Raw genomic sequence first — 143,467 nt, 5'->3', positions numbered from 1 at the left:
CACTATTTGTTCTCTACCTCAAGTGTCACTGTGTTGAGAATGATTTGAGAATAAATGTTCTGAAGGAACCAGTGGATCCACGGTTAGTGTTTTTCCTTGCATTTTAAGAATTTTATAAGCGACACGCTAATATCGTGATAATATCGTAATCGTGATATTTTTGTCCACTAATATCGTGATATGAAATTTTCATATCGTCCCATGCCTAGGGAGCCATGGCATGATGATATGGAAAATAATCCACCATCGTACTATAGCTGATGTCTCGTAAAATGAATAATCACCAGCTATACACGCTGATCTAACCAAAGGGAATTTGAGAGGAGGCGAGTAGCTACACTGAAAGTGCGTATGTGTTTGAAGGGGAAATCAGTGGCACGTTAAAGAGGAGTAACAGAAAGGGTCAGCGAGGGGGTGGTAGGTATCACCTTACCTGTTGCATAGAGTCCCTGTTTACCAGTGACACACACATAATCCATCTCACACACTCACCGTTTCCTAAACACACCGGCGTAAACATCATTCCCACCAAGGCCAGGGCACATTCTGATCTCAGCCCCCACCTGCCATCTGAATATGTTTCACTTTCTAGATTGATGTGAATGTTTTGTAAGCCAATGACAATCATTAATGGTGGCTGTTTAGTGTTTTACCCAGTAAAGGTTCAAGGGCAAAGAAACAGTCCGATCTTTGAGTGTATGAGCTCACAGTCGCCTACTGGTGGCCCACACTACTGTACATGTCATTTCATAAACTGCCCCACAGGGAGCTTGGACTGTGCAGGTGAGTGTCCTGAAATCTACCTAGCAACAGGTGATGCCGGAGTACAAAAACAACCACAACTTTCCCTTGCGCCTCTTTATGCAAACATGATTTCAATACTTCTCGGGTCTAAAGTTTTTCATGAACTTTAGATTATAAGGCATTGCAAATTTTATATTGTTCACTTATTTTACCTTATTTCAATTACTGTGTGGAAGTCTGGGGCAACACATATACTAGCAATGTACATCCATTGTTTATCCAGCAGAAAAGAGCGGTGAGGATCATTCATAAAGGAAATTACAGACCAACAGATTATTTATTAATTCAGGACTTATTAAATTTAAAGAAATAGTTGAGTTACAGACGTTATTAGTTATGCATAGGGCAAAAAGAAAATTATTACCAAGTAATCTACGGCAGCTGTTTGTTTTTTCAAATCCAGAAGATATAGAACGTAGAAGGAAATATAATTTCAAACATCAGCATGCAAGGACCACTCTTAAGCAGATGTGTACATCGGTTGTGGGAGTAAAACTGTGGAACTCTCTACAAAATGATTTAAAGGAATGCATAAATTCACTTAGGTTCAAAAAAATGTATAAAGATAAAATATTTAAGTTATATGATCATGAATAGACTGGGAATTAAGCAGTATTATTAATATCTTTGGTTGGTTCTATTTAAGTGTATATTTTTGTAAATATTGGTTACATTGACTGTTCTTTTTGTTTTGGTATTTAATAAGGGGCAGGTAAAATAAGACTTGTCTTCATCCTGCTCCTTTTCGGCCATGGGTGTGTAGATTGACCACCATGCACGAAACGAAATAAATAAATAAATACTTTCAATCTGACACTTAACTACTGATATAGTAGTCTACATCAATTGTATATGGTGAAATTAGACGAGCCCAACCTAGATCATAAGTTGTTTATTGTACAAGTGACAGTTTGTGCGTCTGTCACACGGCAGCTGCAGAAACATGACGCCACTGGAGACTCGCCATGAAGAACCAACTCAAATAAGTGAAATAACTCTTGTTCTCTCTCTCTTTATGAATAAGCCGCACTATTTACCTCTCCGGGTGAGCTTTTCACAAACGCAGTTTTAATATCCCCCTGTGTCTCGAGCTGCAGTTGAAAAGTATTAAGTATTAAAAGTACTTAAAGTGGAGCTGCTGCAGCGACTCACCCAGCTGAGCAGCCGCACGATGGTCTGCGGCTGCCGGGCGAACCTGTAGAGGTCGAAGCCTCCTCCGGCCAGCGAAGCCCCGTAGGCGCTGCCGCCTCCCGGCTCCTCCATGGCTCCGTGCTCCGCCGTAAGGTTTGAACCCGGCGGTCTGCGCTGAAACTAAACTACTCCACGCTCCGCTGGCAGCACGGCTCCTGCAGACGAACAAGTGCGGGGGGACGGGAGCGCGCACAAGGAGGGAGCGCGCACCAGGGCGGAGTCGAGCAGTGACGTCACCAAGACGAAACCTCCCCGACGGGGTTTGTGCGGCGTTTCAGTTTTGTTGCCTTGTTTTTGTATTAACTGCGCCCTCGACTGCTGTTGTGAAGGAACTATTGCATTTGTAATTTTGTACCCGTCCCAGAATCTCACTGACGAACGTTTCTGGCCGACTGTCTTATTAGTCCATGGGCCAGAGCCCAAAATTTCACTTGTCAGTACCACCAGTACTCGAGTTGTAAAAAAAAAATCAGGAGGGGATGGTGGATTTTATCATATGGGGACAGATAATTTGTGCTGATTACAAATAATATAATATATTACAAATAATAGCAGTGATCAAAACACCTGCAGAAATACTGCAGGAATGATATAGCAGCAGTTAAATGCAGCCTTCTGTAAGCTTTAAATATCCACTGGGCTTACATCAAATACATCAAAACACAACAATAAAAAACACTTTTCTGAACTTATCAATATGATTCTGTCCTTCACAGGATAAGTAAAATGGATCACTGCAAAAACTCAAAATCTTAACAAGAATATTTGTCTTATTTCTAGTTAAAATGTCTCATTTTAGTAAAAAAAATCTCATTACACTTAAAACAAGACTCATCACTGGAAAAAACGACAATTTTCACCTGTTTCAAGTAGATTTTCACTTAAAATAAGTAGAAAAATCTGCATGTGGAACAAGATTTTATTGCTTGTAATGAGAAGATAAATCTTGTCCCATTGGCAGATTTTTCTACTTATTTCAAGTGAAAATTGACTTGAAACCGGTGAAAATTGTCAAATAAGTTATTTTTCTGGTGTTATTTTTCTGGTGATGACTCTAAATGTTGAAATAGCAGTAATACCAAAATCATTGATGAAATAACATCAGGGATGGAAAGGGGGGATGACAGTTTTACAGGGGGGATGATTTTTACCGTTTTTATTTCAGGGGGGGATGCCATCCCCCCTCATCCCCCCTCAACTCGAGTACTGAGTACCACTCAAGGTGACCAAACTTACTTATAATTTTTGAAAATATCCATGTCTGTAGGTGATATTTTGGTAAGTTAACCCTTCCTGAGTGGCAGCTGGATCATAGTTATCAGCTCATGAAGTTACCCATTGCCTTCAGAAAATGACATTTTAGATGCTGGTGCATATCCTGGTTTAGACTCATGAACAGGATATCTGATATCAATGTTTCACAATATTGTCTTTGGTATCATTTTAAAAGGGACCTTTTAAGCATTCATTCAAGCTAAGATGTGAATCTTTCTGACCAACATAAAGGTCACTGCAGCTCTTTAAACTATAAACAACACACATTCTTACACAATTTTCGCCTAAATGATATACTATCTTTTAGCCCTGTGTCATCTAGGAACAACAGAGACACAAAATACAAAAAGTGCAATACTCACAGGACCATAAGTATTCAGGAAATGTATAATATACCCCTACTATATCATTGTTACAGGTCATTGTGAGCCTTAAACTAGAAGAGCATCATTAGGCTCATATGAAACTATAACAGCCACTAATGTCACAAACTGGTCTTTATTATGAAAATACAGGACATAAAGGACACCACAATGAAAGAAGGAACCAGCTTAGTTTTATAAACAACATTAGAACACAAAATACAAAAAAAAATAAAAAATACAAAAACTGGAATACTCACAGGACCAGAAGGATTCAGGAAATGTATAATACACCCAATTTAGAATCATCAGTTAACCTGAAGGGGGTGGGTAACTTCATGAGCTGATAACTATGATCCAGCTGCCACTCAGGAAGGGTTATCTTACCAAAATATATATATATATATATCTATAGACATGGATCTTTTCAAAAATCATAAGTAAGTTTGGTCACCTTGAGTGGTACTAATATCTGGTCTGGCCCATGGACTATATTAGCGGCTCACTTCTTTGTACGTTTGTATATTTGTATGATAGACTGAGACATTTATTTTGAACACCAATGCCTAAGTGACGAGTTTTAGTTGTTTATCCTTACAATTTTCAGTTCAAACATGCCTCACTACTGGAGAAGCATACACCACGTTGCATGTACTGTTCTACGATGTAAAATAACTAAATGTACAGCCGGTGAAGCGAGTGAGTGAGGTGATTTGGCAGACGAATGCTATTGAAGCACGAATACAAATTGAACATCAACTTTTTTTCTTTTTTAATGCAGTGGCTTATATGTACGGTACATCTTCAGGTGCACGGAGTCACATCTATGACGTAGCTGAGATCACACCCCTGTGATTAGGCTCTTTGCATCAGGGCCACATCAGCGTTTGAAGGAAAAAAAAAACTTTGTAAAGCACTAACTAAGCGTTATGCATTACTGTTGCATAAATGGAAATACTGTTTATTTTGTCTGTTGCCAAATGGCCAACGTCTCTGCCTGTTAATAATCAGACATTTAAGAGAGAGAGCACTTTTGTTTTTTCATCTTTAAGATTATTTACAGTGTTCATTTTAAGGTTAAAACAGTACAAATGCAAATATATTTCAAGCACTTTGGGATATTTTTATTGCTAAATCAAATATTTTGTCAAGGTACTTTTTGAAAATTAAAAATAGCATAAAATGAAAAAAAAAATATATGAAAGATAAACCTGTTCATTCTGTATGGCAAATTTCACATACCGGTACACAAATGTAAATACTCCAAAAGTCCCCGCCACTTTAAAGGTTTTACTTGAGTTTAAAGAGTACATTAAACCCCTTAAACTAATTGACACCAAACAAAGTATAACATCCACCGATAGAAGTTTTTTTAAAGATGAATACTGTATTTACATTTAACTTTTTTTTCTTTTTCATATTTTATTTATTCACTCGTTTATGTGTCATTTTCCCTACTTCTGTTAATTTCACTGGAATTTTATATTTATTTTTTGTTACATATATATTGGAGCACTTGTCTTTTATTTTATTTTTATTTTGTTTTTACCTTTTACTTTTATTTTTATTTCTTTTTTATTTTCTTATCTTTTTATCTTTATATGGGTGTTTGGCTTTTGGGGTGTTTGGGGTGTGTGAGATGGAGATGTCAATTTCGGAGAGGGAACCTCCCAAAGGGATTAATAATGAATCTGAATCTGATAAATAATCAATAAAAAAAAAGAAAAGATGCGTGCAGCGTGGAGTGAGCAAATGTTCATGCTTCATACATATAAGACACAAAAACACAGACCTTTATCAGAAAATGTTTATTAACCAACTTTTTTCCTATTTTGCATTAACATTGTTCCTCCAGCATCTTCTTCTTGTTAAATGTGCCATTCACTCAGAGATGCATCAGAAGCCTGAATAGGAATAAACAAATAAACAAGGGATTGATTGTTTATAATTACATTGATAACGTAATAGATTAATCTACTCTCACCTGATCAAATTCATCCTCTCTGATCTTCAGCTCATCATTACCCTCACTGTACAGTGACAGGCTCTGCAAAAGTTAATTGAGGGGCATTTAGTACTGTGTGAGATGATAAAAAATAAAATATGGTGAAATAATAGAGTATGTGCCTGAAATACAGATATATTAACTAACCAGGTCATCTTCATATGCAGCAACTCCTTTGACCATCTCCAGGCTCAATCTGAGGGCAGAACACAAATTATTACCTTGTGCTGTCTGGATACAGGCTGACTTAATTGAAAGGCAGAGGTTGGGTCTGCATTTAAACCCTTTAAATTGAATTATAAAATATATATATATATATTTTTTTAAATAATCATGCTCCCCATACTGTTAATTGCTAGCTAGTCTTGGCTGAACTGGTCTATTTTAACACCTATCTCCTTCAGGACTCCCTCAATAGCCATTCTAAGCTGATGAGTGAGAAGTGCAGACCATATATCCAGATATGTCTTTGTCCCAATTGCTTTTGTTCATCTGAACAATTATAGCCAATTTTGTACAAACGTACTTATCAATCTACAGATACCCATTCAAGCACATATTTATTGCAGTGCTTTTAGTTTTTAAAAGAGCTATTTTTACATTTCTCTCTTCGTTGATTATAGGTGGGCTTTTTCTGTCAGGTTTCTGTATTTAGTGCCGTTGTTGTATTTGAAAAGATTGACAGTTGCTTACCTATTCTTTAACTACCATAAATACAGGGAGCAATAAAGAAAGCTGAACCTGAACCTGAAAATTGGCTAGGAAAATAGTACAATTAAATAAAATAGAAAATATAGCCAAATTAAACACAATTCATTGTTTACTATTCAACAGATAATTTCAGAGAGTTTAACTTTCATATTTAAATTTGATTAAAGAACATAAACTTGATCAAACACCATTTATAAAGTGAATAAATTAATCAATGTTTAGGTTAAATATATGTAAAGGGCTGACCCTGCTGGCTTAAAACATACCCTCAGCAAATCAATACTTAGTCACTCATTTCTTGGATGGTAAGACCTTTCTTTGCTGATGGGAGTGATCATCTTCCACGATGACTTGGTTCCCACTCTTAGGATACGAGCGGGTTAATGAATGGCTTAAGGAGTAAGTTCTTTAACTAGTTCACAGACCTTAACCTAATATTTGGAGGGATTTTAAAATCATTGCTGAGGACCACAATATTTTTCAAGTAGCAAAAAGTGTCCCAATACCTTTCTAAGGCATGTGCCATCTGTATGAGGAGTGCAAACTTCCCTGCAAGGAAATTCTTCAGGCTTTGGATGCAGCTTGTTGAAGGTATAATATGCAGCCTTTTAACATTTTATATTAATCCATGTGTGACCACAAACCACCAAGAATCAAGATGCAGATTTCATAATGTGTTTTGTACTTTGACATAATATCAGTGGTGCTCAGAAGGAAAACAGGAAGAGAGCCATTGTACTTTAACATTTAGCATCCACCACTGTGTCGTTCAGTCGTGGATGAACCACCAAAATGCTATTATTCATTTATCCAAAAATGTCAAAATATAGGCTGACCTTCTCTAGGGAAATCTCAATTTTCTAAGATTTTACAAATGAACCACAAAAACAACTCACAGAGACTGCTCTCCATACTCTCTCCGCCCTGTAAGAAGAATAGACAAAGTCATTCCTCAGTAGTGGCTGAGGAGATGCACCTTCAGAATAAAAAGGCGAATGCAAACTCACTGTAGATCACTCCAATAATACAACAAGAGGTCACCATGAGAACCATGACTGCGAAACATCCAAAGACAACTGCCTGCACGAACATGGGAATGCGGTTCAGTACTAAAGGAAGATGAAGAAGACATGAGAGCAGTGATCATCTGTCACAAGGATGCTTTACTTCAACAACCAGTGCAGTCGATTAGCTGTACCTTCCTTATCCAAATACAGCCTTTTACTGCTTATGGCAGTGGAGTTGTCAAAGCTGTCCGACACCTCGCAGTGGTACGTTCCAGCGCTGTCACTTCTCACAGACAGCAAGAGTACGGACTGATCTGGAAGCTGGTTGAAAACATAGTAGAAGCTTCCTCGCTCCCTTAGGAGGACAGTTGAGTTGAGATACCATTTGACGTGTGGATGAGATCCAGTTGCTGCTTTGCAGTAGAACCGTAGGCCAATAACAGCATAGTTTTCTGCCATGTCGTAGTTGTAATGCATCTCCACAGGTCCACCGACTGGGACTGTTGACATGTACCAGATTACAAAGGAGAAGCCAAACGAACTGTCAGTTCAAGATGTTACACAAACAAAGAAAGTGTTATAATTAACGCCACATACCAACTTTTATGGGCAAATGCTGGCTGGAAGCAGTATTTGCGCTATTGTTTGCTTGGCAGTGGAAAGTTCCCATGAGCCGGTCCATGATCAGTGGAATCTTGAAGTTGGCGTGCCTCTCTGCAGTCGTCACGTTGCTGACCAGTCCCATGGTGTTGTAGAGAGAAAAGGTGATAGGAGGAGCTCCTCTCATTGACTGACAGGTGACCATTGCAGAATAATTTTGGTAACCCTCCTTTAACACGGTGAATGATATGTCAGGTTCTGACACAGATTCTGGTGAAACAAGAAATGAGAGGATGTAACTCTTAGCTCTGCTCCAAAACACAGAAACATCTAACACCCATTACAGACGACCCCTAACCTTTGACATTGATATGAACTTCGGAGCTGTTGGAGGTGAACACCTTTGTTTTGTTGAAGATGTTGACAGCCATACACCTGTAGGATCCGCTGTCTTCAGAGGTGACTCTGAGGGGGAGACAATAATATTCAATACACGTCCAGTTTCATTCCACTTTTGTGTGGTGTTGGGCCGATGTTCAGTGTGTTGTGCAGTTTAGCTAATCCAGGAATATGGCTGCAGCCCTTTGTCTAATTTTCATTGTCCTATATCCACTTTCAAAACTGAAGCATATTACAAGTGTGGACTGATTTTGCCAATGTATGCCAAGTATGAAGCATGCAGTATATAAACAATTTCAAATCTTGCAGTATGCAAAATAATGCAGATATCGTGCCAATTCTGGAAACATTTCCAGTGTGTAACTAACTAGCTGTGCTGTAAATCCCACGATGCAATGTGCAACATAGTGGTCTGTTGTCACAACAGCAGCGAAAAACCACAAATGTCAGTATTGCATGCTATTTTTTTCTTCTGCTTTCCAAAACTGCAAAGTGGCCACAACTGCTATAGCATACTATTATTTGTCAGTGATACTACAGTATGTCCGATGCAATATGCAGTATGTATGGCACACTAGGTAGTGCATTATATGCGCCATGCTTTTGAAAACTGCCAGAGCAGTTTTCACTTCTAGATGTTAATACAATTCTCAGAGTAAATCCACAACAATGTTCTTACTTTAAAATGTATAACCTTTTAGGTGCTTCTGGTCAAATGCACTTGATGAAATGATCACCAGCAAGTTTGAGCATCTCAGTAAAATCAGAAGCTTTGCCACTCTGCTGCTCTGGAGCATTCAGATGGGTTTTAACGCAATGCCAAAAAGGAAAGACATCTGCAATGATCTGATGGATGCAATTGTTGCTATCATCAATCACGCAAGAGATATAAGGTCATTTGCAAACAATCTAAAATTCATCATTCTTTCTCCAAAGGGAAAATATTCAAGGTAGTTTATTCAGATGAGGTCCAAAGAACCCTGGTGACTCCCTGAATTCAAGAATTTCAAATTCTTTAGCTTCTAGTCAAACATGTTAAGTGAAATGGATCATGGGATGACGTTTAGAAAAGAAAGAACTAGCTAGTATAGCTTAGTTGCCATCACTCCCAAAGGCATCTTCGCTCTAGAAAGAACGTGAAGGCTTCGGTCTGTAAGGGTGGATCTGAACAAACCACAAGACGTTTGGAAAACAAGAACAAAGCGTAGATGTTTGGTAAAAAACTAAACCAAATACAACATACCAGCTTAAACACTTCAACAATTTTAAATCATGATAATGGACAATTGATTATTTGGGCTTATTTTTCAGCTTTAACCACAATTTAACCACACAAACACTTCTGTAAAACTAAATATTTAAGAAACTAATGTGGTCCCAGCTGTTTAGCAGCTAGAGCTCGGCCGACATTGGTTCACACAACATGACGATGATCCAAAACACCAGCAAATCTACATCAGAAATACTGAAAAAGGAAAGAATCAAAAAGTTGCAATGATCCAAAATCCGGTTATATTTGTTCAGGTGACTGTATTTAATTTTTAAAGCACTTATTCTGCATTTTATTTAGATTTTATTCAACAAATAAATAATGGAATGGATTATTATGTTGTTGTTGTTCATTTGAGGTTGTATTTTATGTTTACTTCAACTTCATGAAATAGCAATTGCTGAACTGTCTTAGTGGTTTTTGCACATACCCACTGATCATAAAACGGTTATCTTCAACCAGGTGGACAGGAGATGGAGAGATGAGCTTTCCATTGAGCAGCCAATTATACGACACATGAGTTCCATCTTGAAGTTGACATCGTAGCTCAAGTTTATTCCCTTCATTGATCTCCGTTGGACCTGAGTGTACAATTGCTGCACCTTTTACTGGCACTGAGGTACAGAAACAACAAATGGATATGATTTGAACACAAAACAAAAGAACAAACTAAAACTAAAGTAAAATTTGGATTTTCGTTGAAAGGAATGTCTTTTACTAAAAAGAGAATTTTATGCATATACTGTATCTTCTTCTTCTTCTCTTTACTGATTTTTTAACAGAACACCACATGTTAAATGAAAACTACTCTGCTGAGAAGACGGTGTTAACAGCAACAACATTATTCTGGCTGTTTCTGATGCCACGCCAGTAAAAAATATTGCTGTCCAGTAAATTTTTTTTTTTTTTTGGCTAACTGTAAACATTTTTAAGAAATAGGCTGACGTATATGCTCATTGAAATAAAAGTATCCTTGATATTCAAGTGATTTATATTGAAGCCATTGATACAGTACAGGTGGTCAAATTATATCATATTTAAATTCAAAATACTTTATTAATTCTTAATTTAATGAATAAATGCAGTGCAGATAACAGGAACGGAAAGCAAAAAGTCGAACATCCTTTCCTTATCTTACATGAATGCAGTGTATTTCCGTATATTTTTACGTGTTGAACTTGTAAAGGTCTTTACTGTGAATTATAAATAAGAACTCACCAATAACCTTGAAGGAGTGGGTTTGACTGACAGTTGGATTGACTTCAGTGTTGTTTTGGACACTGACCACACACACCAGGTCCCCCTCATGCACACGTTTGATCATCCTGGGAAAAGTGGCCACCTCTCCACCCAGGGAAGAGTAAACACCCAACACATCTTCACGATCATCATTCCTAGAAAAGGTTCAAAATCAGAGGGACACTAAATCATTCATTGTATTTTAAACAGTCGATACAGTATATTGAATGCACCTACCTGAATAACTGGTACAGGATCGACTGATTCACCGGGTGGTTCGGAAGTTCACATCTGAAGTCTACGGCTTTTTTTTCCAAACCCTCTGAGGGGCCGTAAAGTCGTGGACGATCCAGAGATAACTGACCTACAACAAACAAGTACACAACTAAAACACACGATCCTAACACAGAAGAGTCAAAAGAGCTTTAAAGGCTGACTGCTTACTGTTCTCTGTGTTGCAGTAGCACAACCCTGTAGAGATAAAGAGGAATTAAACAATTTACAGGAGCTTCAAAATGTAAACCTTACCTCAATCACTATATACATTTTTTTTTTAAACATAACATTTTGCTGCAGTTTTTATTAATTTTCTTACCCAGAATGATCACAAAGATGTAGGCGAACATAGTGGAGAAAACTCACGTCTTTAATACAGTTATGTACTTCAAATAGTACAACGCAGGCTTGAGATGTTTGGTTATTCTGTTTTAACAGGAGGAGTGAAGCAATGTGTGTGAAAAATACACAATACCAAAAAGTCCATGAAAAATATACACACACACAAGTGGAGGCATCTGCAAGCCACTGATAGCGTTGCAGGATAAGACCTCCCTGCCGTCCCCACCCTCTCAGTAACGTCAAGGGAGTTAAAATAACATCACAAAAATGTTATATTGATCTGAAACCAGAAGCACATCAGGCTCACAGTGAAGCGTGGATGAAGTTGTACTTAATCATTTTTAAAGCAAAAAACATGTAAACAAAATATCAAAGAAAATCATTTATTTGGAAAAAAATGACAGTATCAGAAGTAGTTCAATACAATTATTTTTTTAAGTCTTTATAATGTACTTATACTGTAAGTGTCTCAGAATATTAGTCAACTTAAGAAAGAACAGCAAATAGTGTGGAGGGATCTTCTTGCATCATACTGTGACCTCTACAATCTGAAACAGAGATGAACAAAGCAGTGATGTCTTTTTTGTTTGTACCTCAATCTTTCATCACATCTTGACAAACAGCCTCATACAGACAGATTTCAGCAGAGCTGCTGAAAACTGTTCGCACGCACTTTAAACATCTCTGATTTATACTAATACTTTTTAATAGCTTCCCTTTTCCAGGAATTTCCTTGAACAATGTACTTACGACATGCAAATTGATGACTTTTTCTAAAACATTTGGACAAGCAAACAATTTAAAACATCATTTAATAAAAGATGATCAACATAAAGTTGAATTACTGATGCTTTTGTTAGTGACATGTGCCTGAGAACACAATTTCTCAGGCATCTGTTGCTGTTAAAGTTTAAACGATGCATGATCAGGAGAAACAAGGTATGCTTTATGCTCCAAGATCATTGGACAGAACCGGAGCTTACCGATATGCAGCGAAAGGATTAGTATAAAGGTGCAAAGTAAAAGCACCTTTTCAAGAAGGACCTCAAAACAAATGTGTCAATCTTGAATACTTATGTTTTGTTTTCTAATCTTTGGCAAAACTTTGAACTCTGCATAATATAGGTGCACTTAAAAAACACACAAGGTCTTCCATTTGAAAGTTGAACTTTAACCCAGAAGTAAATCTTTAAACAGGACGTAACTCAGCCAGCACAGAGCAGATCTAACAAGGAGTGGCTCAAAAACAAGGAATGGAGGCTTGGAGAAAGGCAAAGTAGAAGTTCAGATTTGAATAATGTGAATTATGCAAAACAAAAAACACTCACAAGAGGTAATTTCAGTAACAATTGCCTCTGTCCGTAGACACAATCTAAAGGAGAATCTGTCTGCTTGTCCAAATGTGTTAAAAAGAAATATTTTCTTATGACTGCACATTAAACTTGTACGTGACCTGCAGATAAAATTCAACTGTGTATTTTTAGAATCTTCCAAGAAAAAACGTATTTCCGTCAGGAAACCATACTATAAATTCCATGTACTTATTTGTCCATTACAGGACAAATAAAGATGCATGCAATGTAACTGGACTTTATTACTTGGGCTGGATCACCTTAGTTAAGTTGTGACTAATGTTCTGTGCTTTGTTGACATGTATACCTGATTCTGGACATCACAGTGTGAGGTCAAAGTGTCAGGCAGCAAACCTCCTGACAGAGACTCCGGTTCAGAAAAATGAAGTGCAATGGAGCTGGAACGGGAATATGAACATACTTATGAACAGACAGATTTAAGTAACAGACAAAATAAACAGATTTGACATCACATGGATGAAACTTACTTTCTTGGGGAAATGTGGCTAGGAGCTATAACAGAAAAAGTCACAGTCAGCGATAAGAACAATTCAACTCCCATTTCCAGCCAATTAATTTCCTCTGCACACATGCAGACACACATGTGCACTCACCTCTCTGATCGCCAAGGATCTTGTACACACAGGCCGAGCCAACGCCCAGCATCAGAACAAAGAAGCAGCAGAATGCTATGGCGAGGACCTCGATGGTGGTCAAGAAAAGCTCTGTGGGAGAGGCAGGACAAAGGCAGCTATCACAACATTGCTGAGGAAGCATCTGAGTGGATTGAAATAAAAATACATCACTTTTACCTGGTGCTGTTTCACTGGTGGATGTTGTTTGAAGCATGGAGTTAAGGATTCTGTCTGATTGAAAGTGAAAAAAGAAAAGAGATAGCTCACACAGTGAATATATATTTCAATGAGCCTGGATTAAGTAGAAGTACTGTAATATTGTAATAGTTTTACATTTTGAGCTTCTTACAGAATGTTAGAAAAAAGGATCAATCCTGATTGCATGTGGGTTGTGCAAAAATAGAAAATCTATGTGTGGAGTTTATTAAAACTCACTGATCAGCGACTTTTACTGTGTATATAGCATTTGTATCCCCCTATAACACCAACTGTATCATACTTGACCTCTGCACCACCCATACAGTCCAAACTTTAACCAAAAACGCTTTAGTTTTTAAGCTTTGTTTTTGTGGTCGGTAAATTGTCACACTTGCCTGACGTATCAGAAATGATTAAAACGTTTTTTAATAAAAAAAATATGTAAAGAAATGGGGTGGGGTTAAAGGTCCAACAAACATTTTTATTCAGATTAAAACAAACATTTTTATTCAGATTAAAAAAAATAAAAAGACTATAGAATTTTTATTTATTATTAATGCAAGTTTTAATCTGACCAAAAATGTAAGATTAAACATAACAATGTACCATTTTAAGTGACGTGAGTCAGACTGGCTCTTCACTTGGGGCAATTGTTTCCTAAATCTTAGAAACTGTGTGCAAAATCAGCTCCTCCACTACTTCTTAAAACAGAAAAGTTCGAAATAATTACAAAAAAAACAAAATAATTACAAGTAAAATGAGGATTTCAGATATTTATACATCATTTTATTTTAAGATACTAAGCAGAAATGTTGAACCTATGCAACCCATTGTACTTGTAATGATGGTGTTTCCCGCTATTCCTTTTTGTTTCATTTCAGATGTTTTTAGGCTGCATTATGGTTGGATCTGGAACTTAACAATTAAGAGACTCAGTTAAAAGGCTTAAGATCCACATGGTACATTAGTCAGAAATACTCTGTAGGGTTCGCTGCAGGAGTTAAGTTATTAACATGTTTGGGTATCTTGGATATTTCTGCACTTGTGACTTTATATTTTTGCCCTTGAGCATTTGATGATGCTCTGGTGTTGCGCTGCAGCTAAACATTACATGGGACTTAACTAAAGGCTTGGTTATTGTTTTTCATGATGTGCTTTTGCCGAAAAGTAACTGTAACAAGTGTGAAAATGTCAAAAGTGTAAGTTTACAACATGTAATTAAATCTAAAATTTTGATTCGAGTCTCTGATTTCACATAAATGAAGCATAGATAATGAAAGTTCAATATCTAGGATCAAAGCTCAATGTGACAATATTATACTGATTGATAAGTTCACCCAAATGCTGTTCATCTTTATTAATTTATTTTAATATTTAACATTTTGTATTTCAAAATCACGAGTACGTAAGTCCTTACCGTCAGATTAATACAATTCATTGAAATGACAAGCTATTTTTAGTTATGAAGTAGGACAGGTCTTTGTAATCTGTCCGTGTCTGCCAGAAAATAGACGACCCAAGCTTTAGAGACAAGGGATAAAAGAAGATTTATAACATGAGGCGTTGATTATGCCTAACACTGACAGCTGCGTGACTAACTGACCAGAGTTTTTGTGTCTTGAGACTTGAGAATGAAAAATATTCCAAAATTTCAAGTATTTGATTAATATGACTTTCATTCCTGGCCTAATTCCTTTTGTTTCACCTGTGAGTTGGAGCAGCACAGCGGCGCTCTTCACCCATGGCCCAGCATCATTGTAGTCGTCTCTGGCCCTGCAGCTGTAATACCCAGACTGCTTTGGGCTGGGCTTAGTGAGGAGGAGGGTTTGTCTGTGGTCAGCAAGAGTGAAGTGAGATAGGAGAGGCTGGATGTAAGAGTTCACGATCGGCTCAGAAGGAACATCAGAGTTGTTGAAGACCCAGACGATATGAGGGAAGGTTCCTCGGCTGATTTGACATCTTAGCCTGACAGCAGCCAATCTGGCGTTAACTGTGTACAGATAGTCCACTTCCACTTTTACATCCCCTCCAACTGGGGCTGGATGGATAAGGAGTAAAGCAGGAGAGCAGTTAGCAAATAACAGCATTAAACCCCTGGCGTAGTGACTGACACACGTCACAGTCATGTCTCACCTACTTGCAGAGTCACGGGCTCGCTCGTCAGGTCCTGCATCTCAGTTTTCCCCTGACATCGAGCCTCACCCATGTCCAGCCCGGGTACCACGGCGACCTGGAACCAGGCGGCGAGCGTCTCGGTCGCTGTGAGCTGTGAACCGACCACCCTGTCATCTAGAGAAAGTGAGAAGTTCACCGGAGGACTCCCTCTGGATGACCAGCAGGTTACGTTGCCATAGTAACCATCTCCGTGTTTGAAGATGAAGAAGAAGATCTTCGGTTTGGAAATGTAAACTGTTGGGGGAGAACAGATAGGAAAGGAAATGTTGCATCATATATTATGTAAAAGGCCATAATGTGAGTTGTGTGTGAATATCCAAAAGGTAAAGTGGAAAAAAGAGAACAAATTAAAAAGGTAAATTCAAAGGGGCAAATTTGTTCTGGATTGTTGTAAAGCTTTCTTTTTGTTGTTTTGTTTGTTTTGTTTGTGTTATGGGATTTATTTTTTCTATAAACGTAAACTGGCCCGGAAGGTATGTGCGCACCGAGAGTTTAAGTGTTTCCTGCACAGGTGAGCTGTAGTTTACACACTCATTAAGACAGCTGCGGCTGGGTGCCGCATCGCTCTGGCCGGGTAAGATTATTTCTTTGTTTGTGGGGGTTTGGCAACATTTTGTTTCTTTTTCTTTGGAGTTTGAATGCTGTTGTTGTGTAACAAAGCGGACATTTGTGCCGCCGCATTATTGTTTGTTTTAGGAAGGCTGTTTGTGGACAATCGCAGGAGTGTGTGTTTCATTCATGGGCTGTTTGTAAACAATCACCGGAGCGTGCAATTCATTCATGGATTTAGTTGCATTCCTTGGAGAGCGCAGCGAGGTATGCATGGAATGTTTTAATAATGTAAAGATTTATGAATTCGTTGTGTAAATGGTATCTTGATGTCTGTTTTGTATATGTGTGTTTTTTGTAAAAACAAACAGTTTCACGGTGCCATAAGGATCATCTGAGAGGAAACAAATAAAAGACCTTATGCATCAGTCGATCTCACGCATCGTCATTCCAAGGGCTGTTACATATTATGACAAGTTAAAACAAAATGACCCCCCTGCCTTTAGCTTGTAATTAGAGGGGATCCCGTGACCCTTTACAGGATTAAGCACGTATAGAAAATGAATGGATGGATAAAACAAACTCATCTATGACGATTTCTGTATCAGTGGTGATCTTTTATCTCAAAGTATTTTTTTAGCTCCAAGAGAGGAATACACCCTGTAACTTTATATTGTCGTGTGCTTGCTTAAGTGCAAGCCGCACTACCATGCTCCATGTAAAAGCCACTGATTTCATTTAAATCAGCCACAACCTCATCCATCAAAACCTTCAGATAAACTTGACTGTACAGACATCACTACTATGGATTTTTCACCAACTGATTCATGAATAAACATTTGTCTTTTAAGTAACCTTATCACAAAGATGAATTCATGTTCTAAAGTGTCACACTTTCTGCAAAAAGTCGAGCGATTATTTCAGGACGAAGTTGGTTAAACAAGATACAATAATTGAGTGAAATTTCCTTGTGCTCCTTATTGGTCATCATCCAGATTAAGTGCAGATTAATAAATAGTAAAAATAATCTGTTCCTGCCAAAAGTGAAGAGAATTGAATCTGTACATAAATACAAGTACTGGACAAAGTTTTTGTATCCCACATTAAAGAGCACTCAAGGACTCATGTTTAAAGTGTAGCTCTTTGTTCCTGGATTAATAGCAATTCAATAAAGAATGGTGGCATTTCACTCAAACTTAAAAAACATCAAGTTCAGTTGTTCAAGGTTGAGATATTTTGAACCATTCATAGCCATCTGCATCTTTTGGCCTTTTTTTTTAAATTTACCTTTAATTGTCACCTGGATCTCTCTGCTGGTAGAATACCTCTTGATGTACTGCACAGTTGACCAGGCAATGCAGTAATAATTCCCAGCATGTTCTGGAGTTACCCTCTCCATCACAAGCTGGTTCCCAGTGATGTGAAAGGTAGAGGTTGAAGACATTACTTCCTTCCTGTTGACAAACCAGGTGTAGGACAGGTGGGAGCCCTTGCTCACGATGCAGCTCAGGATGATGCGTGACCCCTCATACGCAACTGGGGGCGAAGGTACGGAAGTCACTCTGGTGTTGGATGGGGGAACTACAATTAAAAGCAATGTCACATTTTTGGGGATGACCGGAGGAATTCAAGTTCAGAAACCTCTGTTGTGAGAATGCCCACAAGCTGGTACTCACTGACTGCACTCAGCTTGATGCTGTTGCTGACTCCTGTGCCTCCTGCAGCTGTCGCTTTACACTGGTAGAACCCAGCAGATGCTCCAGTGACCTTTAGGGAGAACTTTCCAGTTTGGTTGCCTTGATGATCGACATACGTGCCAATAAGGAAACCACCATCCCTCATCAGCTCGTAGGTGACCGGTGTAGAGGAGCTATGTACAAAACACTGGAAAGCCACCCTTGAATTGAGGTAGGCTGCGTCAGGACCAGTCAGCAGCGGGCGAAGAAAGTTTGATCCGCCTGAAGAGTGAGTTGAAACACTGAACCCTAACGCATGATTTAACTGTATGATTTTTTTTTTTTACATTTTAATAAATATTTATTGATCAAAGTATTCAAATGAATACATTTCGACTGTATATGATAATTTATTTTTCAACTAGAAAAGAGAGAGTATCTTAAGCATCACACTCACTTATCTTGACGAACAAACTTCCCAGAGCTGAAAAAGAAAAAAATAAATCAACAGTATATAGCAATAAAAAAACAACATTTTAATAAGATGTTAGGTTGCCATTTTTGGCAAAAAAATCTCACCCAAAACTGTCAAAAAGTGAACTTTGTGATGGTTCTTCATTGTAGTGTATCTATGAGTGTATCTCTGGTTTCTGCTGGCTCCACGAAGGTGTCTTCATTATGCATGCGTGTGTGAGTCGAGGCGAAGGGGTGTTACACATATGTTACAAGCAGATAACATGACGGCTTTACTTTAAGAATCTGTGTGATGTTATGTGCAAGTTAAACCGAGAAAACATGCACACAGCAATTTTAATGAAAACCACATAGAAAAATAAGCATTTACATTCAATTCAATTCTTAAAAACGTACATCTTGGAGCGTAACAAACTTAAACATTTTTTTAAATATATTCATGCACATATATTGTTCATTTAAACATAATTAATACTTTTTAATTTTACATTTATTTAATTAATACATACACATAAAAAGAAACAAAGTATGATGAATCAACACACTTGCAGAGATGTTGAATATTGCTCAGTCACATAACAAGCAACAAAATCCATCACATAAAGGTTACATGAATACCCGAGTTATTAATACTGGTAAAAGTGAGAAGTCATCATCTCTTTGACTGCTGGCTTTTGGTCGACCCGGATCTGCTCCGGGTCTTCTGAGGACGGCCAGAAAACTGTAGAATTATCTATGTGTAAAGGGAGAAATACTGTAATATCCTGTCTGTATAGAGCCCCGGATTCAAAGTTAGAATTATTCAGTGATAGTGTGACAGAACTACTCTCTCTGACAAAGCATAAAAATGTTTTCATATGCGGAGACTTTAATATCGATATCTTAAACCCAAACAACAACGCTGGGACAGATGACTTTCTAAATAGTATGTATGCGGCAGGTATGCATCCCTTAATTACAATGGCCAGCAGAATTACCAAACATAGTGCCACACTAATTGACAATATATTTACAAATGTCTTAGAAGCAGATCCAGTGAGTGGACTATTGATATGCGATATCTCTGATCATCTACCAGTCTTTGCAATGTGTGAGTGGAATCATATTGTAAAGAGCGAGACGAAAAAAAGAAAGTTAGTTAGGATAAGAAATGAAAAGAATATGAACGCATTGGAGAGTCAGCTGTTGACACAGACATGGAGACATGTGCTCTCTGAAACAGAAACAAACAAAGCGTATGATGAATTCCTGAAGACTCTCACAGGACTGTACCATAAACATTGCTCTGCAAGGGAGATAACAGACAAAACAAAAAAGAAAGCCACACCGTGGCTTACGAAATCACTTGTAAATGCATGTAGGAAAAAAAACCTTTTATATAAACAATTTCTCAGAGACAGAACAGAAATAGCTGAATCCAAATATAAAAAATATAGAAATAAGATAAATAGTGCACTAAGAAAGCAAAAAAAGGATTACTATGAAAAACTACTATCAGATAACAAGAATCATAACAAGAAACTCTGGAGTATAGTGAATTCAATATCAGGTCGGAAACCAAAGGTCACACTCCCAGACCACCTTATTATAAATAATGAGACGGTGTCTGACGGGAACTTGATTGTGGATCAATTCAATAAATTCTTTGTAAATGTTGGCCCACAGCTGGCCAAGGACATCCCTGAATCACCATTGCGCTGGGACCATTTTGACTCTGATAAGAATACAATCACTAAAAATTCATGTCTGTTACTTGAACCAGTCACTGAAGCAGAAGTTGTAAATGCCCTCACACAGTGCAAATGTAAATCTTCAGTAGATGTAGACGAAATTGACATGAGACTGTTGAAGGCGGTACAAAAAGGAATTATAACACCACTCACGCACATATGTAACTTATCCTTCAAAACCGGTGTATTTCCAGACAAGATGAAAATAGCAAAGGTATTACCATTGTATAAAAGTGGTGATATAAATATGACTACAAACTATCGCCCGGTCTCCTTATTGCCGCAGTGTTCAAAGATTTTAGAAAAACTCTATAATAGCAGATTGGAAAAGTTCATGACTGAACACAACATCCTGTGTGATAGCCAATACGGGTTCAGAAAGCAACATTCGACAGCACTTGCCCTCACAGAGTCCTTAGAACTGATTAAAGATGCGCTTGACCACAAATTATATATAGTAGGCATCTTTATTGACCTCAAAAAAGCTTTTGACACTATAAATCACGATATTTTGATTGAAAAATTATATGATTACGGTATCAGAGATACAGCTTTAAGATGGATCAAAAGCTATCTATCTGGTAGAGTCCAATATGTCCAGATGGGAACAAATACGTCTACATGCCTGGATGTCGTCTGTGGGGTCCCACAGGGGTCAGTCTTAGGCCCTAAGCTATTTACTCTATATATCAATGACATAATCAAAACATCTGATGTATTAAAACTTATTTTATTTGCTGATGATACAAATATTTTCTGCTCAGGAAACGACTTGAATATACTGGAAAAAGCGATTAACAGAGAAATGACAAAACTAAATACATGGTTTAATATAAATAAATTATCACTAAATCTGGCAAAGACCAAATTCATGTTATTTGGGAGAAATAATGTAAGGAAAAGCATAAACTTGCAAGTTAATGGATACAATATAGAAAGAGTGAGGGAACATAAGGTTCTGGGTATATTAGTGGATGACCTCTTGACATGGCGACCACATGTAAAAATAATTCAAAATAAGATGGCAAGGAGTGTGTCTATTCTGTGGAAATTGCAGAAATCTCTCAATTTAAACTCGCTTAAGACCATATATTCGGCACTAATAGTCCCACATATGAGGTACTGTGTAGAAAATTGGGGTTTCACTTACAAGGGCATTACAGAACCAATATTTAAATTGCAAAAAAAAGCGCTTCGCATCATTCATTCTGTCCCAGCCAGGGCACATACGAACGAACTGTTCATAAAGGCGAAATATCTAAAACTGAGAGAGATACTTCATTTTCAGATGCTACAAACAATTTACAAAGCAACACATTGCCAGTAAATGTTCAGAAATTGTTCACTCTTAGTCAAGGTCCTCACAGCATGCGCAGCTTGCTGCAGTTTCAACAGAAAAAGATAAGGACAACGATGGGAAGCCATAGTTTGTCAGTAGCTGGTGTGAAAATGTGGAATAGCCTAAACAATGAATTAAAGTTAGCAAGAAATTTAACTGTTTTCAAACATGGGTTAAAGAAACTGTTATTGAAGGATTATCAAACCTAGGTACACGAAGGCAATGTCTGGCTATGTGTACAAAACAATGGCAATGTGGGAAATTCAGCACGGGAGCACCTAGCATGGAAACAAAACATGGAGACTAAACAAAGTCACTATAAAATGTGTGTGTGTGACATTGAGCTCTATCACAGCACAGCAGATATCACGACCAAGCAGAACATAAAATCAAGAATGGAGATTCTGAACTGGTCAGTAAATGCTATTGACAAGATTTTTTCTACACGGCGTGCTGGGACAAGGGAACCGGCCTGTCCAGATGGGACATTCTTGGCGGGATACACCATGGACAGCTGGAATAAGTGGAAAGTAGTGTGTCTTGGGGTGTTGGATATAGAAGACGTGGAAGACGTCTATATATTCACGGGCATGACGGTGGGCCTAGTGATCCTAGGGCTTGGCGGGGTCTGGATGCTACAAAAGTTGAGAAAAGTGAGAGCTGATCAGGCAGAGCTGCTCTCTGGCCTCGCTGACATCCAGGAGAGACTGACCAGTGTATGGTCGGAGGTGTCCAAAGCTCGGGAGGAGATGAAGTCAGTACGAGCGGAGGGGGCAAAGGCGGCTAGAGAGCCAGAGGACGGCGACTAATCAAAATTGCATTGACACACGCACCTCCATTGCAAAGTGGATTGCATGCAAAAAGAGGCTTGGACATTAAAATAACTGAACAGTGGACACAGTAGTAAATCACAGGAACGGTGATCAGGATGAGTGGACTGGACACGTGTACAAACATACATGCTATCTGGACTGTGAAGGATGAAATTAGACAAATTGCTATGTGGTAAACTATGTATCTTACTGAATTCTGTTGTTGATGTGATCATGAATCTTACATAGAACGGGGCGGGACTTTGATAAGCGTCAGCTTCTCCCGTACCCTTTTCGTCATGTGCTGAGTATGCAGTGTATAATGTTCTGGAGATGAAATGTGTCTATATAAACATGCCGAAATAAACGAAAATAAAATAAAAGCTGAAGCATCTTTGCAGAAATGGTTCTTCAGGTGTTGTTGATCCACGGAGGGTCTTCCTCTCAGTGACGGAGGCTGGTGTCTCCCTCTGCAGCAGCTGAGCGGACTCTGTTCGTGTTCTTTCGACTTCTCAGCAGGGTGGTATGCTGCTTCACTAGGAAACGCTTATCTGAGCTGCTCTGTTGGTGAAAAATACACATTTATAGGCATAAGGTGAACAAACACAGCAGACGTACATAGGGCACCGATATGCCCCAGTTACAAAGATTTCCAAACAGGGGCTAAATAAAATAGTAGTGAGGTGATAGTGTCATTATCCTATTTTGGGAAAGTAATTTGTTGGTACTCAGAGTGGTGCTTGGAATCTTTGAAAAAATTGAAACCTGATTCTATTTCTGTATTGTTAACACAAAATATATTAAGAGAATCCAGCTCAATAAGACTACAAAAATACTAAATACTTGATTAACTGAGGACAACTGTACAAATACACACATTTATGAGCTGCAAAAGGCACACAGTCTGTGTGAGTGGTTGTGTAAGTCAAAGGATTGAGTTTTGAGATATTTTAGACATTTGCAGCTCGATGAACATCAACAAATCTGAGGTCCTCACTATTATACATTTTCTAATACATGTGCTTTAAAGATCAAACACTTCTCCAAACAAGACTGGGAGCCAGCTCATACATGATTGAATTCACCTGTCTCTGATTTTATAGTTGGATTAACTAAACATTATAGTCACACTCACTGATGTGTAATACATGTGATCTCTTCCTCAATAAAAAATAAAAATAATAATCTATAATTTTTCTTGTTGACTTCAGAACTTACTTTGCTACTTCTTCAATTATTAAAAAATGTAAAGAGTTAATATTTTTATTTTACCGGAGAAAATGCATATGCAACATGCATTATTATAAGCCGTTGAGTGACTCACCATAACCAACATGTCTTTCAGTCTTTCAATAGCTTTCCGATTTGCTCGTCCACGAGACAAATAGGAGGTCAGGATGATGCTGAGGGGACAGATTGTGGTTCATGTCTCATTCAAAGAACATCAGATCAAACAGGAATACTACACATGTTTCCTCACATAAGACACTTTTCTAATAACACGTTGGTTTCACAACTGACAGAAACGTTGCATACATACATCTCAGTTAGTATGAGAGGCAGGGCAAAGGCCTCAGACATCAGGAAGCGGAGTGTGGTCTGGGCCGGAGTTGGAAGACTTTTCACACAGTCTCCTGTGACATTAAACACGCTGCGTCCATTTGCAAATGGACCACAGGAGGACACGGGGCTTTTATCAAAGCTAAAAGAACACACACATACAATAAAGGAAACACTTGAGTGACAGGGGCATTTTGTAAATGTGATGTTGATGACAAAAATGTTATCTCTGCAAGAAAATACCACAGACAAAACGAACAAAAGAAGAAGTATTACTTTTCTTTTTGTTGGTAGATGCTGAAACCCAGTGTGACTGCAGCCATGAGAAGACCCAACAGCAGCATGAGGTGGAATAAAACTGAGGAGTTGGAGCCTCGAAACATTCGGTGCTCTGCAACACAGCACCGCAGGACACTGAACTGAAAACACACAGAGACCTTGGTTTAATTTTACTTCTTGGTCATTCACTGCAGAATAAATTGCAAAGATGCACATAGATATGTCTATAGATCTTTTTTTTTTTAATTCTTGCACGAATTAAGAAGTGACAAAACAGATCAGCACTATTGATCAAAAACTAGTTACGAGTTAAATTGACACCACTTAGTTCTGTTTCCAAAATGGGAAGTTAGAACCAATTTAGCTCAGTTTAGCAGTACAAATAAACAGCTAACATAGCTGTATTAATAAGCAGAGAATAGAATAGTAAAGTAGTTTTTTTCCCTGCAGATATCATGTGTTAGGTATTAACCAACCTTTTTGATGTAGAATGTGGCCATTAGTATGACAGTTCCTATCAGAGGCAGCAGGGGGCAGTAGTAGACTCCCATCCAGGACACAGTCTGACCATAGACTAAATCCAGCACATTAAAGGGAATGAGGAAACGCTGTTTCCCGAACAAGTGGGCCACCAGGGATGTAGGATACTTCTCCTGCAGCAACCTGCCAAATGGTGGGAATTGAGCTTGTTCAGAAAATACAGAAAACATGAGAAGAATGGAGACTGGATCTTCCCTGAACCAAGCGAAATCTACTCAGAATACGCATTGTTTTTTTCCATTCAAACCACAATCATGACTAGTGCTGATCCCCAGCAAACCCACTTCCTGGGGTAGTTCAAGAAAAAGGTGCTGCAGAAGGTGGTGAGGAAGCTGAAGATGCACAGCTTGTACATCTCTCTGCCAAACTGATTTTCCACACACTGTGAAGAGGAAACATGAAATGAAAAATGAAAAACTGGTCCAAATAATGCATCGCAAAATGTACTAATTAGGGGTGGGCAAAAATATCGATACGGCAATATATCGCGATACATAGTCTCCCGATACGATATCGATATTCAATGTATGTATCGCGATATATTGCCGTATCAATATTTTTGCCCACCCCTAGCTGCACTTTATTTTGTGATTTCAGTGTGGGTGAGACACTGCATTTTATTTTTGTCATTTTAAGTCAGGGGCAAGTAGCTGTACTGTATTTTTGTGATTTCAATTTCAGTGTGGGTGAGACACTGCATTTTATTTTGAGTATTTTGTATCTAAGAATAATGCAAACTGCACTTTTCATTGTGTTTCAGTGTGTTTTTTCATGCAAATATGTTGCATAATTAAAATGGAAAGTTTGAATTACATTGTTTTGACTCAGTCTGTCCAATGCATTATCACTATCATCTGATGTACATATATACAACTTGGATTTTAAGATGTGTAATGCATTTTAAAATTTTTCGGTGAACTATGAAGAATATCGCGATATATCGCATAATCGGAATATCGCATATTTGTATCGTATCGTGGCTCAAGTATCGTGATGCGTATCGTATCGTGAGGTCCTTCCCAATACCCACCCCTAGTACTAATGATCTAAAGAAAGTCCAAAAGGGGCCCAGCACTTATCTGTCTGAATCCATCTGAAGCATTTAATCTTTCTCTAAACTTACGCCTTTGTTACTTCCTCTCAAGATGAAAAATATGTAGATGCCGAGGGATGCCAGCTTCAAGAAGATGCTCCTGAAAATTAAATGAGGTTATTCCTGGTACGTGTTTGTCTGTGTGTAGACCATGTATTTGTCTTATTTTGTACCTCACCTCACAAGAGTGGTATTCACTTGCATAGTGAAAGAGTAGTCTTCAAAAGATGAAATCTTACGGAAGATATGAGGAAAAAGTAGGTTCACGAAAGTGATGGTAATGGGAGGGAGATACTCAAAGATCAGACTGACCACCCAGGTGTGCATACTCTGGGAAACCTATTCAGAAAATAAAAAGTGAAGTCTTAAACAGTTTCCTTAATGGCATACTAATAAGAAAACTCTGAGGATTAACTACAGTACTTACCCCGGATGATGCAGTTATAGAGAAGTAGATGAGGACAAAGGCTCCACCAAGAAGGGATAAAACCAGGAGGTTGAGGATGAATCTGAGCAGGTAGAGACGCACCTTCTGGCCGAGTGTCCTCTGCGCTTTTCGCAAGGAGAAGCTGTGCTCCTCCAGAAACAACTGAAAAGTAGACACGGAGTTCCTTTAACAACTATCTATAATTTGGAAATTATAAAGCTTTCTCCTTTTGGTTTGATATAGAATTTTAGAAGCTCACCCAACAGTTTTTTTTATACTTCTACTTAAAAAAAAAAAATATGTCAAATGTTTTATTTATTTATTTATTGGTTTAGTTGATAGGGACAATGCAGTTTAAACATAGTTTCAGTACAATGACAGCAACTGATGTTCTGCACATAGAGTTTATAGCTATTGCTAATTTGCAACTCCTGTCCCTAGTTGGGCTTTTCTAACAATAAAATACAATACAACAATATCTAGGACCTATAATAGAAAATATAAAATTACATCTATTTAAAAACAATCACAAAATAAACAGTCACATAATCCCACAATCTCCACACGTCATACACATACTCCCTCACTCATTCACTCCCTCTCAACACGCATCACAACACACACAGTAACAACATTTCAAAAGCGGGTACAATCCTGTTGTGTTTTCAGCCAGTTCTTAACCATGGATGCAAAGATTCTGCGATCTGATACCAATTTCATTTCATTCGGGAGTCCATTCCAGAGATGACCGCTCTTTACTGAGAAAGCTGATTGTCCGAATGTTGTTCTGCGGTAAGGTATTTGACAGTTACAGTTTGTAGAGCTCCTGGTGACTCTGCTGCTGTTTTGTCTCTGAATAAACACTGAGAGTGGCTCTGGGGCCAAATTTTTAATACATTTGAAAAATAGTTTAAGAAAGCATAAAATAATAAAACTGTCAAAGCTCAACAGATTATATTTCTTTAAAATGTTACAATGATGCCAGCGAATTTGCTTTTTATCGATAATCTTTAAGGCTTGATTGTATAAAGTACCAATTTTCTTTATTGCAGAAGGAACTGCTTGAGCCCAGACTGTAACACAATATGAAATGTGAGAAAAGATCATAGCGTGCATATACAGCAGGGCTGCCTGGTTTGGAATGTAGTGCCTAATTAATTTGAAACAATTGAAGTTGCTTTTTATTGTATTTGAAATCTTCATTATGTGTTTATCAAATTTGAGTTGAGGATCTAGTATTAATCCAAGATACTTAACTTCTGTTACTGATTTAATTTCTTCATTGTTTAAGTGGATTTTAAATCTTTCCTGCATATAAATTTTCTTCATTATTACTAAATGATTCAGTGAGTGAGAGGTCCGGACTAAAGGCAGGCAGTGTGGTTTGTCATTGTTTTGAAATAAGCAAGAGCTTCCTTGAAAGACATGTTATCTGTGCAGCAACATGAAGATCCCAGCAACATACACACAGCAAAAGTCAAAATGAATCCCCCTCTTCATGACATCAAACAAAACAAACATGTTTAAAGTAAGTTTGGTTCCAAAATAACCTAGTTACATCTCCATTAAGTTAAATTAAGGTTTTGAATGATGTAATCAATGGCAACAGGGGAAAACAAATGCCATGGCCAAATTTATGGTCGCTCTGACAATGAATACTTAATCATGTAACCACTGTGACATACAGTTACCAATAAATGTTATGGTAGCTCCTAACTGAGTTGACACCCATGGCTCTTGAGAGATCTTAAGCTTTTCATCCATGGAAAATGGTGTCAGCTCATCCAGATTGTGTGGCTTCCAAGCAGGACATAGACAGAGGTTACAGGTTGAGATCTGGGCTCTGAGAGGAAACTCCAGGACCTTCAGTTTTGTGTCCTTCAAAATATTTTGAATGTTTTTTTATGTTTTGGATTATTGTCGATCTAAAAATATACTGGCAGCAGGTTTCTTTGTATTATTATTCGTGGTATTCACAGTTTTCATCGATGAGGAGCCCTCACAACAGTCGAACATCAAGTAGAGAAGAAGCCACTTCAGTCCCAGTCCCAAGCTTTTGGAAATCTCACCTTTTCAACTGCATCCAGATTTGTTTTTAGCAGAATGTCTCCCCTTGTACTTTGTAATTATGCAATATTCAGCTATTTTAGAAAAACAATTAGTTGCAACACAGTTCACCCTAATTTTACACTAAATTCCGACTTAATGGGAGACAAAAAAAAAGCAGTTTTAAATCACCAGCCCTCAGGCCTGAGTGATTATTAGTCATGCATTATTTTTAATTTAGCTAATCACCCTGCTAATAATGTGTCCTCTTAGGGCTACATTTTAAAAGTGATTTAGAGAGATGTTGATTAGTTGTTGGCTGCTGACTGTGCTCTTTAACCATGTCCCTGTTGTAAAAGGAGTCCTTTAATGTTTTCTCCAGGTTCTGTATGTTGTCAGGAGCTTTAAAAGTATGTAATCCTGTAAAGTGGGCCTTTCACATCCAGGTGTGGAGTGGATGTCCATTTACCTTGAGGTCATTTCTGATGAAGCTGTGTTTGAGAGCAGCGGCTGAAGGGTCCTGAATGGTGAAGTCCCAGCCACAGAAGATCTTAAAACTCACATTCATGCTGTAACGCTTCCCGAGCATCCACGTGTGCTTGTACCCAATGGTTGTTCTGTAAAAGGTCAGCAGATGTAAGGAAAATGATGACGGGAAAGTTTTAGCAGGATTGCTGTGGATCACTAACCTGCGGACCACCATAATGAGACTGAGGAAGAGGATGGTGATGATTCCCTCAAAGTACAACAGAGGTATGTTCAAGCAGGGAAAATGCAGAAAGCCGGAAGTGTAAAAGCCATAGAAAACAGGTGTCCGATTCAGGAAGCCCTGTAGAAAAAAAAGACAAGCGACATGGATTATATGTGACAAGGACTGAAAAACAAACAGTACACATGCATGGGTTTAAAAGTCTCACCGATCCAAGAAAGAAATCTAAAACGGAGTCACTTTCGTTGAACACCAGCTCTGTGAAATCACAAAGAATTGCTTTCAGGAACGCTGACCTTAACCCTTTTATTTACTGACATGTGTCAATGCAGCCACTCACCATTTCTTTTGTTAGTGCCATAAACTACCGTTGGTACCACAATGAAACCACAGACGAGAATGCAGTGTAGTAGGTTCAAGTAAATCAGATACCTGAGGAAAACGAAATAGGCTTTCACGCCTACTCCAAACCTGCCTAGAATAGATCACTGAGGGTTAGAAAGTGAATTAAAAGAGCAGGGGAAAGTTGTTCTTACACCAAAACTAAACAAATGCATGTGCAAAAAGCATTGTGTACAGTTAATTCACTTGTAACTTGTCTGACCTTCAATTTGGTGAAGAGTGTGCTGCAATGGCAGCAGTCTGGACAGAGAATCTCCCATCTGAGTCCACACCCTCTTCATGCTGATGCTTTGACTCCGCCTCCAGGACTGCCAGGAACCTATGTTGCTTCTTTGTATCTTCCTCCTTTCCCTAGTCAGCAGTATTTATGTGTTATTAATCAACTCCCTTAACTCCCTACACATGAAGACCATGGAAACCATGGAACCATGGAAACAGAATCAACACAAAACTGTACTAAAATAAGGCATGAATCTAAGCCAACACAAATACAAATAAAAGAGTACCAGATGAAGTGAAGAGCTTGTTTCGAATATAACTATCAGAGGGCTCTTTTATGACATTACTTTTATTAAAAGTAGTTACAAACCCAAAGCAAGGGACCTCATAAGAGTCATAAGTGGATAAGGTCAGAAAGATAGCAGTGTGGAAACCGGGGATTTACTCATCTACAATGATACGACTGAGACATCCAGAGAATTTGGAGAACTCAAGGGGTCAAGGCTGACCTATCCTGATGGTGCACAACTGTCTCAGTCAGTAAAATCAAGGTTAAATCTCCACCGTGCAGGGAAAAAAGACACACATGAACAATATCCAGAGTAGGCGTCTCCTGGCTGAAGCTAGCTCAAGATGGACAGTGATAAAGAGAAAGACTTCCTCTAGTCGGATAAATTAGAATTAAACATTGTTTGTGGAAATTGTGCATGCTTTGACAATGTAGAGTTCAACAACCAACATCTGTGATGTACAGGGTTGCATTAGTGCACATGCCATGAATAGCGGGAAAGACATCTTTAAAATTATGTCTTTTTGGAGCAACATGCTGCCATATAGACAACATTCCTGTCGTTGCCAACTCCCTGTTGGTTAGGTTTGCCTTGCTAACTGCCTTCACATATATGAACTCTGTTGTGTGAAATCAAACTTCATCTTTTGTCCTCCTTGCTGAATTATTTCCTGGTCTCAGACCATCAGCTGTGGTGAGCTAAGGCCTGGAATCCTGAAGAATCCTGGAGAATCCTGGAGAATCCTGGAGATCCTGAACTGCAGCTTCAATTCTTAATTAAGTTAATTAAGTAAAAATTGGAAAGATTTTGCTTTAAAAACTTAATCTATTGGTATTTTCGGTTCCTTTGATGATAAATGAAGAGCTGATATGACACTGTAGAAAACCTTTTTGAATCGTGCCATCATTGACTTAAAAAATGACAATATATTTTCCATAAACAAAAAATCTAAAGAAAAAACAAATATATATGTTACAGTTAATGTAGAAAAACGTCTATTTTGCAAAATAGCCGGCTAATGTGCAAAATAACCGGCAGGGCGGTGAATATGTAAAATAGCCGGCCAAACGGCTATTTTGCAAAATAGCCGGCTAATATGCAAAATAACCGCCAGGGCGGCTAATGTAGAAAAACGGCAGTAGCCGGTTAATGCTGTGGATGTGTCAGAGCCAACACTTTTTCGGGGAGTGTAACGTTAGGCTTCTTCAACAGCTATAAATAGCCTTTTCAACAACCAGCATGTGCAGCATATGGGCTTCTTCAATTGGCTGCTACGCACCAACTGCACTGATTGGCGACTGTATGTGACTGGTTTGAAGCGTGAATTTCATCCATTCAAATGAACTGTAGGGTATTCTGTAGTGTAGTAACTGGACTCTATCTAACAAATGAATTACGTTTGCTTAGTTTGTTTTGGTTTCATCAATTTGTGCAAATGGAGGAGGAGGAGAGACCTTATCTCATCATGCGCGATCATATAATAATTTCCAATGTATTGCAACCTATTTTTATCTGATACACATCAGGTACTTTTTTGGTGGCGACAGGGTGACGGGGTCATATAAAACTCTGCAGCTGCTTGTAAACACATTGACCGTTTATACTTCAAAGTCGAACTGAACTTTATATTGAGGAGAAACTGTATACGATGTAGCCTCCTACCTGGCTCCCCTCTTGCCTTGCATGCACAATGCCAAGTTCTTGAGTGGCTGCATAGATGTTTTGTCTCTGGGTCCTCTGGACAGGTGCGTACTGGAATGGCCCTCCGTTGGCTCTGTACCACATCCGTAGGTGTCACTGGCTCCCAAAGGACCATGTCTGTTTTGCTCTGGCCGTGAAGCCTGGATGCTGGGCAGCAGGTCAAATATCTCTGTCTGATAGTACTCACAGGAGTCTGAAGACAGGCTGCTCTCAGCTGTGGAGAGAATACGAAACATTGCATTACTGGTAACAGAAAATGTTTGTTCATTTTCAATTAATCACTGGCTAAATATGTAGAGGATGTCATTTCTCTAGAATGTTGAAAAATGTTTACAAAGCACCAAAAGTTGTGCCTTTAATCGTTTGGCTTCTATCTACATTCATGTTTATTTCATGCTGAGAACACAGCGGCTTGAAATATGTGGCTGCATATCAGCTCACTTTCCTTTTTGCTATTTCTTTTGTTTGTGCACATCTGGATCATTCAAATGCATTTTTGTCATGAAGCTGTTAACTGTCAAAGAGATGTGCAGCTCTTCATTTCAAGTCTTGAATGTGACTACAAGCCTGCATGATTACAAGCAATCACATCTCTTTCTTTCATGTATGTATAATGTACTGCAAACGAATAATTGAGGTAGCCACATTCACTAAAACCAGAAGCAATGGCGCAGTGCCTAATGATCAAAATGTCGTCTCACTTTGAGAGATAAGGAAGTTTGTTTTTTGTTACCTGATAAGAGTCTCATGAAGTTTACAGTTTTCTTGTCCTCCATTGTACCTCCACTTTAACAAAACAAAAACAAATTCTCTTTACGAATAACTCCAACAAACTTCTTCAATCAAGCTGTAGTTTTAGGATCTGAAAAGTAAAGAGTGACTTCGGCGGTCTGTGCAAACATAAACAGCTTTAGACATCACAGCACACGTCATGCCGAAGCTGAAACCTCTGAATGGCTCATTTTCATGAGTTTTGGTTGGTTTCGCTAATTTCCTAGGGAGGTGGAACAGTTGTGATACTTGTCCACACAGAGGCTGAATTTGACAGATTGCAGGAAATCACATGACAGGATACAGACACAGGCTGTTGGTTGCACTGGCTGCTGTACACACACACACACAGTTGGCTGACACTCATCGAAGGAGGGCTTTTTTTAGTTCTGGAAAGGCTTTGACCCGGACACCTGACTAACATTTTTGTGTTGTTAAATGTGTATGATTTTACAATTTCATTACCTTTTTTATTGTTCATGTCTGATCGTATGTCGGTGACATCTCACAAAGTGTAATGCAAAACAAAGTTTTTCAGTTTTTAATTAAAGTGACCAGTATCAGCTACATGATCTACATTGTTCCAGTCAATACTTTCCCCTCGTTTATGCCTGATAATGAAGTAATGGAAAAATGTGTTTTCATAGGTTTTTTCCAGGGATTCAAATAAACAATGAAATGACTGGACATTACAGTATTTTTCATAATTTGCAAGCCAATAACTGAATTACAGAGTGCAAGAAAATGAGATGAACTAGTTAGCAGGCTCTTTATGCCCACTCAAAACCACAGAGACGTTTCAGACTTCCAGTCAACACGTCTTGCAATACATTATGAGCATGAACATCATTTCCTCTCCACCCTTTCCACATGATTGGTTTCAATTCTATTGAAACTTCAGTGCTGAAAGATAATTTACATAGAAGCATAGGAATGATGTCAAGAAAAGAATATTGTTTTTGCTACTAGGGTTTGGACAAAGTCCGTCCAATTAATACAGCGACTGAGCAATAGCAAAGGAAATATTTTAATTTCTACTATTATACTATTAGTAGCAACACTAAAATATAACATCACCATTAGTCATGCTGCAATATGAGATATCTTATTGTAATGTTAAACCACTTTAAGATTGTGATTGAAACATTACTCAATTTGACCTTTAAAAACACATCCTAACTTAGAGACACTTGTCATCACCAAGACTTATTTAGACATATTGGTGGCCCTTCAAGTATAAAAATGTGCCTCTCTGAGTACAAACAGGTATTTAGATTAATTATAAAATGATTTTGGAGCATTAGGGAGTACCACCAGAAATGAAGAATATTTTTCATTTATATGTGCATGAACGCAAAAGAGTTATTATTTACTTAATCCAAAATTAGTACACGTTATTTGTTTGTTTTTTATATTTAGTTTATTCATTATTATTGTTATTATGATTTTAGAAAAATTGGGAAATAGGTAAATGCAGCACATTATGAAGCAAACAATAATTAATGGTTCTTCATAGTCAGCTTGTCTTTACAAATCTGTTACATAACATTTGATTTCAATCAGAGGTTTTGGAGTAGATTAATATCTAAAACATTGCAATGCAGTGGCCCTTTAGTAGGCTATATAATTATAGTTTAATGGAACCTGGCCATCTTTATAACATTTAAGACTTTTTTTTCTTACTGAAACATGTCTGTCCTTTGTTTTAAAACTATTCTGAGCTATTCAGTCAATGGCACGTAAATATGACTCGGATTACATTTTCTAGTTACAGCCTGTCGTGTTTGTTTTAGAGATGCAGCGTTGGCGGGGAGACCAGCCCCCGGGTCTGGCAGTCAGAAGGCGCGCCGATTTTTTCCAGTGGCCAACCGCGGTACTGCAACCAAAAATCCCATGCGGCCCAGAAAGCTTTTTTCCCATAGACCGCAATAGTAAAAGAGAAGCCTCTAAAACTGTTCACAGGACACCTCCAGCTGTAATCCCCGGCAATTACTAATCTTTGTATTCTATATTTTTAAGTCATGGACTTTATATCCGTCAAAAATGTTTTATAACGGCCAGAAAAGTAAAAGAAAAGTCTCTTTCTGGGCGTGACGTCACGGCTGACGTCACAGCCGTGTCGGTGCATTCCACGGATGTTTTATATTAATATATATTATATAATTATATTATATTAATACATTAATAATATATGTAATGCTATACATGTAATAATATACATTAATTAATATATTATATTAATACATATTATATTAATATTCGCGGCATTGCCCCGGGGCATGATGGGAGGCCCCAGAGCATCATGGGAGGTGACTCAACTGCGCATGCTCTATGGGCCGCTGTATGCGGAAGTAAACCCGGAAGTCAGAGATTTTTTCGGCGGATGCGCTGGCTGAGCAGAATGCATTGAAATGAATGGGCGGCCATTTTTGACGTCCGATCCAGTTTCTATAATACATCCATGGGGGAGACCTTTGGTCCTTGCGCTCGCTGGCATGTATTTATGTACGTTTTAATTTGGTTTGGGTCGGAGAACTATGTACCCTCAAAGACAACATACACTTTTGTCTCTTTGCGTGTGTTTGGTTACAGATTTGAACGATTTTAGCTGTATATTGTTTAACAATTAGGGAACATGAATAGGACCGAACCAAAAGTGCCAGTTTTGAGGGGGGTCACCTATACGTTATGTCTTTTTTCGTTTAAAATTGATTTCGGGGAATACTTCGAGACAATAAAACATTACATCTACTAAAAAAACAACAACACAACGCTACATTTTGGGAAAGTTTTGTATCTCTGCGTGCGGGAATGATCCGTGTTAAACCCCGTGAATGTGTGAATGGTTTCTCCCCGCCGCTTTGTGAGCGCAGTCAATAGGCGGATTTATGGTTCCGCGTTACGCCAACGCAGAACCCATGGCGTAGGGTACCGCGGCGACGCGGAACTTAGCCGTAACCTACGGCGTAGGCTCTGCGTCGATTTAACGCGGAACCATAATTCAGGCTTAAGGCTGAGCAGCGACTGTGTTTCTGACTGACTGGCTTCACACAGTCTGGCGAGTTTGGCAACTTATCCACGGGTAGGTGAACCGCTCTTAAAAGTTTTATTTATCCAACCTTTAATTCATGAATCCCCACATTAGTGCTGGGCTCTGGCGTCGCTCTGTTTCAGGGGACGTAATGGTTTGTCCTGCAGCTGATTTCAGGTTTAATGTAGTTTAAAGCGTGAAATTATGGTTCTGCGTTAAATCGACGGCGTAGCCTACGCCGAGGGTACGCGGCGACGCGCAACGTAGGCTCTGCGTTGGTAACGCGGAACCATAAATCAGCCTTAAATTCGTCAACAACACAAACGCGAGTCGGTGTGAAGTCATTGGCCAAAGGCCACAGGTGGTATCATATCATATCATGTGCTGGTCGGTCATTGCTCTGCGTGCTGATCTAACTGGGCGTTTGCAGAGGAATTCACAGATTTGTGGGCGACGGTGCTCGGGGATTGTTCAGCTGCAGGTTGGTTTGTTGAAATGAGAGCCGAGTTTCCTAAAATACTGACTTTCACCACTGTTTTCAGATTGTCGAGTACATAACAAAAAAGTTGGGGTGTTGTGTCTAATGTTCTGCATGTGGGCGGTGGGGATTGCAATGTTAGAGCCATCTGAGTGCAATAACTGTGTGTGTGTGTGTGTGTGTGTGTGTGTGTGTGTGTGTGTGTGTGTGTGTCAGCTGCAGGGGCGAAAATCCTGTTTCATAGTTGGGGGGGACAATAAACAGTAACATTTTAGAGAATAAATCCAGGGGGGGACAAGGAATAAAAGTTTTAGCCTTCCTTTAATACAGCATTTTGACATTTTCAACTCTATCTCGCAAACAGGCATAAGACCTTTCTTAGAGTAATACAAAACAATGGTATTAGGTGGAAGGTGGCAATAATACAGCACATCTGACATAATACACTGCAAAAACCCAAAATCTTAACAAGAATATTTGTCTTATTTCTAGTTAAAATGTCTCATTTTTAGTTAAAAAAATCTAATTACACTTAAAACAAGACTCATCACTGGAAAAAATAACAATTTTCACCTGTTTCAAGTAGATTTTCACTTAAAAAAAGTAGAAAAATCTGCCAGTGGAACAAGATTGTTTTGCTTATAAGATAAATCTTCGCACTGGCAGATTTTTCTACTTATTTCAAGTGAAAATTTACTTAATGAAAATTGTCAAATAACAAGTTATTTTTCTGGTGATGACTGTTGTTTTAAGTGTAATGAGATTTTACTGTTTATTATTATTTTCGATTTCGGTTTCGGCCACAAATTTTCATTTTGGTGCATCACTACTAAATACTACTGCATTGTTCCAAAATTATTAATTCTGTCTCAAATTATTCTAGGGGGGGACAGCTTTACTAATGGGGGGGACTTGTCCCCCCTGTCCCCCCCCGGAATTTCGCCCCTGGTCAGCTGCATAGAAAGCCTCTTTATTCTAGGCTTTGGTCCACCTTAATTTCCCTGTCATTCTCTTTACCTCGGCTTCGTGTCTTGAGTTTCTCTTTTCCAACATGTGTTCAACATTTTCTGAACTTGATCTACTTTTGATCTAATTTGCACAATTGCAGGCCTCCATGATCCCTATTCATTCTCTGTCTGTAACCCTCCAACTACCATGGCAAACTGATGCTGGACTCTAAATACCAGGCTACTAAAATAAGTGTTGCCGTTGCCATGTTGACCACAGCTTTGTGCTCCCCAGCTGCCTCTGCTGGCTTTTCTATGGGAACTGATTATCCTGCAGTCCTGGAAAACTGTCAGTGTGTGCAAATTACTGTAGACTCCTCTTTATTAGCTACTATTATGGTTTACCCTTTATCTTCTCTGAAAGCTGCCTTCTGTCTCTGTCAGAAAATATACATATTTGTCACCTTGTATGTAAGCTCTAGTCATTTTTACTCTTTTTCTGCTGCTTTTTCTTAGTTTGTTTATGTGTGTTTTTTATTTATTTTTTTAAATAACCATTTCCCTTAACAAAGTTAGCTTAAGCTTGCATCAAAATGTTCTGCATTTTGTTTACCTCCCTGCTGGCCGGCATGTTTTGTTTGAGAGTGTACAGCAAGTCAACTCTGACCCCCTGTCCAGCTGTTCCACAATATCCTTTCTCATCTGTGCAGTCTCAGAGCGCCGCTTCAACATTTGTTATCACACACATTCAAATAGGGGATATAGTTAGGCCATTATCTCAGTGATATAAGGGATGACGACAACTGTGTAATGATGCAGAATCCATTGTGTGTGTGTGTGCTTCACTGCTCTGTGAGAGCTGCAAACTGGAAAGTTGCACAAAAACAGATCAAATTAGTACAGGGAAAAGAAAATGAACACATGAGAAAGGTGTAATCTGATCCTGGACAGCCCACATAATGAGTGTGTGTGTGTGTGTGAGTGAGCGAGAGACAAACAGAAAGCGTGTGTGTGCTAGATTGTTACGACAGGGCCTGGAAAGGACAAGCCAGAAAAAAAGGGTTAAAGTTGATGATGGTAGAGGGAAATTTTTCAGCCATGTAGTCAGCATGTTGGCTAATGTTCAGAGTTGCACCCAGGTTTTTCTGAAAGGATTAAGTCTGCGTGGGACTTGTGTTTATATCCTAAAAAAACACAAACTCGTGTCTGCATGAGCAGTTCAGAGCTGTTCAATGATGAGCTTTGCTTTGAAAGAACAGATTTTTTTTTTTTTTTTGTTAAACAAATTCAGAGGTCTTCATACAGTGTTTGGGATCTTTCAGTTTTTATTTTGGTCAAAATACAACAAGATTAGGGGACTGTAGCTCCCTGTTCAACACTGTCTATTTGCCTCTGACAATTGTACCCAGTTTTAGGAAGAGGAAAGAACCACTTGGTGACACTTCACCTCTGTTTCCTTCTTGCTGTGACTCTGCTGCTTTACAGTTTCAACCAAACAAGAATTTGGACACAGTTGATTTCTACTTCTGCATCACAGCTATTTAGAGCATACCACACTGAACCTGAGAGCTCACAGCAAACTGAGCCCACAGATCACTCTCAAAACAGACCCAAGTTGTTAAAAATGCTTCACCAAAGTAACCACCAGTTGGCAGGTGTTGAGCCTGGAGCATCACTTCTTGTTTTGTCAAGATTTTATATAATGGTTGCTTGCTTCCTCTGTTGCACTGCTGATGCATTCAGTAAAGTCTAGTAACCCAGAATTTCTAACATTGAACTGAGAGAAAAATCTTTGAACCCTTTTAGACCCCATTAGGACCAGGTCCTGGTGCTGAGCTGGTGCTAAATGCCTTTCCTGTAGTTTACACAGAATTTCACTCTTGTACCGTTGATCTTGTTTTTCCTCAAAACTAACATTGCAAGTATGTGTTTATGGAAGGTCTTTAAACAATAATCATCATATTTAAACACTCTTAGTGATTCCAGAAAAGTGCTGTGACGTGTTTATAACTGTCACTACACCCCAGTTCGTTAGCATAAATTATAAACTCTAATTTTTAAAACACCCAACAATGTTTATCAGTGAAGATGTAAACCATGTTTTATTTTTTTAAACCATTTTTGTAAATTCCCCTTCATGCAGTGGTGTTCATAAACACCAAAGGCTCAAATTAAGACATTAAATATTCTTCCACTGGTACTTATTTTATTCTATCAAACGTAGTTGGAAAAAGTTGGTCTCAGCAAATCTTTGCTGCTTGATTTGTAGTGTCCATTGTATTGTACGTTTTATTCCTTTTCATTAGTTTCTTCTTTACTAGCTTGGCACAAACATGACTTAATGGCACTCACCATATTTTTGTCTGTCACTATAATCTCGTTGCTGATTTAACAGTTTTTACATCCAGCACTGAGGAGTTAGGGGCTGGAGGAGCATCATCACTTTTTCCTCTTTCTGAATGGGTGCTTTCATTGAAGGGACTAGTTCTGAGTTATGTACTGCATTTGAAGCAGTACTGTCTTCAGAATTGTATTACCACTGTTGGGAGATACTATTTCTGTTCTCAGTGTATGTAAACAGGAAGTGAATTATGGCAGTTACCCTGAATCAATCTCAAAGGGAACTTTTTTTGTTCAAAATGAGATAAGCTGCCCCATATACTTTCGAGGGAGTGCTATAGATAATCAGACTCCTTTACAGTGCTATATAACAAGACAACTTGTTAAAAGTTGGTACAATCACTGTTTGTGTAGTTTTAGTCAAAAACATTGGCTTAAAGGCTTGAATAATAACAACGTATCTTTACACAGAAATCTTGTAAAGACACATCATTTCTATTAGACAGTTCTTATTATTTATCTTTCTTCTTATTATTATTATTATTATTGTATACCAGTTTACTGTTTATAGTGTTTATAGTGTGTTATTATTATTATTATTATTACTGTGTTATTACTTTTCTATTGATGCCTCTTGTTTTTTGCACTATCCCCTTTGCTGCTGTAAACTGCAAATTTCCCCTCTGTGGGACTATTAAAGGTTTATCTTATCTTATCTTATCTTATCTTAAAATACAGGTCAGTTAAGTAAGTAACATGTCTCATCTCTTTACAATACGCTGTTCTGCTGTAAAAACCAGCATCATGGTATTCATGTAAATGTTTCAGTGCCAGTTACCTAAACCTACTCAATATTAAGATGGTTGTCATCGTTTTTTGGTTGAGTGATGTATATTTTCTCCTACATCTACAGGACTGTCTCAGAAAATTAGAATATTGTGATTTTCTGTAATGCAATTTAAAAAAAAAAAAAAAAAAAAAAAAAAAAAAAAAAGTCATACATTCTGGATTTATTTCAAATAAACTGAAATATTGCAAGCCTTTTATTATTTTAATATTGCTAATCATGGCTTACAGCTTAAGAAAACTCAAATATCCTATCTAAAAATAATAGAATATTCTTGGAATCTTAATCTTAAGCTGTAAGCCACAATGAGCAATATTAAAATAATAAAAGGCTTGCAACATTTCAGTTGATTTGTAATGAATCCAGAATGTATGACATTTTTTTTTTTTTTTAATTGCATTACAGAAAATAAAGAACCTTATCACAATATTCTAATTTTCTGAGACAGTCCTGTATATGAAAGGTGTGTAAATATGTTTTCATATAATATTGGATAGTAAAGATCTGGTAAAAAGATTTTATTATCCATTAAAAAATATCTGGATTTTACTAATGCTTTGCTTCAGGTCATCTATTGTCCTCCTGGAATTTTTGAGGGACTGTAGATGAAGTTGTTGTACATGAAACTCCTTCAAAACTCAAAGACTTTCATAAGATTCCTCTTCCAAAGATTTGCATATGATCAGTCAGATGATGTAATCTGACAATGCCTCATTTTGTATGTCCAATGAATATTCATTTCCATGGTGACCCAGTGCCATCTGACTCAGCCTTCATCACAATAGTGCACTCATAAAGTGACATACTTCCTTGTGACAAGTCAGCTTCATGAGTCATTGTCATCTCACAGCATTTAATGTTGTTTAAATGTTGTAAAGTTACTACCCCCTAGCTGATTAAATATTAACATAAAGTATATTTATCAAGAATAACATTTCAAAATAATGCAAAGTGTAAATGGATACCAAAGCTGAAAAAAACTAGCATGAGTCATATGAGTCTTTCATGCTTGTGTACTACATTAAAATGTGTGGGACAAGCAGCAGCTTGACAAGAGTGTTAGAAATGCAAGCATGTGTCTGTTTTTTTCCTTCCTTTTACCTCTGACACGCCCATTGCCTTACCACTACCTCCCTTTTCCATTCTTTGCTCAGGTGGAGGAGTAAACACCATGGTGGGAGTGGTGTGCATGTCTGAACAGGTGAGGGTGTGACCCTCTGTGATTGGTCAACAGGGAGATCAATAGCAGGACAGATCAACAAGGTCAGAGGAGAGGAGGAATGGCTCGAAATGTAAACTTTGATCTTAATCACCCCTTGATTGAAGCTGGACTGGAGTAAGTTTTACTGCCTTCCCTTTGTATTTTGTTTGGTTTCGTTTATGTACGGTATGTTGTTGTTTCCACTATATGATCTTATGTGACCTTCCCCTTCATTGTTCTCTTGAAAAGACTTGTGTTTTTGTTGGTCCTTGCTGTGTAGAAGTCACAGGGAACTAGACCTGCTGTCTCCTTTTTTTTTTTTTCTTCCTTCTGCTATAAGACAGAAGCTGTGAGTTTTCATGACTTTGTCTTTGTACTTCTAATGTAGAAAAATGATCACGCATACTGTATGTAAAGCTTAGCTTTACCTCCGGGTAGCAGTTTCTTCTCTTCAGAAGTAAATTTTTCTGATTCAGTATGTCGTAACGTATCATCAGCAGGTATCAACCTGCACATATTTTCATGCTTTTTATGTTCATTTAAACTTTTGTACCGTTTTTTTATGTTGTGCAAATAAACAAATCAAATCAAAAAAATAACGTATCATCAGCAGTTAAAGCAGTGCCCACTCCCCCTCAAAGGACGCTGGGAGTGTACTGAAGGCTAGATCTAAATGAACTTACTGACACGCGCTTTAAGATCAGGGATGGGCAACTTGTCCTTGAGGGATGCTGTCCCGCGTGCTTTAGATGTTTTCCTTAGTTTAACACACCTGATTCAAATTAATGATCGTTGCTAACTTTGTCTTCAAGGTCTGAACAACTCTGTTAATGATGGAGCCACTTGTATCAGGGTGTCATAAAACAGGACAACATCTAAAACTTGCAGGACAGTGGCCCTCGAGGCCACGGTCAACCTTGTTTTTAAATGTGCCTCGACCTGGAGTTGCTCATTACTGCTTTAGATCAACCGTGTACTGCCCTCTTTCTGGCCTTTAAACCCTTTTTGTTGTGTTGTGTTCTCTTGTCAGGAGCCCAGCAGATGAAGCAGGTGTTCATGACTCGTTCAACCAGCTGATCGCAGAACAGAGCCAGAATGAAGACGTATCTGATGCCTATGAGCTGCATGAGCTGCAGGAGCTGCAGAGAGAGTTGGAAGAGGAGGGTCAAGGTACTTGATTTTGAACAAAACTGAGGGATGATGACATTTTGTAAATAAACTTTTAATGGAATTTTTTTCAGTCATACAGAAGTATAGGTTTTGTGTATTTGTCTTTTTCAACAGATAATGTGCCTTACTTGTCGAGCCCTGGACACAGGGGGGACCGACGGGGACGGACGAGAGGACAAAATGCTGTGGAACTGGAGGACAATGAAAGGCAAACTGACCCTCTCATCAAAGACTACTGGTCCTCAGCTACCATGAGGATTCTTTCCTCCATGCCTAGTCGCACTATTGGTAAGCACTGGCCGCCCCATAAGCTAACCGAGCTCAATAGGACTCATTCAGCTGGATGTGTTCCCTCCCACGCTGTTTCCACCATCTCTGGAGGACTGGGGTTATCTGGTCATGGAGGGTGTGAGTGAGCAGGCGAGCGCAGAGTTTTGTATATGTTGAAGTTTATTGAGGACCTTGGAGATGAGCCGTAGAGAATGCTGTTGCAGTAGTCGAGTCTGGATGTGATGAAGGGCGGATGAGAGTTTCAGCGGCGGGGAAGGAGAGTGATTGGTGGAGGCGTGCAATGTTTTCAGGTGGTGGAAAGCAGTTTTCCTGATGTGGTGTTCGAAGGAGAGGTTGTTGTCAAAGACAAAGATCCTCTATACACAAGATAGCGCATTACCGTTACTGGCAATGGTTTGAAATGGTATACACTTCCGGTCTCCTAAGTGGGCGTGGCCGCCCCTCTCCCCACATCGTTTTGGAACATACAACAATAGATACAGTACAACTTTCTTCCAAAAAAGGCTTAAATAATAAAAATAACAGTATTATTAACCAAAGAAGCAAGTTTTATATTAGTTTTAAACTTCATTTTATCCGTTGGGAAATCGATGAGAGCCAAATCTCGCGAGAGTGTGTTGCTCAGACAGAGACAGGTCTCAAACAAAGTTAATTTTCTCCTAATCTGTCGGTCTGAAAATTGCCATTTTGGTGTCAGAATGTTCAGAAGGTTTGTGGCTTTTGAAAAATGGGTCCCATATTTACTTAGGTTACTATGGGGTGAAGGAATTGGTAATAATCTGTGCTCACGTTCACTTTTCCCATAGGACTCAATAGACTCAGGACCTACTTCCGGTCTCCTAAAGGGGCGTGGCAGTCACGTGACACAGATACAAGAAACACAACCGTAGTGGGCTGTCTCGGTTTATAGAACGTCTCTGGTCAAAGATGACTCCGAGGTTGTGGATGTGACTGGAGGGAGTTGTCAATGGTGAGACTAAAGGTGTGGGCGGTGTTGTTGAGGGATTTGGGGCCGATGATGATTATGTCTGATTTGTCACAGTTGAGTTTGAGGAAGTTTGAATGCATCCATGATTTTTATTTCAATAAGGCAGTTGATCAGGGTGGAGTGAGTTGCGGTGGTGATGGATTTGGTGGGAATGTAGAGCTGGACGTCGTCGGCATAGCAGTGGAAGTGGAGACCATGGCGGCGGATGATGTTGCCGAGAGGGAGCATGTAGAGGATGAAGAGTAGAGGACCAAGCACCGAACCCTGGGGGACGCCTTGTGACGGAGGTGCAGTTGTTGATACTAATAAATTGTTGTCTGTTTGTGAGGTATGACCTTAACGAGGAGAGGGCGGTCCCGGTGATGTTGAGGGAGGATTCCAGGCGCGAAAGAAGGATGGTGTGGTTGATGGTGTCAAAGGCTGGAAACTAGGGCTGGGCGATATGGCAAAAAAAGTGATCACGATTTTTTTTCCCATATTGAATGATCTCGATTTTTAATCACGATTTTTTTAAATCAGAAGATCCCCCCCTCCCTTCTGGAATAAAATAGAAAGAAACCAGAGATTAGTTTTTTTTTATTAACAAATAAAGCAAATAGCATGTTTTAACAAGAATCCAGAATGCTACCAGTGGTACCCACCGAAAAAACTAGGGATGCACCAAAATGAAAATTTGAGGCCGAGCGGAATAAAATGTAAAGACTTGGCTGAATACCGAGTACTGAATAGCCTACGGAATGCGGTTGTTCACAGTTTTTCATTTATTTTGCCATTTTTTTCACAATTGCATAGATAAAATTGCAATTACATTATTAAAAACAAAAACAGTAAACTAATATGAGTTGAGCCACTGTCAAGCAGCTGGCGATGCGGTTGCTTAAATTGACCAACAGGTGGCTCTCTAACATCACTGTTTGTTTACTGTGCGTGACTCTGACGCTGGTTAGTAATTAAGGAGTTAAAACTCACTCGCCACTTACAGGACTCAGTAGCCAGCAGAAACGGCAGTTTTATTACATTTATTAACTGTAGTACCGCTATTATGAGAGGTTATTTCTCACAGTATTAGCCTAAAGGGACTTAAGGCTGATTTATGGTCCCGCGTTACACCAACGCAGAGCCTACGGCGTCATCATGCGGAGCTCTGCTTGTTGCCTCCGCGCTCCGACACATTCACTCCGCTGAGCACGCACACACGCACGCATGTCGGGGCCGCGGAGTTTCTGAAGTCGGCGGTGATGAGTAATTTGTGGTACAAGCAGAGCGAATCACAACTTTAATGAGTGCGGTTCGAATACACAATACATCCATCACGAAGCGCATTTTGTGAATCCATCACACCCTCCTTCTGTACGCTCGGAAGAAGTTGTCCGGCGAAATAAATAAATAAATAACCGCTAACCGTGAGTCCCCGTCGGCTCGAAGCTAAGCTAACGCTAGCCTGCGGTTGTTGTCTTGTAGTTTTATTCTCTCTGGTCACGCTTGCTCCCACCAGTGCAGGGGAGGCAGATGTGACTAGTTTACTGCCTATGGTCATGCAACTTGCTGCGGCATGTCATGCATGATCAATTAATGCAGACAGCGCGGTGCCAGGAAAGCGGGTTGTGATTGGTTGTCGTGCACTTTGCTGCAGCATGTTTTGCACGTGATCGAGAAAGTAGACCCACAGCTGATCACCGTGATCGAACTTAATTTGATCGCGATCACAAATCGAGATCGTATAATCGCCCAGCCCTACTGGAAACTGTGTGTTTATAATGGAAACACACAAAAAAACCATACTGAACCGCTCAGTGGAAACGGAGCTTTGGTGTCCAAAGCATATGGCAGCAGATTCGATGACATCGCCATAAAGTTAGTCATCCAACTACGATATAGAGAGTCATGTTGCTATGTACATTTGTGGACACATTTATGATCAAACATAGTGTTCATACTGGTGACTGGTACAGAAGTCCAAAAACGGAACCGATTCAAATTAGAGGTGCTGTTCCTCCCAGTCTCACCCCTCCGGTAGAGGCGGGTGCAATTCGTCAATGCATCGGGATGCGTCACGTGACGATTTGGAATCGATTAATTAAAAAAATAATAATAATTTTTATCCTATCCAGATTCCAGACTGAATAAGCTGCTGAATCATTTCATTTTCAAGAATGCACATTTCTTATTGTTCACTTGAAATATGGCAGATATGTTTACACTAAATAAATTTGATGGAAGTACCGTATTTTCTGGACTATAAGCCGCACCTGTATATAAGCCGCATCCGCTCTATTTTTTAAAAAACAATAAAAAAAAGATATACAAGCCGCACCTGTATATAAGCCGCATCCATTTTATTTAAAAAAAAAGATATGCAAGCCGCAGATATTTATGTTGTTAGATTAGATATTTACTACATGTACAGAACCATTTTGAACTGTAAATGATGTACATGTTTGTACCTAAATAGATCTTTCCTAACAGTGTCTTTTAACACGGCAGCAACTTTACTGATTAAAACGGGACAGAACCAAGAGAAAATAACCGCTATTTATTTATCTATTTATCTGTTTGAAATCTGCTTCTACCTACTTCTATCTGCTAAAGAAGTAGCGTATTCTTCTTTGCATTTATTTTGTCTTAGTTTTTTTAATAATTTCGGTTAGCACTCCCCCTAGCGGTGGAAGAAAAATCCACAGAATAGCCGCACCTTTGTATAAGCCGCATGGTTCAAAACCTATGAAAAAAGTAGTGGCTTATAGTCCAGAAAATACGGTACATATCTTGTTTACTTGAATTAATGAACTCATTAAATCCAGGGCTTGACTGTTTTCAGTGTTTTCCGCCAATAGAGGGCGCTCTCATGCAAGTGCAGCTTTCCCTGGTCAAAGTTAAGTAAGTCAAAGAGCAAATGTTTACATAGTCATAAAATAAATTATTTTGTGTCTTTGAAGAATACATGTCAAATGTTCAAAAAACCTTGTTATTTACTTAATGAGTGTTGTTAGAGGAACTGAGTTAATTGATTGGCTATTTATTTACAAATGTAGCCACAGATGAAGACAAAATCAATCTTGTATGGAAAAAAGCCTTAAAAATCACAATAATCGATGAATCGTGGCACCAATAATCGAATTGACAATCGTTATAATCGAAGAATCTAAGCTCCAATAATCGAATCGAATCGTGAGGTACCCTTGTTTGCACACCCCTACCCTCCGGGCAAGTATCACTGTGCCATATGAGTATGGCTGACTGTATCTGGTCTGTACGTCTAAACCTCACACACAAGCTCAGGATTCTTCCACCACCAAAGAGGTGACATTTACGGTCCGAAGAGCAAGTGTTGGCAGTTGAGAGTTGGCCTGTGAGTGGTGACTGAAAGAACGAGATCCCGGATCGTCTAAATGAGCTTCCTCCGCAGGGTGTCCGGGCTCTCCCTTAGAGATAGGGTGAAAAGCTTTGTCATGTGGAGCTCAGAGTAGAGTCACTGCTCCTCCGCATCGAGAGGAGCCAGATGAAGTGGCTCTGGTATCTGGTGAGGATGTCTCCTGGACGCCTCCCTGGTGAGGTCTTCTGGGAATGTCCTACTGGGAGGAAACACCGGGGAAGACCCAGAACACACTGGAGGGACTATGTCGCTCGGCTGGCCCGGGAACTCCTACGGATCCCCCCAGATGAGCTAGATGGTGGCTGGGGAGAGGGAAGTCTGGGCTTCTTGCTTAGGCTACTGCCCCTGCGACCCGACCCCAGATAAGTGGAGATGGATGGATGGATGGATGATGGAGTTGGAGTTGGTGAACCCATGCAGCGTATTTGATCTGAGTGCACTACCAATCACCAGGCACTTGCTGATAAGCCCGGTCCGGTGCGGGCGGACAGTGACCCAAGTCTGGGGAAGGGACATTGAGCTCTTAACCTAATTATCTGCATATTACTCTGTTGAATCGCCCACAGTCTGGGGCATATCTGAGACCAATTTATCTGTATACCTTCTCCAGTGTATTGTTGACCTCTGTTGATCCTGCAGTGGGGGTTTTTCTCCCAGGAAAGGAAGAAAATTATCCAGTTTGTCTTCTGATGTCCTGCAGACCTTTTGGTGTTGTTGAGCTCACCAGTGCTGTATTTCTGTTGTTGTGGTTGTGGTTGTTTATTTCTTTATTTTGCCAACTGTTGATTGGTTTTTTGGTATCCCTCTACAAAAGCCTAAGAAATGTATATATTTTTGTCACCATAATGATGGTGTTTTTCACTTACTGTACATTGAACTCTCCCTGCACTTCACCCTAATGGCTCCAGTCAAACAGCTGCCACCTCAATACCTGATATCAACTACAGACCTTTTTATTTGCTTAATTTGTCTTTGAACTAATGAGGAAATGGTTTTCTCCTGGCCAATGTGTGTTATTTTCAGTAAGTTATCTAAATCAGGGGTGTTGGGATCCAGTCCTCGAGGGCCGCATTCCTGCATGTTTCAGATGTTTCCCTGCTTCAGCACACCGTGATAAAAGCAGCTGTGTCACCAACAGAGCTGTCCAGACATTGATGACAAGCTGGTGACGACCATTAATTTGAATCAGGTGTGTTGATGCAAGGAGACATCTAAAACATGCAGGACACCGGCCCTCGAGGACTGGAGTTTGACACCCCTGATCTAAATACTCTTGAGGTCCTGAATATGGAAGGACTTTGCTTAAAATGATCGTATTTCCTAACCCGTAAATTCCATATTTTTCAGAAACTTGTTAAATTAAATCTGAAAGTCAACACTTCGATCACATTGTGAGGTTTGTATTTCAGATCCATTGTGGTGTATGAAGGAAAAGATCGTAGAAATTGTTATTTTCCAAATACTTCTGGATTTAACTGTATGTTTCAGGATCATTTCACATTTAGTCCCCTTGAAAAAATGAGAACAAAGAGCTCTGACATTGCAGACTACGTGGATGAACGTTGCTCAATGATGGGAAAAAAACAATGCTCTTGCCAAACCTCTGACTATAATAACAATAATAATGTGGCAGTCTTTCCATGGGAAACCTTGACCGCCGCTTAAAAACTTTGACCACACTTGGGCTGTTGAAATCCAGTGAATACCCCAAACTTGGAGTTAGGACATGTATGGAGACTAAGGGTGCGTCCCAATACTCCCCCTCGCCCTCCTTTTCTTCCCTAACCCTAACTTTTGCGCGTTCCCGTGAAGGTAGTGGTGTCCCAATTCCTCTTTTCACCTAGGGGGAGGGGGCATAACGAGGGCTAGGGGCTGAGAATAGCCCCTTCAAATCGAGGGATTTCAGATGCTGACTTGGCGAGCGAGGGGGTATGAAAAAAAGAGGCTCTGCGTCGATTTGACTCGCCGACCGAAGGCAAACAGGCAGACTGGTCTCAGAGAAATAGAGAGAAATAATCCTGTGACTCGTCAGATTTGTTTTGGATGTTTCTGATATAATAGTCTTCAGAAACCACAAAGTAATCCAGCTGTTATCTGGGTAATTTACACACTTTCAGATAAAGTTGCGGAAGATCACGCCAGAATAAAGGGATTTATGGTTCCGCGTTACACCAACGCAGAACCTACGGCGGAGGTTACGCAACCTACGCCGTAGGCTCTGCGTCGATTTAACGCGGACCCAAGCTCCGGACCCGGCAGACAGAAATCTCTAAATTTCGGAGCAAATTTCTTAACAGGCGTAGCTACAACTGTTAGATTTCATCTATTAAACCAACATATTCCTAAATGATTTATTTCAGCCGGCGTGATTCTCAACAGAGCTGCGTCCCGGGAGAGAGTGTCTCTCCCGGGGCTGGGATTGGGCCCAATCCCAATTCTCCTTCACTCGCCCTTCTTTTCTCCACTCGCACTTCTTTTCTTCCCTAAGCCCTAAAAAAGAAGGGGGAGATTTTAGGGCACTTGAGATCTAGGGCACTTGGCCCAGGTGCCTGTCCCAATTCTCCCCCTACCCCTCGTTTTCATCCCTTCCCTGATCAGGAAGCTGAGAGCCAAAAGCTGTTTTAATTTCAGCTGTAGCGCTGTTAATATGGCACTTTATTAAGTTTTAATATTTTTTCAGGTATAATGGTAACCTTAAGATCCCCAACCGGGGCTCAGTTTATCCAAATAACGCCTGTTAAGAAATTTGACCCGATGTTTTCGGAGATGAGAAGAGCCGCCGGCCCCGGGGAGCAGCCTCAGCTCACAGCCCGAGAAGAGACGTGATCGCTGGGTCAGGCTGCTCCGTCAGCCCCGGGAGAGAAACTCTCTCCCGGGACGCAGCTCTGTTGAGAATCACGCCGGCTGAAATAAATCATTTAGGAATATGTTGGTTTAATAGATTAAATCTAACAGTTGTAGCTACGCCTGTTAAGAAATTTGCTCCGAAATTTAGAGATTTCTGTCTGCCGGGTCCGGAGCTTGGGTCCGCGTTAAATCGACGCAGAGCCTACGGCGTAGGTTGCGTAACCTCCGCCGTAGGATCTGCGTTGGTGTAACGCGGAACCATAAATCCCTTTATTCTGGCGTGATCTTCCGCAACTTTATCTGAAAGTGTGTAAATTACCCAGATAACAGCTGGATTACTTTGTGGTTTCTGAAGACTATTATATCAGAAACATCCAAAACAAATCTGACGAGTCACAGGATTATTTCTCTCTATTTCTCTGAGACCAGTCTGCCTGTTTGCCTTCGGTCGGCGAGTCAAATCGACGCAGAGCCTCTTTTTTTCATACCCCCTCGCTCGCCAAGTCAGCATCTGAAATCCCTCGATTTGAAGGGGCTATTCTCAGCCCCTAGCCCTCGTTATGCCCCCTCCCCCTAGGTGAAAAGAGGAATTGGGACACCACTACCTTCACGGGAACGCGCAAAAGTTAGGGTTAGGGAAGAAAAGGAGGGCGAGGGGGAGTATTGGGACGCACCCTAAGGATAAGACACTAAGGATAAGACAATCTGTATTTTTTTTTCTAGCACACATAACCAGGAAGCAAATGTATTAGCATAGGTAATGTTTTCTAGAGATAACCTGACACTTGACCTGGCATTATTGGTGACAAAGTGCACATGTTCAGAGAGTTCAAAAAAAGGGAAAAACAAACTGACAGGTATGTTGCAATAGGAGTGAGTCACATGGGAAAATCGCTTGGTTCAGTATGTTGGTAAAGATGACTTGTTAAATTTCCTAGAATCAGAAACATGGGGGACAAGAACATCTTTCATTATTCAACACATTGTATGTAAAAGGAACAATTTTCTTTGTAAAAATGGTAATTTTTAGACTTTTCTATTTATTTTTCTTTCATTTTTTTTTTCTTCAAATGCCAGAAAATGCCTTTATTACTGATGCAATACCTGTTAATTAAATAGTTGGTAGCATTCCTGAACAGTCTGGTGTTCCTTCTCTGACAGGCCGCAACAGAGGAGCCATCATCTCTCAGTACTACAACAAGACCATGCAGCTTCGGAGACGTAGGCAGAGCCGGCCAGCCATCCGAGACTTCTCTCGTTCAGCCAGACCAAGCATACGAGGCTACGGCATGGAGGGAGACGCTACAGATGCAGAAGGCACAGAGAGTAAGCAGAATAATCTGCACTGATTAGACTGTTTCAACACTCATTTGTTATGTAAACACCACTATCAGGTATTCATGGGTTTCAGTCACGTGACTTTGTTGTTGTTGGTGTCATGATGAGGACTGTCACGTGGTCCGCTCTCTGTCAGAGTGCATGATGTTACTCCCTAAAATAGCACGCCTTACTGCTGACGGAAATCACTGGTATTCCAAGACAATTCATAAATTAAAATGTTATCCATATTTGCTGTCAAGCAAGGTGTTGACTCCCCAAATGTTTTTGTAAAACACTGCCAAATTCGACATTTGCAGATATTAACATTTACTTAGTCCACATTCCCTCTCCATACACGAAGCACCAAGCCTACCGTTATTTTAATTCAGGATGGGTTATTGATCCCAAAATGTATCATCTTGAGACAAAGAAGCTGTTTTTGATCACACGAAGGGGAAGTAGCAGTCTGTCAAACAAGCGATATTAACATTGAATGAAAGCTGCAAGCAGCGTTGGTCCGGCCGTTATGGCCACCGCCCCCTGGTGCCACCACATTCTTGGTCAATATCACTAGAAAGTACATTTGGTGCTCTCATTAAAGTCACCCATTCATCATAAACATAGGAAATTAGGAGTTCAGAGGTTCTAGTATAAATGACCAAACGTAATTGATCATTTCAAAGATCAACTGATGTAATAGTAACATCATCAACACCATTCTGCCTTTCTTAACTGGGAGTTTGTCAACTGCCGCAAACATATCAAATTCCTGCCTTATATTTCCCAATTTCCGTCATATTGTGTTTGTAGTTGGGTGTGTTCAAGCTTAACCTGTTCACACTGTCATTTATTAAATATTGTTTTTAAATAATCAGAAATTCAAAATATATTTGATAAACAGTATACAGTCTCCTCCAACACTGAAGCACTTTGCTAGCTGAAGACCCACCTTCTGCTCATTAAAGGAGCATGAGGCTCCTTTAAGAAATGAGACTCATTAGCGCCACCTTTGCCACGACGGCCGCCGAGGGTACTGCAGCCAACAGTGAAGCCGGCAGGGGAGAACGGGGAGAACGTGCATGCAGCGTCATGTGACGTCACATCCTCAGCCCAGCGCGGGAAATTCCGGTCACAATTGCAGCACGTTTTGCAGCACACAGCCTGTTCAAGGCAACGGAGAGATACACTAGAGGGCTCATTCATTTTGGTTTGGAACGCTTCATCTGACATTATTACTAGAAAACTTAAATCGTATACGAATTTTTTTCATAAATCCTGTCTCATGCTCCTTTTAAAAGCTAAAAGTAGCAATAAATGTCCACCTTGTCATAGTCCACCCCGTCATCAATGTTTCCATGATGGGGTGGACTATGACACGGTGGACACATCTACATGTTTTCAACATTGTGATATATTTACCGGTATTAGAACAGCTTTACACATGTAACATATGACAGCAAAAGCTTAACTGGTCTGTAGCAGAATAATGATGATAAACTATATTCATCTAGCACTTTTAAATACTGTGTTACAAAGTACTTAACACAGTAGCAGAGATCTAAAGCCAAGAAAAGGCTTAAAAAAGCAGGAGAAACGTTGTAAAAATTAAAATAAAAAGATTCTTCAGTCAAATTCCCCCTAAAGAAGTTAAAAAGTTAGGAGGGGTCCACAGAAAATCTGAGGTCTCTACGACAATGCAAAACATAATACAAAACATCCCGTGCTAACGGGTGACGCTACAAGTTTTCCTGAATATTACACTGCTACAATACTACACCTACAGCGTTGAGTAGGACTGCAAACATACGCACATATTTTGGCCAGATTAAACAATGTATGGCTGAGTCACAGCCATTGACACAGTCAGGCCCCCGAAAATACTATGTTCGCCTCTGTTTCTCTGTACTGATTACAAACAGCAAATCCTCGTATAATGGTTAAAAAAAATCATCAAAAATCAACCGTTTAACGAAAATCTATGGAAAAAAAAAAAACCTCATGCGGCCAAAAACGGTTGGAAACTAGATTTCGATTGACAGGCTACTTTGCATCCAGGGCTGCCGGAGACTTTGTACAAACCTAGGTGTAATAGAAACGTGACAATTGGCACTAGGTAACTTGGTGTTTAGCGTTATTTACTTAAAATAAACTGGTAACATTGATGCCCAAATTCAATTTACTTACAACAAAATACTATGTCGTCCCAACATAGTATTTTGTTGGAGTCCAGTGATCCCTCCTGATGGCGGCGATCCATTTCTGATGACGTTCAGGGTTTTGGGGGATATCGTAAAAGGTTATGGCGTTACCTGGAGATTTACTGTCATCACGGCCCATGGCGCAGCAGATCGATGGCATGTTTGGACGTCGGTCCTAATGATGGCACCGTGATTGCTGTGTGACGTCACATTAAACCCATGTGTACTGCAACCCAAAATACTAAAACACAGAGTTTTATGGAGAATGCCATAGAGGCTGGTTAGGGGAATAATTCTTTGATCACTATTATCAGTGAAATACAATCAAGGCAAATGTAAATATCAAATTCCCTTTTTCTTTTATCTTCTGATTACAATTTCCATTCTGTCCCAACTTCTGATTTGCGGTTGTACAGAGAGTAGGAGGGAGCACTTGGTGAATAATCTGCAGAACCTGTCGGTGGGTGACAGAGTGAGGATGCTCAGAGCGATGCCTCTGTGTGTGGCTGAAAAGAGTGAACTCAGGTAAATGCAATTCTCTTTTTCATTACATGTATTTAAATATATTTTCCTTTTACTTCATCAGTCTGATTGTTTTTTTTTTTCTTTGTCCACAGGAGGTTAGCTTTACGAAAAGAAAAACGTACCCCTTCCAGCATCAAGCTGCCTTGTTGCAGTCGACTCAAATATTACATCATCATAGTAAGTCACTTGAACTGCTTGTACCATCCTTGTCTTAAACTTTGATGTTGCTTTATTTTTTAGATAAAATGATAAGTTCCCTTACCATTCACAGGGTGGCTAGATACAGTTTAGTTTGTATTTCTGTTTCCTCCTCTACAACAACTGACACCACTGAAGCAGACACAGAAAGCTTAAGGCAGTTCAATTAAAGTCCAAATATAATCCAATCATGTTCTGTGTATCCGTTTTTAATCTAATTCAAATACCAATTCATTAAAACAACATGAAAAGACAGGAAGGACACAAACACTGAGAGATTAGTTCAGCGGTATTTGCAATGAAGTAAAAAAGAAAAACGACAAAAAACAAAAGCCGCCATTAATAACAACCATACTGCTATATACATACATAGTAAGTAAAGACAGCAGCGTGAAAAAATGTCCAGTGCTTGAATCTAGGCGTATAGCAGGTGGTTCAGGACAGTTGTGGGTCCTCCAAACCAGTCATAGCCGAAGCTGTATCCATGAAGTTAGCGAGGGTGTTTGCTCCTGAACACTAAGTGGGACCTGGTTCTACAAGAGAGGATCCTGAAAACTGAGGGCTCTGCCTCTCATTCTGCTTTAGAAAACTTTAGGAACCACAAGTAAGCCTGCAGTCTGAGAGTACAGTTCTCTGTTGGGATCATTTGGAACAATAAGGAACCGTGAGAACAACTTCTACTTGAGTTTTGCAACAGGAAATTAGAAGTCATCCTGGCCTTTTTGGTCTTAGAGAGCTGGCTCTAGCCCAACGGACTGACTGTTCTCATGGATGGAAATAGCTGAGTAACATCTACATTGCAGTGAAAATGTATGCCAAGCTGCTCGTCACCAGTACTTACTAGAAGCATTCGTAGTGAAAAGTTGTCCATCCACAGATGTCAGTGGAACACAACAACACGCTAGCAGGAAGTGTAGAGGGGTGTGGTCGTTCTTGTTGTTTACATTGTAGAAAACATTCTTCAAAGGTACTGGTGAGGTATTGCAGTTCACTGTAGGCACTTCCAGCATGCACTGAGATCGTTTTTAAGTTGAGATGGAACACGGACAAAACAAAATGTTTAAGAGTTTATCTTAATACTGACAGAAGCATAATAGTATGCTCAATGTAACCACAGTGTGTCATGGCAGAATCAGTGACAATGGTTGATCAGATAAAATACTTTCCACTCTGCTTTCTTAACTTATTGTCTTAGTTTCCCAGTTTTGGGGCATTGATATACACTGAAGGTGTTCTGTAAGCCTGGTTATGTGCCATGAATGTAAAGTCTTATCAGTTTTCTCAGTGATTCATCGTTCACTTTTCTACTTATCCAAGAACCAGTGGGTATTTTCTGTAGGTGTTTCAACCAGACAGAGCAGTTGCTCTGCTGCCCAAGCGTTTATGAGTTTTTGCACGTGAAACCACACACATGTTTATGTGCATGCACATGCTTTGCCTTACTGTTTTTTTCTCTTGTTCTCGTTCACCCACTGTTTCCTCTCAGGGCCTAAGACAGGGTTGGTACGGCTGGTTGTCCTTCCTGCACTCCCTTCAACTATGGCAAGTGCCACTCAAGAGAGTTAGCGGACGTTTCGGTACTGGAGTCCTGTCGTACTTTTTGTTCCTCAAGACCCTTCTCTTCTTCAATATCTTCTTGTTTCTGATCATGGGTGCATTTTTGGTGCTGCCTCAGGCAGTGCACCCTCCAGTGTCTGAAAATAGAACGTCCTTCTCTGGTCTGGAGCTTCTCACCGGCGCGGTAAGCTTTGTGCTGGATTGGCATAATATTACTACACCCCTCTCAGGCAATAAAGCTTTAGATTTGAGAAAACACTCCCCCCATCCTTGATGGGTTGAGACTCTTTACCCCTTTATGATGAGTTTTTCAATAACAGATTGTTTAAGCTTTGAAGTGGAACCTTTTGGGGGGGATTTTGAGCTCAAGTTCAATAAAACCAAGTAGGGGAAACTAAGATGGTCATAAAAAGAAAAGTAAAATACAACAAAAGGCTTTTTTGAGAGTTATCTTGTTTGTATCAAAACCTACAATATGGCGTGTTGGTTTTACTTATCTGCTTGTATTTGTTCTTAACTGTGTTTAACTTGTAGTAATTGTGCTGCAAAAAGTAGGACTAAAAGCTGTGTGCACCACTTGTTTCTGTTTCAGGGCTATTTCACTGACACACTGATGTACCATGGATACTATTGTAACTATACACTGCAGAGGAGTTGCAATTTGAATAATTCTGACGCGCACTGCACGTCAAAATACCACTCCTACAACATGCCGCTGGCATACTTCTTCACCACAGGAATGGCTTTCTTCATTACTTGTATCATCCTTGTGTACAGGTATGTTTGGTAGATGTAGATAATTAATTTCCCTTCAGGAATGACTTAATTAATTAATATTGAATTGAATATACCTAAAAATAAATGATACAATGAAGGCTTGTCTATGATACCCCAACAGCATGTCAAAGTCATTTGGCCAAAGCTTCAAAATTGGCAAATCTCATAGCATTTTGGCGATGAAGGCGTTCTGCTCCTGGGACTTCAAGGTCATCAAGAAAAGCTCAGTCAAACTCATGTCTGAAAATATCTCTACTCAGCTTAAGGTACACACAAAACACACTTTAGTGTACAAAGCACACCTTTTGCTTGTTTTTCTTTTTCTTATATACTATAGCTGGCAGACAGGAATGTGGTCAGCCAATGTAGTTTTGTTGTTTTTTTGTCTCATATTTCATAAAATCCCTGTTCTCCACTTACCCATGACAGTGTTTTTCTTCCTCTTGTCATGTTTCTTCTCCCCAACGTCTTTAGGAGCTGTTGGCTGACGTGAATCATAAGTACGTCAAAAAAACTGTTTGCCAGACTGTGGGGAGACTCATGGTCCACGGCCTGGCATGGACAATCTGCATTGCAAGCACCGTTGCTTGTGTGGTCGGCATTTACTACTTCTCTGATAAGATGAACAAAGTGAGGTTGGGTGCTTTGTTCTTACTTCATTGCTGTCTTTGGGCCTGATGTTGCTTAAAGCAGCTACTCATTTAGATAGGATGTGTCTACTACCTTTTCTCTGATCTACTAATTCAGAGACAAACATCTCAAACTCAGCTTTGCAGGCATCCCTTCATAGTGGTAAAGCCTACTCTCTCGTTGCAGGGTTATTCAATGAAGTGTTGTTGGTATAATGGCACTGAATCATGACATTTGTTGTCAGCACTAAGAGCAAAACTGAGCAGTGTTATACAAAAAATTCAGAATCTCATGAGCAACCACCTGGCAACAAGGGGCAAATAAAAACTTTTAAGAAATAGTGCATTGTCCCAGATTTGAACCAACAAATAATCTTTTTATTAAATATAATACCTTAAAATTCCATGATATAGCAGAGCAGAAAACTGTTTTATTTGCCCTTAAAGCCCAGCAGAAACTGCTTCCAAACTGCATTCAGGACCTGTTCCAGATAAAAGAAACCCGCCATGACCTGAGGGGGAAACTCATGTTGGAGATGACGACAGCAAGAACTAATATTAAAAAGAGATGTACATCAGTTAAGGCTAGAGAAATTTGGAATAGTTGTAATAACAACCTAAAAATGTGTCGCTCTATCGTCAAGTTTAAGAAATTGTTTAAAGAAAATACTGTAAATAAATATAAAACACTATAATTATAAAGTAAACTATCAAAAACATTCTAGGATGTGAAACGTCAATTTTATATTTTGTCTTACTTATTTTTTTCTTCTTTATGTATTGTTTGTTTCCACTGAGTAAAAGCTAATGTCTCATATTTTTGCTGATCAAAAGAAAAAAGGGTAGGCACTATAAGCTACGGCTTCAGCCTACACCTTTTCGGCAAAAGAAAAATTTTTTTTTTTTTTTCTTCCTTTTCATCTTGTTCTGTACAAGCCGAAATAAAGATTCAAAAGAAAAGAAAGATTAATTTAAATTTCCCTTTCTTTAACAATCATGTATGACAGACAGCAGGACAGATGCAGCATAGTCACTCACAAATGTAGCTTTTACCAACCAATGTATGTTTGATTTCTGCTCTTCCTTGGACAGGACCAGCAGAGTTCTCCTCATGCCTCCCAGCAGATGAGTGAAGCCAGCCTATTGGCTCTGCCCGTAGTCGTGTCCCTCATCAACCTGCTGCTGCCAGGCCTGTTCAACCTTGCAGCTTGGATGGAGGAGTACGAGTCTCTTTCTGTGCGCACATACGTCGCCCTCGGCCGGTACAGTCAAAGGATTCTTGTCAGATACAGAGGTGATGTCATTTTAAGACTGTGCAGAATCAATAGGTGACATGTTTGTTGCCATCTTTGTGTTTTTATTAGAAACTTGATGCTGAAAGTGAGTGTGCTCGGAGTCCTCTGCTACCACTGGCTCGGTCGGGTAGCTGCTCAACCTAACATCACTGATAAGGTTATATTTTCATGATTCTATAGCAGGCAGTCTATTTCTGACATCCAAGAGGATTAATGTTCCTGTCATTAGTTTATTGACAACTCTGTGCTCTGTTTCTGACTACATTATCTCAGTGCTGGGAGACTTTTGTTGGTCAGGAGCTGTATCGCTTTGTAGTCATGGACTTCATCTTCACTTTACTGGATACCTTGTTTGGAGAGTTGCTTTGGAGGTGGGTCATGCACCAGTAACGTTTCCCATTCTGCTGTTTTTCTACCTAATTTCAGCTTCCAGAGGGTTTAGAAAGTAATGTCACTTGTAGGGGTGGGTATTGGGAAGGACCTCACGATACGATATGCATCACGATATTTGAGCGACGATACGATACACATTGCGATATCCCGATTATGCAATATCCCGATTATTATATTCTACATAGTTCACCAAAAAATTTAAAAATGCATTACACATCTTAAAATCCAAGTTGTATATATGTACATCAGATGATAGTGATGGATCTTAAAATCCGAGTTGCACGTTCATCAGATTATAGTGACAATTCATGGGACAAACAATGTTTTATTATAACTATTCAAGCTAAAGTTACAACATATTTGTATATGTTTTTCATATTATTTACATCATATGAAATTAACATTAAATTTAGTATGAGGTTGCTTTAATTATGTGGCAAATGATAATAAACACAAGAAAGATGGGTAAAGAGTGATCAGTCAGTATAGATATAAATCCATAAATAAATAAACCTCTGTCCATTATTTTTCATTTTTTAAGGACAGGCAATTGTGTTATATAAAAAATAAATTATAAAATGAAATAAAACATGAAATAAAACAGGGCCCTCCCAGGGTTGGTAGAGAGTGGCAATGCCCAGGACTGTCACTTAGGTAGGAGCACTGGGTGATATAATGGGAAAAAAATCGGGGATAAAATAAAAAAATAAAAAAATCGATATTCAAATTTTGAATATCGATATTGAATCGGCTGGAAAAGTATCGCGATATATTGCCATATCGATATTTTTGCCCACCCCTAGTCACTTGTTGGTTCAAATTTCTTTCCATGACTTAGAATTACTGTGTTTTAAGTAGTCTGTGTTCTCCCTTTTGCTGTCTGCAGGCTTTTTTCTGAAAAAGTGCTAAAGAGGAGGAGGAAACCGGTGTTTGATATTGCCAAGAACGTCCTGGACCTCATTTATGGACAAACATTAGCCTGGTACTGACGACATTGTAAAAGCAGAACAAAGGAGTTTGGTTCATGTCAAAGTGTCATTTTCATTTGTAAGAAGATTTGGTTACTTTTATGAGCATTGTAAAGCTGCAGCAATCATCTGTGCCTGCTATGAGCAAAACAAAGCAAGTTCCACCTCCAGGTCAGACAGCTGTATCAGCTATGGTACAATGTCACGTCAACAAGGCTGAAACTAGCTCACGCAGCAACAGCTGACATCACAGGGGAGGCAACTCCAATGCTCAAAAAAGTAACAGTGGAAGACAAAATGAGAGAGTGATTGAGGAAGAGGCCAAAGGGAAGTTAAATGGCATTGTAGAAGTGACTTAGGGGCCCAAAGCACTTCAAACTGCAAACGTTCCTCTGCGCTGCTGTAAAATATAGACTGAGTCATGTTAAAGGAAGTCATGTTGTTTGTTTTTGGTCATAACACTGACTTGTTGTTTGGTTTTAGGTTGGGTGTCCTCTTCACTCCTCTCCTTCCTGCATTGCAGATCATCAAACATTTGCTGTTCTTCTACATTAAGATGGTAATCAGATTTATTTGTTATAGTTGACTAGAGCTAAAAGTTTGGTTTTGATTGAAAAGTTATAATGTGCACACCACTCGGTAGCTTCAAACCTCATCTTAAGGTGCTATTCTCACAGTTTTCTGGAAATATTGGCCTCTGAGACCATTCTGAATGTCCTTCTTCCTCACAGAGCAGTGTGATGATGAACTGCCAAGCACCCAGGAGGCCGTACAGAGTCAGCCAGATGACCACCATCTTCATCACTCTTCTCTGCTTCCCCTCCTTCATCGGTGCATCCGTGTGTGTTACGTACACCATGTGGAGGTACTTGCACTCGTTTTCACTTGATTTAGCCATGATTAATTTGAACATGTCATAGTTTTGGTAGTTAAATCGTCTAGTATAATCTGAGAAGCTTCCTTAGTGACAACTAGACCAGAAAATCCGGTGCTGATGATATTGAGCAACCCTCTCAACTAATGCTATAGTTAGTCTGAAAGTTAAAAATATAAATAAGGGCCAGAAATGTTGTGATTAAGTTAAAACGACCCTATTGTTCAAGTGCTCAAGTGGAAGACAGGTCTCCATAATGTGACTGTAGGCCGGATTTATTTCTACAAGATGAGCAGCAAGTACAAATTATGTCATTCTAGATACTTTGTGCATTAGCATCCCAAATTGTTTATCTAAAATGAAGGCAACGAAACAGAGAGAAAATGTTATTGTTTTCCCTCCCAAAATTCTGTTTGGCTTCTTGCTGACATGTATCCAATAATCCAGGGGTTCTCAAATGGGGGTAGGCGTACCCCTGGGGGTACGTGAAGGCACTACAGGGGGTACGTGAGATATTAAAATATACATACATTTAAAAAGTAGCATCCATGCAAAAATCCTTTAAAAATAATTATTTCATAAATAATTGAGGAAAATATAAGTCTAAATTCATAAAATGAATTTTATCTTCAGGAGTAGTCTATTCCATTTATTATCCTAAAACCCCAGAGTATCCCCCACACCAGGATGGTTCCACCTAACCTGTCAATCACCTGGCTTCACCTGTCAATCACTTGGACCAACGATGGAGTCGTGGTTGAAGCGCAGCAGCAATATTTTTATGTTTAATAAATCAGTTACTGATGGCACAGTGCTCTGTTTTAGGTCTTTTTTTTACAACCAAAAGTGCTTTGCGCTGGTTAGGGGGTACTTGGCTGAAAAAGTATTTCACAGGGGGTACATCACTGAAAAAAGGTTGAGGACCACTGCAATAATCCACAGTGATGAGTATTCTTGGATGTATGTTCTCCACTCAGAACATAGAGGGCGCTGTAGGTTCATTTATTTAGTCTGTAGTTCAGATACTTTCACCAGGTGAAATAATTTGGTAACAGATTTGCTGTAGTTACCTGGTTCTTCTAACTGGTTTGGAGAAGTATGAGAGAATCAAGCATACACAAAACATCAGAAATGAGTTCATTGACTGTAAGTTTCAAGTTTCAGAGCCTTTTTTCTCACGTACACCCAAATTTGTCTTTCATCTTCAGTATCACCCCATCAACGTCATGTGGCCCATTCCGAGGGCTCAAAACAATGTTTCAGGCAGGAAAACGATGGATAGAAGAACTGGAAGAAGATAATCCTAACATGTCCCTGCTGGCCAAGGCGCACAGCTATCTGGTGGAACATCCATTTTTTCTGTTTGTGGGAGCAGGTATCTTTCTGTGAGTTTACACGCACACACGCTCTCTCCCTCTAAAGAATGCCGCTGCAGCACGGTGGTCCATGTTTACAACAGATAAGAGCATCTTAATGGGCTTTATCTTTCCTAAAACAAACAAACAGTCAACTATAATAACACTGCTTTTCTTGACAGTGTTGTCTTGTCAACCAGCAATTATTGTGTTAATGACTTTTTTTTTTTTTTCCATTATAGGATAGTCATCTACTTCCACAGTCAGGTGGTGGACGGCCAAAGGAAGATCATCACTTTATTGCAAGAGCAGATTGAGAATGTGAGACATCAACTTGTCTACTGTGCATAAATAGTTTGCATTAATCCCCATAACTATAACTATTTATGAACACATAACTATAAAAAAACTCAGTTGTTCTTCTATGAAGTGAATAGTTTCTCCTGCTTACCTTTCTTCCTTTTTGATGACAATGGTCACCTCTCTGGTTAGGAGGGAGAGGATAAAAAGTTCTTGATCACACGACTTCAGTCAGTCCACGAGCAGAAACGAACCCCCGCCAGAAGACTCACAAGCCAGGTCCGTCTTTGTTGAACTGTTGCTCGTCATACAAGTAAAACATCCGGACTGTTACTGACCTTTACTCTACTATTCTTCCCTCTCTAGGACTCTGGGTGTTAAAGCAGTTGAACTTCCAGAAGACAAATCTTCTAATTTCTCTGAGCACAATTTTCTTGTGTTTATTTTTACAGGAGAGTATATAACTGGAATAATAATTATATTAATAACAACAGGGAAAAACAGGCAGTCAAATGTAATATCCATTGAAAGAAGTTAAGGTTTACTGGATTTTAAAGACTTGACTATTCGTTGGTGGAGCAACGAAGATGAAAATGATCAAACAGAAAGAACAAGCCATTTTCAGAAACCAAGCCATTTTCAGAGAACACATTCTACATATAAGATGTTGCAATTCAGACAACAGAGGCTGTGAGGCTTTTTGCTGTGTTAGGCTATGAATGATGGTGGTATCTGTCTAAAACGAGGGAGCAGATGGAACTTCATGACAGAAGATAGGAAAAGATCTGAGTACCTGTGTCTGGTGTTTTTGAGGCGCTAACGGAGCAGTCTGGAGGAAACTGTCAGCAGAGTAGCAACGTAGTCTTTAAGTAGGTTTCAGACCTCGTGAGGAAGCACTTTTCATACCAACTGTGAATAAGCAGGTTTTAGATCGTAAGAATACTACAAGGATTTTATCAGGATTCGTGTCATACTGTAGCTACATTTTGGATTCTGTGTGTTTTAGTTTGTTATTACTGTAAATGTTTTTAAAATGTATTTGTTTTTTACTGTACTTTTATAAGTAAATTATGTTTTAGTTTTACAAATGCGTGTTTGTATTTACTATTGCTTCATACATATTTTATTATTCCCATAAAGGGAAATTGCATAATAACTAAAATACTGTAGTATTTTTATACCCTATAATACACAATGTTTAAGTGGCCATTAAAACAGATGAAACTTTAGAAAATGGAAAACAATATGGAAACCAGGTTCTGTACAAATTTAAGTCTTTTCTTATGAACGCAAGAAAATATATTTGTGGTTTTTATAGTGGTCAACTGTGTCAGTTATTAAATATACACAGTAGAAAATAAATGAAAGTACTTAAAGAAGAACAAAGTCATTATATCAATCATTTTATTAGTAATTGGTACCCAGTTACTTACTCAACAATAAAAAAAAAAAAAGCAGCATACCTGCTGGTGTATAGAGGCAGCAGCACCACAGATTAATGCGTTGTGTATATATTTTTTTTCTTCTCTACAAAGACAGAAACACGTCACATTACCCCCCAAACAACACATGCGCACGCACGCACGCACGCACGCACGCACACACACACACACACACACACACACACACACTTCCTGGGACACTCAAACTGGACATTGCTTCCAGTCAGCCAATCAAAACCTCAGACTATTATAGATGACAATCTTTATAATCTCATCTGTAATTGACTTTATACAGTATATGCTATATAAATATTATATTTATACTTGCTGTACCCAGCTTTTGAAAGTTCTGGCAAGGCACTTGCAAATCTTTCCTTTTGTCTGAGTTTCTCTACACTAATGCAAGAGGGCATCACTCTGAGCTTTATCCTCCTGTCTTCCTGTGATGTTCAGTTTCTCATTCAGACTGTTTTTTTGACACAGTGACAGAGGTTTTGTATTTAAATGCAGCTCAGCTTCCATTATTTAGCATGCCCAGCAGCTTCCTGGGGTCCATCCCCTGCTGCTTTGCCATCTTCTGCACGTCAAAGCCCATGTGCTTCAGGAACTGGATCACGCTCATCTCTTGTCCCGTCAGCTGGTCTCGGATGGTCGGGCAGGAGGGATTGCAGTGTGGCCACGGGCAGCTGTCAATCAGATGCAGCGGACATCCTCTCACAGAGGAGGTCTTGTGCTTTTGGGAGCTGTGGTTGCCATGGCTACCGTTGATGTGGAGGTTGGCTTGGAGGCTGCGGTCCCAGCAGTGGAGGGCTCTAGGCAAGGAGGTGCCTTTCACCTTAATGTCCATCCAGTATCTGCAGAGATCACAAATGACCATGTAGATGTTCAGTACGGCCCTGGCAAGAATTTTGTAGATAATACTCTGTCACCCCTAAAAAAAAAATCTTTAAATTGAGTATAATTTATAAGATCACTCAAATAACAGAAAGAGGGGAGCCACAGCATAACCAATGGAAATAATAGAAATGAATCATGAATTTACAAGAACTTCATGGAGGAAGCATTTGATTTATGCATTAATATTGTATCCTTGATGATATATGAAAAAATAGAGAAAGAAATCATGTTTTATCTATATTGAAATAAAAAACAACCTGTTTTTTTTAACGTTTTTCTAATTAATATTTTTGTATCTTTTTGAATCTGTTGGGTAATTTTATTTATTTTTTAGATTTTTTTTTCCAATTGCTTTTTATTTATTATTATTATTACAGTATTGTTTGATTCTGGGGGTGGTCCAGACGTCTATGGAATATGATACATCAGGCACTGAGGAGATATAAACACTTCTTATGCGTGAACATTTAAACAATAACACTGGCTTTCTTTCTTTATTTGTTTATTTTTTTAACAAATTAAAGTATTAAGTTTAATTTGAAATTTCTTCAAAATTATAAATAAATAAATCCCCCTGAAGAACTGGGAAGTGACGTTGATCCAACTACAGGGAGCGCTGTTTGTCGGAGACTATTTTCAGGAGTGGATGAATCCACATTAGGTGCTTCGGGATATTGCTGCTGCATGAGGATAATGAACGCAGGATTAATCAAAACACTACAGTTTTTGTTTCACTTTATTAAAGGAACATGTCACTCCATGCATCACTGAGGCCTCTTGGGTCCAGCGATGGTTCAGGGCCCAGGTCTAATTCAGAACCAGCTCAGAACGTATTTTTATTTCTTTCATATATCTGCTGCATGTAACACCCCCACGACCTCAATGGATCCCACTTAAACAGCCAGGATAAATCCTGTCTTTAGCAGCACTCATAAATACCAGTCAGAATTTGGAAACGGTTGGCAAAGCAACGACTGTTTACTACCCCCCACTGCTGTTTATGACAGGTCAAGAAAAGAAAATAGTTAAGTTTGAGTTTTAGCAGCAGCTTAAGTAGTAAACAAAAAAGACTTAATATAATCGGGCACAGATTTAATTTTCCCTTTTTTATTTTAATAATGAGTCAAATCATTGAATAAATTGTGATTCCAATTTGTTTCCCAGTGGTAGAATACTGAACCGTTTTTACTTACGTTCTGGTAATGAGTTCGTGGGACATACAAGCTGGACCAAACATCGCCCTGCCAACCAAAACACAGACAGGTGTGTTTAGCCGGAAAACAATGGTTTAGTTTAGGGGTGTGTGTGTGTGTGTGTGTGTGTGTGTGTGTGTGTGTGAGTGAGAGAGCAGGTCTTACGGTACTTGGCGGAGTGTGTTCCTCAGCTCCTGCCCCAGGTTCTGGATGTACCTCCACTGGCCCTCGTGCACCGGCTGTCCGGTTAGGTGGACGTTGTCGGCCGTCAGCTGAGCCTCGTCAAACAGCCACTGCACCACGAACACCGGACCTGCAGGGTCCACGCCACAACCCTGGATCAGACTTTAATCAATCACATGACACTCATTGCTTATGATTAATTTATGGCTCACTTTTTAATGTTGAGTAGACTTTATATCCGAAAAAACAGTTCCACTCCTCCCCCACGTGAGCCTGTCTGCAGCTTTCTGGCACCCGTCCGCCCCAGTACCTGCACAAAAACAAAGCGTTGCCACTTCTGAGAAATCTCTTCTGTATCTGTGTTTGTCTCCATCTCTTATGTCATGTCTGTCTTACCGGATCCCTCTCTTTATGGCCTCAGTGGGGATGCAGCTGATGGTGTCCAGACAGTCAGTAAACTTGTACTGTTTATTGTCCAGGAACCATCCAGAGTCAGCCAGACCCCTGACCTGCACTCCTCTGTGGCCCTGCGACTCCAGCTGCTCTGCAACATGGTCCACGTTCAGCAGGACGCCCGTACCGCCCGCGCTGAGGACAGGAAGAGTAAAATCAGATGGGTTGGCTGGACTGTAGAGATGGAGAACACATGATTATGCCTAACTAACCTGCTGCCCGCCAGAAGAAGAAGCTTGGCATTGTGCAGACCTTTTGTCAGCAGATCATTCACTACCTCCTTAATGATGAGGGATCCCATGAACGCATAATCACCTGAGCAGAAGAATATTCATCGTTTATTGACCGTGAGCCACATGACATAGGTTTCTCAGTAAATAAGTATGACAAGTGGGAGACAGATGCTAAAAAACTAAACTAGTAATACAAATAAACCTAAATGCAAATATTCAAGATGAGTCTTACACACAACAAAATAGGAAAAACATGAAAAACTTTTAATCAGTCCTGAAAAGTAATATGACTCTTCAAATAGCCACACGTGGCATAACAACTGTTAAAGAACTCCCACCGTGATTCTTGTGATTTACTGCGTCTTACTCTGATTGGTGTTCGGGGTAGCTCCACTCCACACGTCGCTGGAGCAGTAAGGAAGGAACCTGCAGGAGACAGAAAAACACGACGATTATAACAGCAAGATTCTACCACACGAGGTTTTCGCCGGATAATGACAGATGCACTTTTATAGGACTGTAGGGTGAGTACAATAGAAGGGGACATTTGGAGATACTATTCTAGTCTGCATTAAAGGGAACATTATGTTGTTTCTGTGCTTGACAGCTTTTACTTGGGTGTTTGAGGTCACAGCAAACTCAGCTAACTGTGGGGGGTTCTAGGTCTGAAAGGGTTTCATTCAGGTTTGCAGGGGCACTGCGACATCACAGACCCAAATGAGAGGACAATTATCCAGCCTCTCCATCTTCATCTCCACCCAACTTTCCATCACTAGCCACTGTCTTTAATGTGCATGGAAGTGATGATTGGTTAACATGCGTTCCTAATGGACCACATTTCAACACCAACGTTTTCAAAAGAATGATGTGAATAGTACTTAATAATAACCATTTAATTGAGATTGTGACTATTTTAAAACAGAGAGAGTGGGGAAGCAAACATGCACATGACTCAAAGAGAGTCTATAGCACTAATAAATATGGGAATGCAGTAAGGCACCATCGGTTTATGCTCTTAAGGCTTAAGGTTTCTACAGTTTTTGACTGTCTGACTGGATCTTCAGTTCATCAGAACCAGGTGCAAAGTGGCCAGTATTCCTTCTTGCAGTCAGCAACAGCGTATGTAGCATCAACTGCCATTTGCAAAACATGTACTAGTTATAAATAAGTTAGCAGAAGTGTCTCTCTGGTGAGCTGATGCTGCTTGTTTAGGATATATGACAGCAGATTTGTTCTGTAAGAGGTCTTTTCTCACATTTTGCAGGAGGCTGTGTTGTACAGAAACAATAAAAGTGGACTTCAGACTACATATCCCTTTAAGCATATAATAAAGTACAGCTGGACATAGATACAAATAGATTAATATGTGTAGCTTAGCATCAATGGTGAAAACACACAACTGTTTTGTTGTGTTTTTTTTCTCACAAAATGTCATTCTTTTATGTTTCCACACACGCTAACAAGCGGAAAGAAAAAACTCTTTCCGCTCTTTCATTGAGAAAACTAGAAAACAGCTGTAAAACGATGTGGCACAAGTTCTTACACCATGTTGGCGTTCCACCAGTGAGGGTTTTCCTCTGGCTGCGGAGACAGAATTCCTGATCCTGTGAAAACATGAAAGCTGGATGAAAGGAGATCTGACGTGTTGGTCATGTTCTGCAGAAAAGCCCCCGCTGACGTTGGACAGATTCATAAAATGTTAGCTATGTCACAACACTCTCAGTGATCATTGAATTTACTTTGAGAATTCACCAACCTTCATGACTCTGTGTGTGTTTTGGTGTTTTTTCAGAGTTTGTTTTCCTCTGCGGTAAAGAGGACATTAACTTTCCCCACTTTGGTCAAAGACATGCAGGGGATGAAGAGCTCTGTGGCTGCACTGGCCACCAGTGAAAATGACTCAGTGAAAGCGGTGGAGGGAGTGCCAGAAACAAACAAGAAATTCCCTGACACTTTGACTTTTAAAGATGAATGCAAATTCGACCCAAGAGGAAATACAAACACATCTTTGAATCTTGTTCATTCAGAGGACTTTTTTTTTTAAGCAAAGGCTTTGAGTGTGCAATGAAACTCTGCACAAACTGCCTTTCATGCAGAGACAGAGTGCACACTGACCATGAGGCTCCCACCCACAGGTCCTACCTTTTCTGGTTTGTGGCCACTTGGCGGAGCTCATCAGTCTCCTCATCGTGTCGTATCTCCTGTCGCAGGTCTGTCTGTTGAAGCAGTACCATCCACCTGTGCCACACACACGCACAACCCCGTCAACAGGATTTAGGCGGCCGTAATGAGCTCACTCACGGCTTCATCCTCACCTTCCAGGAACAACAGCCACCTCCTGCTGCCTTTGGACTGCTTGATGTAGTACCTGCACAGGATCACCACCACAAATCAGTCAGCATTTCCATCCTCGGGGTTTGCAGACGTATTCAAACACAAGCCCAGCGCCAGGGACGCAACCTTTGACCCTGACATGACATATCTGGCTCTGTTGGCTCTAATCACCGTTTGTTCTTGTTGTTTTATGTCCCCCCGTCCCGCTGCACATGAAGGACGCAGCATCTCAGACTGCCTCTCATTTACAAACACATATAACTGCCATGTAATCAATGCTTATTTGAAATATTGAAACTTCAATTAAGCTTAGGATGTGATCAGTACTCGAGTTGTAAAAAAAAATCAGGGGGGATGGTGGATTTTATCATATGGGGACAGATCATTTGTGCTGAATACAAATAATATAATATATTACAAATAATAGCACTGACCAAAACACCTGCAGAAATACTGCAGGAATGACATAGCAGCAGTTAAATGCAGCCTTCTGTAAGCTTTAAATATCCACTGGGCTTACATCAAATACATCAAACAGAACAATAAAAAACAGTTTTCTGAACTTATTAATATGACTCTGTCCTTCACAGGATAAGTAAAATGGATCACTGCAAAAACTCAAAATCTTAACAAGAATATTTGTCTTATTTCTAGTTAAAATGTCTCATTTTAGTAAAAAGAATCTCATTAGACTTAAAACAAGACTCATCACTGGAAAAAACAACAATTTTCACCTGTTCCAGGTACATTTTCCACTTAAAATAAGTAGAAAAATCTGCCAGTGGAAGAAGATTTTTTTGCTTGTAATAAGAAGATAAATCTTGTCCCAATGGCAGATTTTTCTACTTATTTCAAGTGAAAATTTACTTGAAACAGAGGAAAATTGTCAAATAAGTAATTTTTCTGGTGTTATTTTTCTGGTGATGACTCTAAATGTTGAAATAGCAGTAAAACCACATTCATTGATGAAATGACATAATGGATGGAAAGGGGGGATGGCAGTTTTACAGGGGGGATGATTTTGACCGTTTTTATTTCAGGAGGGATGCCATCCCCCCTCATCCCCCCTCAACTCGAGTACTGGATGTGATTCAAAGACTTAATGTGAACTTAGTCCGGAGCAATAAATACACCTTAAACGTATTAACACAATAACACTACAAAACTTAAGATTTATTGTTCGTAGAGTTCTTAAATCTTCATTTTTCAAATTTCATTTGTATATTTATTATTATTAGTAGTTTTATTTTTTACACATGGCCATTGTCAATATTTGAAACCAACGATTGGTGCTAGTGTACACTATTATTCCGTTTTAAACTATTTTGATGTGGGTGCAGACTTTGACACAGATCCAGCCTCACGGGGACTTAAAAACGAATCTCCTGCGCGTATAAAGTCTCTCTGTCTGGAGCGCGCATAGTTTCTCTCCTGAGCTCTCTCAGATCTGGCCTTTTGATCAATGTGGGTCACATCCGGAGTGACAGGGGCCACGAGAGCCAGGGTATTAAACCTCCACAGACTGGCTGTTTGGTGAAACAGTATACCCAACTGTCTGTGCCGCACTGGCGTGGCCTAGATTCATCCTTTATATATTTCTATCAGTTTTAAACTCACATTTCATTTATTCACATTTATTGAGAAAACTCATTGGGCGCACACTTACCCTGCAGGTGACCCGTCATTGCAAGTCACAGATGTATTCTTCAAGAAGTGCAGCTTCATGTCCTGGTCCAGCTTTTGAGCAGAGCACGGATATAGCGACTGCGCCAAGTTCTTTATTTGCACCATGAAGTTATCCCTGTTGTTCTCCACGGCTGTGAAGTCTAGAGGGAAGCTCTCGTGTCCCTCCACCCGCTCCGTGTGCACTGGAGCCTGCTGCTGCTGCTGCATCTGCATCTGCTGCATCTGCATCTGCTGCAGCTGCATGCGCCGGGTTTGCGCCCGACCGCCGCGCACTTTCCTCGCCTCCGCCGGTGCGCTCATGTGGATGAAGAGCAGCAGCACGCAGGAGCTGAGCGCACACAGCCGGCCAGAGCCGCTCACTACACCACGGCTCTGCATCTCTAACTATTACTGGGAGACGTTGGTGATGATAGGTGTCTGATCAAAACAAAGCATGTCTTTAGGAGCAGACGGAGAGCGCTTTGAAAGTCCTTTGAAAACGCACCGAGCTGTGATTGTGGAATAAGCGACGGCTCGCGGCGCACGGCGCGCTGATTAGGCGGCGTTTATTGGTCTCCATGGTTCCTTGAGAAGAAGAGATGGGCGGATGATTTCACATTCGGCCAAAATGCTCACTGTGCAACTCCTGCACATTTCATCAAATCTGGAGCATCTCGCTCAGCATGTGCGTCTTTACGCAGAAAAGAAAAGAAAAAAGCCAGGGCAGCTGCCTGTCACTGCAAAGAACTCTTGATACAGGTTGCAACGGGCTTCCGATTGAAAGGGGATTTATGTGAAGTCCTCCCCTCCTCTCACCCGCGAGCCTATCGTGATCATTGGCTGGAGGAGCCAGCCTCGCACCCGGAGCGCACGTATGGCCGGCCCGGCACGCCCACCGAGCCGGTTCACTCACACACACGATCCCTTTGATGTTGTGTCATCATATGACCACCCAGCCTTTGAAGTGCGGACTGAAGCCGGATTTATGCTTCTGCGTTAAATCGACGCAGAACCTACGTTAGGGGTATTCAACTAGATTCGGCCGGGGGCCACATCTGCAAAAGAACTGTATGGAGAGGGCCGCACAATTTGAAAATGTGGGGGTTTTCAAAATGTATTTTGCACTCAAAGACGAAGACTTATGTAAATATAATACATTTGTATTATACATTTGAATATATCTAGTTTACATATGAATTATGTATTAATTGTCTCCAGATTTAGTTATTGTGAATGTTAAATATAATATTCAGATAAAGAAATATTATTTTGAATGCAAGTTCATTTTGAAACCATGCATTGAGCAAACTTAATGAAATTGATATTGACCTACTTTTAATAAAACACGCCATAATGACAAAGCACCAGTTTCCACCAAGATTTCCTTATTTGAATATTATATTAAGCATTGATCACAACCATTTTAGTCCATAGTAGCCAGTTATAAAAATATTATTAAAAAAAAAATCTATTTTTTTTTTTCAACAAACACCCCCTTTTTTGAAATATGAATAGCCCTGGCCTACGGCGTATACGCCGTGGGTCTGCGTTGGTGTAACGCGGAACCATAAATCCTCCTTGCAAGTCCATGCACATGTATTTTGAAGTGCGTTTTTTTTAATGTGCCTGAAAAAGGAAACCTGCATTTTTCTCTTTGTTACTGAAGATAATCTTATCTCACTAAGAAGCAGTAAGGTCACTGGAAGGCTTTAAATCATGACTGTGGTATGTGTAGACAGGAATATGAGATGCAGAGGTATCTCTTTTAGGGCAGCAGCAGGGTGGTGTGGTGGTTACCTCACAGCAGGAAGCTTTTCCTTTGAATCTCACCAGCTGTCTATAAGCATGTTGATCGGTGAATCTCAAATTTCCATAGCAGTGCATCTATCTATATATTCATTTTTGCCAGTTATCTTTCACCTGGGTGACAAACTCACATAAGACCCACCAGTGTCGTCTGCATTCACCTTTCAGCATGTTGAGGTTCTCAAAAACGGTTTTATATTTTTGGACGACATGTAGGCCTAGTTTTACAACAACCCTCTCCTGCATTTGTCCGAGCAAAGTTTATGTAGCTTTCTGATTTCACGACACACTTTGTCCATATTTTAAAACTTTTAAAACTTTATACGATCAATCTTTCATTTGAGTCTAAAGAACAAGATGATCAAATTAGTTACATTTACATGTGTGTTTCTCGACAAATTCAATTTCAAATATCCTTCAAGAAAAAACTGTCTTCTGATGCTTGGCCCTGAGATGTTTCGTTCCTCAAGCTGACATATATTGATCTGCATTGTTGATATAAGCAGTGGGCCCTCATTGCAGCTTTATTTCTATTTTGCTCCATAATTCCCTCACGTCTTTCTTTGTGTTTGCATGTTTCCTGCTTTTGGAAATGAAGACATAAATAATGTCCCTTCAAGAAGCTGTTTGATAATAAACTAACCTGGTAGTATGAAGCTCCTTTAGTAGAGTAATCATATAAAGCTCTTTTTTTTTTAAATGCACCCATTCAAAGCAGATCACCAGAGCAATGGGTCCAGTAATGGGTCAGTTACTGGATCTGGTTGTCCAATAGCCTTTTACATTCAGCAGTACCTTTCCATTATTTGATATAATTCGATTTTTTAAATGTATTTATTTGTTTATTTTACTTTGGAAGGTTTTTAATAGGGACGGGACACCAGATGCCTTCAGTTTTGGCCCCGTCTGCGTAGTTTTAAAGTTTCTGTCCTGCTGAGGGAGGAAGGAAACTGGTTGTTTGTTTGTTTGTTCAGATGGTGGCAGTTTCCCACTAAAAGCCTTTCTCCCTCCCAGGTGGACTTTGTGTCTGAAAGTTGCTGAAGTGGTTTGTCAGTCAGTTGTTTGAACGCTAAAGCCACAATCTCACGCCTTTCCATCTGTTGGCACCATGTGTTATGTTGTCTCTCTAGTCTGATTCCAGCTTTGATCCAATTTGATCCTTGGCGAGAAAAACTGCTTAGATTCGTCCGTATCTGTTCAGGTCATCTGTCGAACTGCATATGGTACATACATGGAGCTGTCCATATGGTAAACAGACATGGCTATGTTGCAGCCAGTTTAACTGATGGGCTTAATCTTCCTGTCTTCAGAAGGCCACGTTCTATTTTGTCATGATGTTTTTAAAAATACAAGCCAATATAAACAAAAACTGCGATGTTGTGAAAAATGCACATTAAAAAAACACAATGTTTCATGTCTTTTTTTCTCATCAACTTCATTTCATTTGTTATGGTACATTCATTTTTCCATTTTCAGACTTATCTAAAGAAATTTAAGAATACAGAGCAGTGACTGTTTCAAACATGTTTTAAAGTGTGCAACAATGTGGTATACTTGCTGTGTCATTTTCCTTTTAAAACGTCTCCACACGCAGTGGGGCAAAAAAGTATTTAGTCAGTCACCAATTGTGCAAGTTCTCCCACTTAAAAAGATGAGAGAGGCCTGTAATTTTCATCATAGATAAACTTCAACTATGAGAGACCGAGTGGGGGGAAAGAATCCAGAAAATCACATTGTAGGATTTTTACTGAATGAATTGGTAAATTCCTGGGTAAAATAAGTATTTGGTCACCTACAAACAAGCGTGAATTCTGGCTGTAACTTCCTCTTTAAGAGGCTCCTCTGTCCTCCACTCGTTACCTGTATTAATGGCACCTGTTTTAACTGGTTATCAGTATAAAAGACACCTGTCCACAACCTCAAACAGTCACACTCCAAACTCCCCTATGGCCAAGACCAAAGAGCTGTCAAAGGACGTGAGAAACTAAATTGTAGACCTGCACCAGGCTGGGAAGACTGAATCTGCAATAGGTAGCAGCTTGGTGTGAAGAAATCAACTGTGGGAGCAATTATTAGAAAATGGAAGACATACAAGACCAATGATAATCTCCCTCGATCTGGGGCTCCACGCAAGATCTCACCCCGTGGGGTAAAGAACGGTGAGTAAACATCCCAGAACCACATGGGGGACGTAATGAGTGACCTGCAGAGAGCTGGGACCAAAGTAACAAAGCTACCATCAGTAACACACTACACCGCCAGGACTCAAATCCTGCAGTGCCAGACGTTCCCCCTGCTTAAACCAGTACATGTCCAGGCCCATCTGCGTTTGCTAGAGAGCATTTGGATGATGCAGAAGAGGTTTGGGAGAATGTTATATGGTCAGATGAAACCAAAATAGAACTTTCTGGTAGAAACACAACTTGTCGTGTTTGAAGGAGAAAGAAAGCTGAGTTGCATCCAAAGAACACCAAACCTACTGTGAAGCATGGGGGTGGAAACCTCATCCTTTGGGGATTTTTTTCTGCAAAGGGACCAGGACGACTGATCCGTGTCAGGGAAAGAATGAATAGGACCATGTATCGTGAGATTTTGAGTGAAAACCTCCTTCCATCAGCAAGGGCATTGGAGATGAAACGTGGCTGGGTCTTTCAGCATGACGATGATCCCAAACACACCGCCCGGGCAACGAAGGAGTGGCTTCGTAAGAAACATTTCAAGGTCCTGGAGTGGCCTAGCCAGTCTCCAGATCTCAACCCCATAGAAAATCTTTGGAGGGAGTTGAAAGTCCGTGTTGCCCAGCGACAGCCCCAAAACATCACTGATCTAGAGGAGATCTGCATGGAGGAATGGACCAAAATACCAGCAACAGTGTGTGAAAACCTTGTGAAGACTTACAGAAAACATCTGACCTCTGTCATTGCCAACAAAGGCTATATAACAAAGTATTGAGATGAACTTTTGGTATTGACCAAATACTTATTTTCCACTATAATTTGCAAATACATTCTTTAAAAATCAGACAATGTGATTTTCTGGATTTTTTTTTTTTTCATTTAGTCTCTCATAGTTGAGATATACCTGTGATGAAAATTACAGGTATATCTCATCTTTTAAAGTGGGACAACTTGCACAATTGGTAGCTAACTAAATACTTTTTTGCCCCACTGTATGGTCACATGACTGGTTTTTGGTTGTGCTGTAGCATAACTGTTTCTATGGTAACACACAACATACTAATGACAATTGCTGGACCATTATGAAGTACATACACTATACAACAATTTATGAGCAACACAGAATATGCACCTTCAAAAATTAGAAGAAAAATTTGGCTGGAAGTGTCTCATGTCTAACCAGAAATTCAATCACATTATTCAATCATATACTGTATACAGGTATGTGTATATAAACTTAGCACAAAAAGTAATGACATTTGTATTTGGTAGATTCTTTCTTTGTTGTAACAATGCTTATAGGCAATCAGTTCCATACAGGCTGTTATTTCCCTTTTAAATTATGCCACATTTCTAAGAAACATGCATTTGTGGGATGAGCAGCAGAGCTGAGTATGGCGGTTACGCCTATAAAATATTTGCCAAATCTTCTCTAGAAATGCCAAACAACTTTGAGTCTTGTTTAATGTTTGGTAGATTTAGATAATTGAATTTTGAAGAAGCAACACATGGCACAATGGCAATTTAACAATGTCTCCACTTAACAAACAGCCTCAGTAGTGTGTGGAAGAACCTTAATCAGCCACAACATCCTGGCACCTCCTACTCACGCTGGTCACCAGCCTGCTCACTCTCTGCTGGGGGATGGATCCCATTCTTCAACCAGCATTAGTCACAAGTCAGCCATTGTGGTTGCTGGTCACTCTTGGCAGGAACAGCCCGCCCAAGCTGATCCCACAAGTGTTCAGTAGGGCTTGAGGTCAGCACTGCTGGCAGGCCAGTCCATCCTCTCAACTCCCAGATGGATGTAGTGTCTGATAAACCCTTCCTGTGGGGGCGAGTGTTTCTGTCTTGGGGGATAGAGTTTGGTCCCAGACTGTGGAGATATGGGATTGCGATTGGGAAATCTCACCTTGATGTCTCTCTGCATTGACATGGGAGATGCTGCCCCGCACCATCACACTGCCTCCCCCAAAAGATGTCTGTAGGTATAGCATAGTGTTCTTCATGTCTTCTCCACACTCTAACGCTATGCTCCAACTGCCATAGGCAGAATCTTGACTCATCGTGGATGGCAACATTCCTCCACATGTTCAGGTTCCTTTGCACGTGTTGTCGACACCAGTGCAAATAGGCCTGACGGTGAAGGACAGTCATGCTCCTGGCAGCCCTATGAGACCAAAGATTGGCTGTGTGTTCTGGATCGTTTGAGCAGAGAGCCATCAGCCACATCGTCCTTTTGACTGGAAATCTGGACAAGACAGCCTACGGTACCTAAGTGCCTGATTGGAAGCAACTGCGGGTACCAGAAGCTCAAAACAAGAGTCAATAGTTTATTACAGGGGTAGGCTAGTCCTCGAGTGCCACTGTCCTGCATGTCTTAGATGCTACCCTGCTTTAACACACCTTCTAATTAATCATCGTCATTAGCTTGTCATCCAGGGCTGCACAACTCTGTTGATGACACAGGTACTTTTATCACGGTGTGCTGAAGCAGGGTAGCATCTAAGACATGCAGGACACACACACACACACACACACACACACACACACACACACACACACACACACACACATATATGTATCTGTCCCGTCATAAGACACTCTTACGCCAATGGATTGGATGATGTGGTACTTTACTGTAAATGAGTTCTAATTTTCTGACACAGTCCTGTGTGTGTATATATATATATATATATATATATATATATATATATATATATATATATATATATATATATATAAAAATTAGAATATTGACAAAAATGTCATACATTCTGGATTCATTAAAAATCAACTGAAATATTGCAAGCCTTTTATTATTTTAATATTGCTGATCATGGCTTACAGTTTAAGAAAAACTCAAATATCCTATCTAAAAAAATTAGAATATTCTGGGAATCTTAATCTTAAACTGTAAGCCATAATCAGCAATATTAAAACAATAAAAGGCTTGCAATATTTCAGTTGATTTGTAATGAATCCAGAATGTATGACATTTTTGTTTTTTTAATTGCATTACAGAAAATAAAGAACTTTATCACAATATTCTAATTTTCTGAGACAGTCCTGTAAGGTAAAGACTCACTTTGGGTGAAATTTCCCTTTAAATGTAAATTCAATAAAGTTTGTTCAAACAAACACGGTGACGTCACTGCAAACAATGGCTGCTAGCGGCTCAGCAGTAACGGTTCTGACTCCAAATGGAAGAAGACAAACCATTAAAGTGTCCCATAACACACCGTTACTACAGGTAATACGTGTTCCAGAGAACTCGGTGCTTCCTAACCTGCAAGGTTTATTAGATTCTGTTTCTTCACATGGGAGAGAGCTCTGTTCCCCCGACTTAGCATGTCTGGCTAACGTTTATTAGCCAGTGACAGGCCAGTTTTCTCTCCATTTAGATGGAATCAAAGTACCAAAGTACCCGGAGATTTGGGGAGCGAAGTATGCAAGTGTCTGGGTATCAGAGTACCTGAGTGTCTGGGTAGCGAAGTATACACGTGTCTGAGTACCTGACTATCTGACTTTCTATGTATCTGAACATCAGAGTATCTGAGTATCTGACTATCTGAGTACCTGGGTATCTGGGTATCAGAGTATCAGAGTATCTAAGTATCTGGGTATCTGAATATCTGGGTATCAGAGTATCAGAATATCTGAGTATCAGAATATCTGAGTATCTGAATATCTGAGTATCAGAATATCTGGGTATCAGAGTATCAGAATATCTGAGTATCTGGGTATCGGAGTATCTGGGTATTAGAGTATCAGAATATCGGAGTATCAGAATATCTGATTATCTGGGTATCTAAATATCTGGGTATCTGAATATCTGAGTATCTGAGTATCTGAATATCTGGGTATCAGAGTATCAGAATATCTGAGTATCTGGGTATCTAGGTATCTGGGTATCTGAGTATCTGGGTATCAGAGTATCAGAATATCTGAGTATCAGAATATCTGAGTATCAGAATATCTGGGTATCAGAGTATCAGAATATCTGAGTATCTGGGTATCTGGGTATCGGAGTATCTGGGTATTAGAGTATCAGAATATCGGAGTATCAGAATATCTGAGTATCTGGGTATCTGAATATCTGAGTATCTGAGTATCAGAATATCTGAGTATCTGGGTATCTGAGTATCAGAGTATCAGAGTATCAGAGTATCAGAATATCTGAGTATCTGGGTATCTAGGTATCTGGGTATCTGAGTATCTGGGTATTAGAGTATCAGAATATCTGAGCATCTGGGTATCTGAGTATCTGGGTATCTGGGTATCAGAGTATCTGGGTATCAGAGTATCTGGGTATCAGAGTATCTGGGTATCTGAGTATCTGGGTATCTGAGTATCTGGGTATCTGAGTACCTGGGTATCTGAGTACCTGGGTATCTGAGTATCTGGGTATCAGAGTACCTGGGTATCTGAGTACCTGGGTATCTGGGTATCTGAATATCTGAGTATCTGGGTATCTCCTCCAGCGTGTTGCTTCGCTGACTTTTGGATGTTCCACTTATATTTTCTTCTTCAGGTTCTGGAAGACGTCTGCAAGAAACATGGGTTCAACCCCGACGATCACGGTTTGAAGTGAGTTCTATCAAGTGTGATAGTTTCTAAAGTAATAATTTTATGAAAATTTCCACTGTTCGAGCCCCATGAAACTAATGTGACCACCAAGCTGCTGCTTCTCCCAGATAAGGATAAGTTGAAAACCATAACGATCATTCAGAAATCTCGTTGGCGAATGGTCACTTATGCCATTCGCAGGGGGTGTGGTTCATTAACAACCCTTAATGAACCATGGTTCATTGGCCATTATTAACCACCCCAAACACAACCAGAACCTCCTCAGACAGAACCAATACAATCAGAACCGCCCTGAACACATCCAGTACCACCCCAAACACAAGCAGCTAGAGGGGACGAATGGGCAGTAAGGCAGGCCCATATCAAAATTTCCTGAAAGGTTCTAGTTGTTTCTATTATTGTTAATATTATAATTATTATTGTTAAGCAAGAAATCAATTTATATCTGCACATTCAGTATAGGAAGACTTGAACACAGTAAGAATCCAAAAACAAAGGCTCTTTTTGTGTATGATAAAGTCCTGTTAACACATTTCAAGATTCTGTTTGTTGTAGGTTGGCTCAAAGATTAACAACCACCATGAGTATAATGTGAATAAATTTAACATTTAGTAGTTAAAGATATCGACAGCGATGTTCATCTTATATGACTTGATATCATAGAACTGCACTTTCTATGTGTGCAAGATGAGATTATTATGACCACCACAATAATATTATGGCTTTGTGTTTATTTTCAGAGGAAAGAATTTGTGAAAACTAATGTTGTAGTAAGGAATTGGTTGTCACATAATTCTTTGTTTGTTGTTGTTTTATTTTCATTGTCATTCCATGTAAAGGTTTCAGAGGACTGTTCTTGACCTGACATTGCAGTGGAGGTTTGCCAACCTTCCCAACAATGCTAAACTGGAAATGGTGACAACTTCTAGGAAACAAGGCGTAGCCGAGAGCCAGGTTAGTTAAAACAACGTAATGTTATTTATGTGCGAGAGAGACAAAGACACACACTAGAGTTAAATTGTATCTATTGACTGAAAAATAAAGATTCAAATAGTGAAAACAGTCAGTTCAATGTGAGAAGATATGGTAATTGTCTGATAGTTGCTATAATTTCAAGCATTTGTTAAGGAGCATGATCTTCAGGTCTGATTTTCATTTAGTAATACTGTATTAAACTTCTGGAATAGTACCTATTTGATAGGATTACAACTGTAACAGCACATCACCAGTGGGATAAAAATAACATGTACAGTATGGTGATCTAATCCCAGTTTACATATCTTAGCAGTGGTCAAACCATCAGCATGTGGTGGGTTCTGCTCTATGGTAGGGCTGCACAATTTATTGCAAATATGCAATATCAGCATGCAAAGAATCAATATAACAGGAACAAAAAAAATAGTTGTATATGTTGGTATACTTTCCAAGAATTTACAATGAACGTAGATATTTTTTAAATGCTTTTCTCCAAATTTGGTAGTATACCGTGCTTATATTGTGTAATTTTGTAATAATGAATACATTACTGAAATTCCCTCCTAAAACAGCAAAAACTGTTTTAATGAAGCATGAACATAATCAAGAGGCTCTGTTGTCATTCTAAATGGTAAATGCACTGAACTTGACCGACACTGACCTGTCAGTTGTTCCCCTGCATAAATCTACTGAACAATATTTGTATTGATGTAATCCAAGACTCTGACTATTTGGTCACAATTTGGTGCCAGTTTTTGAGACTGCAACATATACACTTGTGCCTTGACACAGTGAAAAACCTAAGCACAAACTGTTTTTATATTGACAAGTCTTGATGGTACAATTAAAACTGTGTGGTCCGTGATCTTCATGTCTCTGCTCAGTAAACGGTTTACTGTTGCTTTCACTTCGTTAAAGATTTATGATAATTATCAAAGTCATTCTAGTCAGTAGGGAGAAAATGGGAATCAGCACAAAAAATCAAAATGTAAAATTGGCAAAAGAATGTTGCAGCTGGTGGATGAAGGTGATCAGTATTGCATCATGTAAGGGTGTATCAAAGTAGAATAAACATTATTTGTCCCAAATGTAATTACTTGTGGAAGAAAATCTAATGATATTTAAATCTGTGTTCTCTGATTACTACTACTATTATTGTTGTTGTTTTAGGACTTTCATATTTTGGTCAGCTGGGCATGTGTGTTTTTATCATCAGTTCTGGAAATGCTCGAATGCTTGAAAAAAAACAACAACCCAACACATTGTTGCAGCTGAGCTGTTCTTTCCTATGACATCATGGCATCATAATCTAAGCAGTAAAATCACAGCTGCGTTTGATCTCCCGTTTTGTTCATTTGATGGATGGTTGACTGTTGATCCCTCTCAGAGTTTATATACTCTCTCATACATTTGCCCTTAGACCTGACACACACACACACACACACACACACACACACACACACACACACACACACACACACACACACACACACACACACACACACACGTGCACACCGCTCAGCCTGACTGGTGTGTGAGTGTATTTTATGTTGGGCCACTGACAGCCAAGGCCCTCTTTTCATCTCTCCTGGTGTGCTGACATGTAGCACTCTTTCTGTGCCGGGTAACACTGTTGTTTGAATAAACAACTCATAGTATGACTCAGAAAGAAAAAACAACAGACTCAGACTGTGACCTGATGTTATTAATTTTCAAACGGAGGTAGGCCCACATGTGCGCCTTAATCTTGTTTGATTATCAAAGGGTTTCTTTCCTGAAAAAAAAAATGGCTAAAGACACAAGGAACTATATAATGAACATTAGAAAGTTACTTGTACCGCACAGTGTGTGTTCTTCTTTTAGCATTAAGAGCATTTTTTTTTGCGGTATTGACAATGTTCTTACCTTCATTGGACTGTGGTGTGTGTTGATTGATGCTGACAATTTAAGATTACTAGTTACATAGTCTTTGTGTGGTTGATGTGTCTGTTTTTCCTGACGTCCTTCCAAACTCAGTGTTCATGCGTTCATGTTTTCATGCATAAGGTGCGGATTGCACTCCAGATGGAGGATGGTTCTCGGCACCAAGGTTCCTTCACCAGTGGACAGAGTCTATGGGAACTAATCACAAATTTCCAACATATCAGGTGTGTGTTGAACATGTTTACTCGTGTGTGTTATTCAAATATTGATTGATTGATTGATTGATTAAAGTGAGTAGACGGTGTGCAGTTTGGTCTTGTTTTTAATTATATATTTTTTTTTTATTTTTTTTTTTTATTCATTAAGTGTGTGAAGTACTTCTGAGCAGTTACGATCTTACGTGGCAGTTGCAGTACTCCCAGTTGGCAAAATCAAGAATGAAAAGTTGTTGCAAAAACAAATCAAATCCATTAAATTTCACATCGATTTGGTCAGACACTACATTGAGGATTTTTGCAACATACACTTGCATGGACTAGGTCTGTGCTACACAAACTGCAGATTGTCTTGCAAATTTACCTTTTTGAGGTAAGAAAATATTGCGGCAAATAAATAAATGTATGTAAGAGTTTCCTCCAAAACGCTGTTAGATTACGTGGTTTATTAAGGTGTAAATTGACATTTTTCAGTTTTTACTAGCTGTTAGTTTATTAAATAAAAGAGCTCTTCATACGTCATCCATTCTAACTTCCAGATTGCAAGTAAAACTGCCACAAAATGTTATATTTACACATTTTGTAAATATACATTCAAGAGTGTCCAGGAAGCATCAGGGCTGCTTCCTTGTGCGCATGTGGCTAAGAAATCAGGAAAACAGAAAACTAAAATTGGGATCATATGTAATATAATGGCACTAATACAGTAAACTGGATCTCCATCAGTCAACATTTGGCCAGAAAATGGATATCCAGAATGCCAATGTTTGAAGAAAAAGCATCAACACTGTAAATATCAATTCTTTGAATAAATCTCCTGGTAAAATCCCTTGAAAATTATGAAATTCTTAAATGATTTTCAGTATGTAAACAGGTGAAAAACATGATCTAAGAGTACTGATGCAGCAAACCAAGGTTTGCATCACAGCCAAAACCTTTGATAAAGACTGTAGGACTTTATATTCTATTATTAAGTATTAAAGATGAGGTTATGCAAGTACTGCAAGGTGACTTACAATTCATATTTTTAAAAGAGTTCTGCTGGATTTAAGTGGTTATTGTGTGAAAATGAGCTTCAGCCAAGATAACGTCCACTCTTCTGTTGATGTTTAAGCTTTCCCACACACAGGCACCACCCACACACACATAAACGCATGCATGCATATGCAGCTGTTGCTCAGTAGTTCCAGCTATGCGGTCCCAGGTGCTTTTGCCGTCGACCAGCCTTCATCTCATGTCCATTAAATGACATCACTGAGTATCCTGATCCTCTTCCAAGTAAATTAAGCTCTCTCAAGAATGAGAATTAGCTCCACACCAATGTGAAAGTATAGAGCCAATGAGGAAATCTTTTTTCAGAATCGAGAGAAACAATAATAAAACATTTATGGTTCAATTAGTTTCTGCACGGTATCATGCCCACATGGTTTACACATGCAGAGAGCTTGCCACCGCATTGCATGGCAAACACAGAGCAGATTTTTCCCAACATGAGAGGGCCACTTCTCTGTTTTTGTTTTGTCACCATTACAGCAATTAAAATCATTTGACCATAATTTTAATCACTGTTTTTTCACTCAATATCACCACCTCCCCCCCCAGTGAATCAGAGCTGTCCAAGCCAGGATCCACTCCTGTTTGTGTTTACATGCGAGACGAGGTATGTAGTTTTCCTTTAACTCACCCTTTCTAAGGAGATCAAAGTGACTTTTATTGCAACACAGCTATTTTCTGTCCACACGTGTTTGTGTATGTAGGTTAGTGGGGAAGAAGCTCTGAAGAAGGCCACGCTCAAATCCCTGGGTCTTACAGGAGGAAATGCCATTGTCAGGTAGGATTCTTGTTATTGGCTTTTATCGTTTTTTTTTTGTATGATTTTTCTAAGTTATTATCACGGGTGTTCTGATTATGGCATGCCAATATCGGTTTAAGGTTTCTACTCAAAAAGGACAAATCACCAGAGGAATACGAGGATTCTGTTGCTGCACCAATCACACCTGTTGCCAAGGAATCCATACCAAGCTCACCGCCGCCGCCTGATCCTGCTCCATTGTTTCCAGAGATTTCAACAATCCCTGTGCCAATTAAAAATTTAAGACCTGATGAGCCAGAGGAAGCCACACCTGCGCCAAGTCCTGCTACAATTACGAGCAGCATTCCTGTTCAGCAGGAAGACATTACAAAAACCCAGAATGCAGTTCGGCCCAAAATCCCTCCCACAGGAAGTCACGTAGCAGTGGAGGATGAAGATGGAGCAGGACCATCAGGACTTAACTGTCACCCATCTACATCTGCTTCCTCTCCTCCGTCAGCTCCTTTCATACCTTTTTCTGGAGGTGGTCAGCGCCTCGGGGGTCCTGGGGTGGGAACAGGTGGACACTCACTGACTTCATCCTCTTCTCTGTCAGCTGCCATGGTAGAGTCACCCAGAGCCAAAAAAGCCAAGTCCAGCCACGGATCAAGTGACAAGGTGAGTCACAATACTGTATAAATACTGTATCAATCCAATCAGAGCTCAAAAATAATAAAATATTTTAAAAAATCATCTCAACAATTTAAATCTGCCATGTTTAATGTTTTGTAAGGACAGCCTAGTCCATGTCCGTTCATGTTGGGCAATCCATTACAGTTGCACCTTTGCAGCGCTTTGCCATTTTGTTTGTAGAGTACAGAGACCCTGCAGCATCGGTAGTTGCACAACCAAGCTAACCTCGACATGTTACATAGAGTTCATGTTGTAAAACATGCCTGACTAATCCAGCACGCAAGTTGAAAGTGATTAATGGATGCTGCCTCGTTATGGTCAGCATGAATGAGCAAAGACGAGCAACAGCATTTTAATGAGGGAGTTTTACTAGCTGTGTTCTGGCAGAATCCTCGTGTGAAAATGTGAGACAGTTATCTGCCTGTACTACTGAAGAAGGGCTGGTTGATTGCTACATGTAAGACATTTGAAAATACAGGACTGCTCTGATTGTTTTCCTACATATTACTTCCATAGTAAAAAAAAAACAACCCAAAAAACACTTTAAACCTTAACAGAAAAACAGGCCTGAAAAATGGACTGCATGTACGTGATATCTCAATAATCTTTGGAAAAACAAATGAACAAAAAAGGTAATGGTGTTTCACCAAACTAAGGTGGATGAGAGCAGTTTAACATTTTGATTCATAATCTGAAGCTGTAACTGCAGCACAGAGGTTTGAAACATAACTTTCTCACCTTGATTTGGCTTAGATGCTACGGGGCAAAAGAAAAACTAAGAGTTAGAGCTAATTACTGTAGATAAAACCATGGACGAGGGAAGATGGGACTGTGCTGTTGTTTATTTGATAATGTGATATGGCACATTCCTTTGAACAGCACCTTAACCCACCATTTCTGTGTACATATCTCTCGTCACGGCTGCAGTTCAGATTCGTACTGTATTAAAATGATGCATACATATGTTATTAGGTAAAACCTAGTTAAATTGCCTTTGTGAAAATGTACAGAAAAGCACCACAGTCCTCATTCAGGTGGTTCTGAACGTTGAGTTGCTGTGTCATCAATGTCAAACACTGCATGTCCACAGAAAGCCTGGTCCCCTTCTCCCTTTTGCATCCAGAAACTGTGTTTTCCATGAGGTTTAAAGTTCAGCCAGACTGATTGAAAACCAGTTTAATTTTACTTTCATTGTCAGTGTGAAGCTGCTGCCAACTTGGAAGATCAGTACATGGATCACAAGGAAGAGTATTTGGAGGTAAACATATTTATTTCTTGTCAGTGATATCTCCTCTGTCAGCCTTCTGGTTTCAAACTTCCTCTATTGTGGGTTTTCAGCCTATTGAGCTTTTATTTAGTAACTTGTGAATGAATCCCTTTATGCTCTCTTGACTTGGGTATCATCGTGATTTTAGAGGGTAGCGTGGATGAAAACATTAGTGAGTACGCACATTCTTTAAATTCACACATACACATTCTGTCTGCAGGAAATTGATAGGGAGCCTCTTATCTACCACCTGGACTCCACATCCCATCCCACTGAGGACCACGCAGATCTACCCCAAGAGTTCTTTGAAGTGACGATGGATGATGTGCGGAGGCGCTTCGCTCAGCTGAAGAGTGAGAGGTGGGTGGATGGTAGGGCTGGGCGATATATCGAGATTTTAATATATATCGATATATTTTCAAACACGATATGGTACGAGACAATATCGTTTATATATCGATTTAAAATTTTTTTTTTTTTTTTTTTTTTTACATTTTTTTTTTTAATGATTTTGATATAGCTTATTTTCTGACAAATTGACTTGAATGTTTTATTTGAGATTTGCACAAATTTTTTGTTTTTTGCACAACTGTCAACCTCAGTGGAAAAGTCTGCCTGTTACTGTCTACATTGTATTAATTGCACAGTGTATTTTAATTTAATTGTTATGCAGGAAAGGGATATTTGTTTTATTTTATTCAAGAAGCATTTTTATTCTATATATGCAGGCAGTTTATTTTTATTTCATTTGTTTTATACATTTTGATATTGTGCAGACCTCTGTTAATAAAGGTACCTGTGTGACATTTGGCACGAGGCTTTGTATTAAAACTGACTGTTTTTTTAAGGGTTTGCCTCAGAAAAAAATGAAGCTAACAGAGATGCTATGCTAAAATGCTTTGGGGGAAACCCCAATTATGTCACAGAAAAAATATCGATATATATATCGAGTATCGCCATTCAGCTAGAAAATATCGAGATATGACTTTTGGTCCATATCGCCCAGCCCTAGTGGATGGCAATGGTTAACTTCTTCTGGGTCGGGGCATTGCTCCGTATTTCATTTGAACACCATGTTGTTGCAGAAAAAAATGTAATTAGACCTGAAGACTTTAACTCCGTGAAACAGTTAATTAGTCAGCTCGTCACGTGTCCCGTGGTTTGTTGCCAACATATAACCCTTAATTGCTGAATGCCATAGCAATGATGAGAAGCTGTGGCAGGCATCGTGTCGGGCATCACAGTGTGTGTTTTGAAGTCTTATTTATTTATGAGCATTTCTTTAAAACAGATGCGTCTAGGTTTATTCTGTGCTCTCTGGTTGAGGCCACAGGAAACCACAGCTGTGGAGACATTGTGCGTGTTTAGAAACATGTTCTTGTTTAAAAGACACCACGCACACTACAAAGGGTCCCAAATATGGAATACTGGGAGCAATTAGTAATTCTGTTTTGTGTAGATCTTCCAGTCGTCAGCCAAACACCATCAGGTTGAGAGCTCACTGTGCGCAACCTTTAATCTCTGTCTACATCAATTTAGCAGGCCCCCTCATTGTGACACTACTACCATGTCAATGACTGCAATTACCAAGGGTTGAATTAAGTCGACCGCAGCAATTTGTCTCTCCCCCTGACATGCACAACACGCACACACGGCCACACACGAGAACGGATAGAGGAAAAACACTGTTCATCTTGTCCCTGGAAGTTAAACAGCCTCCTCTTTATTTCACATCTCATTTCAGAATAACTTAGTTTGTGTCTTTGTTCCTCATGTTTAGGAAGTTATTAGAAGAGGCCCCACTTATTACTAAAGCTCTGAGAGAATCACAGATGAAGGAGAAGATGGGGAGATATCCCAAGGTGACTATAAGTACAAAACACATCCTCACTGGTTATTTAAATCATAAGATCCTGGACTGAGGAGACTTATCAATAACCCATATCAACTCTCCGCTGCTCCAGGTGGTCCTGAGGGTCCAGTTTCCAGATAGATATGTTCTACAGGGCTTCTTCAGGCCCCTTGAAACAGGTGTGTATATGCTTGTGTGCATGTTTGTGTGTGCCCGGTGTAGAGTGTGTTCATTTCACCTGGCTAGCCACAGGTATGGCTGCAATGTGAAATCTTTTTGTGGTTCCCTCCCCACATTTATGACTGCAGCCACACCAGAGTGATAGAGACAGAAAGAATGATACTGGTCTGTAATTGGAGAGACTAGATGTACCTCAGCCCAACAGTGGCACGACAACCTGCAGAACAACAATTTGGAGGGAAATTCCTTCTGAAACACGACTTAGCATCTGCACGGTGACTGATGACGGTGCGGTTTGTTCACGCTTCCGCTGGTTTTCTGTGTCTTGTGTCCAGTTGGTGCCGTGAGACAGTTTGTCCGCAGCCACTTGGACGATCCTCAGCTCCCTTTCCACCTGTGTAAGTGAAATTTAACCTCCAACTAATTCATCTTCAAGCATCCATATTCACCCTGTTGAAGTGTAAAGATATGAAACCCTGCTTCTCACTCTTGTTTTACTCACAGCCTAAAGAGGTGTGAGAACACAAGCAATCCACTGCTCCTACAACAAACACAAACTCCATCCATCTGGTTCCTCTACCTGCCTCAGCTCTCATTGGGCTGGAGGTGCGGTTCACCTGGACAGATCAAATGCAAGCTTGTTAGTCGATGTGCAACTTCGCTTTTTTTACTGTCCTAGACACAATTTATTTAATGTTATTTGTGCAACAGCTGAGTAATTTTACACAACTTTAGTCTAATTTGGAAGCTTTGTTTCTCTGAAACTCCATGATGCAAGAATTAGTCTCGGGAGCGCCTTACTGCAGGGCCGTGTGTCCTCTGTTACATTGCTAGAATCCTTAGCAATGTATTTCCCCTGGGAGCTGGTATCCACTCTCCCAAGTTACATACAGACGAACAAGAATGGAAGGGGGAGAAAGGAAATGAAAGAGATGCCATTCACCCTGTTACTTGTCTGTGTGTCTACAGATGTTTGGGACGCTGTTATGCATATTCAGTTGTGAAATATAGTTATTTAAATGTTCACGACTTTTGAAAATGAGGGGTTCTTATGTACATTGATAAAGAAAACAATGTGGGGGGTTACATGAAAAGGAATGATATTCTTTTAGACCAAAAAATACCACCAGCAGCTGCAAGTGACCTACGTATTTTTAAATAATTCTTTCAAAGTTAACTTTCTTGATATGATTTCAGAATATGTTCCCTAATTGTGCTTTATATTTTTCCCCAAAACTTTCTTTTAGTCATCACCCCTCCAAAAACTCTTCTGGATGACCACTCGGTTACACTCTTTCAGGTAAGATTCAAATTTCACTTGAAATGTCATTTGAAATTTGGAAATTAAGAACTATAATCTTTTTCAAACAAATACCCCCCCATCCCCATCCCCATCAATCAGAGTCCAACAAAACAACATCTTAAAAAAAACCTAACTTCTGCGCATACACCTACACACACACACACACACACACAGAAAGAAAGAAAGAATGTAAAGTCTATGGGCTGCTCCTTGTCTCCTCTTCAAAGCCCCACCACATCGCCCCCCCCCCCCCCCTCGCTTCTACTCACACTTGTTCCCCTTCTCCACTGTCCTTGACCCCAGCTGGGCTTGATTTTTCCCAGACTGGCACATGGGGTTAATACAGGCCTCACTTTGATCTTGACACACACAAACAGGGAAGTGGGCAGCCCCGATGCTTTGTTACCTCCGAGCTTGGAGTGATTTGAATAATGAAGCAGTCAAGAATGAAAACGTTATCATTAAAAAAAGTATTCCTTTAGTTTTCTTTATCTCTTCATTGCCTCCCACCCTCCCTCCGAGGGTTGTTCCTTTATTTTTAGGTATGTTTTCTTAGTAGTCTAGTTAGTAGAATGTTTTCATCGTCGGCGCCTCCTATTTTTTCACTTAACACTTTCACTCAACCTGAAAAAGTGGGGAACCACAGGGGAGGGCTTCTCAAGGACTCATACAGAGGATAACAATCCTCAGAAGCATTCTTTGAAATGTGTCTGTGTTGGAGTGTGTCCTCCTCTGGCGCCAAAACCTCTCTATTAAATCTGATGTTTTAATGTACGTCACCATCTCTCTTTGTTTTTCATCTTTTTGTCCCTTTTTGAAATCTCATAGCTGTTCTTTTTCCCCCTAAATCTTATCTACTTGTCCCTCTCTTGCAACTCCAAATGCAACTTTCCATCTCCCCTCCAACTCCAGCTCTCAGATGGTTCCCCTCTCAAGCCCCCTCACCCCTCCCTCACCACCATGTCTCTATCCATTAGGGACTTAAAAGCATTAAAGTGCACACAAACAAAATCTTTAATCCCTGTGGTGTCATTTCACGCGCACACATCACTGTCTGGCTCGGTTTTCCTGTCTATATGTCAATCTTTATCACACACACAAGAAATCTTTCATCTTGTTTGTCATGTCTCATAGACATGAATGCTCATGCATGTCTCTTTCGCTCGCACACATGTGTACGCACACAGACGCGTACTTTAATCACTTTGTGTCATGTCAGGAAAGGAATGTTTCCCTACCCAGAAGCCCTTTGATACCAGCCGTCCCCTCCCTCAGCCGTCTGCCCCTCTGTCTTCCATCAGGATCCATTCGGCCTCTTTTTCTTTCTGTCTGTCTCAGTTCTTCAGTTGTTTTTTTAACACACTTTCTCACACACACCCGTCTCATCCATAGACTCATCCATCGCCTTTTCTTATCCTGAGTGTCAGTGCCGCTGCCAGCGGGAGCAGGATAGCAGAAATGCCCATTGTTCTGCTGTAACACATTGTGTCTTGCTCAGAAGGCTGCGGTGATAGCAATTAGGCTTGTGTGTCCCACTTTAGCAAGCCGCGACACAAAAGACAGAGGAAGTACAGTGCGCGTGAGAGGGACTGCAGCGTAAACCCGCACAAACATCTACAACCTCCATCGTTACACAGTTTTTAGTGAACGTATTTTTTCCACTCCTTTTATAGTTGCAGTTGCTGCACACGTACAAGAGGTTTTGTTTTCACACTGAACATGTGCAATTTTATTGTCCCGAGTTTTGATTTCCTCTTTTTTTTTTTCCAACGGGTCTGTGATTTCTAGCAGGGGTGAAGAAAAACACAGTTGCTCAGTTTTAGTTGCCTTCTAAGGATTTAACCAACTTCTTCATGATCCACCTGCCAGTATTAAGCCAGTATTAGTACTGTAAGTGGGCGGGGTTGGAAAATATATGCAAATTGCTTTCATTGTGCCTCTTGCTGACTTGCTATGAAATAAAGTCAATTAAGTTGTCTAATATATGGCGCTTCTTAAAAAGAGAGGCGATTAATAATACCTTTTTTTTCCCTAATCTTTCAGATTTGAAGATGCCAGGAAACTTCTTGTCTAAAACGTATAAGATTTCAATGAACTTCTGAGATAAAACAATAATATTGCTCTTAATTTCCAAATAGTTTCCAAGGTTAAGGATGCTTAATAAAAGATGAGAAGAGAGGAATGTGAGGTGACAAATAACATTTATAGCATCTGTTTAAAAGTTGTTGCAATTGTGGAGATAATCAGAGGATCTATATGTTGAATCAGTCACTAACAAACCGTCTTCTGTATCGCTCAAATGTGAGTTTCTTGGTGTTTTAGAGGAAAACACTGGAGCGTTAGCTTAGTCCCCTGCCTGCCTGCTTGTCTGTACTTTAACCTCAAAATTGTATGGTTGATAATGTCTGCCTGTGACTGGTCCATTATAACCATTAAGACCATCTCCTGTAGTGGAATGTGATGCTCCAGGGGTGAAAGTGTTTTCACTAACCATTTGATTGTCGCTCATTTTGTGGTATGCTTCAAAGGACCGTGGTTACTGGTTTATATCCCTGAGCAATGAATCATCCGCAAAAATGAGCTTGATTCTGGTGTGGATGTGGCAAGAGCAGTTGCTTTGTGGGTAGCAGGAGGCAGGAGTTGTGTTTGGACGTTCCCTTGTTTGCAGAAATTGACATTTGTGAAGACTTCTGTTCACTCTCCTTCTTTCTCCGTTTGTCTCCAGGCTGACCTGTTTCCCGGTGCACTGGTGTACTTTGGCTCCGATGTCAAAAAAGGTGTATGTCTGTTTGATTCCTTTTGACAAGCTGATTCCAGTTTGATTTCAGTGCATTACTGAGGTCTGTTACACAAGATCACAATCGTTTACGCTGACTGTTCTTCCCCCTCAGATTTTTACATCAAGAGGGAACTTCTCCAAACGTCGATCTCAGCCTTGCAAGCAAATGAGTCCGTAGCAAGGTGTGTGGATTTGTGTGTTTAAATGTACACCTGGTTGTGTGAATGTGTGTATATATACGTGTACATATTTATATTTATATATATATATGCACTTGTATCCCGCGGCAACCAGCCTATTTTCCTGTCACAAGGCTGTCATCATTGGAATCCCTTTGAGGTTCTGCCTAAACAGCAGGTGCCGCCATGCGCCCTCATTTCCTCCACACACATGCACAGTGTCACACACACATACGCACAGAGCGGCCCCTCTAAACACGGAGCCAAAAATTACCCTCTGACTTTTGTGCATCTTTTTTAGATCTTTATCTAACTTTGGCTCAGCTTCTCTGCCAGAACATGAATGCAGTTTGAGGTTGACAACCAGTTTCCTCAACAAAACGGCTTCACATTCTCCCAGCAAGTCATCTGCCCTCTCCCCTTTTGTTCCTCTTCACCCTAGCTGCATGCTTCGGCCGCCAGCACCCTCTTCTAGCGGCGCTGAGGAGCCACTGCTTCCTCCCGAGCCTGCAGCCGACACCAGTGTGTCCAAGCAGGAAGAGCAAGACCCACCTGCACCAACACAAGCTGCTACGTCTTCACGATCTGACCCGGGCAAGGTGCCCAAGTGGCTCAAACTTCCAGGTCAGTACAGAGCACAAAACCAGCATTGTAGTTACTGCTTATAGACCTGTATTTCTGTTAATCTTTCCTCATTAGGTTCTCATCACAACTGGTTTAGTGCATGTTCAGATGGGCTTTTTTTATGTACATGTAGAGGACTTGATGAAAAGTTTTACTGGACCGTTTGAGTGATTCTTTTTGAAGATGAATTCAGCTCTTCATAGTACAAGATTACAGTCGTTTAAAAATAAATGATTGAATTATTGCCAGACGTGAAAAGTAATTCTTAGCGTACATTCAAAATACAAAAGCGACCAGTTTTAATTTCTTTGTCCATTTGGGTTAAATTGCCCCGGGGGTGTGTTGCCTTTACAGTAAAGTTACTTTTAAATATAAGATGTCCTTCAATGGAAGTAGGAAGAATATATATATTTCTAATTTGCAGCCTTGGTGAAACTTTAGGCCAGTAGGCTTGTGGCTGTTGCATCTCTCCCCTTCTTTGGTGTCAGAAGTCTGTTGTTTCTCTTAATTATAGTTCTCCTTGTTACTGACTTTCCCCTTTTCACCCACAAATGTCCAGGTCCTGCCGTAAAACAAGAGAGAAACGGTGCCAGTTTTGGTTTTGGACATGACGGATAAGAAATATTGTTAACTGTTCCTATTTCGCCCTCTAAAGTCTGCTTATTACAAAAAACTGATTGTGCATTGCTTCACTATATCTCATAGATTTTTATATTCTTCCACGTTACAAAACCAAAAAGAAAAGAGTGAGTCATCCAAGAGTAATTGTTGAGGGTTTAGTCCCATTTCCTCCCACCGACGCTCACTAAGCAAAGGCATTAAACCCCAAACCGTGTCGGTCCGGGTCAAAGCACCACACGCATGCGACACAATGAAAGTGGTCATGTCTCCTCTTTTTTTACTCTCTTTAAAAAAGACATCCTGACATTCAACAGCCTTCGGTTTTTGTGCTTTGTTTGAGCCACTACACACAAATCTTTTTCTGATGCCCGCTGTGCGTCTGATCCACAAAGTGTGCGTCAGTCTGACGTGTCAATAAGCGTGTAGACTGGCCGCCACTCCGATTCTGCTGTGAAAACTGCTTTTGATTGTCAAACTTTATTTCCTCTGTGGCAGGAGAACATGTTTCACGAGCCAAATGAAATAATTTTGATTCTCTGTCTGCACACACAAGTCAAGCAAGTCGCTAGTAAAGGAAGCAGTCACTTTCCAGACCCGTCATCTGAGGCTGATCATCTACCACAGCAAGCCAAGCATGCAGAGCCAGAGATTGTTTCTTTTCTTCTTTTAACCATCCTGTGGCATGGTCTTTTCTTTTGGCACACTCGTGATGCTGTAAAGAGTGTGCAGACAGAGCTGAGCGTGAGCAGTTTTTGTTCTGTTTATTCAGACTGAGGCATCCTTTGCTCGGAAAGCCAAAGGCCCAGAAAGTTCTGTTACTTGTTCAGGATTTAGGCACAGATATCACACCGTACCAGGAAAGATGCACCATAAGCTAACTCTCTCCCCTAGCGATATCAAGGCCACTAATGCAGCAGGTACTGCGCCAGTATTAGGGCTGGGTATCGAATAAAATGTCAAGAATCGATTCGATTCCGATTCTTAATATTCAGAATCGATTATCATGATTCGATTCAATCCGATTCGATATTGGCTTAGTGTTATTTAAAATGTATTTTGAGCTGTTGCCTGAATTATATGACTGTAAAATAACTAGTGAAATAATAATTTCACAATAATTACTGTGAAATAACTAAGAAATAAATAACTCAAACAGGCCTTTCAATATCCATTTAAAGTGCAAAGAAGAAAGAAATTGCAACAGTTCATGCAGTAAACAAATCATTTTAGCTTATCTAATTTATTCTGTCACCACGCACACATATTGCCATGAAGCACCTGGCATTTTTCAGAAGTGTCATGACAAACTGTGTGTCCGACTACTGGGATTAAAGTTCACCTGGCAAAAATTATGAAAAAAAATAAATAAAAAAAATCGATCTTTAGACATGAGAATCGATTTTTAGGAATTAATATGAGAATCGATTTAGAATCGATTTTTTTCAACACAGGCCTAGCCAGTATACCTCATTAAAAAGAGAACAAGGAATTTTGAATAAGCAGCAGAGATTTCTTAAAGCAGAATACTTATACTATTTCATATTAAAATAACAGTTTAAATTTCAGTTGTTTTAATATTTGATTACTTTAAGGAAGTACTTCCCACCCCAGTCTTCACCACACTATGTCACACATCAACAAGAATGAAACTGTCTCGCACAGCCTCAGTGGACGTCATGGCAAAGGCAGGTAGGCGACTCGAGAAAGTAGTGATGGAAGAGAAAACGAGAGACTGACAAAGCAGGTGCAAATTTCCAACTGTTGTGACAGTGACTTCACTGTTCAAGCCTATTGGGTTCTTCAACTCCGGTCCTGCATGTCTTTGATGTCTTCTTGCATTTACACCGGATTTAAATGAATGGATCATCATCAGCTTGTCATCAAAGTCAGTTAATGATACAGCCACATCTATCGGGATGTGTTGGAGCAGGGAGACATCTAAATAGAATAGAATAGAATAGTAGACTTTATTGATCTCCCAGAGGAGAAATTCAGTCGTGCAGCAGCCAAAAACACACACACGCTTTATACAAAAAATGTAAAATAGAAATAACCATAAATAGTTAAATAATATAAAAAGTAGAAAAAGACTATGTACAAGAGAGAAAAAAGTAGTAAACACCAAATAAACATAATATTTACAAAATATTTACAAATATTTCCAAAAATATGTGAGGTATTAGTGGTTATTGCACTTTTAAAGAGACTTTATTGCACAAGCACGCAGGACACCGAACCTCGAGGACTGGACTTGAAGAGCCGTGCAATAGAGGGACTAACCAAGCTGAAAAAAATCACAATAGTTCCTCTGTGCTGCCGACTCTTTCAACTAAAAAAGACTGACTTTCAGTGGCTTGTAGGCCCCACGGGCAGCTTGCATGCTCTACAGTTTTCAGACTGATTGAAAGCTATTTCCACATTTCAACTGAAAAGCATATCTAATCATAATGATCATTTAGTTGTCATGAGGGTTTGAGCATTTTTCAGGACTGCTACTCACGCTAGAGATTGTGTGAAGTGCACCAAACAGGTGGGGTGTAAACGCACCCACACACCTGGTACTGAAACACGTATTTCACCTCATCTTCCCCCAAAAATGGATCACTTCCTTTTCTTCTGTAATGAAACAACAGAAAACTTTGAGTCACGATTCTGTTGCTGATAAAAACCCTCGCCAAAGCCTAAACCGCAGTTTATAGGACACAGCTTCCCGGGAACTGAATTGTTGATGATGCAGAAGATCAGGATGTATTTAGGATGAATCCATTCCTTCAGAACGGTCACCACTGCTGGTTTTGAAGACCACTACAGACACCGAGTGCCGAGGGAGAGACCCCGCTGCCGGGCCACATCATACAGTACAAGCCCCTGCGGTCGGTCCAGGCACAGCACTTTCCTGTTGTTCTGTTGTGGCCTTTCTGCTGGCCACCATATTGATGTTGTCGTTAAGGGGAATTTGCTCCTTTTTCTGTTCTCTCTTCTCTCTCTCTCGCTCTTTCTCAGTCTGTTTGTGTTTTTGTGTGCATTTTATTCCTGGCTGATCTCTGTGTGTGTCCACGAGCATCTCCGAAGAGAGTTGTGGCTGTTTTCTCTTTTATGGGGAAAGTTAAAAGAAAAGGACGGGGAGGGGGTTGAGTAAGGATTATCAGTTCCATGTGTGGAAACACTGCAGGGAAACACATGCACAGTAGACTTCTTCACAGTCTGTCTGACACTGCTCGTTCATTACTGCGAGTATTAACAGTGACTAACCATGTGTGCTGTTGGTCCCTGAGGATTCAATTATAGCACCAATACACCTCTTGTCTTCACCTTCCTGGTGACTTTCTGCCTCTACGTTTTGTGTGTTTCTGCTTAATGATGATCAGTGTTGTTTTGATGCCGTGTTGACAGGGTTTAATTCAGTTCAGTACGTTTCAGAAAAGCAGAGCCAGCTGGTTTGCATACAGTGGCAAGAAAACCCTGCAGCATCCCTTGTAATTTGCTGGTTTTCAGCACTAATTTGCCAAATTTAAAATATGATATGATGTTCATCTTAGTCACGATAATAGAAAATACAATGTTCTTTAGGGGATAACACGAAGACATGTAGAAATGATCATGCCTGAGTTTTTCAGTGGATAAAAAGTAGGCATGGGACGATATGAAAATTTCATATCACGATATTAGTGGACAAAAATATCACGATTACGATATTATCACGATATTAGCGTGTCGCTTATAAAATTCTTAAAATGCAAGGAAAAACACTAAACGTGGATCCACTGGTTCCTTCAGAACATTTATTCTCAAATCATTCTCAACACAGTGACACTTGAGGTAGAGAACAAATAGTGTACTGTAAATGTTATGCATTACAAAGTGTAAACTATAGTACCGGTACTTATTTGAACTTTCTTTTTTTGTAAGAAAATACTTCCCTGAGAGTCGAAAGAAATAAGTGACAAATAGAAATAAAGTGACAAAGTAGAGCCAAATGCACACTGATTGTATTACTCTCTGAAACTTTAACAGTGGCTGGCTGCCTGCTACTTAGTACGGCTCTCTGGAAAAATAATAAAATAAAGGCACTGCTCTGTAGTATACAAAACAAAAGCTGCATGGTCAACACAAAGATTGAGTGAAAATAAAGTGCCACAGTAGTCAAATGCACACGGATTGTACTACTCTCTGAAAAAATATTAAATAAATAATAATAATAAATAATATTAATAAAATACATGAAAAAAAAATAACACTGGCTTCTACCTGGCTGGTAGCCTTGTGTGACCAAAAAAAAAAAATAAAAAAAAAAAAATAAAAAAATTGGCGATAATTACAGTACCCCACGATAACGTTATCGCGGCCGTTTTTTATCGCGATATACGATAATATCGTATATCGCCCCATGCCTAATAAAAAGAAAGTGAAGCTTTGCAGTTAATGCCTGGAGGAACTACTGTGATGTCTCACAGCAAGCACTGTTTATATTTCTGCATGAGGCCTCTTCACAGCACTGTGTCAACTAAGACACATTTGTAGGACATGTAGTGGGAAAGTCTCTCCTGTTGTAATTCCTCAGCATCTCCATGAGGTTAAGGTCTGGGTCACTCCAAAAGACAAGTTTCTTCCTCTGAAGCTATTCTGGTGAAGTTACTTTTAACGCTGGAGGTCATTGTCCTGCTGCATCACTCAACTTCTACGAAGCTTTAGCTGGCAGACAGCCATATTTTGGTGCACTTGGGAAGTTAATTTTCCCCTTGATGATGGTGATCCCGGCCCTGGGGGAGTGAAGCCAGTGTAAATCCTCCCTCAACTATACTAAATGGTTAGGATGATGCTTTGATGTTGATAAGCTGTTCCTTTGTGTGTGGTTTACACTGCCGAGTGTTCTTTCCAAACAATTCAACTTCTGATTTCATCAGTCCACAAAACATTTTCCCAGTATCCTTGTGGATTTCCAAGGAGATCTTTGGCAAACGTGAGGTGGGCAGCTGTGTTTCAGCAGCAGAGCAGCAGCCTCCTCCGTGGTTCTGCCCGTCCACTGACTTATGTATGATAATAATAATAATAATAATAATAAACTTTATTTATATAGCACCTTTCATACGAAAGTTGCATCTCAAGGTGCTTTACAGTAACATACAAATAAGAAACAACAACAGCAAATGAAACAAAAAACACAAATATTTAAGTGCAGTGATATAAAACATAACCCTGACAAAATTCTGTTCCAAATTCCTCCACAGAACAACTACTAAGATAGGATAATACAAAAAGGAATATAAAAAATTGAATATATGAATATAAAAAGGTAAAAATGCTGCACGAGTCGTAGACATATGAAAAATAAAAAGATAAAAATCTCCACAAATAAGAGTACAAGATGAAAATGATCATATAAAAACATTTAAAAGTATAAAAGTAATGCAGACAGTAAAAATCAATGATATATAGATAAAAGGAAAGTGGCAACTAAGGCGCGGTTATCTTATGTTTAAATGCTTGAGTAAAGAGGTTTTAAGTTGTCTTTTGAAGATATCTACCGACTCGGCTTCCCTGATGTTTTTGGGCAGTGTGTTCCATAGTTTTGGGGCGTAGTTGACAAACGCTACATCACCGATCTTCTTTTGACCGTTTCTGGGAGCTTCTAATAACCAGCAGCTGACGACCGCAGGGCTCTTTTTGGAACATACTTTGTTAGAATGTTGGAGATGTAGCTTGGTCCTTGTCATCATTGTTCATGATAGACTCATGAACAATGATGTTTACCAGTTCCAGTGATGGCTTCAAGCCTTGAGCTGTTACTTGTGGGTTCATTGAGGACTCTGCGTTGTGCCACTGGTGTCGTCTGGGCGGATCCCTCTCCCAGGAACAGGAACCACACTCCCAAACCGTCTCTGTAGACAAATGATTTAACTGTGGTCTGAAGTGGCCTTACACTTGGAGATCACTTTGTATCCCGTACGCACATCAATTATTCTTCTGTGCTTTGTATTTTCTATGTTCTTCTGTGCTCTTCATTTGTTAAACATTTCAAACGACTGACAACAATGAGTTTTTGTTGAAATATTTAGTCTATGTGTTCACTTGACTGCTCCAGCAGCTCTGTCAGTGTTGGGTAAAAACAGGACAACAGTTGTTTGTGTTGTCAGCCTCAGCACTTTGTGTCTGTTTGTATCTTTGATGAAGATCAGATAACATTTAACGCCTTATTATTAGACAAAAGCAGTTATTCTGAGGGTTCACATACTTTTTCTGGCCAACTTACCCGTATTGGCCCGAATATAAGATGGTGTTTTTTGCATTGAAATGAGACTGAAAAAGTGTGGGTCGTCTTACATTCGGGGTCTAGACGTTATACCCATTTACACAGCTAGATGGCGCCAGATATCTTTAAAGCGAATGCTGAACTAAACTCCCCAGGCCAAAGCCAACCCCTGTCACGAAGAAGAAAAATAAAAAATAGTATAAGAAAGAAAAGAGAAGAAAATAAGAGAAGAGATAACAGAAAGTGGAGAAACGTAGCGACAATCTGGAGAAAAGAGGGTGAAAGTTCGTCAGGTAAACCGGCAGCTGAGGAGAAGTTATGATGCAAACTTCAAGATAATGATTTCAAATAGTCAAAATAACATGCTTTTTCTCTCGAATATATTGTTATAATCATTTGTTTCAGATGTACTGTAATTATTTTCTGTATAAAAATTGAATTTGGTGTTCAAAAAGTCTTTCTTCAAACTTGAGTCTTGAAAAAGAGGGGGTCGTCTTATATTCGGGGTCGTCTTATATTCGGGACAATACGGTAGTTCTTGCTTTTTACTGGATTTCGTTGCCTAAGTAAGTCGTTTAGATTCAGGTTTCGTTAATCAGAAACTTTTTCGGTTCTTTGACTTAAATATTTACTCCAGCAATAAAATCCCTTCAACTGAAGTGTTTTGAATAAAACTGTGTGGCCAAAGAAGTAATGAATTTGAGGTTGGTGCCTATTTACAAGAGCGTGCACAGATGACATCAGGTCCAACCTTCCCTCTTTGTCAGAATAAAAGCCACCGTGATGCTGAAATGGTGCTGATCATTCTTTAATATGCAGAATATTTGAACACTGTTTCCTGTCTCCTTCACAGGTAAGAAATGAGGATTCTGCCGTGTGTTGATGAGAGGATTCATCCAAGCCCTTAAACCTTTGCTACACTTCAAGAGAGGCTTAACTTTGAGACCATCATGGATTTAATCCATCACAGATGAAACCAATACTCAGTTTAGTTTTGAATGATAATAATAATATTATGAATGATTGGGTCAATGTCCAAGAAGATTGCAGTGTATCATTCCGGTTTGAAGAGGTTATCTGAAATGATAATAAATAAAAATTCTTGTATTGAAAATGACTGAGTTCATCTCTCTTCTGCATCCACTTCATCCCGCAGGTAGAGGTAGGAGCTTCTCAGATTAAGATCCTACTTGTCAACAGATGGTTAAATTTCCTCTCTAGTAAACACTTCAAAGAGATTCATCATTCATGTCAACATAGAAGTTTATTATAGGCCAGAGAAGACATTTAAAAATGCTCTAGAGTCATTCAGGTTCTTGGATATAATTTTTGGCAGTACTCCACACATCATTGACTATTAGTGAAGTATGGAGAACAGCATACATACATCTGACAGGTTATTCTGTTGAGATTACGTTTTCAGGGCGAAAGCCTGATTTTCAAGGGTAATGGTAAATTAAATATCATTTAAGACTTCCCAAAACAGTCTTCAGGGAATGTTTAATGTTTGCTGGCTGTTACTAAAATGTTTGCTTATGCTTAAGAGGTATTAACTGTGGTCCTCTGCTCAGCTGCAGCTGCTGTCATTTTATCGTATAAAGCTGGCTCACGTAAACCCGGTTTGATGCTTCTGCTAGTGTTGCATTAAATACTTAAAGCATGAGAGTATTTCAGTTTTCCTATTTGGAGATCATAATCTTCAGATCCATCTGAGTTGATCGGACGTGGTGTAGGTTTTTTTTCTGGGGATTCCTCTATCATTTTCTCAGGGATTTATGGCCTCCACATAGCCTATAATTATTTAGATTTGTATATGCATCCTCTTTCCTCTCATAAACAGCAGCAAAACAGTCACAAACGTGGCATTGGCTCACACGTTTCTTTTCATTTTTAGTAGATTTTATTTATTAGTTTAATAGGTGTGGTTGGTTTAATGGCTGTTTAAACGGGCCCACCACGCCAGTAAAAAGTGGGAGAGCAGACAGATGCACAGACTGTTACACCCCAGCAGGTGGAGACAGAGACCTGAGGACTTGGTCCCCCATATGAGCTTATCATGCATAGAAAGTCATACATCAGATTTGTAGCTGCACTTTTGAGCCTTGTGGCCTTTTTTATTTTTTATTTTAATTTTAAATATGATTAAACTCATTTCATTTTTTTCATTTTATTCTTTATTTCATTCAAAAAACAAAACAATTTAATACAAACACAAATACAAATGTTCCTAACTTATGAATGAAAAGGGAGCAGAAAGAAGAAGAATCTTATCTGATCTGCCCCTTTCACAAATAACATAAATTAAAAATAATAATAAAAAAAACCAACTAAGTGAATAAAAACAACTAAAATAAAATTAAAATAACATTAAATAAAATTACCACCGCCTACGGGTATGTCAATCAAACTCAACATTTTTCGTTATATTTCCTTAACATACAGGCTTTAATTGTTTTTTGAATGTAATGTTTGATTTGGATTCTTTGTTTTCTTTGTTCAGATTGTTCCATAAATTGATTCCTTTCACAGAAACACAATGTTCCATCAATTTTGTCCTGCATCTTGGTTTTATAAAAATCTCTGTTCCTTTTAAGTTATACTTGCTTTTTCTTTTTTCAAATCTTTTCTGAATGTTTCTCATCAACTTAGCCACCATAGAGCAGACTTAGTAAATGAAGTTCTGCTCAGTGAACATAGTTATTCTTTTAGCAGATGATTTTGGGACAACACAGCAATCATCAGGAGAGAGGACTTGAGAGTTAGAAGGTGGCTGGAAATACACTTTAAAATCTTTTTCCCCCTCACTCTTCTGAGCTCCAACCATAGAGAACAAATAAGAAACAACATGAGGAGATTTGTTTTAATATGATACACCTTTTTCCTCTAAATAAGAGCACACAGCAGAATCAGACCTCAGTTGGCTGGTGCTGGAAATGTTCCTCAGAGAGTTTGATTCAAATTGACATCAAAGTATTGCACATTTGTGTATGAAGCTCCTGTCCCGCCACATCCTGAAGGTGCTACCCTATTAAGATCCCAAACCAATCTGAGATGATTTGAGCTGCAAGTATTGTGGTCGTGGGGGGGTGGATGTGGTCAGCATCGATACCCAGGAAGACTGTGGCACTTGGAGGATGCTCAGCTGCAATTAAAGGCCCTGGAGTGTGTCGAGAAAAAAAACCTAGTGAGGATAAAGACAAAGACGGGAAACCATCATGTGAAGGAGAGGTCTGTACCAGTGGCGTCAATTCAGTGGAAGCTAAGGTATGGCAAGGTTACGAGTCACAGAACTTAACTAGAGTATCAATCAACACGTCCAGCAAATACTCATCACAGAGGTCTGCTATGGAGCTTATCTGTGTGGTCAAGAAAATTGGAACTTTTTCAAATTTCAAAAGTCTCGCTCACTACAAAAACTCAAAATCTTACCAGGAATATTTGTCTTATTTCTAGTTAAAATGTCTTATTTTTAGTCAAAAAATCTCATTTCACTTAAAACAAGAGTCATTACCAGAAAAATAACTTTCATTCATCCATTCATTATCTTACCCGCTTTATCCCTTGCGGGGTCACGGGGGTCTGCTGGAGCCTATCCCAGCTTATTTTAGGTGAGAGGCAGGGGTTACACCCTGGACAGGTCACCAGTCCATCGCAGGGCCACATATAGACACACAAACCATGCTCACAATCACACTCACGCTCACACCTACGGGCAATTTAGAATCACCGATTAACCTAAATATGCATGTTTTTGGACTGTGGGAGGAAGCCGGAGTACCCGGAGAAAACCCACGCAAGCACGGGGAGAACATGCAAACTCCACACAGAAAGGCCCCTGCCGGGCCTGGGAGTCGAACCGGGGACCTTCTTGCTGTGAGGCAACAGTGCTAACCACTAAGCCACCGTGCTGCCAATAGAAAAATAACTTATTTGACCATTTTCACCTGTTTCAAGTAAATTTTCACTTTAAATAAGTAGAAAAATCTGCCAGTGGGACAAGATTTATCTTCTCATTACAAGCAAAACAATCTTGTTCCATTGGCAGATTTTTCCACTTATTTTAAGTGAAAATCTACTTGAAACAGGTGAAAATGGTTGTTTTTGAGTATTGTCTTAAATGTAATGAGATTAAAAAAAATAAAAAATTAGACTAAAAATGAGACATTTTAACTAGAAATAAGACAAATATTCTTAAGATTTTGAGTTTTTGCAGTGTATAATTAGTGAAATCGATCATGTTGTTCTTATTTGCATTTGTAGTTATTCCATAAATGTATTTAAAAAACAAACATTTACATTTAACCCTTGAAGCAAAGGTGTGGCGGCTGCCATACCTTGCCATACCCAATTGACGCCCCTGGTCTGTACCACCGGCAGACTGATATAAAGAAATTCTACCAGTGCCTTTAAAAGCTTGATCTGAAAGATGGCACTGTGGTACCAATCATGGCAGCACAAGAGCAATGCATGCTGGGGTCTGACCCACCAAATAAAGACACCAGGTGTTGGCTGTGAAAATACCACCAAGACTAAATGTTAAAGGTCAATCAACGCAGGATTGTGTGGTCTGCAAAGTACAGAATAAAGCAGAGGAGATGGATATTTCATTATTTTTTTTATTTAACATTTATTTAACCAGGAAAATCCCATTGAGATTAAAAACATCTTTTCCAAGGGAGACCTGGCCAAGATAGGCAGCAGCAATTACAACACATAGTTATAAATGACAGAAAACACCAACAGATAAAATACAATTAGAATAAAATTAAAAAAGCAAGCAAATCACAAAAAACAGGTACATGTAATGGAGTCGGCCTCAAGTATTTTCAATTTAGATTTAAAATTTCTCAGAGAAAAATTAACTCTGTTAGCCTCCAGTCATATTGTAATATGTTCCAGGCTGAAGGAGCAGAATAAAGTTCTGGCAAAAGGAACAGAGAGCAACAGGTAGTCTTGTGAACGCAGCAAGTAAGAACCAGGACTTCTCTGTACAATCAAGGAGCAGATAAGAAGGCAGCAGACCAAGCATTGCCTTATATATAAAAGTATACCAGTGACTGAGCCTTCGGGTGGCCAGAGAAGACCATCCAACCCGAGAGTAGAACTCAGTGATGTGTCAACGCTTTACAATTTATAATGAACCTCAGGGAAAGAGAATATGCAGTATCGATCATATGAAGACATTTAGCAGAAGCATTCATGTACAGAATATCTCCATAATCTAGTACTAGTAAAAAGGTAGGATATAGAAATACCAAGTGGAAACAACACAATGAACTCAAGAGGGTTGAAGAACACTAAGAATTGTAAGAGGAAGTGAAGAGAACCGAACTGAACCACCACTTCCACTATGTTGGCAAGAAGAGGATCAATGAGGGCAATAAGTGTCTAGTACTCCACACTCAGGTCTAAGCATCATCTGGGTACACCTGATCCTTTTATACTTTAAAGATATTCCCTGATGTAATTGTCAGCATGTGTTGGATCATTGTTCTGGTGGGGAATAAGTTTGGGCCATCAGATGCCTCTCAGATGGCACTGCATGACGTCTCTGTCTCTGTATTTCTGAGTTGTGAGGACAGCATCGACCCGACCAAATACCCAAGTCCATTTGCAGAAATGCAGCCCCACACTTACTAAGAACCTCCACCATGCTTGACTGCAGCTGTACAAAAATGCCGACAATCATTATCGTGTTGCTCTAGCGCCTCTGAACTCCCTTCTGCTCCGGTCAAATATTTAACATTCTGGCTCATCCGTCCCGAGCACCTGCTGTACGCCAGCTCCTATGTTTCTGTGCATAGCTGGGCCAGCTGACCTGGTTTGTATGGCAAAGAAGCTGTACTTCTTCCCACAGTCGAAACAAACATGCATCTTGATTCTAAATTGAGTGTGGGGGTGAAGGGTTGTTAGTCTCTGGACAGACAGATTAGGGAACAAAGGAAGAAACAAGACTAACAACGATGCACTATCAAATTCAATTCAGAAATACCAATAAACATAAGATGCATGTTTTGGACTGTAGGAAGACACAGCGAGAACAGGCACATACTGCGCAGAAAGGGTCCAGCTGGGAAGCTTAATTTGCAGTTCAGCGATATGAGGCTCCCCACTGTGCCGCGCAGTATTTGTACATGTCTAATCCAATTAATACTACCACATTCTGGGTCTCTGTAACTAAATTGCCTCCTTCTGAATGAATTCACAGCTTTTTGCATTGCGTCCAGAATGGGAAATATTCAAATCAGAAAGCATCTTTCACCCACTCTGCAAAGCATGCTCTGGTTAAAATAACAATCCTCCCAATTCTAGATTACGGTGATATAGTATTTAGGCAGAGGTGGACAGAGTACTGGACCCCAGTACTTGAGTAAGAGTACAAATACTACTGGTCAAAATTTACTCCGTTACAAGTAAAAGTAGCTCAGTCAAAATATTACACGAGTAAGAGTAGAAAAGTACTTGCTTTTAAAGGTACTTAAGTATCCAAAAGTAAATGCTTTTAAATTTACTTTAAGTAAAAGTAAGAGTAAGAGTAAATTTCTTATTTTCCACATCAGTAAATTACTATATTTTTTCTAAATTAATTTAAGGATCTTTTAACTCTTGTTTCTGAGAATTCGATGTTGAGTTGTTGAAAGCAGAGAGGTAGTTCTGCTTCAGCAGACACAATAAACATTTGAAAATAAATGTCTGTGGTTTGTCTGTGCCCTCGTTTTTTACTTGGTTGAACTCAAACATTGAGTTAAGATACGGCCAAGGATTTTGTGAAAGTCCCTGCTCCGAGTCCGGCTGATTATCAGACTCAGACGACTCAGCGGATTGTCTTTCTTCTCCTGACGCAGGCGTAGCCATTGTTGCAGCTCTGTCTTGACTTGTTGTGGCTCTGTCTTGACAAACGCAGGCTACTTTGGCGGTATGGTTTTGAGGAGGCTTGACGTATTTCCGCTTTACGTACATCCCAGTGGAGAGCGTGCACTGTGATAGGTCTCCTCCTTTGACAAAAACAGCTTGTGTCCAATAGGATTTTAGGGAAGAAGAAAAAAGAGCAGACCTGAAAGTAACAAGTACTTTTCAGCCTTCCTAGAAATTTACTCGAGTAAAAGTAAAAATATTTGTCTTGGAAATGTATTCAAGTAAGAGTAATAAGTACCAAAGAAATCTAATACTCAAGTAAAGTACAAATCCTCTGGATATGTACTTAAGTACAGTACTCAAGTAAATGTACTCCGTTATTGTCCACCACTGTATTTAGGTCTGCCTCCAAAACCTTGCTCAACAAACTTGACCTCATCTACTGTACCACACCGCCATCCGCTTGGTTACAGGTGCTCCTTTAATACCCATCACTGTAACCTCGACTCACTTGTCAACTGGCCTTCCCTTCACTCCCGTAGACTGATCCACTGGTATCACTTCTACTAAACCATCACTGGAAGCACCACTTCATATCTTGGCTCAATACTTAATATCAACATCAGTAATCGGAAGCTACATTCAAGCATATACATTAACCTGGTCTTTCCAAAAGCCTGCACCTCCTTTGGTCATAATTCATTTCAGTTTGCTGCTGCCAGTGATTGGAATCATCAGCACAAACACTTAAACTTCACACATTCATCCCTTTCTCCTCCTTCAAAAATACAATCCCAACATTCATCTGTGATCATTGCACATGTTGGTAACTCTTCTGGACCAGCACTGCCTTTTTTTGTTCATATTTTTTATGTGTTGTGTGTTTTATATTGTGTTTAATTGTTTGTTTCACTGTGATTGTATGTGTTTGACTCTTTGTGCTGCCTCTTGCCCAGGCCGTCATTGTAAAAAATGAGAAAATGTTCTCAATTGACTTACCTGGTTAAATAAAGGTTCAATAAATAAATAAAAAAGCAGTATTATTTTTCATTCTCGATGAGGAGGAAACAGGAAGGATCCCGTCAAACACACTTAAAAGACAAAATAAACTTATAGATTTGGAATAAAAATAAAATTATGATCAAAGAATGTGGCTGAGAAACCTAAAACCTGTGTTTACCATAAAAACCTTTATCCCCCCAGTCATTTTGCTTCTACTCTCCCATGGACTCAATACATCTCAGTCTCAGTTTACATATTGATCCTGATTTCTGTTTTACAGATGGCATAGCTTCCCATCATGCAGTCAGTTACTTCATTCCACAGTGTCTGCAATGCATCGGCATGCCCCTGCTCCGCACCCAACCACCAAACATAACCCTCCAATGCTCACGTGGGGACGGCCCAACCTCAAATAACTTCCATTTTGGTCCGACTGACCAACAACAACCCCCTCCTCGCAGCTCAGGATGGTAGGAGAAAGCGTGTGAGGAGGAGTGTGTGGCAGAGAGGTTTGAAAGTAAGAAGATGAGCGTCTGCATAAATGATCAAAGAGTATTCATAAGGACACTCGTGGACCTTTCAGTGGAGAGTTTGGCCCGGACCAGACTCTAGACCAGGTTCTGTAGCAGCTTTATCTCAGGAGACGCCACAGGATTGACACGCTGTTTTTGTCCAAGGCAGTATTTTCTGCGTAACTCCAAATAAGGATGAGCTCTAAACTGAAAGGTGAGTATTTGTCTTCCAGCCCCGCTTAAACTCTGACAAAAGACATCAGAAGTGTGTTTCCTTTGATGAGCTGCTCTGATCCATCAACACAGAAATAAGATAAACACAAATGACAGATGGCTGATCTTGCTGGGGTGCTGATAAAAATACAACTTTGAAGGACCTGAGCATCTGAATATTCTGCCACGTGTTTGTAAGGGATCCAGGACCTTTTGTGGTATTTGAGCGGAAACAGTATTGTTGTGTAAGAACGATGAAAAGTGAAAGTGGACATGGAGCACAAATGAGGGTGATATGAGCTCTGAGTGGCTGCTCCATGAGCCAAAACAGGTAAGAGCACAAGAGGTTAATTTTGAAACCTGTAATATTACTGTAAATTAGGGCTGTTCGATTAATCGATTTTAAATCGTAATCGCGATTATGAAATTAGAACGATGTTAAAACGTGAAAATCGTAAAATCGATTTTTCACTTTTTTTTAAATTTGTTTTTACCTTGTCTGCACACATATTAATGATTGATACCATATTAATGATTGATGGAAATACCTCTCAATACCTGCGACAAGTGCCCCATCGGAGAGGCTCTTTAGTGTAGGAGGGGGCGTTGGAACATGCCACCGGGCATCCCTCAAGCCAGATGCGGTAGACCGGCTCGTGTTCCTTGCAAAACACTTGCAAATGTGAATAACAAATGTAATGAGTGACATTACACACCTCTACCTCTTTCATGGGTTGCATTATTATTTAGCATGCAAAGACCCAGTTTAGTTTAATTAGAAAATGTCTTGTTTTATTTAATTGGAAATATAACTTACTGTATGTTTGCAAGTGCTGATTTCCTGATTTTTTTTTTCAGAGATAAAACTTTATATTTTATTATATTTTTTAAAACTTTTTTAAACTTATTTTACAGAGTTTTTCACTTTATTCATTCATTTTTGGTTTAATAAGAGCAAAGTTTGCACTTAAAGCCCAATGGGGCAAATGTTCAATAAAAAAACAGCATATTTGAAATCATTTCTTTGCCTTTTGTCAATTCACAAAATAATCGTAATCGAAAATCGGATTTTGAGAGAAAAAAAATCGAGATTTTATTTTTGGGCAAAATCGAACAGCCCTACTGCAAATCTATGAGAACAACCAACACTCTATATTTTGTCTGATAGGTGTCGTCATAACGCTGGATGACATCACAGGACTTCTGCTGAAACTTCAGGTTGTTTGTGGGTGTCAGATATTCCTTCGAGGCCGTTAAGAAGTCTTATTTCTTGACAGTCATGGACTCCCAGGGCGGCCCGTACCTCAACAAGAATGCCCTGTGCTCGGCTCTGGGCGCTGCCCGCCTCTGTCAGCTGGCTATGGGCTGTGCCGTGATCGCCATGGTAACCCACAGTGCCGGCTACAGCGGTTCCCATGGCGTGTTCTGCATGGCAGCGTGGTGCTGCTGCTTTGCCGTGTCAGTCCTGGTGTTTTTCCTGGATGCCACTCGTCTGTACAGCTGCCTGCCCATTTCCTGGGACAACCTGACGGTCACATGTGCTGCCTGTGCAACACTCATGTAAGTCACGTCTGCTGCTGCTGGGACTGTAATCCTCAGCTGGGTTTAGCATCCTTAGAGTCCTTAGAGTCAGGTGGTGGTCGCAGAAAACGTATGCACCTAATCATGACTGAAATACCTCAGAGAGGTTGATTTTAACATTAATTAACATTCATTTAAATGTTAATGGACCATGAATATTAATGTTAATAGAACATTAATTAACATTAGCATTAATTAACATTTTATTATCAACTGACTTTAACTTTATTTGGAGGATTTCATCATTTATCATTTCAGGGGCTGAGACAGTCAAACTCTGTAAATGACATTATCAATGTTCACCTTGATTGTACTCAGATTAAAGCAATTGAATCAACAACTGAACACATGACGGCGTTGAATGTGAAAGTAATACTTGGCGTAATTAACCGTGCAAAACTTTACAGCTCATCTTAGCTCTATGAAATATCTTAGCGTTTTTTTTACCACAGTTTGGGTTTTTTGAATTCACGACTGCTCGGTTTGGTTTTTCATCCTCACCGCCCTCATGTGTATTTTCCACAATCCACACCCTATCATCTCATGACTTTACTACTAGGTGCAGATACCAACATATCGTGGCTTCCAGGTCTGTACAAAAATGGCAAGATGCATATTCAAGCCAAAACTGCAAATGAATGCGTCTTTTTTTTTTTTAAGCAAATAAATCATTTAACCTATTAACAGGTTGACTCATACCGTAATTCCATTTCTGCCACATCCTTTTGCTTTTCCTGCCTCAAACCATGCTGACATTTTATTGATAATGTCCTTTTTTTAAAAAAAAATATGAACGAAGAACAAACTGAAACGTGAAAACACTAAAATATGCTGTGCTGACAGATGCTGCATATTCATGTGCAAACATCTGTTTAAAGAGATAAAGAGCCCAATGTTGGCTCACAGCAAAACAAGGCTCGGATGGGAGTGAAAATGTAATTGAATTCATCAGGTGTCACTCCCAGAGAAAATGGTAATGGTGCTTGTTTCTGAGAGATGAGTAAATTTATAACTATTAGCATCATCAGCTGCAAGCCGGATGAGAAAATCTTCTATACTGTTAGTGAACATGTTACCATGTGAAACCTACTGGATAAGACATGTGAGGGCATCAAGGAGATATTTAGAAAGAAATGTTCAGCTGTGTTTTCAATGATCAGTTAAATACATAGTAAAATATCAAAAGGATATACAGCTGCTAGGAAAACCATCACTAGAGCTTGGTATAAACTTGAATCGCCTACTTTTAAACAGTGGCTGGATATTATTAAAGAAATATCGACTATGGAAAGACTGACCCATATCCTGAGTTTGAGGGAAGGGCTATTTGAGAAGAGATGGCAAAAGTGGACATTTTATCTACAGAAAGCATAAGGATACGGGCCTCTTTTTTTTTTCTTCCTCTTTTCTTTTTATTGGATAGATTATTAATGTGCTAACCCACAAGTTTGTTTGTTTTTCTACTTTTTATTTTTATTTGTTTGTTTGTTGCACGGTGAATATACAGATCATTTTTGTGATCTGGTAAAAATGTGCAGTTGTAAAAAAAAACTGAAAATCTAATAAAAACAAAGTGACAAAAAAAAAAAAAATATCAAAAGGAACTTTCTAATCTAATTGTGGACCTGGTTGTTTAGAACGTTCCCAAAGATTTTGTTCTTTTTCTCCAGTTAAAAAGCCAATACAGTTAAGACAGTTGGTGAGTTGAGATTATTTCCTCACAAATAAGGAATAAATAACCCAGATAATCTGTCTCATCCACCTCACTGTGCCCCGTCGGTGTGACGGCCTGCATGAACACCCGTGTGTTTTCTGTCTTGCAGGTATGTGACCGCCTCGGTGGTTTACCCGCTCTTCTTCGTCCGATCCGAGTGCCCGTACGCTGGCTGTGATGTCCGAGATTTCCGCATTGCCGTCACCGTCTGCTCCATCCTGGGCACGGTGGCCTACGGGGCCGAGGTGGCCCTGTGCCGGGCCAGACCGGGCCACATCGTGGTGGGCTACATGGCCACCGCGCCCGGCCTCCTCAAAGTCGTTCAGGGCTTCGTGGCCTGCGTCATCTTTGGAGCTTTAGCCAACAGGAGCGAGTACTCCCGTTACACCGCTACCATCTACTGCGTTGTCGTCTACGCCTTCTGCTTCGTTCTGACAGCGCTGGTGGTCATAATGACCGTGTGTAAACGGACCAAGGCCGTGCGCTGCCTGCCCTTTGACCGGTTTGTGGTGGTGTGCACCCTCCTGGAGGTCCTGCTCTACCTCAGCGCTTCCGTGGTGTGGCCGGTGTTCTGCTTCGACACCAAATACGGCTCCCCGTCCAGACCATCGTCATGTCCGCAGGGGAAGTGTCCGTGGGACAGCAAAGTCGTGGTGGCGGCGTTCTCTTGTGTAAACTTTGGACTTTACCTGGCGGACCTGGTGTATTCCCAGAAGATACGATTCGTCTCCTCTCATAGGCCGTCTAACTCACGGGTGTAGTCGCCTCATCCAGCATCACCGGCTTAACGAGCTTGAGTTATTCATTTAATTACAAGCTGGTGAGTTTATTTGTGAATTTATTTCACAAGGAAAGAAATCCCCCGAAACACAGATACACATCTTAACGGCTATACATACAAGACACCGCAAATTCTAATTCCGGGCTGTGAAAGAATTTCAGCACCATGTTGCCCCCACCACACCCGACTAAAGTGTCACCCCGTGTCACCCTTTACACGGCCCCCACCCGCCTCCTTGAGAGCCAGCCTTATCCAAGATGCCAGGACCCTCTGGTATGCCCCGCTAAATCCTCATAATACGACACATTCCTACTATTCCTAACCAGCGGCATAACCCAGAACCGCTCGCTCCTCGTATTTCTATAACGATGATGCAGGAAAATCTTAAACACAAATAGTATATCTGACTTTGGTATCCGTGGCATCCTTGCCATCTGCAAACCCCACACCCGGTGACCTACGGACTTTACCCAGGCTCCCAAAAATAAACCTCAGCCGTCTGGACTTGTGCTGAAGCTATGACACAGCATTCACGAGAGACTGATGGACTTAAGAGCTCCAGCTGAAATGCTTTTTTTGTGTGTGATTATAAAAAGAAGGACACCAATGTCAGACTCTTTCTTTTGGCTGCTTCCTGTCAAGATGATCTTCAGTGTGAGTTGTTTTTTGAAAATACACAGCGTTAGTGATTGCGCAATATGAATGATGGTCAGTGTGACCGATAAACGTTCGTTTGCACAGGAGATGGTACACAAAGAGGTCATGTCTCAACAAGCAGTTCATTTATTGTGAGAGTGAAAAACTATGTATGTGGTTAAATTGTATTTTTAAGTGTGCACACAGTGTGATTTTACAATTAAATAAATGTTGTTAATTTACTATTAAGTTTCTGAGATCATTCCAAGGCCCCCCAAAAAGTTCACCTTTTGTCCAGAACTACACACAGCAGCAGGATCAAATATTATTTTTATGGGTTTATAAGGACAAATGAATAAATGAGTACCGTATTTTCTGGACTATAAGCCGCTACTTTTTTCATAGGTTTTCAACCGTGCGGCTTATACAAAGGTGCAGCTATTCTGTGGATTTTTCTTCCACCGCTCGGGGCGCTCTAACCGGAATTAGAATCAAAACTAAGACAAAATAAATGCAAAGAAGAATACGCTACTACTTCTTTAGCAGATAGAAGTAGGTAAAAGCAGATTTCAAACAGATAAATAGATAAATAAATACCGGTTATTTTCTCTTGGTTCTGTCCCGTTTTAATCAGCAAAGTTGCTGCCGTGTTAAAAGACACTGTTAGGAAAGATCTATTTAGGTACAAACATGTACATACAAAAGTTGGCAGTTCAAAATCCTTCTGTACATGTAGTAAATGTCTAATCTAACATAAATATCTGCGGCTTGCATATCTTTTAATTTAAATAGAGCGGATGCGGCTTGTATATCTTTTTTTTAATAATTTTTTAAAAAATAGAGTGGGTGCGGCTTATATGCAGGTGCGGCTTATAGTCCAGAAAATACGGTAATTTTGTTTCAGTTCACTTCATTTGTATGGTTATCACAATGAAAGTCACATTAAGGGACTTTACACACACAACAAGTTCATTATGGTCCAATACAGGGCGACTATTTGACATTTGGTGAATGGCTTTTTGTGCTGATGCAGTTTCTGTGGTGATAAATGAAAGTTTTTCAAATGTATTGTTCATTAGAAAGCGACTGACTGTTTCATTTCTGCCATCTTAACTGGTGTGACATATAAGTTCCCCTGAGACCAAGGCACTATCATACACAAAAGCTTACTATCTAATCCATCCTCTCTACACCTGTGGGCAGTGAAGGAGAAGACACCTCTTTTGTTTCATCCCTTTCTCTTCACTTTACCTCCTAGGTGTTCACTAGCCCTCCCTCATGCTTTTCTCTCACGGTCATCTTCTCCTCCCCTCTGCTTTGGTCACCTCACTGACCCGTCCCTCTCTAATCTAGGATTAGTGTCACGTCTCTAAATTCTCTCGACGTATTAAGTTATATTTTTGGGAAAGATGAGAGTACAATTTACAAGACTGTCTTGATGCAAATCCTGCACCAGCTGGCTGCTCGTGTACCCAAGTCTGTCAAAGACTGCAGAGAATGTCATTGCATGATTAGGAGATTTGCTGTTTTATGTAAATCTCCTAAGAATTAGTAAGTGAAAACAAGTGACTAACATGTAAATACAAAGCGAACAAATGTGCAGGCTTTGAAGAGGGTTTGTGTAAATTAGCGATGAGTGAACCAGCAATAAATAGCTTTTATTTTATTTTTTATTTTATTAGTTTGCACACAATAAAATTAACACTTGCAATCAAAATAGTAAAACAAATGTGACAGGAGAGGTCAAAAAGCCAACAGGCTTATGCAACGGACCTCCCCTCAATTTAGGAAGTAAAACAGTAATTACAAAAAATCAAAAAACAAAAACAACAAGACGAAGACTATAAACAAAAACAAAGAAGGTTAGACTACATAGTTACAGATCATCAACACACACACAAAAAAAAAACCAAACAAACAAAAAAAACACAAAAAAAAACACAAAAAAACAAAGAAAACTTGACATTTTTTAAATGTGAATTAAATGAGATGATAAATGTCTTTTAAAAATCTCTAGAGAAGCAGAGCTTTTGATAATGTGAGATTTGGAGTTCCATATCTGTACACCGCGATATCTGAGGGAAAAGCTTTGCACTGTTAAAGCAGCGCTGTGATCCTTAGCGTCATAATTTCAGGTTACAAGCAGTCAGGGGGAAGTTATCCTTGTTACTAATGTTGAGATGTAACTTCGGTGGAACATGACAGAGGCGACCGCTGAAAGTGTCACCACAGAGCAGTCGGTGGCTCTGTTGAAGCCCGCTCTCCCTGCTCCTCTGCAGGCTCCCGTCTAACAGCTGTTCCATGTTTATCTTTTCAACCCTGCTGGCCTCTGTCTTCAGCATAGCAGCATATGAACTCATCTGACAGAGATGAGCCGCGACAGGTGTCCATCATAACTGTCCCCTCGTGGTTTTTCCACTGGGGGCACACGGAGGGACAAGGGGCGCCTAGCGTGCTGTTGTGACTAATCTTTGATGGCGCATGTTGCTGATGTCAGTTTCCCTCCTGCAGCTCTTGGCTCCTGTTTTATCAAATGTCCTGAGGAATTTGGTTTGAATCTTTAGTCCTGGCAGATCTGATCCTGTGTCCTGTGCCAACTTGCCTCAAATGGGTCCTTGTATAGAAAGCAAGTTCATATGAAACTGTCAAACCTCACACACATTTCTTCTCACTAATTCTGATATCCATCAGTGAGCAGTTGGGACAGAGGATTCCTCACACCTTTTCCAACAAGAGCTTCATCCGATGAGCTTTGGATCCAATAGGATTTCCTCTTTACAAATGTCTGGCATCCCACTCGTATTATGTTGTTGTTTTTCTGAGTTTAAGAAATTATTGAGGTTGTTTTCAAGATCAGGGAACTCAATGTTGATATTTTATGAAAAGTTAGAAAATAAAGGTGTTTTTTTTTAACAATATCTTTATTGTTTTTTCATTTACAAACAGAATATTATAATAAAGGACATTTCACATCTAGTTCTGACTTAACAGTTTTAACCCCCCCCATCCCATCCCAAATCCCTTCTCTCTTTACATATTTCTTGTTATACAATCCAAAGTTGGTACCTAATAACAGTACCAAATAACAACACAGTCCAGTGGTACCTCTAGGAAATTAAAGATATACATAACCTAAACAAAATAATCAAAAATTACCCTTTTCCTGTCATCCTCCAGATTCCTTCTTAGGTATCCTGCCCTGCATTGTCCTCCCGTAGAAGCGCCCCTATGTCTCCTTTTTTAATAAATTGATCAAATGGTTTTCAGATTTCTTCATACATCCCAAGTTTATTTTTTAGTGTATAAGTTATTTTCTCCATTGACCTACATTGTGCCATTGCCTTGATCCACGCACCAATTGTAGGAGCATCCGTTTTCTTAAAAGGTGGTTTTAAGATATAAATATAATGCCGTTTTAATTGTCTTCTAGTATTTTGTTTTAGTAGAAAATTGTAAATTGCTCACCATCAAAGGAGACATATTATGCCTATACACGAAAGGTTGATACTATTTCCTGAGGTCTTATCAAAAAGTCTGAGATGTGCTTTGATCAAAATGTCACAGATCAAATACAAATGCATTGCTTTCAATGATGTCTTTGCATCTTTGCTGGAGTGGAGTCAGACCCTCGACTCCACTCCAGCAGCATCCTTAGCCATATGTGTCTGTGTGCAAACCACTTTATCTGCACACTTTAGAGGCAGGACAAGTGCAGCACTGCATGAAGCTCGGTGGAAAGGAATATGGTGAAGCTGGATGACTTTACAGCCATCCTGATCCGTGATGTCACAGTCCTCCTGACCTGCAGTTGTTATGCTGGGGTCACATGAGCAGGTCAAATAATAATAATAATAATTCTATCAATACACATATGCAGAATGAAAACAGAGCCTTTGTGTTGCATTTTCCATGGTGCGAGTTGTTTTACTGAGTTCGGTCTCATTAGTTCCTGAGAGTTTGTGCGTGCTGTGGGAAATACTTTTAAATTTGAGGTTGACATGGTGCTAATAGCTGGCATTACCCAGAGTGTCTTAACTTCCCACTCTTTGTCACTCATTTCTTGTGCCAGGCTGCAGAGGAGAGACACATCAACCCTTGGGAAAGACCTGTTGTTTGTGTGGGATCTTGAATATGCACATCTAATCTCACTCCAAAAAAGATTTAAATGAAATTAAAAAAAAGAAAAATACTTTTATCTCTCTTGCCTTTTCCCTGTCCTCCTCTGTCGATGTCAACCTCTCTGAGCGTCTGGAAGCAACCATTTGTCGTGAACCTTTCTCTTCAGCCTGTAAGTCTAATAAAATATTTGTGCTCTCTAGTAATTTAAATAAATCTCTCAGGGTTTTGTTGAAGACATGAAAGACAGAATCGTGTTGTCATGTCTCAGCAAACAGAGTGTGAGTCACTGATGAAACACAGGGAGGCAGAGTGAATTTTGTGCGTCATTCAAACTGAGAAAAAGAGTTGAAGGTCGAATTTGCTGAAATATTTAGCTTATTTAAGAGCAACTTCAGAGTGCTTTTGTGGGTTATTGCTGACCACATCAAAGTATAAAGGTCTAATAAGTCAGGATGAAGGAGCAGAGGACTCATCAACGAGGCCAGGGAAGCAGGAATAACAATAGTGATGTCCTTTATTTTACAAATAGAAAACTACAGTGCTTTTATGAATATATCCGGGAGTGCTACACACCAAAACCAAACACATTAAAGGCAAGGATAAGGAGAACAGGCAGGTGACAAGAAAGCACCTGCTTTATCTCTTGTGGTGATTGCTGGTTTCAGTTAAGACACATGGAAAACTGGGATGCATCTAGGGCAAGGTGAGCTTAATGGAGGCAAGGTTGATTATGTTTTCCAGTGATAAAGGATCATATAGATATGAACAGGAAACCAGACAGATCCTGAGGTGCAGTCTGCAATGACGACTGGTGATCTGTTGGCAACGAGCTGATGAATGTTAAAAAAATGAACCTGGTAGCTTTCAATAACCGACGAGTCGACAACGGTGAAAATCGGATGAAGCATATGGTACAGAGTAGGGATGAGCGGTATGGACTAAAAAATGTATCACGATAATTTCTGGTTATCCCGATAACGATAAAAATGACGATAAAAAAAAATACCAATTCAACTCCACCTTTGTAACTATAAATCTATCACCACATTCAGACTTTGGAGCCCCCAAATCACTGCTCTAAAAGATACTAAATGCTACTAAACTACACCAATTAAATTGAATTAATAAAAACCAACTAAATGAGTACACCTGTACTGCAAACTGGAATGACTCAAGCTCCTCGCTCTCAGATCCGCCATGTTTGTTACACAAAAACCTCAACGGGAATTTATCCTTCTTTCTTTCTTTCTTTCTTTCTTTCTTTCTTTCTTTCTTTCTTTCTTTCTTTCTTTCTTTCTTTCTTTCAGGCTCATTTCTTTCTTTCTTTCTTTCTTTCTTTCAGGCTAATTTCTTTCTTTCTTTCTTTCTTTCTTTCTTTCTTTCTTTCTTTCTTTCTTTCTTTCTGGCTCATATCCTTCTTTCCTTCTTTGCTTCCTTCCTTCCTTCCTTCACATACGTTGTGCGTGGATTTAACGCAGAACCATAAATCCGACTTTACACAAAAACGTCATCAACAGGAATTTATCATTTTTACTGCGAGATGACAAATTCTTACCGTGGGAAATTTTTTTGGCGGTTTATCGTGAACGGTAAAATATCACCCATTCCTAGTACAGAGGCCGACAGCCAAGGGGGATTTCAAAAGGGTTAAATGAAAGCATGAAGTGGGAGTTTGGATGTTCTCAAACCAGGAAAGATGGGAGCTCCACATACAGAGACCGGTAGGTGCACGGCATCTAAACGTTGACTCCAGATCCTGGCTAGCAGTTGACCACCCTTTTGGTTATTTAGTTTCCATCAGACAGGAGAAATACAGTAGAGTGGCCAAATCTTGGAATAAAGGAGATGACTGGCCTTCTCTCCAGAACACACACAACCAAGTGTGAATCCACTGCCGTGCCCGGGGACAAATGGATTTGGACACAACCCTCCCGGTTGTGACCTATACCTGGGTAAACATGTAAATATCTTTTAGGATGCACAGCCATTTTCTTATCACTCTGGAGTTTGAGCTGGAGACGCCACCATGGCGTCTGTCTGCTTCATCTGAACAAAGCAGACAGAAATGGTTCATCGTTCTTGAGAATAAAATAACATACTATTTTGGCTGCTTTGTTATATGAACAAGGTTTCTGCCGGGTGCAAATGCAACACCTGAAGGTGTCCCTGGCTATTGATGAAAATTTCAACCACACCGTTCTCTTTCTGCAACACAATACAGTTTTTCAGCTGGTCCAAAAATGTAACATTGATGGAAATATTATAGATGCATACAGCTCTCTGCGTGTGTTTCATAGCCATAATTGTGTACTTCTCAACTTTGACCAAATGAACTGTGAGGGGGTGGTCACAAGAAGCTGAAAAGACAAATCAAATGTACTTTGAGACCACAGCGTGAGACATACTCTGCGAGCTACAGAGGGAGGACATCACTGTCGTGACTGAGTGAATGAATCATCGCATCCCTACGGGGACAGCGAGGTGCCTCCCCAAAAACAAGCTCTGGATAACATTTTAGTGCTCGGGAAAACATTCAGCACCTAAAAAAAGTCTCATCTATCTGCCATTATTGAATATTGATTGGTTGACCTAACATCCATATATCCATATATATACATATTCTTTTTTTTCCCATATATGACACTTTATCACTGCCCAGTTGTCTAAAGCGAACTAGTATTCAAACAGCAGCTGCTTTAAGAGCTCAACTTCAGTCTTTGAATTCTCTTGCACATATATATATATATATATATATATGGTGAGACAGAGAGAGAGGGGGAAGCATATGAAATCCCTGTCTGCATTCCTGTGAGAAAATAAATGAACTGTTGTCCCTCAAGGGGGGCATACCACTTCCTCTTATGGAGTGTAAATTTAGCCTGGCATGGCATGTCATAAGAAGCATCAAAGAAAAAGACAGACAGTTGTAGGAGAGGGTCAATCCCATTAAAATGTGCACTGGAAAGATTTTGCCTCAAACTGACAGTAACAGGCCAAGTTCAAGGCTAATTTTGAGAATATGCATGGGCGAACTACTGAGTGATTAGCAGCCAAACTTTATTCATATCCCATGGCTCATTAGTGCACACAACATCCAATTCAACTTTATTCCAAATTCTGTAAAAATCTAAGGGGACAAAAAAGCAGAACTCGGCTGTCTCCTGCTAGAATAACAATCATACATTTATATTCAAATATCATTACTGACAGTGATAATCTGAAAAAAAAAAATTCTGCATCCACTCCAATCCTATTCAGGGTCACAGGGATCTGCTGGAGTCTGTCCCAGTTATCAACAGCCAAAGCCAGGATCCATCCTGGGTGGTTTGCCTGTCCATCACCGGGCCCCACAGAGACAAGCAACCATACACATTCACACCTACACCTACAGCCTAACAGGCAGGATTTCAGACTGTGGGAAGAAACTGAAGTACCCAGAGACAAACCAGGGCACTTTATACTCCACACTGAAAGACCGCAGCCGTAATTTGAACTGGGACCTTCTACCTGTGAGGAAACCGTGTTAACCACCATCACATTACATTTAGCAAACTCTTTTATCCAAAGCGACTTACAGCAGAAGAATTCAATCAAGCCACAGTAATATAGTACATCACACAGATAAGACAGTATCGAGGTAAATGCAGCTAAATGCCACTAAAGCACCACCATGCTTCCTCTCAGTGATTCATGTTAAACTTCTATCTGAATTATTATACAATCCTTGTATCAATATAGTGGCATGTCACATAGAACATGCAGAAAACATTTACTTAATGTGTGCATTACAGATAAAATCATCAGATCTTTATCAAGATAAATCAGGTAAACAATGTGAAAAACAGGGTGTTAAAGCAGCTCAAGTGTATTGAGGAAATATTTTATTTGGGAAAATATAATTAAAACGTCAAAATTAAGATATTTTCTGCCCAGAACATCTCCATGTGTTATGATATCAGGTGTTGTTTAGCAGTGTGGTAGTTGGCAGTGCTGCCTTGCAGCTAGAAGAGCCTCAGTTCCTGCTTCCTTCCATCTAAAAACCCCCATGCTGCCTTCACTGTTAGCTCTAGATGGCCTGTATGTGAACATGGTTGTTTGTCTGCGTGCTGATTGGCAGACTGTCCGAAATGTAATTCACCTCTCATCTAATGATATCCGATTTTGGACTCCAGCATCCATAACTGTGAAAATAGTTAAATCAAATTAGGGATGAAAATCAACAATTTGATATTAACAAAAACAGAAGGAATCTGAACCTGGTCAACAACGTAAAACTAAATATGTTATAAAATACATCTTGATTAATTTGCAATCATTTGAAATATTTCAGTAACTGATCATACTGAGTCTTTAAAACAACTAATTATTGCAGCTGCCAAATAAATATATTGTTCAAAAACTGAAAAATGCCATCTGAAGTTTGGAAATATTGGCAGCAAGACGAATATACTTGATCCATGCACAGGGACCACACCTAAGCAAAACGCATGTTTCTAAAAACACGGATGAGGTATAAAATCAAGTACAAAGACAGAAGAGTAAGCAAAAAATTCAAATAATATATGATAAAATACAATACTATATACAACGGCATCTGGTATTCTAAGCACAAGCATACACAGAATACATTATAAATGTAAAATAATTAATTTATTAATTAAAAAAAAGTAAAAATCAAACACCCTGGGATGCTTACAGTCTTACAGTTTTTTCTTTGCAGACATTGAACTCAAGATATGTTCTGAATACTTTCTTGTCAGCTTCATTTACCTTTTTTGCATTTCAGGCCTGCATCTCTGTCTAAAATAAGTTATCACTTTGTAATGTTGTCATTCCATCCCACAACACTTAAAACATATTCTGGTACTAACAAAACCAAGCAATGAGCTTTTCCGTAATTATTTTGTCCACTTCTCCCACCAGAAATGTGTTAAGATATGTAATAGTAATTCTCCACGCATTCTCTGTTGGGGACAGGACAGGACAGTCCAGCATCCTCTTGTCCCTCAACCATGTGTTTGTAATATGATCAGAATGTAGTTATGCAAAGTCCTCTTGAAAATGCATGGACGTCTCTGGAGAGGATGCTTATTGAGGGCAAACATATGTTGCTCAAAAGTCTCAGTGTACATTTCTGCATTAATGCTGCCATGACAAAAGTGAATGTTGTGATAACTTGACGGCATCACAGAACCAGGCTTTTGGAATTATTATTAGTCTGAATGGTCCTTTTTGTTTCTGGCACGACACGCATGTCTTATAGTGATAATAATTAAAAAAAAAAAAATCAAAAACTGGAAAACCGATTAATCTGACCAAAGTTCAAGCTTCAAGTATGTGATGATCCATCCCAGATGCTTTCAAGCCCAGAGATGTTAATTTTGCATCTGGACAGGAAGGCTTCCTTTTTGCACAGAAAAGTGGATTCAAAAAATAAATATGGCTCCTTATTTTAGTACTCTTCTAAGGTGTCCCACAGCCACTCATTGAGTATGTGTTTTTATCAGCTATTGATCAATAACAGGTCCTGATGAAGTGCTGTCTGAGAGTTTACGGATGTCCTTTTCTTACTAAACTTCCTCCAGATCCCTTAAAATGTTTTATTGTTATTGTGCACCTGCAGAGAGAGAAATATGCAAATCCCTTCTGATCTATCTTTGAGGAACACCCTTTTTTTTTCAAAATGTAGCAATTATCTTGCACATTTGAAAACAAAGTGGATATCTCATTCTTGTCTTTGCTTCTCAAAGTTTTCCTATATTGTCTTTACATTTCCCAATTTTGGGGATGTATAACAGTGTCTAAGGTTTAACACCATTATCATTTTAAGTTTTTTTAAAGCAGTGATTTCAGTGTTTTTACTTGTTGACAGTGGCCTGCCTTTAGAGATGTCCACACATCAGAAGCTGAGGCTCCAATGTCCAACCAATGTTGTGGCCACATTGATCTCTCCACCAGTCAATTTGGATTTTGCACTACTCTATGGATTTGAATGGCAATGAAAAAAAAAAAAATACAGTAATAACTCAGTTATTACTGACCACTTTTAATGTACATATTACTATATGGCTTCTTTGTTTTTTATGCTTGTACTTTATTCTTCCTATGTATTTTTGTCTATGTTGCTTTAACAACTATTTAAAAATGATCCTTGTGTTGATGTGTTGTCTCACTATATAAGCGTGAACTTAGGTGATATCAAAATTTAAAGGGGACCTATTATGGCATCTAATACCTATTTTAAACAGGCCTTGAATGTCTTAAAAACAAGCTTTTGATTGTTTTTGCAAAATAAATTAGAAATTCAGCCTCTGAGCCATGTCTTTATCTTCTCATTCTCTAACCTCATTATCTATGCGGGATTCTGAGTGGGCGGGGAGGCTATAAGCCCTTTTGTACTAGTCTCGCTTCACCTCGGTTCTACCCGTTTTGCCCTTTTGCACTAGGGCTGAGACGGGTAGAGCCGCTCCAAGCCGATACATTTTTCTGTAACCATTCTAGCGAGGTTCTATCAGGGCTGAGCCGGGACTATTTCTGAGGTCACCACCTTCCTCGCCACCGATTGGTCGGGGGGCGGGGCCGTCAAACGTTTGAATCAGGAAGCGGGAGTCAGCGCGAGGCGACTCGCGGCGATTTTATTATACAGCACAAACGTCTGTTTGGTGATCCAACTCTGAGGTGCAGATGTTCATAAACCTGGTGGCTGTCGAGAAAATTAAAAAAGGGATGTAGACGGGCTGTTTTTTTCTAAGCCGCTCGCGGCTCCAGCTGATTACTGATCAGCGCCGACACAAACAAAGGTGTTGCGCAATCGAGTACGTCACAGCAGATTCACCCCACCCCCCCCACTTCTCCCCTGGCTGTGGAAAAACACCGCCGAGCCGGGCTGAGGCGAGACTAGTGGAAAAGTGGCATTTGATGATGAGGCACTGTGCTGATTGGCTGCCTGAATGACGCGATACACCGCTACGAAAAAATGGCGGAAACTCCGGCCGGCGGAGTTACCGTGTCATAACTGCATGCGATGCGAGCGAGCGTCAGCGACAAAATCAATTCCATTGCTTTATTTTCTATTGGACTGTCCTAACTGGCCGCAGCGACGCGGCAAGCTGTTTTGAGCTGAACATTTGTTGGACACCCTGCTTCTATTTTCTTCCTGTCGCTCACGTTGAAAGCCGGTTGAAAGCGCTGTAGGAAACAGTCATGGACGCGGAACGGCTGATCCAGTTAGTTGAAATGAGAAGTTATCTCTATGATACCTCGTCATTTCACTACAAAAACCTCAATAAAGTGGTAGCTGGCTGGAGGGAGATGGACAGAGAGCGTCTGATGTCACGCAGTACAGACACTGCAGAATTTGGTTGCGTTCGTCCTTCTCTGAGTTGTCAGGCTGAGGGTAGACCTCTTTATATATGTTAAAGCAAGAAAAAACGTGTTTTTCATAATAGGTCCCCTTTAAGTGCAGTGTGTCTCGAGGTCAGGGCGGATAGGGCAAAAGTAGATACTCACAACCCCTCTGCTCTCTTTGAACAAGTTGAGATTTTATTTTAGATGAGTCTGAATTTCCTGAATACATATTGAATGGCAGAGTAACTGGTGCCGTACAGTTGAGCACTATATAAACTTGCCCCACTTTTCCAACTCCCAGTTCATATATTTGACCTACATCTTGACGGCGCTAAAAGCTGAGGGAGAGATGATGCAACTGGGCGTGGCTTAAAGCAAACCCCGCCCACCTTTCCTTCTGATTGGTCAGTCGCTCCGACTGTCCCTGCCGTGATTGGCTGAGCTCCCTGTCCATCATATCACTACACAGCAAGCTGTAGTTGAATTAAAAAAAAAAGAGCCACGTTGACACTAGAAGTGGCTTATTCAGTCTTCTCTATCCACAGGGAATAACAGTCAAGTCTTCAACTCTCTGTGAAGTCAGGTACTAAAGTAAGACCTTCCAGGGTAAGGTATCCGCGTCTGTCATTCTAGAGTGAGAACTGTGTGAACAAAGCAGCTAGCCGGCGAGCAGCAGGCAGTTAGCAAATGAACTACTGATCACATCAATTAGTTGATCAGCTAATGCAAGACCAGGGCCAGAGATGAGTTGGACTGGGAATCGTAATTAGAAATGCTTGTATATCATAAAAGTTGACAGTTGTGTAGTTAATGATCTCCATTAACTGGAAATCATTGTGAATCAATAACATCTGTGCTTTAAATCTCAATAAACTAATTCACTCACTGCTGTAATCACTGTGGATCACCTGCAGGATATTCCTCATCTTACCTAAACCTGTGACTCCAGTCTTGATCGTGTCCAGTAATGTGTGATGTAAATGACTGTGTTACACAATCTTGTATCGACGCAGAGCCTACGGCGTAGGGTTCGCGGCGACGCACACCGTACGGGCGCGTCGCCGCGAACCCCACGCCGTAGGGTCTGCGTCGGTGTAACGCGGAACCATAGACAAGTTTACGCGCCAAAACACGGGCGCTGCCATTCGTCTGCATAGATGCGGGTCATTTCCGGCGGAAGGGTTTTCCGCAGCCTTTTACCGGTATAAACACAGCGGCGTGGACACGGCGTGGACACAAACCTAAACGAAATACTTGCTGTTCGTGTGTTTTTTCTCTCGACAACTATGTCTTTGCCATGGGAACACGGTTCTACGACTTTAACTGGAGGTGGCGTTACTCTCCCGACCCGAATTCAGTGCAGAACTGGGATGATAACGTGATGACAGCAGCAGAACTGACAGCTGATCTGCTCCCACTTCCTGCAATCCGCAATGGACAAACTCAAAGTTTCTGAGGTTTATCAATATCTGCACAGAGACAAAGTCGGTTTTGTCATGTCATACAAACATGGTCGTTTTGTTTATTTGAAAGCAAATGTCGAGCCTGGCCAGTGTTTTAACAATGCGGGGCTTAAAGCTCGGGTGCTGTAACTGAAGCTGGAGAAGTCAGACCTGCGGGATGTTCGTGTTTCTGGACCTGGAGATCGTGTTCCCATTCAGCTGCGATCTTATGGAAGGTAACAAGATTATTTGACATATATGTCTTCATTTTTGGTATCCGAACTACACCATAGTCTACTTGGCTTTTTTTTTCTCTAGGTAGAAAATGCTGTGAGACGGGAAAACCGGGCTTGCCTGCACTGACAGAAGAGCTGGGTCTGAAAGAAATGCTGGTCAGAAGAAGATGAAGTACAGGACTGTCTCAGAAAATTAGAATATTGTGATTTTCTCTAATGCAATTATAAAAACAAAAATGTCATACATTCTGGATTCATTACAAATCAACTGAAGTATTGCAAGCTTTTTATTATTTTAATATTGCTGATTATGGCTTACAGCTTAAGAAAACTCAAATATCCTATCTCAAAAAATTAGAATATTCTGCGAATCTTAATCTTAAACTGTAAACCATAATCAGCAATATTAAAATAATAAAAGGCTTGCAATATTTCAGTGGATTTGTAATGAATCCAGAATGTATGACTTTTTTTTTTTTTTTTTTTTTTTTAATTGCATTACAGAAAATAAAGAACTTTATCACAATACACACACAACAGGAAGGATCTTTACCAGCCGTCACCAACAGCATCTTCTACCACTCCAGAACCGGCACAGGAGGTGAAACTCTGTAGGACTCATGAAGAGTGGAGGACCAGCCCTGGGAATATTCTCCTGCAGCTCTGCCTCCCGCCATCACCCAACCAACTTTTCACACATACTCCCAAAAATTGATGATTTTGTTGAGGGAAGGTTACAGTTCTGCAGTAAATATCTCAGCATTTTAAAACTAAAATGAATTATTTAGGAACCAACAGATGTTTGTACTGTGAAAATAAAGTTTGATGAAACTTAATTTCATTTCATTATTGCACTGAACTACGATCAATGAATGATAGGCCTTATCTTCCTTAGAGTGTTACAATGTCTTTTAACAGTTCATCATTCATAGTAAGCTCATACTGTACATTAATAATGGATGAATTTTGAGTTTTGAGGAAACTAAACAAATGGCTTCAACAAGAAAATTCATATGTTTAATCTTAACAGGAATAAAAAAAGTAAAATATGGGGTAAGGGAACTGTCAATCGAATTTGTGCACATAAATCAAATGTGTGCATATTATTCTACAGTTATGCATAAATACAAAATTTAAATATTTGTCAAATCATACATATAGTGTGTATTTTCTCTGTAATCCATGTTCATAATCTTCTAATCACAGAGAAAATACACTACATATTATATGTTTGATTTGACTTAAATGTTTACATTTCTATTTATTTATGCACAACTGTAGAATATGCACACATTTGATTTATGTGCACAAATTCAATTAACAGTTCCCTTACCTCCATAGTAAAATACAAAAGCATCCCACACAATTACATCACTATAAAAACTATTCATATATAATATTAAAAAATACAATGCACACAGTATTTGTTGTTTATCTTTATTTAATGAACAACATCACTTGTGTAGCAGGCTCGGCCTCAGGTGACAGGTTTCAGGACCATCTAAAAAAAGGGGAAGAGAAAAACATGGAGCAAAATTAATGCAGAAAATCTCATTACACTTAAAAACAAGTATTTACCAAAAAAATAACTTATTTGACAATCTTCACCTGTTTCAAGTACATTTTCATTTGAAATAAGTAGAAAAATCTGCCAGTGGGACAAGATTTATCTTCTCATTACAAGCAAAAAAATCTTGTTCCACTGGCAGATTTTTTCACACGCAGGCACACACACACACACACACACACACACACACACACGCATCTCAAAACCATCAACTGCCTTATAAATATACCAGTAGCAATGTTAGTGTATGACAACTTCTTCAGTATTAACAGTAGCTACTGTCAGCTTCACAGCTAAAGTTGCTGAACTTACCCTCAGATCCGTGTTTGTTTCTCTGGGGGAGGCAGCGGATCCGCCGGCTGAGTTTACTCCTCTCTGGCTGGGGAGAGCGATTATAAACCAACCACAACTCAGGGAATGGATTATCCTTTGTTGTTTTTTTGTCAACAAAGTGGTGTGAACAAACAAAAATGTTGCGCGGTGGTTTTTTAGATGTAATGCCTCCAGCCCGGTCCGTGGCTTCAGAAAAAAAGTAAACAAAGCGGCGCATTGGACGTGTCTCTTTGAAGCTGGTTTGTGGTTGCAGCAGTCTCTATCCAACCACTCCTTCAGGTGCTTCCTAGAGTTACTACATCCAACTGCCGAGACATGTCGTTCCCGAACCACTTTTTTTCTTAGAAATATCCATTTTGTCCCTCTTTTTCGGAGCAATGTTGCCACTGTTTTCAATGGAAAAACCCAAAAACGGAAGTGAACTACTTACAGGGGAGGAGTTTAGGAAGTAGAGCGGAAACGGCCGGTAAACTTGTCTATAAATCAGGCTTGAGTGTGCAGCAGCTTCATGTGTTCCTCAGGTCAGAGACGCCTCATCATCTGCAGGATGAGTGTCGGGTTCATCGGAGCAGGCCAGCTGGCTCATGCGCTGGTCAAGGGCTTCACAGCTGCAGGTGAGCTGAGATCAATTCATCCACACCATTCACCTGTTTCAGCTATGTTTTCTCCTTTAAAACGGGTTTATTGAGAGGATTTTCTGATCAGGGTTATTGGGAGTAATTACAAACTGAAGCAACCAGGATGCCCCACACTGAAAAATGAAAAAATAAATCTAAGCGCATGTAAATATGAAATATTTAAATCTGTGATATTAACAATTAAAAATGAAGTTTGTTGCTTTACATGAATACATCTACTGTAGTTTTGAACTTAATCTGCATTTGTTCAAAAAACAAGACATTGTGCATTTTTTCCTTAATAAGCAGTATTTATGTAATCCCAGGCAATCTTTTCATTTACACACAAACCACAAGCAATTATCTTGTTGTATTTACTTTTCCTTTAACAATTTTAATCTATTGGGCAGATTGACCAATGTTTAGATGAAACGTGCTTTATTTGTTTAAGTAGAACACCACAGTAAAAAATATCTTGCTTGATCTACTTTAAAAAAAATTGAGGCAACTTTTTCACATGAAATCTTTATGTAGATCAAGAAAGACTAGTCTTTGAATAAACTACTTAATTTTTAGTATGTACAAAATCCATTTGCAAGTCAACTTAATTTTTGCAAGTAAAGACAACTTTTGATATAATTTTGATAAATAAAGTAAACTTTAAATTAAGTTGACTGTACTTGTAAAATGTATTTACATACAGAAAATTAAGTAGTTTATACAAAGACTAGTCTTTCTTGATCTACATAATAATCTCATGCAAAAAGTTGACTTTTTTTAAGTAGATCAAGCACAATATTTGTATCAGTGCACACAGATCACAAGGGCAATTCAAGTCTCTCTGTCTGTTGTCTATCATTGTAATTTATTGATTTTAGTATTCTTAACATATTTGATTATTAAGCATGACTGAAAATATACACATTATAATCTACGAAATTGCTTGGAGACCCAACGTAAAGCTTTGTTTTTTTTTAACAGACACAAGAAATTGATGTATATTACAGCATATCCTGTAAATAATGCACAAAAAATGTTACTGGTGAAGTCTTGCAAGACCTTTCTAAGACTGTTGAAAAAGTTCTTGCCACATAAACGCAAACTCAGCTATAGTTACTTTTAGGGAATTATTCATTCATTTTTGCTAGATGTGGAGCATTTTGTTACAGCTGATTTGCTATAAATTCAAAATGTGTTGCTTATTGTCCACTAGTGCATAAATCAAATTGAATATAAATCATTGCAAGTGCAAAATAACCTTTCTTGTCATAAAACCAAAAATCAGATTGTCCTTTTACAGAGTTATTTAGGATAAATATTAACTGTTGATAAATGGATGAAGTTGATGAGCTTTTATTATTTCTGCAACACAGATTTCTTCCTCTGGAGGACTTTGATCCTCATTTAAATCTTACCATGTCATTACGTGTACTCCTCCATCACTCTTTGTTCCCTCTTCTGTTCCTCCCCAGGTGTCATTGCGGTGAACCGGATTACAGCCAGCTCCCCAGACACAGACCTGCCCACAGTAGCGGGGCTGAGGGTGAGGAGAGGCCTCGCTGCTAAGTTGTGTGGTGTCTGAAAATGGAAAGGAGATGAGCATGTGTGTGGATGTGGGCTTGTGCAAAAGTTTATAAAAGCAAAGTCGTAAAAAGAAAAACAACCAATCACCTTCTATCCTCCATCCTTCTCTACCTGTGAATGTCAAATATTTCTTGTTTTTTTGTAGAAACTGGGGGTGACTCTGACAACTAGCAACAAAGAGGCTGTCAACAAGAGTGATGTGCTCTTTTTGGCTGTAAAACCCCACATTATCCCTTTTGTTTTGGATGAGATTGGGCCAGACATTGAGGACCGACATCTCATAGTCTCTTGTGCTGCAGGTGTTACCATCAGCTCCATAGAGAAGGTAAGTCTCACTCACCATTATCCTGAAATAGACATAACAACATTAATTAAATTCTCAATATAATTTACAAGTGCCAAATGGCTGTATTGTTTAAAGTGTTCATATTATGCTAATTTCCAAACATCGTATTCTAATCTTTGGTATCTCTAGAGTAGCTGTGCCCCCAGCATATCTCAAAAGTACGTAATTATTTCAGACAAACAAAGACCGACAATTACAAGGAGAGATGCGGCAGGAAAACAAGAGGAGCGCAAGAGGCAGAACTCAGTTAGAGAAGAGTTCTCTCATTGGTCAGATTCTTGTAGGTTTTTAGGGGCAGGGCATATAAACACACACAGCCAGTTGCTTTAGCATTAAAGGTATTGTGACATCATTTTTAAAATGCTTTTAACACTATTAAAAGTCTTGGCCAACATCCCTCAAATGTGTCTAAAAGGGTGTAACAAGAAAAACTTCACTCTAGTACTCCATTCCCGGCTTTTTATTACAGTGTTTTTTTGCGCAGTGAAAAACACTTCCTTTTCCCCCTTTCCTGTCAATCATTGCTCCGCTCCTCCTCCAAACCTCCTCCAACCAACCGCTACACACTTCTGCCGGCGTCTCCACACACACACACGCGCGCACACCAAACCACAAACACCCACACACAGCCCAGACAGGGCGACTACAGCCCGGGGATGAAGTCCGTGCGCACACCGAACCGGACTTCTAACAGCGGCGTCGGAGAGTTAAGCCGGGAGCGACAGGCGAAGCATGCACAGAAAAGCAGCAGGGCGAAGTAGTCCACCGCAAACAATCATAAAAATAAAGGCATGCAAGCAGCACTGTCCCCTTATCTTAAGTCCAGTCAGTGGCCGCGGGTCTTTTTAGCAGTTTTCCTCCGGTGATTAGAACAGAAGAGGCTCTAAACAGCTCCATGTTAAGCCTGATTTATGGTTCCGCGTTAAACTGACGCAGAGTCTACGCCGTAGGGTTCAGCGTACGGTGCGCGTCGCCGTGTAACCCTACGCCGTAGGCTCTGCGTCGGTGTAACGCGGAACCATAAATCAGCCTTTATGGTGCGCTGGAGAGGAAAGGAGGCAGGAAGCTGGGTGATTTAGCGGGTTTATACGTAACGACCCGCCAGCAAACCACATGCGCCGTTTTTGCATAGTTATGCGGAAAATCCCAGAAAGCACACAATACCCTGAATGTTAAAAGTTCGTTGTTTTTTGGGTGTAATTGATGTCAAGACACCCAACAAAACACAAAAAATCAAGAAAAATTTGTTTTTCATGTCACAATCCCTTTAAATCCATATTTTAGAGCCATTTTAAAAGAATCAAATGGACATTTCTGGTATTTCTGCAAGTATTTTAAGCCACATCGCTAACTTTATGCTCTTAAGTTGCCAACATTCAAAGCTGTTTCAGTTGTGGTGGGTGAGAGAAATGGATCACTTTGATGATCTGCCCTCTACTGACAGTAAACTAATGAATAAATAATTAGTAAATTAATTTACTTCAATGTGTCTCAAACCAAAATCTTTCCACTTTCACCGCATCTCAGCGAAAGGCAGTTTCAGTTGTTGGCTGTATGCACACCAAGACTGTTTGCACAGTATAAACATTTCAAACGGCTTTACTTACCACGTGTGTTTCAGATTGTTACCATTGCAGCGTTGAAACTCCACTTACTTTCAGGCTTGATATGCTTGTGAATCCTACATCGTACTGAGTCTTGTTGGTGTCATGAACCAACTGTCTGTTGGTGGCCTGGAGAGGGGAAAATGGACCAATAGTGCAATAGATGCTGGGGTTTTGGAGAATCTGAAAAAAATCAAGGATTTAACACGAGCACACTGCCTACATCAAATCCCATGAAACATTGTGCGAGTGCATTTGTGCCGGGTAACTTCCCCCAAGCTGTTGCTCTGATGAACTCCCACTACTAATAGTCTCAGAGAAACCAATCACGTGCAATAATAATAGCAATAGCAACTGCTGACAATATCAGTTACATGCTGTAACAAGCACCTTTCGGCCATAATCATGTCTGCCTCACTCTGCTGCACCTCTCACTTTTTTGTATAATTGTATATATGTTATTTTATTCAGAGCTGTCATTTTTTCTCTACCTCAAACTGCTGCACCTTAGATGTTTATTTGTGTATATATATGTCAACAAGTACCACATTTTCTCTAAAGAGCGAAATAACCAGAGTCAAATTCCTTGTTGGACAATGTTCGAACCTGGCCAATAAAGATGATTCTGATTCTGATAACGTCTGGAGATTATGACCTTGTAAGGAAACTCTAGTCTCTTTCTTAGGAAGGAAACAGCAGTCTGGCAATATTCGTGTAACCTTGGGTCTGCAAGTCTTCACAAATCACATGTTTTTTGTGCATTTTTGTGTCTTATGTTGTCCCAATACACCACAGTTTCTTTCGATGAATGCTGTGAATGGCAAAGTTTCTTTTCTATTTGTACACAGGATCTGATATAATTTACATTCACCTAAGAAGTGTGTAAGATCATTTGTTGTAACATTGTAGTTAAGTCAGATAACACAACAATTATGGCCCCTTTGAGATTTTATGAGTGCCTTTGTTTTGTCACATTCACGCTTTATCAAATGAAGCCAAAGGAAACTGAGAGGAATTAAAATGTGTGAAAGAAAACTGTAACTCAACCCTCTTACAGGTGTCTCCTTTGTAATGTTACAGAAACTGCTTCAGTACCGTTCAGCTCCCAAAGTCATGCGGTGTATGACAAATACTCCCGTTGTGGTGAGAGAGGGAGCTACAGTGTATGCCACTGGAACACACGCAGAGGTAAGGAAGTGCTCATTTCACACATCTTTAATCAAATATTTATAAAGAGCTTCAACGTTGAGGAAATCTGTGTATATAGATTGCATGTGATGACTTTTATTGATTAGATTCTGAGACAGTTTTAGACCATGCTTAATCAGATTTTTGTGGTTATTTAAGGTGGAAGATGGCAAGTTACTGGAACAGCTGATGGCCAGTGTAGGTTTCTGCACAGAGGTGGAAGAGGACCTCATTGATGCTGTCACTGGTCTGAGTGGCAGTGGACCTGCCTATGTGAGTAACATCTTTTTCAGAGAGAGAGAAAACAAGGGTTTCTTTCGCAATCAGCAAGGTCAAAGTCTAAACTAAGGAAATAAAAGCTTTCACCGAACACATCAGCTCAGTGGATGGCTACATCCAGTTCACCAGAGGATGCACACAATAGCTTCTTGCTGTTCACAGCCAAGATGGACATCTCAGCACTGACGTATACTAGAAACCCACAAACAGCCATATCTGGTGGAGGAAATTAAGTAAAAAAGTAAAGGAACGCAGGATAAGCCCCTCAGGCCATTGGATATCCGAACTGGGCCTTTTGTCAAGTCAGCAATCTGGGAGAAATATGGAAACAAAACTACAGCATCAGAGACTAAAACAGAAACATGCCTATTGCCATTCCATATATCAGGAGGGACTGAGAAACTGGGGAGGATTGTGCCCTAACAAAACACTGTAACATATTCGAGGTCAAACACCTAGAGACGACGTCCAAACAGAAACTGATGAATACACAGCTCAGTGCAGCAAGGAGCACACTTTTAATCAACCACAGATTACTGCATCATTAGTTCCAACAATGGTACATTTAAAGACAATTTTGGGAGTTGTATTCTAACTACAACTACTCTTTCTGTGGAAGTTCACAGGAGTGTTAAAAAAATAAGTAAATCTATCGGGTCATTTGAAGAGAAATGGGATCAGATGGTCAGGTATGATAGGATGCTGCAACTCCAGGGTCTACTGTCAAGTTGATTTTATATCACTATGACCTGAGAATGGGAAAAAAAATCATAGTGCTGACAGCTGAACGCATGAACTGAGGAAAAGGCTTTTGGTGAACATTTTTTTTTTTTGTGGTGAGTTTTTGGATAGAAGTTTACAAAAAAAAAACCCAACTATGCATTTAACTCAAACAACATTGCAGTCATTTTTTCTTTTCTTTTTTTGTATTTGTTGTTTTTCTTTTCTTTAAATACACTCACTAGCCACTTTAGTAGGTCCACCTACAGCAGGGGTTCCCAACCTTTTTTGTGCCAAGGACCAGCAGAAGTATAAACAAAAAGCTCAGGGACCGGTTGACAATTTATGTCAATTTTAATAAACATTTTAGAAAAAAACAATGCATTTTAAAATGCAGGCTATCATCAGTGACGTTAGCTGATGTTGTGGCCTTTAAAACTTGCTTCTGCAAATCTAAGTCACGTTTTTTCCTTCCACTGGTTTGTCTTTGAGAGAAGGATGTTTTGTATTTAAGTGTCTTTGAAGCTTGGATGGGTTCATTGCTTCGTTGCCGAGCGTTTCTCCACATAAAATACAAAGTGTGTTTGGCGCCTCCAAATCGCCCGTTGCAACAAATCCGTATTTTATATACATAATGTCGTACTTGCGATTAAAGCTTTTGCTTTTCTTTTTGGTAGGATTTTCCACTTGTTCATCACTATTTCTTTTACTCGAACAACTAGTAAAGAAACGGCTCATGGAGGTTTGCTGAGGTCCGCTCATCTCTGCAGCTGACTGAACCTAACCTGCATACAGCACCTGTGCATGGCGCTGTTCAGTCCGGTCAGGTACCAGAACTTATTGTCCGCCAAGCCATGACAGGGCTGCCACTCAAAGAAACACATTTCGACAAGTTTTGGATGAAATTATATGACAAAAAAATGCAAAAATTGTTTTCTTAAATTTAGTATGAGGTTGCTTTAATTATGTGGCAAATGATAATAAACACGAGAAAGATGGGTACTTCAATGAAAAATAGATATTTTATTCAACTTTGCTGCTGTCATTCATGCAGGGAGACACCTAAAACATGCTGGATAGGTCTCTCCAGGACCGGAGTTGGAGACCCCTGTATTACGCTCTTATTTATTCATGTAATAATATACAGGTGGAGGTCGGAAAATTTGAATATATTGCAAAACTTCATTCGTAGTAAATTCAACTTAAGGTGAAACAAATATTATTTCCCACGACATGCAAAGTGAGATATTTCAAGCCTTTGTTATAATTTTGGTGATTATGGCTCACAGTTTATGAAACCCCAAATAAAAAATCTCAAAAAATTTGAATATATTATGAAATCATTAAACAATTCAATCATCAAAATTATAACAAATAAAGGATTAACACATATTGCTTTGCCTGTAATGAGACTATGTACTGTAATATACATGTATTACGCGGTCTGATAACCATATCCCGACGAATATTTAATTCTCTGCGCATTAATTCTGCACCTTCATCAATTGTGTCTTCATCAAAAGGACATGCCATGTTCGTGACAATGGACTTCTAAAATACTGACTCTGTTTTTAATGACAGACGGCAGAACTTCGCCAAAACTCGCCTGCTGACTGAATGAATGAGGAAATCAAATGTGCGTGCGGCTCTGAAAGAGGCGGAGACGCAGAGAAACTCCAGGTTCATTGATATAAACCTGGTCCAGGTTAGGTTCAGAGCGTCTGTTACTGCAGTAACTGACCGAGAGCTTAAGTTACCTCTCTTTGTGAAACAGGCTAGAGTTACCTCTCTTTCTCTGGTTGGAGTTACCTCCCTTTGTGAAACGGAAAACTCAGTTTCCCTCATTTCAGGGTTAACAGACTCAGAGTTTTCACTAAACCTGCTTTGTGAAACGGACCCCTGCTCATCATTGATCAGCATCTGCAGTATTGATCAGTGAGCGCAGTCGTCTGGTGCGGGGAGACGCAAAAAAGAAAAAAAAAAAAAAAAAAAAGCTGCGCTGACACGCGGCTCTGGGCAGAGATTGTATGAGGTGAAGTGAAGTGAGATGCCTCACTCCATTGGGAAAAAACCGTCTGGTGACAATTGCCGACAATTTTGATTATCGCTTTTTGTCGACAACGTCGTTGCAGCCCTAATTATGATCGGAACACAAGCCATTCCACGGCCCGGTAGTAACGGCTCTACGGACCGGTACCGGTCCGGGGACCGGGGGTTGGGAATCACGGACCTACAGGACTGTCTCAGAAAATTAGAATACCGGTATTGTGATTTTCTGTAATGCAGTTACAAAAACAAAAATGTCATACATTCTGGATTCATTACAAATCAACTGAAATATTGCAAGCCTTTTATTATTTTAATATTGCTGATCATGGCTTACAGCTTAAGAAAACTCAAATATCCTATCTCAAAAAATTAGAATATTCTGGGAATCTTAATCTTAAACTGTAAGCCATAATCAGCAATATTAAAATAATAAAGGCTTGAAATATTTCAGTTGATTTGTAATGAATCCAGAATGTATGACATTTTTGTTTTTTTAATTGCATTACAGAAAATAAAGAACTTTATCACAATATTCTAATTTTCTGAGACAGTGCTGTATGTAGTGTGTGTGTGTGGAAGGTTCTAAGTAGAGCTTCAAAATGCATAAAGCAAAATGGGAGACCAAAAATTTTGAGCCGACATTTTATTGAAAACAAACCTTTGATCAGCTGATGAACAGTCCATTGCAGTTAAAATGTTAAGACCATAGCACAAAAAAACTCTAAAATGCCCTCAAAACAGAAATTAGAGGATAAAAACAAATCAAAAAACACACTCAGTAATGTGACGCTCCACTATTCTTGTTGATCATTTCATTAATTTGTTTGGGCATGCTTGATCCGAGTGTGTGAACTGCAGCATCGCCCTGTTGTAAAACCCAGTCATCACCACACAGTCATGAGGGATGTCTGCTGCAACATTTCCACATAGCAGCTGCTGTTTGATGCCCCGGCACAACCTGAAGCTCCGTTGTTCCATTGAAGGAAGAAGCACCCCAGATCGTGATGGTGCCCCTCCACTGTGGCGTGTAGAGAACATCTCAGGTGGCATCTCCTTGTTGGAAACCATCAGGACCATGAAGGTTACATTTTTATTCATCAGAGAATAAAACTTTCTTCCACCTTTTGAATGTCCCATGTTTGGTTTTCCCCTCCAACTCCAAACGAGCAAATTTGTGGCGTTAAAGGAGACGTGGCCTTTCAAGATATTTTTGTTTTTGAAGCCTTTCCCCTCGCAGATGCCGTCTGATGGTTATGGGGCTGTATTCAGCATCTGTAATGGCCTTAACTTGGGTCGAGGATCGTCTCGTGTCTTGACGGAGAGTTGGGATCCTCCGGCTCAGCGTGGGTGACATTGTTTTGGGTCTACCACTTTACTTTTTTTTATCCATAACCCTCAGGATCCAACCTGAGCAGCGATGGCACGTTGTGAGAGGCCTTGCTTGTGCAGCTCAACAATCTTACCACGTTCAAAGACTGAGCTTTTCGGGCTTTGCCATCCGGAGATCTTGACAGAGTGATTACTTGACACAAAATGACATGAAATACAACTTCCTGTGCAGATTTTGGCTAGTAAAGGTTGTGGTCTTTAAGTTTGGACAGCTGATAAACAGCCCATTTAAAACTGTTGTTTTCAATAAATTGCAAACTTAATTTCGAAGCTCTACTTAGAACTTTCTTAAGATCCAGCAGGGCAAAATGCAAATTCTTACAATTTCTTAACTGCTCTTCAGATTTTGATCAGGAGTGTACATATCTCAGGGGTGCACATAGTTATTACTCGGGGGCTGGTCTACTGCATGTTTTAAAGGTTTCCCTTTTCTAACACACCTGATTCCAGGGTCATCAACAGCATGTCAAGGTCTGCACAAGTCTGTTAATGACACAGCCATGTCTATCAGGGTTTGTTGAAGCAGGGAAACATATGAAACATGCAGGACACCAGCCCTCGAGCACCAGTTATGTGCACCTCTGAATATTTTTTACTCATTTTTGCAGACAGTTGTGCTGAGAGTGGAAACATTTTTCTGTCCTCATTGCTTTCGTAATGGCATACGTTAAAGGGGACCTATTATGGCATTTAATGTCTATTTTAAACAGGCCTTGAATGTCCTAAAAACAAGCTTTTGATTGTTTTTTCTATATAAATTAGAAATTCTGCCTCTGGGCCATGTCTTTATCTTTACCGTTTCTAACCTCATTATCTATGCGGGATTCTGAGTGGGCGGGGAGGCTATGATAATGAGGCTCTGTGCTGATTGGCTGCCTGAATGATGCGATACACCGCTACGAAAAAATGGCGGAAGCTCCGGTCGGCGGAGTTAAGCCTGAATTATGGTTCTGCGTTAAATCAACGCAGACCCTACGCTGTAGGCTACGGCGTACCCTACGGCGTAGGCTCTGGGTTGGTGTAATGCGGAACCATAAATCAGCCTTTACACCGTGTCATGCATGCAGGCGAGCATCAGCGACAAAATCAATTCCATTGCTTTATTTTCTATTGGACTGTCCTAACTGTTTGCAGCGCGCCGTTTTAAGCTGAACATTTGTCGGACGCCCTGCTTCTATTTTCTTCCTGTCGCTCGCGTTGAAAGCCGGTTGAAAGCGCTGTAGGAAACAGTCGTGGATGAGGAACGGCTGATCCAGTTAGTTGAAATGAGAAGTTATCTCTATGATACCTCCTCATTTCACTACAAAAACCTCAATAAAGTGGCAGCTGCTGGAGGGAGATGGACAGAGAGCGTCCGATATCACGCAGTGCTACGTGATAGTGGGACGCTCACATGCAGTTACACGGTTTTATAGTTGTGGGTGTGGTTTCACCCATCGGAGGCCAAACCTCTGCTCCTGTTGTGACGTCACGACAGGAGCAGAATCTGAACGGCTCGTAGATCCACATCACACTGGACGGCTCATCCGGGCGGCTGTACAGACACTGCAGAATTTGGTTGCTTTCCTCCAGTTGTCAGGCTGAGGGGAGACCACTTTATATATGTTAAAGCAAGAAAAAACGTGTTTTTCATAATAGGTCCCCTTTAAGCAGTAATTGTTCTTGGTTTTCTGTGTCTTGATATGCAGAATTAAAGGGAAGGGAGTTGGTGTAGGAGAGCCATTGGAAACTTTGACAGAAAGTTCTGTAGTCACATTGTGACACATCCGTGTGCAGGATTTAAATATTAAAGGAGAATGTCACATTTGTTTCAACAGGCCTTCACTGCCCTGGATGCTCTTGCAGATGGAGGAGTGAAGATGGGTCTGCCCAGGAGACTCGCCGTCAGACTTGGAGCTCAGGCCATCCTGGTCAGTTGTATGAAGTACTTATACTTATGTGCTTCTTGTGTTGTGTCGCTTGTTCTCAGGCAAAGGTCACCTTAATCTTTTGCTGCAAATAAAAATAACCTTTTGGATTGTCATCATTTGATTATGACAAGTGTTTTTTTATTTTTGTTTTTGTTCACTTTCCTACTTAGGGTGCAGCGAAGATGCTCCTCGACTCAGAGCAGCATCCGGGCCAGCTGAAGGACAACGTGTGCTCACCAGGAGGTGCCACCATCCATGCCCTGCACTTCCTGGAGAGTGGCGGCTTCCGAAGCCTCTTGATCAACGCGGTAGAAGCGTCATGCATCAGGACACGGTGAGACTGCTACTTTAAACTGTAAACGCACGTTTTGTAAGTAAGAGTCTCAAATGGCTTTTAAATCTTTCTGTCTGGAGATTGCATGTCTGCATGTTTTCCCCGTGTTCCCCTGGGTAGCTACTGTGAGCTACCGTCACAAAAACATGCAGCAGTCCTGGGCTATACATGCCCCCTCTGGCCAACCGGGGCGCCAGATGGGGTGGGGAAGATCTGGCCGGAATAAACGTGATCCTTCCACGCGCTACGTCCGGCCGTAGAAGCCCCACCCTGTCTGGTGAAAAGATGCGGCCTGCTCACTCCTCAGGTTAAGGAGGAGACCTGAGCTCAGTGCAGGGCCCTCCCGGGGTTGGTAGAGAGGAGCAATGCCCAGGACTGACTTACGAAGGAGCACTGGCTGATAAAAATGAGAAAAATCAGGGATAATCAGAATATAAAACAAAACAACAAAAAAAATCTCTTCCTGTATTTGTAATGTGACCCTTAACAATTTTTGAGCTTTAATTAATTTAAGTCAAGCATCCGCTAATAATGATTATTGTAACAGTATTCTGTCATAAGTTCCTTCTTCCCTTTGTGTTATCCTACATTCACTGGCCACTTTATTAGGTAATAAAGTGGTTAGTGTATTTATTTATTTATTTACTTGCGTACATGTGTCTGTAAGGTAAATTAAAACCAGAAGTAAAAAAAAAAAAAAAAACTATTTATTCTGCTTAAAGCCATCATATTATGGTTTTCATGACTTCAACATGTCAAAAATGAGTTGTCATATCATATATATATAATTTTCTTATGGCATCCAGTTATTTTTTAACAGATATGTGACTGTGTAAGTAAAAATATGTAAAAAGTGTTTTAGACTAGAAACATCAGCAGGCTGGTTGAACTCCAAACACAGAACAAGCGTATGGAGACCAGTGAAGGCAGAGCAGGGATGTTTGGGGGCAGGCGTTAAGAGAGGCGCATTAAGTGACGAGAGACAAGAGCTCCAGAAAATCTCATTTTTATTCCTCTGAGTTGAGGTCTGTGTCAAAAAGGTTAATTAAATTACCAGGTCAGGATGAACAGAGTTCACATTTCCAGTAATGTATTATAATAAGGGACCTTTTTTTTTGAAGAAGAAGAACAAAAAAAAATCAAATGAAGGATGGTCACAAAAACACACTATACTATATGCACGTCTTGAAAATGAACAAATATACTCAAAATATTGCAGGTGTTGGATTCTCAGTTAGTCCAGTCAGTGTCTAAAGCCCTGTTTCCACTGAGCGGTTCGGTCTGCGCTGGTACGGGTCAGAATGGTCCAGCCAATCCAGGCCAGCGTTCCCACTGCAAGGCGGACTGCCACTGTGCATGCAGAGTTTAGACCAAATGCCCGGTGTGGCGTCATACTAGTATGACAACAACAAACACAATACTACTAACAACAATAGAGGTCACCCAGGGGGCTTTTGGTTCTTTGTATGTACAATACAAGAATACATGCAGCATTGTATGAGAGAAGGTTGAAGACGAACACAGCCGAAAAGAGAGGAAAACTACGGGCGACTGAACAGCTATTTGGTGTTTGTTTCCCGCTTGTGTTCTCGTGGGGACTGTTTTTCTGTCCACCGATCAGTGGATGATATTGTGTGACGCCAGTAGCTCCATTTTCCTATGGACCTTGGTTGTATGGTAGCATACCGGACCACTTAGTGGAAACGCGGTTTAACATTTGAAGTGTCTGCCCTTTTGGTGTTTTTTTGTTTTGTTTATCTTTTTCACCTGATGTTTGCGTTTCCCTCCCCTGCCCAGGGAGCTGCAGGCCCTGGCAGACCAGGAGAGCATCTCTCCAGCAGCCATTAAGAAAACCACGCTGGACAAAGTTCTGCAGCAGCCTGGAGTCACAGTCAGTGGAGTCGCCAATGGAAACGGCAGATCGGGGCTCAGCTTGTTCAACAATCGCAGCTCCGGAGTCAAAAAGAAGAACTGAGAACAATGAGCCAGACACACACACACACACACACACACATGCAACCGGTTTAAGAAACACATGTGGACTTGCAGCCAAAAAATATATATTTGAAAAAAAAAAAGAGGGAACTCAGGACTCCACATTCAATTCAATTTGCTGAATTTATTTATTCGTACTTGAGTGACAAATGGGAAATGGACCTGCTGGTGACTTCACCACATTACACCCACAACGCAAGTGTATTTCTCTGTATATCCCACAGTTATAGCCTCGTGTTGTGATGCAGGATTACTGTCTACAGGTTCAGATGCACACCGAAGAGCTGAAGTGCATTTACTCTCTGTACGCCTGTGTTTAGGCTCTAGAGCTTCTCCAGAGCTTTTAGCAGTAATATCAGTGGGCCATCAAGCCTTCCTCATACACACCAGGCACCTGATGGCTGCTGGGATATCAGGATATCAGCGCATGAGTTTGTATGTCTTAAAAAATTAAGCATCAAATGTAAATCATTTACCTTTTTTTTTTTTTTTTTTTTTTTTTTTTTTTTTTCATTTTGCAGTTGTTTTTATTTTTGTTCTCTCTTTGTTTGGTCAACAGTATTATACGGTTAATAAATACAGACAATGGGTCAAACAAACATGTTAACAACGTTGTACGTTATCATGTTTGTCATATGTAACTGTGGCTTTTGGGACATTAAGGATTTTGTGCCTTTTGCCTTGTGACAAAGCATATTAATTACCTTATAAATTCCAAGCTTTAATATGAAGTTTTGTGTCTCAAATCCCAAAGGTGCTCTTATGTTGTTTGTTTTCCATTGATGTAATTATCTGGAAGTGCTCCAATAAAGCTTAAACTATCTCCAGTCTGCTCTAATTATGTAGTAAGTGCTGTCCTTTATACTATGATTCCTACAATGCATTATGTTATGATTTGTTTCAGTATGACAGTCAAAAGTTTATATTAAAGAAGCACAATAAAGGGACTTTGTTTCTTCAACTCTGTAGTCCATCAAAATAGTTGACTTCTTCCTATCAGTGAGTACGCGCTCTGGCCCCCAGATGGTGCTCTTAGATCAATCCAACCTATTTATATTTGCTCATAATGATCAAATTAAGCTTTTGAATGCTGTCAATTGAGAGTGACTAAAAATAACCTTACCATTA

At 39.8% G+C, this 143,467-nt stretch overlaps 8 protein-coding genes across 16 annotated transcripts in view; 4 read left to right on the top strand and 4 right to left on the bottom strand.

The window, feature by feature from the left end:
• syngr2b (synaptogyrin 2b) overlaps positions 1-2,174 on the bottom strand; it is a 12,207-nt gene extending 10,033 nt beyond the window's left edge. The window contains exon 1 of the mRNA XM_061722561.1: positions 1,957-2,174. Coding sequence (XP_061578545.1) covers positions 1,957-2,067 — 111 coding nt within the window. The 5' untranslated portion in view covers positions 2,068-2,174. The remainder of the gene's footprint in view (positions 1-1,956) is intronic.
• Positions 2,175-5,432: 3,258 nt separating this feature from the next.
• Positions 5,433-18,784, bottom strand: si:dkey-93h22.7 (Fc receptor-like protein 5). Of its 4 annotated transcripts, none has more exons than XM_061722547.1 (13): positions 11,459-13,091; positions 11,308-11,334; positions 11,101-11,227; positions 10,843-11,018; positions 10,055-10,238; positions 8,314-8,420; positions 7,953-8,225; positions 7,547-7,855; positions 7,356-7,457; positions 7,245-7,272; positions 5,785-5,833; positions 5,617-5,679; positions 5,433-5,536 (listed from the first exon to the last, which is right to left on the bottom strand). In XM_061722547.1, the coding sequence occupies exons 1-13, from the start codon at positions 11,487-11,489 to the stop codon at positions 5,501-5,503; spliced, it is 1,512 nt and encodes a 503-aa protein (XP_061578531.1). In that variant the 5' UTR covers positions 11,490-13,091; the 3' UTR covers positions 5,433-5,500. The 4 variants fall into 4 exon arrangements, 1 of the variants encoding a protein (XP_061578531.1); XR_009782731.1 differs by lacking the exons at positions 5,433-5,536; positions 5,617-5,679; positions 5,785-5,833; ... (5 more) ...; positions 10,055-10,238; positions 10,843-11,018 and adding exons at positions 13,141-13,231; positions 13,322-13,346; positions 13,448-13,558; ... (5 more) ...; positions 18,524-18,550; positions 18,646-18,784 and having other exon boundaries at positions 11,168-11,227; positions 11,506-12,029; XR_009782730.1 differs by lacking the exons at positions 5,433-5,536; positions 5,617-5,679; positions 5,785-5,833; ... (5 more) ...; positions 10,055-10,238; positions 10,843-11,018 and adding exons at positions 13,141-13,231; positions 13,322-13,346; positions 13,448-13,558; ... (5 more) ...; positions 18,524-18,550; positions 18,646-18,784 and having other exon boundaries at positions 11,107-11,227; positions 11,308-12,029.
• A 142-nt stretch (positions 18,785-18,926) lies between these two features.
• tmc8 (transmembrane channel-like 8) lies at positions 18,927-32,678 on the bottom strand. The gene is made up of 16 exons (XM_061722531.1): positions 32,421-32,678; positions 31,649-31,901; positions 29,680-29,828; positions 29,416-29,550; positions 29,284-29,333; positions 29,056-29,195; positions 28,836-28,983; positions 26,321-26,482; positions 26,072-26,232; positions 25,924-25,993; positions 25,085-25,182; positions 24,737-24,923; positions 24,258-24,400; positions 23,962-24,123; positions 23,746-23,824; positions 18,927-22,982 (listed from the first exon to the last, which is right to left on the bottom strand). The coding sequence occupies exons 1-16, from the start codon at positions 32,461-32,463 to the stop codon at positions 22,866-22,868; spliced, it is 2,097 nt and encodes a 698-aa protein (XP_061578515.1). The 5' UTR covers positions 32,464-32,678; the 3' UTR covers positions 18,927-22,865.
• Positions 32,679-35,469: 2,791 nt separating this feature from the next.
• On the top strand, positions 35,470-63,448 carry tmc6b (transmembrane channel-like 6b). 2 transcript variants are annotated; one of them, XM_061722500.1, is made up of 21 exons: positions 35,470-35,540; positions 41,256-41,437; positions 42,333-42,472; positions 42,587-42,760; positions 51,133-51,297; positions 53,906-54,014; positions 54,107-54,191; positions 55,699-55,953; positions 56,362-56,546; positions 56,668-56,812; positions 57,021-57,176; positions 58,268-58,437; positions 58,540-58,627; positions 58,744-58,841; positions 59,750-59,845; positions 60,315-60,390; positions 60,563-60,696; positions 61,914-62,090; positions 62,303-62,381; positions 62,553-62,639; positions 62,727-63,448. In XM_061722500.1, exons 2-21 carry the CDS (start codon positions 41,382-41,384, stop codon positions 62,739-62,741), a joined length of 2,490 nt encoding a protein of 829 aa, XP_061578484.1. In that variant the 5' UTR covers positions 35,470-35,540; positions 41,256-41,381; the 3' UTR covers positions 62,742-63,448. The 2 variants fall into 2 exon arrangements, with proteins under 2 accessions (XP_061578484.1, XP_061578492.1); XM_061722508.1 differs by lacking the exon at positions 35,470-35,540 and adding an exon at positions 35,860-35,970.
• Positions 63,449-63,756: 308 nt separating this feature from the next.
• notum1b (notum, palmitoleoyl-protein carboxylesterase b) lies at positions 63,757-71,494 on the bottom strand. Its single transcript, XM_061722520.1, has 11 exons — positions 70,762-71,494; positions 69,077-69,129; positions 68,904-68,999; positions 68,305-68,365; positions 67,129-67,187; positions 66,741-66,843; positions 66,472-66,663; positions 66,288-66,385; positions 66,058-66,205; positions 65,893-65,940; positions 63,757-64,656 (listed from the first exon to the last, which is right to left on the bottom strand). Exons 1-11 carry the CDS (start codon positions 71,157-71,159, stop codon positions 64,314-64,316), a joined length of 1,599 nt encoding a protein of 532 aa, XP_061578504.1. The 5' UTR covers positions 71,160-71,494; the 3' UTR covers positions 63,757-64,313.
• Positions 71,495-77,886: 6,392 nt separating this feature from the next.
• aspscr1 (ASPSCR1 tether for SLC2A4, UBX domain containing) lies at positions 77,887-101,091 on the top strand. Its single transcript, XM_061722489.1, has 17 exons — positions 77,887-77,996; positions 79,278-79,333; positions 80,173-80,287; positions 82,355-82,455; positions 84,049-84,106; positions 84,204-84,277; positions 84,379-84,916; positions 86,130-86,189; positions 86,419-86,558; positions 87,979-88,060; positions 88,163-88,229; positions 88,566-88,628; positions 89,478-89,530; positions 92,259-92,310; positions 92,425-92,494; positions 92,934-93,115; positions 100,840-101,091. The coding sequence occupies exons 1-17, from the start codon at positions 77,907-77,909 to the stop codon at positions 100,848-100,850; spliced, it is 1,812 nt and encodes a 603-aa protein (XP_061578473.1). The 5' UTR covers positions 77,887-77,906; the 3' UTR covers positions 100,851-101,091.
• A 7,125-nt stretch (positions 101,092-108,216) lies between these two features.
• Positions 108,217-114,133, top strand: LOC133452862 (myeloid-associated differentiation marker-like protein 2). Of its 3 annotated transcripts, none has more exons than XM_061732567.1 (3): positions 108,217-108,569; positions 109,846-110,128; positions 111,973-114,133. In XM_061732567.1, exons 1-3 carry the CDS (start codon positions 108,551-108,553, stop codon positions 112,622-112,624), a joined length of 954 nt encoding a protein of 317 aa, XP_061588551.1. In that variant the 5' UTR covers positions 108,217-108,550; the 3' UTR covers positions 112,625-114,133. The 3 variants fall into 3 exon arrangements, with proteins under 3 accessions (XP_061588551.1, XP_061588560.1, XP_061588567.1); XM_061732576.1 differs by having other exon boundaries at positions 109,737-110,128; positions 111,973-114,067; XM_061732583.1 differs by lacking the exon at positions 108,217-108,569 and adding an exon at positions 108,659-108,899 and having other exon boundaries at positions 109,737-110,128; positions 111,973-114,067.
• Positions 114,134-125,217: 11,084 nt separating this feature from the next.
• On the top strand, positions 125,218-143,162 carry pycr1b (pyrroline-5-carboxylate reductase 1b). 3 transcript variants are annotated; one of them, XM_061722461.1, is made up of 9 exons: positions 125,218-125,352; positions 128,846-128,938; positions 130,414-130,484; positions 130,671-130,850; positions 133,556-133,663; positions 133,823-133,936; positions 139,918-140,010; positions 140,181-140,344; positions 142,142-143,162. In XM_061722461.1, the coding sequence occupies exons 2-9, from the start codon at positions 128,872-128,874 to the stop codon at positions 142,317-142,319; spliced, it is 975 nt and encodes a 324-aa protein (XP_061578445.1). In that variant the 5' UTR covers positions 125,218-125,352; positions 128,846-128,871; the 3' UTR covers positions 142,320-143,162. The 3 variants fall into 3 exon arrangements, with proteins under 3 accessions (XP_061578445.1, XP_061578453.1, XP_061578461.1); XM_061722469.1 differs by having other exon boundaries at positions 125,235-125,337; XM_061722477.1 differs by having other exon boundaries at positions 125,296-125,329.
• Positions 143,163-143,467: the final 305 nt, after the last annotated feature.

Source organism: Cololabis saira, chromosome 1 (assembly GCF_033807715.1).
Source record: "Cololabis saira isolate AMF1-May2022 chromosome 1, fColSai1.1, whole genome shotgun sequence".
NCBI lineage: Eukaryota > Metazoa > Chordata > Actinopteri > Beloniformes > Belonidae > Cololabis > Cololabis saira.
Note: the sequence above shows the minus strand (reverse complement) of the source record. Positions and strands in the feature narration are given on the sequence as shown.

Bases quoted from the DNA above. Each gene is read 5' to 3' on its own strand.
- tmc6b (XM_061722500.1), top strand. From the start codon at position 41,382: ATGGCTCGAAATGTAAACTTTGATCTTAATCACCCCTTGATTGAAGCT. The intron at 54,015-54,106 runs GTAAATGCAATT...CTTTGTCCACAG, and splicing joins GCTGAAAAGAGTGAACTCAG to GAGGTTAGCTTTACGAAAAG. The intron at 56,547-56,667 runs GTATGTTTGGTA...ATACCCCAACAG, and splicing joins TGTATCATCCTTGTGTACAG to CATGTCAAAGTCATTTGGCC.
- pycr1b (XM_061722461.1), top strand. From the start codon at position 128,872: ATGAGTGTCGGGTTCATCGGAGCAGGCCAGCTGGCTCATGCGCTGGTC. The intron at 130,485-130,670 runs GTGAGGAGAGGC...GTTTTTTTGTAG, and splicing joins CCACAGTAGCGGGGCTGAGG to AAACTGGGGGTGACTCTGAC. The intron at 130,851-133,555 runs GTAAGTCTCACT...GTAATGTTACAG, and splicing joins CCATCAGCTCCATAGAGAAG to AAACTGCTTCAGTACCGTTC.
- si:dkey-93h22.7 (XM_061722547.1), bottom strand. From the start codon at position 11,489: ATGTTCGCCTACATCTTTGTGATCATTCTGG. The intron at 11,335-11,458 runs GTAAGAAAATTA...TTATCTCTACAG, and splicing joins CATCTTTGTGATCATTCTGG to GGTTGTGCTACTGCAACACA. The intron at 8,421-10,054 runs GTATGTGCAAAA...TCTCCCCCTCAG, and splicing joins AACCGTTTTATGATCAGTGG to AGTCACCTCTGAAGACAGCG.
- LOC133452862 (XM_061732567.1), top strand. The intron at 110,129-111,972 runs GTAAGTCACGTC...TCTGTCTTGCAG, and splicing joins GCTGCCTGTGCAACACTCAT to GTATGTGACCGCCTCGGTGG.
- tmc8 (XM_061722531.1), bottom strand. From the start codon at position 32,463: ATGGAGGACAAGAAAACTGTAAACTTCATGAGACTCTTATCAG. The intron at 24,401-24,736 runs GTTGGTTAATAC...GTGTGTTTTCAG, and splicing joins CCACATTCTACATCAAAAAG to TTCAGTGTCCTGCGGTGCTG. The intron at 22,983-23,745 runs GTGAGTCACTCA...TTTCACCAACAG, and splicing joins TGAAAGACATGTTGGTTATG to AGCAGCTCAGATAAGCGTTT.
- aspscr1 (XM_061722489.1), top strand. From the start codon at position 77,907: ATGGCTGCTAGCGGCTCAGCAGTAACGGTTCTGACTCCAAATGGAAGA. The intron at 84,917-86,129 runs GTGAGTCACAAT...TTTCATTGTCAG, and splicing joins GCCACGGATCAAGTGACAAG to TGTGAAGCTGCTGCCAACTT. The intron at 88,230-88,565 runs GTGTGTATATGC...TCTTGTGTCCAG, and splicing joins CTTCAGGCCCCTTGAAACAG to TTGGTGCCGTGAGACAGTTT.
- notum1b (XM_061722520.1), bottom strand. From the start codon at position 71,159: ATGCAGAGCCGTGGTGTAGTGAGCGGCTCTGGCCGGCTGTGTGCGCTC. The intron at 69,000-69,076 runs GTGAGGATGAAG...TGTGTGGCACAG, and splicing joins GTGGCTGTTGTTCCTGGAAG to GTGGATGGTACTGCTTCAAC. The intron at 66,844-67,128 runs GTAAGACGCAGT...TCTTCTGCTCAG, and splicing joins TACCCCGAACACCAATCAGA to GTGATTATGCGTTCATGGGA.